General features: G+C 39.7%; 9 protein-coding genes across 15 annotated transcripts; 6 read left to right on the top strand and 3 right to left on the bottom strand.

Annotated features, from left to right (window-relative positions):
- Nucleotides 1–38890: 38890 nt before the first annotated feature.
- Nucleotides 38891–46466, top strand: cdcp2 (CUB domain containing protein 2; the record flags this gene model as incomplete). Its single annotated transcript, XM_039814559.1, has 6 exons — nt 38891–38972; nt 43011–43358; nt 44061–44402; nt 45293–45646; nt 45821–45999; nt 46138–46466. Coding segments are annotated over 6 exons (1611 nt in total), but the record flags the coding sequence as incomplete, so codon positions are not given.
- A 28-nt stretch (nt 46467–46494) lies between these two features.
- On the bottom strand, nt 46495–49597 carry tceanc2 (transcription elongation factor A (SII) N-terminal and central domain containing 2). The gene is made up of 4 exons (XM_039814560.1): nt 49121–49597; nt 48883–49024; nt 48298–48491; nt 46495–46996 (listed from the first exon to the last, which is right to left on the bottom strand). Exons 1-4 carry the CDS (start codon nt 49217–49219, stop codon nt 46808–46810), a joined length of 624 nt encoding a protein of 207 aa, XP_039670494.1. The 5' UTR covers nt 49220–49597; the 3' UTR covers nt 46495–46807.
- Nucleotides 49598–50680: 1083 nt separating this feature from the next.
- On the top strand, nt 50681–54950 carry tmem59 (transmembrane protein 59). The gene is made up of 8 exons (XM_039815472.1): nt 50681–50889; nt 51104–51209; nt 51704–51798; nt 51881–52033; nt 52151–52223; nt 53255–53375; nt 53491–53608; nt 53813–54950. Exons 1-8 carry the CDS (start codon nt 50734–50736, stop codon nt 53963–53965), a joined length of 975 nt encoding a protein of 324 aa, XP_039671406.1. The 5' UTR covers nt 50681–50733; the 3' UTR covers nt 53966–54950.
- Nucleotides 54951–55782: 832 nt separating this feature from the next.
- On the bottom strand, nt 55783–58679 carry lrrc42 (leucine rich repeat containing 42). 2 transcript variants are annotated; one of them, XM_039815471.1, is made up of 7 exons: nt 57939–58679; nt 57722–57853; nt 57515–57633; nt 57319–57404; nt 57125–57238; nt 56905–56989; nt 55783–56800 (listed from the first exon to the last, which is right to left on the bottom strand). In XM_039815471.1, the coding sequence occupies exons 1-7, from the start codon at nt 58325–58327 to the stop codon at nt 56505–56507; spliced, it is 1221 nt and encodes a 406-aa protein (XP_039671405.1). In that variant the 5' UTR covers nt 58328–58679; the 3' UTR covers nt 55783–56504. The 2 variants fall into 2 exon arrangements, with proteins under 2 accessions (XP_039671405.1, XP_039671404.1); XM_039815470.1 differs by having other exon boundaries at nt 57515–57636; nt 57939–58678.
- Nucleotides 58680–58867: 188 nt separating this feature from the next.
- yipf1 (Yip1 domain family, member 1) lies at nt 58868–62904 on the top strand. Its single transcript, XM_039815473.1, has 10 exons — nt 58868–59001; nt 59298–59415; nt 59626–59783; nt 59892–59972; nt 60100–60187; nt 60364–60480; nt 60595–60761; nt 60972–61154; nt 61870–61967; nt 62276–62904. Exons 2-9 carry the CDS (start codon nt 59382–59384, stop codon nt 61945–61947), a joined length of 906 nt encoding a protein of 301 aa, XP_039671407.1. The 5' UTR covers nt 58868–59001; nt 59298–59381; the 3' UTR covers nt 61948–61967; nt 62276–62904.
- Nucleotides 62905–63209: 305 nt separating this feature from the next.
- On the top strand, nt 63210–65545 carry zgc:113691 (uncharacterized protein LOC503529 homolog). Its single transcript, XM_039815474.1, has one exon. It carries the CDS (start codon nt 64539–64541, stop codon nt 65295–65297), a length of 759 nt encoding a protein of 252 aa, XP_039671408.1. The 5' UTR covers nt 63210–64538; the 3' UTR covers nt 65298–65545.
- Nucleotides 65546–65718: 173 nt separating this feature from the next.
- ndc1 (NDC1 transmembrane nucleoporin) lies at nt 65719–74276 on the top strand. Of its 2 annotated transcripts, XM_039816891.1 has the most exons (18): nt 65719–65876; nt 66503–66623; nt 66705–66806; nt 67757–67931; nt 68021–68147; nt 68450–68558; nt 68799–68850; nt 69021–69153; nt 69752–69844; nt 69936–70017; nt 70157–70318; nt 70408–70668; nt 70903–71015; nt 71534–71584; nt 72310–72373; nt 72469–72569; nt 73132–73292; nt 73384–74276. In XM_039816891.1, the coding sequence occupies exons 1-18, from the start codon at nt 65838–65840 to the stop codon at nt 73445–73447; spliced, it is 2010 nt and encodes a 669-aa protein (XP_039672825.1). In that variant the 5' UTR covers nt 65719–65837; the 3' UTR covers nt 73448–74276. The 2 variants fall into 2 exon arrangements, with proteins under 2 accessions (XP_039672825.1, XP_039672826.1); XM_039816892.1 differs by lacking the exon at nt 71534–71584.
- A 3049-nt stretch (nt 74277–77325) lies between these two features.
- Nucleotides 77326–86586, bottom strand: dcaf8 (DDB1 and CUL4 associated factor 8). 2 transcript variants are annotated; one of them, XM_039816889.1, is made up of 13 exons: nt 86311–86586; nt 85747–85820; nt 85543–85638; nt 84626–85269; nt 84256–84396; nt 83995–84089; nt 83688–83798; nt 83414–83544; nt 82712–82819; nt 82354–82484; nt 81931–82050; nt 79886–80002; nt 77326–79441 (listed from the first exon to the last, which is right to left on the bottom strand). In XM_039816889.1, exons 2-13 carry the CDS (start codon nt 85781–85783, stop codon nt 79334–79336), a joined length of 1839 nt encoding a protein of 612 aa, XP_039672823.1. In that variant the 5' UTR covers nt 85784–85820; nt 86311–86586; the 3' UTR covers nt 77326–79333. The 2 variants fall into 2 exon arrangements, with proteins under 2 accessions (XP_039672823.1, XP_039672824.1); XM_039816890.1 differs by lacking the exon at nt 86311–86586 and adding an exon at nt 85988–86288.
- Nucleotides 86587–88165: 1579 nt separating this feature from the next.
- LOC120569062 (guanine nucleotide exchange factor VAV3-like) lies at nt 88166–137969 on the top strand. 4 transcript variants are annotated; one of them, XM_039816885.1, is made up of 28 exons: nt 88166–89567; nt 93424–93540; nt 97070–97128; nt 98327–98392; nt 99035–99152; nt 100266–100358; nt 100791–100859; nt 100950–101053; nt 101866–101965; nt 102708–102803; nt 104543–104611; nt 105525–105611; nt 107154–107239; nt 107416–107548; nt 111679–111788; nt 113476–113577; nt 114070–114161; nt 114988–115010; nt 117464–117488; nt 119080–119210; nt 121767–121832; nt 122065–122099; nt 122250–122366; nt 125787–125874; nt 126983–127112; nt 131543–131596; nt 133851–133999; nt 134527–137969. In XM_039816885.1, exons 1-28 carry the CDS (start codon nt 89364–89366, stop codon nt 134566–134568), a joined length of 2565 nt encoding a protein of 854 aa, XP_039672819.1. In that variant the 5' UTR covers nt 88166–89363; the 3' UTR covers nt 134569–137969. The 4 variants fall into 4 exon arrangements, with proteins under 4 accessions (XP_039672819.1, XP_039672820.1, XP_039672822.1 ...); XM_039816886.1 differs by having other exon boundaries at nt 88167–89567; nt 100269–100358; XM_039816888.1 differs by lacking the exon at nt 131543–131596 and having other exon boundaries at nt 88168–89567; nt 100269–100358.
- The last annotated feature ends 5790 nt before the right edge of the window (nt 137970–143759 follow it).

Below are 143759 nucleotides of genomic sequence, written 5' to 3'. Positions count from 1 at the left end.
CTCATCTGGCAGGGTAACATAGGCTCCTCTTGAGAATAAAAGGCATGTAGAACACACTGCAATTTTTAATATCCCCAACAGCACACACACACACATCACCAGTCACCACAATTAGTTCTTTCTGAACCTTTCTGAATAGGAAATTACAAACAGTAAACTGATCCAGAGATGTCTTAACAGCTACATGGCATTAGAGAATAGTGATTCATGATGTTGTATTTGGTTAGAGGGAGATGAGCCCAAGGTAATGAATGAGCCTTAAGGAAGGCTTGGCCCCCATCATTAATCTTACAAAACTGCTCTACAGAGAAACGTAGAGTCACTCTATTAACACAAAGGAAGACATCAATTCAGTTACAATTTGTTGAACTTACCTAAGAAAAACGCAGATTGCTTCAAAGCAATTATACGATTCCAGTATGCCATCATATGGTCCTCTAGGAACAAATGAGAAAACAAAACTACCATTAAAATAGACATTAATGGATTCAGAGCATTTCATGAAAATCTGGACTATAGTAAATGGTGCCACTACTGCAAATGTTTGACTAGGCACTGAGCTGTCATAGGTGTCAAAGCAATGGTGCTTATGGTTGATCTCACAAGGCGATTGATACCACCATCATTACACACCTAAGCTTCTTTTGATGAAACAACTATCTTGGAAAATGTGTCTTCTTCTTGACGCACTGTGTAGCCATTTTCAAGTTTTCCCACTCTAAACATGATGAGAAGTCACAGACAAGACTATGATAACTTTTTTAAAGCTGTGAAACAATAGCATCAATCTCAATTCTCCTCTCATTCGTTTTCACTAAGCGAGGCCCGAAACCTTTGAAGACATTCTGAGGAATTCTTAAGGTGCTGCATAGGAGGTTTCAGCTTTCAGGAAAGTATGAATTTCTTGCATAATTCCCAATCCACTTAGACAGCTCTTATCAGTTTTTCAATGCATTCAGTAAAATTGTTCTGTCTAGGACTATAGAACTGCACTCCTGTGATAGTGCAGTTCTATAAAAGCTTCTTTTTTTTTAAACTCATCAAGTATTTTGATTTGACAAAATCAAAGTGTAAAGTGTTGTCAAATGTAAAATACACTATCTGAAACATCCTTGTGGCAATCACAGGCCTAACACAGTGCTTACTTTATTCAATAGCAGCTCTCTAAGGCAGAAATATGCCTTAAAGTAAGTGTTATGACATGTACAGTGCACCATTTTCCACAGGAACTATTGTACTGTAGCTTATTGTGTTGCCCACAGCATACAGTATATGGCTCAAAAATTGCCCATTTACAGTAGCAGTATTACGTTTTATACAGTATATTTCAAACCTAATTTTTTTATATTGCACTACTGAGTGTAATTTTTCCCCACTGGCAGAGCACAAGGAGATTCACAGGAGACAATGCATGCGTATGCTCAAGGTGAGGTAAACAAAAGCCTATCAAAACGCATTTCACAAAAAAAGCTTAGTAGTAGTAGCCATTTAGCTTAGCATAGTTTTACTAGTACAGTAGTAGGTACAGTAGCCCTTTAGCTTATCATAATGACAGAAAAACCTAGGAATACATTTCAGCTTTTCAGAAAAAAAACAATTAAAGAGCTAAAAGCCACCAAGTTACAGAGGCTAGTGGAATAAAGAGTGGGAGGGACGGGACTATAGCTGTATTTATGATGAATAAAAACCTGTGAAAACACTCGTATGAAGTGTAGTTACTTAATAAAACGCAATGTCTGTTATGATTGGAAAAAATATATCATCAGCTAGTACTTTTTTACCATATGTAATGAGCTCGTGAAAATAAAGAATCTACTGGGCTCAGGCTCAGATGTTTGCCTGACCAAACTAATATTCCAAGTCCGTGTTTGTGTGTATGATACTGCTTGGCAGGAATCTCTAACACATTTGTTGATATTCTGAAAGGCATTAATGCTAGAAAGCAAGGTGTGTCGGATGCACAGAGACATCAACATTAGTCAACATTTTGTTTTTGTAGATAAATCCCTTGATCATTTCTCTGTAATTACCGTTTCACTGCACTGGATAATTGCTTGAGTTTAATTAATTTCTAAGTATTCCAGCTTCAGTGTCTTCAGTTTTTATGTTTTCCCATCACCAAAGCTACAGTGCATCTGTCACTAGTTTTGTTTTAGTCCACTCGGTCTGCACTGGGGACTGACAGTGAATTAGGGTGGAGAGAGACGAGCTCAGGGTGGAAATTGGTACAATCACGTTCATCTATTCAGAGGATGCATTAGTGAAAGGTGCTCCCTGGGGAATCAATCACCACAGTGTTTGAGCATCTTACCTGTTTAATAACCAATTTAATCACTTCCTCCCAAGGTTCAACACTCCTAAAAAGATACAACCGGTTGATTTTTATTAATACACTGAGCTTCCATTAAAGGCCAATTAGGAGCCATGAATCAGCTCTGTGCTTGTGTGTGTGCGTCTGCTGTAATTCATTGTTGTAAATAAAATATGATAGGGCGATTGAGAGTAACTCAACATAGCTTTACCTGGATTAGCAGTATAATTTATTACAATAAGAGACACGTAAGAACAACGTGCTGCTGCTCAACATATTATACATCAATGCTAGCAATAAAATCTGCCATCTTGTATTTCTACATGTCTTTAGTTGCTGTATGTGATTCACAAAGTATTTATCTTCAAGTGGCTTGAAAGGCTTAACATTCAAACCGGGAACCACGTTTAAAAAACAAAAAAGCCCTTCTCAAGGTCGATGGTGCACTTACAAAAAGCCTAATTGAGAATTTGATCTAGTCGCTCTGAGGGGTGGACAAAGTGCTGCTGTGAATGTTAAAGATGAGCTATCAGGATTTGATCAAAAGTAATCAAAATGCTGGCCTAGTTTTAGGTCACTTCCTTCTTTACCACCACACTGTGCAGCAGACATGCTTTTCTGTAGGATTTGTATTCTATACAACTGCCACACTTTCTTAAGCACAGCGAACACATAGATAGCTTCAGGTATTTCGGCAGAGATAGAAATAAACCACAAAATATATTTTGTGATTATATTATATTTTGTACATCTGGAGAGTGCAGCAATAGTATAACAACTGTGTGATGAAAGGAGGCTGCTAGCCTCTTCAGAACCCAGTAAGAATACAAGTATGCTTTGATGATCCATACATGATTGACTGCAAATTAAACAGTGCAGAATGATTTACACCAACATTCATTTGTATGGCCTTTGATTATGTCTAAAAACAAAATCAAAACTTTAAACAAGTATATTAATCAAACAATCACACACCAAGAAAGCACAGCTACTGTTTTCTGATTTTAAAATGAATGGGCATTCATGCACACTCAAGAGCATCTCCAGTATATAACAGGACTAACAGGCTAGCCATGCTAGTGACTGTGAGGCGGTGCTTTGCGCTAAATGCTAATGGCAGCATGCTAACATGCTCACAGTGACGATGCTAAACAAGTTAAGCAGGTTATGTTCACCACATTCACTATCTCGGTTAAGTCGGTCAACATGCTAACATTCTTTAATTAGCACTAAACACAAAGTACAGCTGAGGTTGAGGGTAATGTCATAACTTCTGCAAGTATTGTTAAGAAATCTCTAAAAGAGACATGTTTGTTTGATTCCTGATGAGGAAGGAGAGGCTGGGGTCGAATTGAAAGTTAAGCAAAAGGTTTAATAAAACAACACGATGAAAACGACAATCAAACACAAAACATAAAACATGAAACACTGCCAGCAGCAGACTGCAAACATGCTTCCCCTGTCGGGTCACAGTTAGCAGCCATGCGACATGACAAAACAATACACTGTAAACAGCGGTCTTCAAAATGCTTCCCCTTGCGGGGTCACAGATTGAAGCCCCGAGACATTCTCCGGATCACACATTTATTCCCTACACCTGGGTGTTTCCTCAAATGAAATCTTCCCCTATTGGTCAGATGTCTCTCAGGTTAAGGACACACCTCTGATCTCCAGTTTGCTCCAGTTCACAGACAAAGGTCATTTATCATGGTAGTGCTGATTATATTCAAGTTTACAGAGATACACATTTTCTTTGTTCTAAACAAGTCTGGCCCAACAGGGGGTGGCTCCCCAAAAACAGATACAATAGATCTCCATGTGTGGAGACAAGGAGCTTTCTCCTGTATGCTAAATGACTGATATGACCTGATGATTCTCTAGAAGCTAGAGAAGGTGTGAGCCAGACAAATGCTGATTAGTGTAGTTACTTGATTAGATTTAGCTGCAGGCCCCATTAAACATTGTTTTCAAAACATAAGCATGGTTTTAACTTTTTACAACCTAACAGTATGTATTCATAAAACAAATATTGGATAAATGTGTAGAAATAAAAATGGAGGCAATGGATCATCACCATTTTTGAAGAACCTTTTATGGCCAAATTAAGGCATTGGGGGACAGATGTACGTACATTTGCGAAAGTAGCGTTGTCAGCGCCATGGCCAACCCCGCAGAAAGCGCACGCTGTGATACATCAGCTTACGTCATATATACCAAACCTGCCGTAAATTGCACATATTTAAAATGATGATGCGTGTTATTTGGGCATTAGTGGTGATGAAATGTATGTATTGACTAGTGCGCTGTAGCAAAGCATTACGTACTTGTGCTATGACACGGCTGAGTGCAGACTGCGATATTCCCACTGCTGATGCTATGACTGTTTGAAATGATCCTGATGCCAATATTTGTAATGTAGCGAGGAGTTTAACAACTGCTGGAATGGAATGTGAACGCTGAGTCGGAGATTCAATGTCAACTTTGATTTCTTCCAGTAACTGTAATATTGCATGGCTGCTTAATCTGTAACGCTTAATGATTTCGTGTTCACTCAACTTAAAAAGTGTGATCTTGGTGGCAAAAATCTTTTCAGCTCATCTCCTTGGCCTATGTCTCTGTCTTGCTCGGATTACTGCTGCCATTTCACCAGGAGGCTGGTTTACACCTGCTTTTAAGAGGCAGACAATTTTCACCGCAAAATAGAGGTGCGCTTTCACAGGTTTTTGTACATAGCGCGGAATACATAATTAGGCACACTTAATGCTTTTCCCTCCCATCTCTTTATGGAAAACTCCCCCTGTCCCCTTAACCCTCCCATGAATGCATATGCATGACATGGAAAGTGCAATTTGCTTTTACCTTAGTGCGGCCTGTTTGTACATACCTCGCCATGCTTTAACACACACGTTGCGAAACAAATACGCCTGAAGTAGGCGCAAAAGCGTTAGTACATCTGGTCCTCAGAGTAGGGAACTAGTCACATTGCAAGCAATCATATACTTTAAACTGATTTTACATTTAAGCATAAAATAAAAATGCACTAAATACTATAATTCATTCTTCATAATGCTATGTTACAGACATGCTCTGCAAGATTTCACTTACAGAAGAGTACTTGAATTATTAGAGCTATATGAGAGCAATGATACTGCAGCATAAAGCTCTTAGTGAAAGGCAGCTTGTTTTCAGGGAAACAAACTCTTTGCAGAGAATTTCGTTACAGTAGTGAATATTTCATTGCAGCTTCAAAATGAACTTGTGTTGTGAGCGGCTTTGATGTAAACTTGCCGTTTCAGCCAGTGGTGGCTTGTTTGACAGGCAGCAGTCACACAGAGACAAAAACAGCCTAAAGATGAGCAGGAGAAATGTGCCCCCCTTCTACAAGCTGGCAGAGTGGTAATGATTAGCTCTCTAGCAGGATTCTCCTAAGGCAAGTGATTACGACACGCTCTGCAAACTATGACACCTCTTACCTGGAGCCCAAACAAAGACAGCATCCTAAAATATTTCTAGAGCGCTGCTAAGTTTGAGCTGAAACGATGTTTTTGCCCTCTATCTGCAAGAGTTTGTTTATTATTCAGGATGAGAACTTAGGGGGAAATTGGTTTTGCTAATGAATATTACTTCCTGTAAAAACAAATGAACTGTAAATGCCAGACACAAAGAGTTTCATATCTGTTTTTTTCTGCTTGGTGCTTGAGTTGGATGAGAGCTGTTGAGAATGAATCATTTTTCTCAGTGTTTCGCTCTGTTTTGCCCCTTACCCGGGTTTTGAGCAGCGCTAAGCCTCCATGAGAGGAATAACCTGAAATGGAGGAACACTTCAATGTCGCCCTTTCCTCCCCTCCTCCACGAGTGATTATACAATTGATTTTTTTTTTTCCACCAGTGGTTCCCGCTATAGGAGCAGTAATAACAATTTATCTTGGCTCCTTGTTCCATTACAGCAGAGCTGAAGTGAAACCAGAGGAAAAGTGCTGTGTTTTATGATTTATGGAGGCTATTTGACCTGTGCTTATTAGAGGGATCTACCGAACGTGATGCAGACTTCGGAAATAGACTATGAGCTTTGCTCTGTGATGGGAGTGTGAACATGGCTTTCGAAGAAGATGGAATGGGTGTTCCAGCTGATTGAAAAACAAACAAGACCCAGTCTGAACAGTGATGTTTAAATATATATCAGCTCTGCTGTCACATTTCAACACTCTACTTGTTAACGTCTGATTTCAATCCAATTTAGAGGTCAATAAAAAGAAAGTCTCAGCCTTAATCCTTCCATGACTGTCATTCCAAAAAGAATTTCAGAATATGTTTTAAAGCAGCACCAGTGAATCACAGTTACAACCCCAGTTGTCTGGTATAATTTGGCATGGATAGAGATAAGTAGGTGAGTGAAAAGTCAGATGCTTATCGTCATGTGTCCTAGTTTTTGTTAAGAGTAATGCCCGAAGGAAACTGCTGTGGCTGTTAAGGGGCCCATGGTTAGTCCATGTTTATTGGCGTTTATGGAGCAGTTTAAGCATGGTGGCTACATCCCTGCCTCCCTCCCCCAAATCCAGGCCTCTCTCATGTGGCTAGTGATAATATTTAACTGCTGACCTTATCTTCTTTTCCCCACATCTCTTCTCTGCCAGCGAATGGGGAGCATGTTAATGTCTTGACACAGCTCTACATGTAGCTTGCTAATCCATCTGTGGCCTTGGCTGATTAAAGATGAATATCGGTGGGATGGTAAACACAGGCATGCCCCAGGCAGCTTCACCGATGACTACATCTGCACAGGACCATGTAAACGGTTACACTCCAACTAGCATATAATATTACAGATCCTGGGGCCGGATGAATAGATCAAGGGTCCCCACTTAAAAGCAAGCAAACAAGCTGAAAACTTTTATTGTCAAGTGTGTAAACCACAAAATTCTCATGTTTCCATGAATTGTTTGGCATTAAGAAAATATCATTCCCATAACCCAACATCCACAATAATTTAACATAATGTTTATGATTGAAGTATAACATACTGTATGTTGCTTTTTAAAATGTCATTCCACACCCATCCTGATTATTGATAAGAAATAAATTATATAGAGGTCAAAAAGACAACAAAGATACAATCACAAATGCTAGGGCTGAATTTATTGTGGTAAATAACTCAAGTTGATGTTTGAGTAATGGGATGTCTAATTGGACAGCTTGATATACTGTAGAAGCATTGCAAAGTGTCTGTTAAATTAAGGCGAGACACTACAGGTGAATAGGGTAAAAATTTTAAATAATAGATATCACCATGAAACTTCCTCAGTTGATTACTTACATAAGTATATAAAAGAAATGTATTACAAGTTTTTGAAATGTGTATGTTTAATTATGCAAATTAGGCATTATCTCATTAAATATGCGTGATTTTGCATATATTTTCGGTAGATAGATCTGAACGTATGATAAAGCCAGGTGCAAAATTATTTTTTCATTTTGTTTACACACAAGATGAAAACAAAATTACAGAGGGATTTCAGGATATCTGCTTTCATTACCTAGGAAATCCAAATATACTGTCCATGGCCTTAAAAAATCGATTTTCGCCACATTTTTTTGCTTAAAATGTCACATAAATCAGGCCAGGAATGATTTATTAACAAATCCCTCTGTAAATATCTTCAGAATCCTACTAAGTGTATAACTGGAAAGTTTGGTGTACATAGGTGCTACATAGGCTGAGATGTTTACTGAAAAATGACAAAAAACTCATTTTGAGAAAACGGCATTTAAAGATTTAAATAGGGGAATTTAATACATTTCTATTGGAAAAATTGCTCAAAAACCAAATAAATGCTCAGGCCCTTAGTAATAATAATATAGAATATTTCAAGCTCATGAAAATTGATTACTTAATAAAATGGCAGGCATATAAGGCCTACAAGTGCAGTAACTCAATGAATTAACATTGGCGTATCATGCACAAAGTTGCAGACAAAACCCACGCTAGACAGTTGTATGGACACAGAACCAGACCAACAGTAGATGTCACAGCTTTCTAAAGTCTAATTGTCCATTCCAGCACCATATGAAGGCTATTTTAGCTATGCTTACACTCTTGAGCCTATGTTTTACACTGGCAGTTGTGACAGTCTCAGCTTTCGAGATCCTGAGCATATTAGTTTCTCTCATTGAATTGACCGTCACAACTGTGCTCTGAAGCCACAACTTCTCCATAACAGAAAGCATGGCAGAGGCACCTTCATTGAAGATGGAGATGGCCATACTTGCTGCTGCCTCAAGCTTACTTTCCCCACAAAACAGTCCCCTCAGTCAGCTGATGGTGAAGCTAACTAACCAGGCTCCCATCAGCACTGGTTCATAACAACAGAACCAAACTAATTATGAATCATTCAAAAGACCAATATTTAGAACATTGGAGAAAGCAAACAAAGTAGACTAAATTGTTATTTGACCACCAACTAGGTCAGACAGACAGGTCAGTGTGAGAGAGAGACAGGCTCAGTGACCACCAGCTGGGTCAGACAGAGATACTCTTCCTCCTCCAGTGGGAAAAACTATCTTCACTAAGAGAATTACACCTTGGAAAAATAGCCAAAAAAATAAAACTTCCCAAAGTTAACACCAGAAGAGAAGCTGGTAGTTCTCCTAGGAGAGGGGACAGCAGCTCTACTGACAGCTAAATATGGATCTGCCTGCCACAGCCTGAGGGACTCACAACCACTTAGGATCCCAAAATTACAGATTTGTTTAGTAGCCTATTATATAGTAATTATATTATACAACCATTTTAACTGTTGTGTAATGTAATTGTTTTGTAATATAGTGTGTTGTATCGCGATCAGTACAGTGTAGTATATATGTGACACATAGGACATGTAGGCTATATGACTTTCTGTAAACTGCTTTGAGAGAGAGAGGGTCTGATTACCTCCGCTGTCTGAAAACTCCTGTTTTCTGAACTACAGTTTAAACATCGACGTACTATGTGAAGACATTTCATCATCTGCTGTCTTAGTGTGTAATCCCCTGGGTCTTCTTGCTAATAACAACTGTTTTCGTCTTCTCTGAGATGATTTTCGACCGTTTTCGACGCATTTCTTTCGACATTCTGAACTACCGCGTAAATGTCAGAGCGCGTCACGTGACGATTCTGAACGAATCACGTTGTTAGAAATTGGCATCAGCCAATGAGATTGCGCATATTGAGTTAAATCCCCCCTTTTACTTTCACGATTGGTTGCTGATGAAAAGGAAATGACCATATTTGGATCCGACAGCATTGTAGAGGAGAGAGAGAGCTTTCCAACGGTATATGTGATGACAGGGTGCAGACAGCGATCGCGGAGCAGCGGGATGATTTAGAACGCCAATTTTTGTTGAATTTAGGAGAAATCTACCGACGCAAACAGACAAAGTATAGTAAAATAAAGACCTAAATGTGTATTTCGGACTTTTTTTCACCACAAGTCTGAAAGAAGACATGTTATTGAACACAAATAGCCAAAAATCTCAAAATTGACCAGTGAAAAAAAAACGATGTTTTTGCCTGCCGTGTCTCGCCTTAAATAAAGCATCAAATACATATCAATTATGTGACAGTACATTAGAAAAACATTAGAAAAACAAACAAACCATAAATCATTGACCTGAATCCCACAGAGTGAATAATATACTATATAATGTCCCTAGGGTATAAATGAATATAAAACCTGAGCAAACCATTACGGCACACTGGTATATCTAATGCAACTAAAAGCACTACCCTTACCCATAAATAGTATGATCATATATGTAAATAATGTTATATAAATGATTTGTATATGTTGTGTGTGTGTGTGTGTATGTATATATACACTCACCTAAAGGATTATTAGGAACACCTGTTAAATTTCACGTTAATGAAATTATCTAATCAAACAATCACATGGCAGCTGCTTCAATGCATGTAGGGGTGTGGTCCAGGTCTAGACAATCTCCTGAACTCCAAACTGAATGTCAGAATGGGAAAGAAAGGTGATCTAATCAACTTTGAGACGGGCTGGTCTGAGTATTTCACAATCTGCTCAGTTACTGGGATTTTCACGCACACCCATGTCTAGGGTTTATAAAGAATGGTCTGAAAAAGGAAAAACATCCAGTATGCTGCAGTCCTGGGGGGCGAAAATGCCTTGTTGATGCTAGAGGTCAGAGAAGACTGGGCCGACTGATTCAAGCTGATAGAAGATCAACTTTGACTCAAATAACCACTCGTTACAACCGAGGTATGCAGCAAAGCATTTGTGAAGCCACAACATGCACAACCTTGAGGCGGATGGGCTACACCAGCAGAAGACCCCACCAGGTACCACTCATCTCCACTAAAAATAGGAAAATGAGGCTACAATTTGCACAAGCTCAGCAAAATTGGACAGTTGAAGACTGGAAAAATGTTGCCTGGTCTGATGAGTCTCGATTTCTGTTGAGACATTCAGATGGTAGAGTCAGAATTTGGCGTAAACAGAATGAGAACATGGATCCCTCATGCCTTGTTACCACTGGGCAGGCTGGTGGTGGTGGTGGTGGTGTAACGGTGTGGGGGATCCCTTTCACCTTCAGAACGATAGTTACGTTATTGTAACTCCAGATTCTATGAGTATAGGCGTAGCCCTCTAAGCCACGCTATGGGTTCATCCCTTCGCACATGCGCAGTCGTGAAGATTTTCTTTCCCGCCCTTGCGTGCCGCACGGACTTACTTACTTCCGCAATTACTGTATAAAAACAGGGCGGACCCGTTGCTCTGCTCCCAACATCAGCTTTTTCTTCAGCTAATGCAATAGGAGCAGGTGGCCCGAATCTTAGAGGGCTACGCCTATACTCATAGAATCTGGAGTTACAATAACGTAACTATCGTTCTATTTCGTATAGGCTTCGCCCTCTAAGCCACGCTATGGGTTAGGGCGAAGCTGATGTAGTCAATGCCACCTGCGACAGATCCCACAAGTGGAACATAGACTAACTATTTTCCCTTACTGTCACTTATCTCTCATGTGCCGCCATGGCAACGACCTGTTAGCTGGCTTAAAGCCCAAGCCGAGAATGCAGGCGTGCATGATTGATGAGGGAAATACATGATTGATAATTATGGGACGCCCGAGTTCCTCCCAGACACCCAGAGTGAGGGGAGGGGAGGGGGCATAAGAAAACATAAGGCGGCACATGTCGTGATTGTATAATAGTGACAAAAACATATACATATGTACATAATATATACAATTATACATACGACGGGGCCTCATTCGTCGTTGTGAGAAGAGAGGACCGAGTGAGTCAGGGAGGGCTCAGACACATCCCGCAAATAGAAGCAGATGAAAGGGCATGGAGATGCCCAAGAGGCCGCAGCACAGATCTCAGCCACTGACATGCCTCTGAACAGGGCTGTCGATGCAGACAGAGCCCGTGTAGAGTGTGCCCGAATGCCCTGGGGGGGGCACCGTCCCCTCCGTGTTATAGGCCTGGGTGATAGCCTCGCACAGCCAGTGGGACAGGCGTTGTTTCGACAGGGCCGCCCCTTGGGAGTGTTCCCTGTAGTGAACAAACAGCTGCTGTGTCCGCCTTATGTCCGCCGTGCGTGAAACATACTGTGATAACGCACGCACCGGGCACAATCTGTGGGAAGCCTCCTCCGCGTCGTTGTTATGAGGCGGGGGGAAAAAACCCTGGAGGGAAAAAACCCTCGACCGAAAGGAATTTGTTAAAATTTTTGGTGTGAAGGAAGGGTTGGGCTGTAGGGTGGCTGCGCTCCCGTCCCCTCTGATTGAGAGACAGGATGGCGATACTGACAGCGCACATAAGTCGCTCACTCGCTTGGCTGATGTCAGGGCAAGGAGGAGCGCCGTTTTTAGAGACAGCAACCTGAGAGGGGCTTGTGCCAGGGGCTCGAAAGGGGGCTTCCCCAGAGCTCGGAGTACCAGGGCCAGATCCCATTGGGGCGTGAGAGAACGCACGGGGGGTTTCTGCCGTCGGACCCCTTTCAAAAATCGTTTAACTAGGGGTGCGCAAAAACCGTTCTCTCTCCATAGCCTTCGCGGTACAGATGAAATGGCCGCCGCTTAGGCGCTTGACCGTGGATGGGGCCAAGTCGTTATCTACCAGTGTTTGGAGATAAGTCAGTACGGGCGGGGCGGGCACGATATGGGGTCTGACTCCCTCTCTGTGCACCAGCGCTGGAAAGCGGACCAGCGCGCGCGTAACACGCCGTTGTAGAGGGGACTCGCGCTCTGAATGGTGCGCCACGACGCAAGGGCAAGCCTAACCTCTGCAAGCGTTCCCGGCTCAGCAGCCAGCCCCACAGTCGCTGGGTTATTAACGGGGTGGGCTATCGCGCCGTCCAGCTGTGACAGGGCGTCCTCTTGCCACGGCAATTGCCAGGGGGGAGCCGCCAGCAGCTGGACCAGCGTCGGGAACCAGGATGCGTTCGTGCGCTCCGGTGCCACCAGGACGACCGACAGGCCTTCCTCCTGGGTATGTTCCAGGAGGCGAGGGATCAGAGGGACCGGGGGGAAAGCGTAAAGGAGGGTTCTGGGCCAAGGATGGTGGGAGAAAGCGGCCGCGCCCAGGGGTGGGTTGTCCCGTGAGCTCAAGGAAAACCACAGAGCGCACTGTGTGTTTGTGTGTGAGAGGGTCCCCCCCTCGACATTAGGTCTGCCGCCCGGTTTAGTATCCCGGGGATGTGGACGGCCCTGAGGGACAGCAGATGACTGTGAGACCACAGCAGGAGGCTCCTGGCTATTTCCAATAGCCGGGCCGAGCGTACGCCGCCCTGGCGATTTATGAACGCCGCTGCTGTGACATTGTCTGTCTGCACCACCACATGTCTCCCTGCTACCTCCGGGGCGAAGTGCTTCAAGACCTTCAGCCCCGTGGACAGCTCCAGGCAGTTTATGTGTGGGAGGGGAGGAGGAGGCCATTCCCCTCCCACCACCTGTGATTCGTACATTCCTCCCCAGCCAGTGAGGGACGCATCCGTGTACACTGTCACGTATGACGTCACTCTGCCCAGGGGAACCCCAGCTGACAGGGTCTGGGGGTTTCCCCAGTATGACAGGTCTGACTGCAGAGAGGGAGGGATAGTCAGCATTCGCCACTTGTGGCGTATGGGGTCGACGCGCTGACGAAGGAACCACCTCTGGATTTTCCTCATGTGGAGAAGCCCCAGGGGTACTACCATGTAGCCCGCGGACATCATGCCCAGAAGGCGCATGATAGACAGCGCTGACACCTTTGCGCGGGGCGTGGTGCGCGACAGGAGAGAAAGCAGCGTTTCTTGCCTCGGCGTTGACAGCCTGGCCCTCATAACAATCGAGTTTAGCACTACGCCCAGATAAACTATCGATTGTGAGGGAAGTGCCGTCTCCATGCACTTGGAAAAAGTGCAAGGGGCCAGTGAGTAACCGAATGGCAGTCGGTTGTACTGAAAATGAGCCCCTTGGAAAAAGAAGCGCAGGAATTTCCTGTGTCTGGGGATGACTTGGATGTGAAAGTAAGCGTCTTTCAGATCCACGGACGTAAACCACTTGGTGGCGCACGCATTCCAACACATGATTGGTAGTCAACATGTGGAATGGACGTACCATGACGCACCGGTTGAACTGGGACAGGTCGAGGATGGGGCGAAACCCGCCTGACTTTTTTGGAGTGAGAAAGTATCGGGAGTAAAAACCCTCGTTCTCCTCCCCCGGAGAAACTCGGGAAATTGCTCCTTTTGAGAGCAGTTCCCGTAATTCTGACGTCATGGCGTCTGATTCCGCCTGGGACGACACAGTTGTCTCCAACACGCAACGCCATGGCCGGGGAAGCGAACTGGAGTGTGTAGCCCCGTGATATCAGTTTTGACATCCACGAGTCCATGTGTGTCAGTCTGATCCATGCCGCGCTGTGCTCTAAGGCGGGCGCGCGTATCTGTGTGTTGTTTACAGACATAGCTAGCAGGAAGCGCAGAGCCTGTCCGCCGCTGGGCGAGACGTGGGTAGAACGCGTCGCCCAGCCCATGGTAGGGCCCTGTCGAAAGGGTGGCGGGTCATCGTCGTCCTCATCCCGTTGGCTAGCGAAGAGGTAACCGAGGAAAGAGAACGGAAAAAGCGGCTAAGTGTAGCGGCATGGCGTTTGCTCCCGCTGTCTGCATAGTGAGAGAGCGGTGCAGCCCCGCGAGCACCGGTGACCTGGTGTGTGTTTGTGCTTGTGTGGGGAACATCTGTCATATTATCAGCGTAATGTTCAGTGGGAACAAGGGCTGCTAGGTTGAGGGAAAACTGCTCTTTAGAAAGACTTGAGTGGCCCTTAAAAGGGCCGTTGTGTTTCCGGTTTTCAACCGTGGAGGGACAGACGTTCCCCGCGCCCCGTCATTGCCACCGTCGCTGCTGCTTGGTGGGTGGCTCCGGGGGCGGGTTAGACCAGGTGGGAGCCGCCTTCATGGTCCTTCGACCCCGTGAAGCCTGCTGGTCGGGGGGCGGCTGTCGCTGCGGTGGGGCGGGCGGAGGGGCGGAGGTCGAAGCCTGGGAGGGCGCAGCCGCAGCAGAGGCTGTGGGGCGTTTCCTCTTATGGCGATTGGTGGAGCGGTGGCGCTGTTGTTGAGGCGCCGCCTTCCAGGAGCCAAGCTGCCGTAGCCGCTCCGCTTCTTCGGCTGCCTGGTGGAGGTGGGAAGTGGCTGTCTGTAAACGAGGTCCAAATAGTCCATCGGGAGCTATGGGACCGTACAGCAGCTCGCGCCTGACCTCCGTGGGTAGCTGGGACATGTGGAGCCAGATATTTCGCTGGGCCACAGTCTGCCACGCCTGGATCCTCGACAACGCCACCGTGGTCGCCGTGGTGAGGGTGAGGATGGCGGTCATAGCCTTGCCGATATCCGTAGCTAACTCCGGAGGAAGCGCCTCCGGGTTGGTGGCCATGGCGGAGACGGCGGAGGCTACCAAGGCTATGTTGTTTTGCGCCGCTAAGCCCTGGGCCGCACACTGGTGAGACCGGTCAGTGACTTGGGCGCAAACCTGGTCCTGGGGGGACGGGGGGGTCAGCTTCCGGTGGCCGAAGAAGGTAGCCTTCGGAAGCAGGATCGACGCCAGACTCTGCTCCAGAGGGGGGACCGAAGGAAAACCTGCCTCTGTGTCGCCATGAACCCGTGTGAACGGGGCATAGCGCGAGACTGGCGCCGTTTTTCCTGGCTGAGAGAGAGCCTCCTCCACGAACGGCCGAAGCTCCGGGCAAGCGCGCCAGAGTGGGGGCCCGTTTGGACGGGCGGCTCCTGAGAATAGATGTCACCGCTCAGGAGGCCGGCGAGGAGGAGCTGGAGGCTCCGCTGGAAGCGCTATGCCCCTGCTGGTCCGCCCCCTTTTATGATCTCCGGCAGGTCCATAAAAAGAGCCTTGGTGGTGGAGGGTGGAGCCACTCGGCAGAGGGGAAGACCGCTGAGGCGGTGCCCCTGGCCGTTCTGGGGACTGGGAGAGCCGTAGCGGAAAGGCGTCGATCCCAGTCTCCAGATCCAGTCCTCCCAGTGGGGAGGAAGGAAACCCGGTGAGAGAGTCGTCGTTCGGGGGAGACGAGTCATCGGACTCGTGCCCGTCGAAGACGCTTCTTCCAGCGGTTCCAGGGCGCCGACGGTGTCGCGGTCCGGTCCCCAGCTGCCGTCCCCTCCGTCGTACCCTCAAAGGCCAGAAAGCATCCGGTCACCTTGCATGGAAGGGGGCGGGCGAGGCGAAACGGGCAGGAGGCGCGACCGGAGGTGAGAGCCTTGCCGGGCGGGGAGGCGCCGAGGCAGGTCTCGCAGCGGGGGTGGAGGTCCGGCGAGAAGATGTAGCCGGTCCGACAGGTGGGGCAGAGGCGGACGCCGCTGGAGCTGGTAGTCTTCATTACCTTCTTCATAACTGCTCTTGCTTGAAGAAAAAGTGGGAGCAGAGCAACGGGTCCGCCCTGTTTTTATACAGTAATTGCGGACGTAGTTGAAGCCCGTGTGGCACGCAAGGGCGGGAAAGAAAATCTTCACGACTGCGCATGCGCGAAGGGATGAACCCATAGCGTGGCTTAGAGGGCGAAGCCTATACGAAATAGAACTGCCTTAATTCTTGGTGTCATTGATTCAACAAGGTGCTGGAAGCATTCTTTAGAAATGTTGGCCCATATTGATAGGATAGGGTCCAACACGGTATTAGTATGGTGTTCCTAATAATCCTTTAGTTGAGTATATATATATATATATATATATATATATATATATATATATATATATATATATATATATACACACACACACACACTGTATATAGTGACAGAAGGTAACCAGGCCCAATTAAAAGTGTAAAGGTTTATTTATTACAGCAACCCAGGGCAGTATACAAATTACTTTTACTACATTCCATTATAATTTAATGTTAATCTGTACTCAAATCTCCTTGTTGTCAAAGATTAAAATATTTTACATTCTATGGAGAGGTTTGCACAAAAAGATATGCATCTCTTGTTTTGTGGATCTACATAGTCTATGAATTTCTCCCCTCAGACATTAAAATGCTCTTATTATTTTTGCACTCTGCTGAAAACTAATTTGATACAGTATTCCTAATTTGATGACCTAAATGCTTATGAGTTAATAAAAATGTTAGCAGATGAAACTTAAGTAAGCCTTACTTTCATGATAATTCGATGTTTTTTTGAAGGGACACGTGCTATCTTTGCCTAAAAAAACACTCCAGAGCAGCCATATAGGTTCCTTTACATGCGGTTATAAATGGCTTCTTCAGCTGACAAAGATAGAATATGTGCCGCCTTCAGCTGATCAATAGCGGACCACCTGAGAGTTGGGCCCTTTCTCTGTAGGCAGAGTTGTCACCATTAGCTGGATGAGGAGCACAAAGATGGAAAAAAAAAGGATAATGTTGGTACTGAAGCTGCACAAAATACCTTTGAAAACAACAGAAGAGGGTGAAAACTGTGAACGATTCAGTGAAAGTGATGGTTTACTTTACTTCATAAATATCATCAGAAGCAATCATTATCCCTGTAGTGCCATGAGGGAGAGCACAGTGCTCTGCTGGCATCATATCAGATGTAGTTCTCTTTTCAGAAAAGCCTTGGGTTTGCTAGACAGGAGAAGCACAGTCTTATTCAGCTCGACTATGAATCTGAAGAGTTGTTTGCCATCACCCAGATGACTAGTTTTGGCTCACATTCCCCAACCAGACATAATACTTTGCACTACAGAAATGAAAACCAAGCACGCAACCTGTCCTCACAGAGGAAGCACAATGGTCAGGAATTGAACCTGAGAAGGAAACTTTTTGAATCATGCTACTAATACTAATTAGTAATACTAATACTGGATATATTCAATACTGCATGTTATTGATATGGCATTGTTTCTGTGATGTACAAGTAAGCAAGATACACCATGGGCACGATTCAGGCTAAATAAATAAGTAAAAATGGTATTACTGCAAGACATTTGCACTCAAAATCAAAACATTTTTTTCTACTGAGTTTGCAAGTACTCTGTCAAGGGTTGTTTACTCATCTTACATTCAAGGGCAAAACATTTGACTGACATCTCAAAGCAAGCAGTGTGGGAATTATTTATGTAAAAAGTTCTTCACTACCAATTACTATTACAAATTTTAAAGAAAGCAAATAGTAAGAAACAGAATTACCCTTAAGTGATAAAATGTTTACTCCACAACTAGGTTTTTTTTTGTTTCAGTGTTTACTGTATTTGAAAGAAAATCTGCTGTAGTTACACCTTTTTTGGTTTTGTTTCAAACTTACTTAGCAGGGACTCTGGTGCATAATCCACTGTTTTTTTAAATCCTCTCCCGATTTTATTTTTATTACCAATAACATTTCTTACCTATGCTCATCACGAGTCTTGTGTTTCTATGTTTAGTAGCATTGCGGAGACTGAAGGAAAAATTGGGATTGGGGGAAAAACACTTTCAGAACAAGCCCACAATATATCATGAACCAAGCAAAGCTGTCCCATTCATCAGATGTTTAGCATTACTTTATCAGCCAAAAGATAGCTGAAAATTGCAATTTTTTATTTCTGTAGATAGGCACACATCAACAAGGTGAGAGGGAGGTATTGTATTCAGTTAAATTTATATGTCATGGACACTGCACATTATTCAAAATTAAAGAGCCCCTATCATACTCCTTTTCAGCATCATATTTGTACTCTTGGGGTCTACTAGAATAGGTTTACATGCTTTGAGGTTCAAAAACATATTGGGCCATATCTTGTCCCCGGCGCAGTGCAGAGCAAAGCCCCGACGCAAGTGTCTTACTAGTTTAAGACCGACGCAGTTGTCAATTTCCCATCCGACGCCCACGTTGTTTAAATAGCAAATGCACGGGCGTGCTGGTTTTACAGGGAGGTGTGTTCAGGTGCATTCTTGGCATATTGCTATCTTGAGGCCGCGGAAAGTGATCGTGCCATAGACCAACAAAAACCTGGTCTAAAGTCAATCCCGCAGCATTTCATTGTTATATTAACAGCGCATTAGTAAAATGTGCCTAGGCTCGTGCACAGCGCGCACACAGTATGCTTGTTACACACACAAGACAAAAAATTTAAAATATTACAATGTGAAATAGTATTATGATATGATCTGCTAGCCCCCGCGTTCACTTCACGCACGAGCAGATCAGTTTCTTCTCCTGAAAATCTCTCCTTCCTGCTTTGCAAATCCACCATCATAATAGCAATGCGCCAAGGTACAAACGCGCCCGGCTTTTAAAGGGAAGGGGAGATGACACTCTGATTGGTTTATTGCATGTTATGCCCTTAACACACCTATGATTAATTAAGACACTAAGTACAACCCTTTTGAACCATGCGCCTGGAGCACAGACCCTTTTCTCTGAGCTCTTGGCCCACCTCCATGAAAAGCCCAGTCTGCTCTGATTGGTCATTTGGCCCACTCTGATGTGATTGGTCAACCAAATTCAAATAAGCAACTGGGCGGGCTGTGCTTGCTCAGGCAGCACCAATGGGCAGCACATATGAAAAACTGGGCTGGCATTCTCAATCAGTGACATCACTAATTGAGAAATTTCAGGGATGTCAGCAAGGCGTTTTTAGGCAGTTAAGAAAAAGTGCTGTCTGTGGAAGAGAAAGCTCTATTTGGAGTAAAATGTGTGTGTTTTTTTTATTTTATACATCTATTACATACACAAAAAACTATATAACACACTAAAAGACGGGAAGCAATTAAACTGTAATTAAACTGGTAGTTTAACTTTCTTCCTTATACCCAAAGGGATTTATTTCCCTCTGCATTTGTTCCATTTAAACCCGGGGCCAACTCTTCTTTACTCCACCACTTTTGGCAGTAAAGTTTCCACTACATTAGTATTTTCCAAGGGGATTGAATTTTTGGTTTTGGATGGCAGTACTGGTAATGTGATTGTGTGGGCGTGCACAAAAGTTCATAATATCACTTCAATTGTCACTTCAGACATTAGCTGTCACGTTGTCCCATCTGTTATTTGAGCAGGAGAGAATCACGGGGTACCTTGCGGAGAGCAGAGGTTAGAGGACTACTGGTTGCTGATGTGTTTTGACAGTCTGGTCATTTGCCATCACCACAACTGGGCCCATGAAAAGGATTACAGTTTCCACTGTCTGGGTGGAAGCTAGTTAGCCTAGCTTGCTAGCTTTATATTTCCTCACACAAAAAGTGAGGAGAATTAAAATATCAATTCAACTTTACAATAAATAATTTTCCTAAAATAAATAAAAAATTTCTTGGGGTTGGCTTTGTGGCTGCCCATCTTGTATGAAATAACTGTGAGCTAAAACAGTACTTCTACAGCTTCCCCTCTACTATATCCTCTCCATTCATCTAAAAGAAGTCACCCTCCAGATACCAGCTGGCATCTGGAACATGCCCTTCTGTTGGTGTTGGCAACCAAACCAGCAGGCTTTTTCTGTTAATTAGCCTCTCCAACACTAGGCCAATGAGCAGCATCCATGGCACAGCATTTACACACTCAAAGCAACAGATCACACTGGTCCATTTTCATTTTATATTTTAGACCCTCCGTTGCCACACACATGCATGTCAAAACCACCAGATGCCAATATCTTCAGCCTTAGTTTCAGAGAGGAGGAATGGGAGCGGCACATTAGCATAAATTGGGATTACTATGCATGACTGTCACTTCAAAGATAATCAAAAAAATTTGAAAATTCTTCAAGTGTTCACAAACGTTGGAATGAGTCACAGATAATCCACTTTGCTTTTATTTATTTATTTTTTTGCTTTTAAGTCACTCAAGAGCATGTCACGTGCTTATGTAACTTAGAATGGGGTGCTTCTACAGGGCAGCAGCTGCAAGACGCACAAGGACAGGAAATATATAATGAAGAGGGAATAACTGAGGACAAAGGGAAAAGGCATTCACAGACAATGGTCTAGACAAGGTAATGGGTATGGTCAAAAGCCAATAATCAATACATTTCCACTGCCAAGTAATCATTATTAGCACTTCCAGATAGACCTCACACACAAAGATAGTTTCTTTAGACTGCCTGAACATGGAAAAGGCGGCAGTTTCAGACGTAGGGCCCTATCTTGCACTCAGCGCAAGTGCCTTTGTACACCGACGCATGTATCATGCCTATTTTGCACCCAACACACAGCGGACTTTTCCCTCTACAGACGCAGGTCGGTAAATTAGGGAATGTATTTGCGCTCCAGGGGGCGGTTCAGCGAAAAGAGGAGGCGTGTTCCGGCGCAAACGTTACGTGGTCCTATTTTGATGGCATCTCTGTTGTTCTTTTGCTTATCTGCTGAAAACACTTCACTGGATAAAACACATCAGGTAAGATAACGTTACATGTGTTGTGGAATAGAGCTAAGCTAGCTAGCTAGCGAGCAAATTGAGCATCAAGCTAGGTGATGTAAATTGTGTAAGACGAGAGATGTAGTTCACTGAGCGGTTTCACACAAAACTAAGTAGTCATGATGGTTAAAGTGATGGTTCGGAGTAATTCACCCTAGGGTCCTTTGCACCATGATCTCGAGCCAAACACCCCCCCAGAAGCTTTTTTCACCTGGGTCTAACATTGGGCGAGTTAGCGTAGAGTAGCGTTAGCCGCTGAATAGCTTAGCGCGGGGCTAATGGACCCACGTTTGTATCTCTTAAATGACCCCACTAATATATGGAGCTAGATTTGTTTCTTTATTACATGCGAGAAAATAAATGATCTGAGAGGAAAAAAAAAGTTTGAGAGCAAAAGTTATCACACTGATAGCAAAAAAGCATTTTATAAGAGAAAAAAAAAATATTTGAGAGAAAAAGTTTTCATACCAACAGCAAAAAATAATAATATTTGAGACTAAAAAAAGTTTTGAGAGAAAGTATTTTCTCATAGAACATAAAAAAATATAAATTTGAAATTTTTTAAATTATTTCTGAGAAAAGAAAATCTCTCTCAAAATACTTTTTTAAACTCTCAAATATATATTTTTTGCTATCAGTGTGAAAACATTTTCTCAAAAAAAAAGTGTTTCTCTCAAAACGTTTTCTTCTTGCTCTCAAAACCTAAGTCTTTGCTCTCGATGCAATTTCTTGCTCGTGTCAGGATTTTGCTCTCGCTGTGAAAATAATGTCATGGGCGGGGCCACGATCCTATTGGCCAGTCGGGTGAGCACCGTCTTGTCTTGGGAGTCGAACTGAATCATTACACTGGCTGAGCAATGCCAGCCAGGGGTATCCAGATACATTGCGCAACAAGGAACAATGGCTGCCAGGTCGACCAGAGAGACCCATAAATGTAAGTATTTTCGGCAGAGAATTGATTTAAAAATTACGACAGTCTTGTTTTGTGCTCTACACAATCATGTACATAGATATTTGCAACTATATTTGTAACTGAAACGTTTTTAAAAATCGCTAGCTTGCTATGCTAACGTTAACGTTAACGTTACATTGCTGATTTGCACAACAGTCCCGCATTTCTCTGCCTTGACTGCATGCATGTCTACATTGTTAACTAAACTCCATTAGCAGCGAAATTCGTTTGATATCAGTGCATAACACTACTTGCTTTGGAGACACATGCTTTACATATACCGTCCTGTATCACACAGGGACGCCGGAGGAAACCCAGCAGCTGATCCACTTTCTGGCTGAAAACGAGCAGTAATCATTTGAATTCATTCCTGTTCATGTACCTGTACATTGTTGTTGGTTATGATACAGGACACTAATGAAAGAAATGGGGTTGGAGGGAAAGGTTACTGGCCAACAGGCATCACACTATGGTCTGGAATTTCAGAATAGCTGTAGTTTTGTTTGTTTGTGGTCTTGTGTGTCTTTTAGTTTTATACATTTGAGTGCCTTTTTTAGTGTGACATCTAAGTTATTGTTCTAATAGTTGATAATGGTTCTCTACATTTTTCTATAATGTTTTTGCATGTTATGTTTATTTTTTTGGGAATAAAGACATTTTTTTTTAACAAAAAGTGTTTCTGAACATCAATGACATTCAAAACAGTGATAACTGAAACAGATAAACACACCATGCAGTGTATAGAAATATTGATTGCAAACAGACCTAAGTATATATGATGATGTACCCAAGTGGCATCTCATTTCATAGAGTATCCCCTAGCCCTACTCGCTTCGAGGGACAAGGGCTAGGGGTGAGACGAAGGGGAAGAGGTAAGATGAGAAATGAGATTCAGCCTAAGTTCTAGATCTGCAATTTACTTTGTCAGCTCTAGACCTCGGCTAGATGGTAAAAATATTTAGAATAAACCCTGTGTACGCTGAGTTTGCAAGCTACACATGCAATGTAGCTAAACGTGTAGTGCAACAACCATACAAAGACTATTTTACACAAAAAAAGGTGGGACACTTTCAAACGGTATATCAATCACTATCTAACGTTGGCTAGCTATAGGGTTGCCACCTTCCATGCAGACTAGCTGAAAGTTGTACAGGAGGTTGTATATGATGATCAAGCAGTTACTCTTCAGGTGCTTTGAGGGTAGCAAGGGCAAAGGTAGAAACTAGCTCACTAAATAAGGAGTGAAACTATCTAAATCAACATATTCATTTGGCATTTGATTTAAAAATGGTACAAACCAGGTGAGTTTGCAAGTTTACCTAGCATGATGGCTAATTAGTGATTAGCTTTTCTAGCAATTAGCATGCTAATAATATAATACACATTCATGAATATGAGTGCTATTCTTTGTCCATGTCAATCTGACAAACGCATCAGTAATGGCAAACTAGCTTACATTTAGGGTTAGCCTATTTAATGTTTAATCTTCAGTGATGCTGAGCTTGCTCAGCCAGTGTAATGATTCAGTTCGACTCCCAAGACAAGACGGTGCTCACCCGCCTGGGATAATAGGAACGTGGCCCCCGCCCTGACATTATTTTCACAGCGAGAGCAAAATCCTGACACGAGAGCAAGAAATTGCATCGAGAGCAAAGACTTAGGTTTTGAGAGCAAGAAGAAAAACGTTTTGAGAGAAACACTTTTTTTTTTTTGAGAAAATGTTTTCACACTGATAGCAAAAAATATATATTTGAGAGTTTAAAAAAGTATTTTGAGAGAGATTTTCTTTTCTCAGAAATAATTTAAAAAATTTCAAATTTATATTTTTTTATGTTCTATGAGAAAATACTTTCTCTCAAAACTTTTTTTAGTCTCAAATATTATTTTTTGCTGTTGGTATGAAAACTTTTTCTCTCAAATATTTTTTTTTCTCTCATAAAATGCTTTTTTGCTATCAGTGTGATAACTTTTGCTCTCAAACTTTTTTTTTCCTCTCAGATCATTTATTTTCTCGCATGTAATAAAGAAACAAATCTAGCTCCATACAAAGGACCCTAGGGTAAATTACCATCACTTTAACCTACGGCTAACTGAGACTTTCTTCGGCTGAAAATTTTTCTTTTAAATTGACAAACATCATATTTATAATCCATGGCTCAAACGGGATCAAAAAATAATTTGCTCTCTCCGTTTACTACCGTTCATATTTTTTCCGAATATCTGGTCCCATAAGGTCCACTGAAAGGGGCGTGACTTCGGCTCTCTTTATTTTTATGGGGCACTGGTAGGGTTTAGCTTAGTAAGGCTTAGTCCTTACTACAGCAGCCACAGGTTAGATTCCCCCTCTCTCTCCCCTTTTCTGTCTTAAGCTGTCCTGTCAATCAAAGGCCTAAAAATGCCCCCAAAAAAATCTTAAAATTGCTGTTTATATTTTGTCTGCCGACTAATAGAATAATGGACTAATTGTCTCAGCATTTGATGAAAATAAAACAAACTGTTTCTACCTTCTCAATTGTGAGAATGTGGTGCCTCGGTTTTATATTAATGTCAATTATATTTGGGGCTGTGAAAAAAGACGTCACCACTCCATATCTGAGACATTTCTCATTTTCTTACATTTTATAGGACAAAACAATCAACCAGTGAATCCAAAAATTGATCAATAATGAAAGAAATCATTAGTTGAGCCAAACAGAACTAATCCATTACAGGCAGTGGTAGCCTGAGGATCAGAAAGCTTTATAAAGTTGGGTTTCTGTTAACTTTTCTTGCTGGGTATAACTGGGTGGGAGAAGTTATTGCTGATCCTTTAATCAATAACAGTTAAAGCTGCTCAGTGCTCACTCTACTGTACAACACAGAACGGCTGGGATTTTTGGAGGTGCACATGTCATTTTAACAGTTGGACCTTCAGTAACAACTTTCCCCTTACTGTTACTGTAGTCTAGCCTGACAAGCCAGACCCAAGGAACTCACCATTGGCAGGGCTCAATCTGAGGGGCGGGATTAACGGTTGTCTTTCAAATTCCCTCTGCACGCAACAGGATAGTGCTACAACCAACCAGAGCAACGAAGAATATAGCGGAGCTAGTTGATAGATTAAACTTTTGCTGTATCCGGTCGGCAAAACTCCAAACACTTAACAAGCTTAACTCCAAGTCTTCCAGAGTCGCGGCCAAAGCCATTTAGCCATCTTCTTTGTTTTTAAGTAAAGGGAATTCACGCGGAACCGTCGTAACTATGCCGTCATTATGTTAAGCCCTCCCATCGACTCTATACACAATGTGATTGGCACGGCTAGAGTTTGGCTTTTCCAACTCGCAAGCCAACGGAGAGTTGCTAGACTCCCTGGCTGCAAATTACATTTGCTGCTGCTAGGGTATAGATTTCTAGGCTAAATGTAGTCAACTTTTCTGATTAAAAGTTTACTGTATATGAAAATGAAGACGAAAACCTTCCTTCTCCCAACACTGTAAACTAATGACATCATATCTAAGAGCTGTGGGCCTCGTCAAGCAGCCATAAAGTTTAATCAAGCACAGTGAAATGTGTTTTTCACATGGTGCCATTCATTTTCATAAGCCCTGCCTTTACTACCCTCCCGTGTCGCCTCAGTGTCTCAGTGGGGTTGTAGAAAGTGGGGCTCACGCAGCAGAGGAACACTTTCACAGCTCCATTTTCATTTAGGATCATTAGAAATTCAATTCCCAGCAAATGACTTTTTATAATTTCACAGCAGTCCCTTAAGATGTTCTTGCATGACCTACTTTTGTCTCAAGCAGCACAGGCTTCTCTTCATCGCCACAGTTCGCAATGCACATGCATATTCTTAAACTCCATCACCCAGTCTTCTTGGTTAAGTGTGGGTGTTTAAGGCCACCCATGCTACAGTAGGACTGCTGGGGTCACTGCAGGGGAAACTGGTCATTTGTTATAGAACTCTCTGGGTGATTCAGGACTACAGTAGCAGCTGGCTATTTTCAGCTTGTACATAATGGCATCTGCAACCATTGTGACTCTGTCAAATATGCCTCCATGGCTAGACATAGAAAGAGAATATTAACACTGACACCGGACCGAGTCCAGTTTATACCTATTCCAGTGTGATTTTATATTTTTCTGAAAAATCCCAAATCCTTCTTTATACGGAGGTTGATTCATCAAGATCACAGGGTGATTTTCACCAGTGTATCAACATAAATTCCTCTGGTTCGGTTGATTGCTGACTTCAGGTGCAAACACACCGTATATCAACAGCTAAGCATGCTGAGATTATGTTCTGTGATCTGCCCCATCTGTTAAAAGGCGTATGACAATAACAGCAGAAGGAAGTGTGTACAGCTGACACTTGTAACCTTAAGCGTGAAATGAACACACTGTCTGTGCAAACAAAGCTTAATAAAAGGTGATGGTCTATGAATCTGGTGCTCCACTTTTGTCAATTCCCTGCTTCACTGAGCATCCTATGGAAGCAAGGGGCCACCTATTCCCAGGAAATACCCCTACAAAGTGACATCACATGTCTAGTAATACGATGCGTATGAAATGTGTAGGAATAGTGATTTCCCACAAGGAGATTTGGGACACTGACCAAAAGCAAATTAAATCATGTCATAAAGCAGATATGGGCCATCGGCTAAAAAGAAAGTTGACTAGTAGGACCCCAGAGGAAAGATCTAGACTCCAGGACATTAAGTGAGTGATGATTCCAACAGATATCACTCTATTCAGGTCAATGATACTGTTACCCTTTGAAACTTTTGGCCTAATGGAGCTAATGAATCCTCTACCATTGATTTCATGAAGCGTACATCCTTGAAGTGAAGTCTACTGCCCCCAAGTTGATCTTAAACATCATCAGTTTTGAGCCTGCTGGCTCTGACAGGTGGTCCTGTGTTGGGGAGCAGGTGACCCTTCCCTCTCAGCCCTCGATACTGTCAGTCACAGTGACAAAAGGTGACATTAGGAGCAGATCCTGCCATGATAGAAAGGGCATCTGCACAGCATGTACATCTTTTAATAGCCTCTGACTAGATCAGACCCGCAGATAGAGACACGCACATTTACCCACTTTTGAGTGAGTACACACACGGTGAGATACAGGGTCCCTCTCTGGTCTGAAAACACACTACACACTGCAGTTATTTAGGAGTACAAGGTGCCCTCCTGAGAAAAGAGGACAAATAGTTCGAACTTGATGGGAGGAAGTGACAAAGTACCACAGGTGAGCATACCGCAATGTCCTCAAATCATTTTGAAAGAATTTGAAAGAATAATTTCCCTTGTTTCGTTTCTTACAACTTTTTTTTTTTTTACAACCTTATTTCTTGTAGTTTTGGCCACTATTTATCTGTAATAATAACAATGTACTCAATAAAAGTAGTTTCTGAAATCTGGGAACAGGGCTGTGATTAATGATTTATTCATTTTTTTATTATTTTCCAGATGAATCGCTTGGTCTACAAAATATTAAATTACATTTTAATTAAATTTTTATTAAATACAAATGTAATTTCCCCATGGCGATTATTAAAGTATGTCTTCTTATTCTTCTTCTTCTAGAAAATAGTGAAATCACAATTTCCCCGATCACATAGTGCCGGCTCAACTTCTAATTGCTTGTTTTGTCCGACTAACAGAGCAAAACCCACATTTATTTAATTCCCAATGAAGTAAGACAGAGAAAAGGAGCAAATCATCTCACTTGGAAACTAGAACTAGTGAATATTTATTGGTTAAAACTGAAAAATAGTTGCAGATTATTTGACTTCAATCAATTGACTAATCAAATAACTTTTTCAACTCTAAACATCACTACGGCAAAGTCCAACAGGGCGAAATACATGAACAGCCAGAGGATCAGACAGATTGTAAACAAGCAAAAGTTTTAGCCAAATTATCCAAATCAATTTATTTGAAGGTAAAACTGGAAGTTAGTGTACACATAATGTAAGCAATGTAATGTGTGATGGATTTAAAATGAACATTCACCATGATTTTCTCTTTTGAATAAGTTTGTTATAGCCTGGGGATTTGTTTAAAAAATAAAAATCATCTTACTGCCTGGGTTTCTTGCCCTGTCAGACTTCTTTTTAGCAATGTGACCATGTTCCTAGATGTCAGACATTATTGTTAGAAATGATGGCCAAAACTACGAAAATAACACCCAAGATGTAATAAAAATGAATTATCCTTAATATTAGGAGTATGTTACACTTTTTTTGTTGCTACTTGGCAGTGGTGGAATGTAACTAAGTACATTTACTCAAGTACTGTACTTAACTACAAATTTGAGGTACTTGTACTTTACTTGAGTCTTTTCTTTTCATGCCACTTTGTACTTCTACTACACTACATTTCAGAGAAAAATGTACATTTTTACTCCACAACATTAATGTGACAGCTTTAGTTACTTTACAAATTAAGATTTTCACACAAACACATGAAGTTTATAAAATACAATGATTTATTATAAATTAAACTACCCAAAAATATATAGGCCTACAAGTATAGCTGAACTGATTCGCCGATTAAACACGTAAGGATTTTTCAGCATTGAGTACTTTTACTTTTAATACTTTAAGTGCATTTCCCTAATGATACTTACATACTTTTACTTAAGTAATGTTTTCAATGCAGGATTTTACTTGCAACAGTGTATGGCTACAGTGTGGGATTAGTACTTTTACTTAAGTAAAGGATCTAAATACTTCTTCCACCACAGCTACTTGGCTACCTTGCAGTGTAGAGTACCCACATAGAAACAGAAATAGTGCACTCCAGTAAAGATGGATTGTGGACATGCTGAATCTTTCACAACCTCGCTCTGAAAATAACAGCGTGCTTTGAGGAAATGTGAAATGGCTGATGTGTTGGAAAGCTCAAGAAGAGATACTGTGCAAGTCTGCCCGGCAGAACAAAATGGTCTCCCCAGAGTAACACTGGAGACAACAGCAATCCCTTCCTTCTCTTGTTCTTCCTGTAGTCATACTTCAGATCTGCCACTGTTGAACGACATCTATTACAGCCCACAGCATGTTTTGCTGTAGGCTGAAATGGGTGTCTTTTCATCATTGTCTCCGTGCTAATTGAAACTAAATCTGTGGGTAGATAGGTCCATTTGGTCAGGCTAGGCTTTTATCTCTAGTTAATGCACAATGCTATTTGTCTGAGCACATGCTGGAATCGAAATATGGTGTCTGACTCAAGTGAGAAGTTAGGTTGCTTCAGTCATGGACAATGAAGATTCTCCTTGAAAACAACTGCTAATATATGCTTCAAAATTGCCAGAGCAGAGGTGATAAAAAAAAAAAACAGAACATTGCATGTTTAGGAAGATTCTGGTGTGTTTTTACCAGAACTAGAGGTGAGAAATAACAGAGATAATTAATTTTATTAATACAGTGAGACCTTTTCAGTAGTTCAGGTCAGTGAAAGGTGATAATGCGAAGCAATGAGTGTAGTCCAGGAGTCATTTTTTTCCCTTTTCATGTAGAAAAACACAATTATTAAATAATAGATGGTGTCATGTATAAAAGATTATTTGTGCATTATTCACAACTAATAATAGGTATAATATTCCAGAGGTCCAATGTTTGTCGAGCACAAATAACAAATTCAGCTGATACATTTCTATGAATATTTCATAACACTTCAGCTGTGTCAATTATTCATGTTTATTGTACTGACGTCTTGACACAAAAGCCCGGACAGAGTGTGTGGACTTCTTGCAGGTTTCATGAAGTTAAACCAAAAAAAGAAACTATTGATTAACAGATATCAACAAAATCAGCTTTAGCAAAGCAAAGACAGACCTGTCATAACCCTTAAAAGGAGACAGTGTATTTATTTAGGCTACTGAAAACATTTTTACCAAAAACAATTTACAAAAGGACCAGCTGAGAAAAACCAAGGACATCTACACAAGCTGCTCTAGTAGGAAGTTGATGAAATGGCTATCCAATATAGTGAAACATCATCCACACATTTCCATATTCCATTCCTGGAGAAAAAAAAAACACATTTGAATGAGGAAGGCACACGTGGGGTATAAGATGTAGAGCAGGGAATGGAATAATCTAAGCTCAGCGACAGTACAACCTTTCAAAAATAATAAGGTGAATGGAGTTGTAGGTAGGCAGGGAGGGAGAGTCGCAAGATTGTATCACATGGAGGGCAAAGGCATATTAATCAAAGTCCGGGAACACATGAGCACAATGGTAAGGAAAGAACTCGGGAAAGGTTAATGTGTGGAAACGGGTGTAATAATGTGCAGCGTTGGAATACTAAAATGGTGCGTTCAATATGCAGCAAAGCAATCACGCACTTTGTCACATGTCGTTGTACAGAAGGCAATGCTACGCATATACTGCTGGCAAGAAAATATGATGAAAAAATGTACACCATCTGCCAAACAGCATGAATTTAACAATAAAAGCAGAAATGTTTGTGTGTGGGAAGCTGAGCTAGTTAAGGCTGTCAGTTTGAATCTGACTCAGCCTTTCCTGCATGTCATCCCCTTTCTCTCATATTTCCTGCATCTCTGTATAGACAAATAATCTCAAAACATCATCTTAATCATCATCAACAACCCACACTAGGCAAATAATCCTTCAAAAAAAAAACTTCAGACACAGAGAGAAGAAAATGTGTTAACTATTTTCAGTTCCATTTCTGACTCATTCATGACCTTGATAATGATAATAAAGAGCCACTGTGGAAGGAACAAAAGCAAAGCTGGCACAAAGTAAATCTAAACTTAAGTGATTCAACTCAGCTTCTTTTTGACAGTCCAGCGGCTACAAGCTTTACAACTCGGTTTCAAATGCAAAATCAAAGAGACTGTGTACTCATCAGCAGGCTACAGAGCCGGCGATCTCTCCTCATTGTCTCGCGGCATGGATGTCTTGGCAGCTGGCCCTGGTACTTACGGTGCCATTGCCACCTACTAATGAATGCAGACAAGAATTCAAAGGCCATATTGAAAAGTAGCAACATAACTCGAGCGTACATTTATCAAGACATTCAATTTCGCTGACACAGACAGCACTAAAAGAGACTGAAAACACTAAGGAGAGCAGGAAGAGAGATCACATGGAAAAAGTATGTTTTCATCAGGAAAACCTTATCACTGTCTGGTCTCACTGACTATTATATATTTTAATTTAATAGAACCTTCTGTCATTTTCATGTGATCAAGGATGTTTAACACAGACATTGAAAATGTCATTCTGTTTGATTTGTGGATTTTCTAGTTAGCCGTTTTCATTTAATTTGAAAAATGAACAATTTATCTAATTGTAATGTTGTTTCAGTTGGCTCATAAGTGGGGTCATAAGGGGACTGGACCCTGACTGTCACAGCTCACACAATAACTGCTTACATCCTTCCAATCACACAGGTTTGCAGCATTTCAACTGTTACACCAGCTCAAATGTAACCACTTAACAGCTCTAAATCATCTGAATAAGAGGTGCTTGTGCAGTCTGTCAGTCAGGGTCCAGAACCGTTCCGCATGAAATAACTTATTCAAATTCTTTCAAGAAAAACCCTATTATCTAAATTGCCCTGTTTTCAAAAATATTATTCTTACTCAGAGACATGGTACATTTGCAAACAAATTCCTGAAGAGTAAATCATTTTAACATTTGCTGAGCTCACCATCAATGCAAATCTGAGCCTCACGACATCAGCATAGCAATTTCCCTTTTCTACGGTGAAAAGGTGTTGTAATAAGCATGCCGCTGGTTCCGAACAACAATCCTGGCCTTCCAACACAGTATTGTGCAACATCAATCAGGACTGTGGGCACTAATGGAGCTTCAGTGGCCATCAGAGAAAGGCAGCCTTCTGATAAATGAGGGAACACAGCACAAACAACCCCATGTACAAACAGAAATACACAAACAGATTCCCATCAGTCTGCATGCAAGTAATGATAATGTCTTATGAAAGGCCTTGACGATCTTCCCACAACACTGAGATTCACAGATATGGACAGCATAGGAGTGATAAAATATGAGAAAGAACAAGCAATATCTTCTAACTGTTTTCATAAACTGAAAACATTATTTGGGAGGGGGACTATTTAATTAGACCCCTATTATTCACAGTAATTGGCCATTCTGCATCCCAGGAGTGTAACTGGGCAATAGCTGTTAACCTTCTGTCTCCATCGCTGCTGTTGTCCCCCAAACTATTAATATACTTGTGGGCATCATCATCAAATGACCCCTGGGAAGAGTTTTCATTGGTTCTCAATAAGGGGTTGATTATCTCCAACTGTTTATTCCTGTGAGGTGGATTATTCCGAGAGTACTTTGAATTGGTAGCCTATCTCATACAAAACACACACGTTTTGTTTTGCTGTGAACGCAAGCAAGTATCTCATGGATTATACTTTTCTTGCTGAACAAAGCCACGTCTAATATTAAAGACAGAAATGTCACAGAATAAGTCGGTTGCTCTGTGTTTTCACCACCTTGTTTTGTCAGATTAATGCAACATTATGTAAACTATTGATATGGAACACCACCGGCATGGCCTTTCCAAGTACTATGCCTGGTGAAATTGGATTTCATATTGTTGTGCAATGCAAGACTTCACATTATTTACAACTAAATATAGTGTGAATGTTAAATGAGAGGTGCATTGTGGCTATTCTGCATGTTGCCAGGCAGTACATACAGCTGGTGCCACCAACAGACCTGGAAAGTATCGGTACACTAGGCCATCTGTCAGAAAGCAACGAGCAGATTTACACCCAAAAGGTTACCAAGGCCAAAGGGCCAAACTGTGGCCAAAGACGGGTCTTGAGGTATTCATACGGTAAGAACACAATACACTGAAAGACCATGTTGCTCACCATGTTGTAGGGCTGTGCAATTAATCGAAATTTAATCGTGAATATGATTTTGGCTCCCAATGATCACAAAAACAGAATAATCTCTTGTGTTTTGAATGAAAAAAGAAAGTTTCAATAGGAAAAGTATTAAGGCAAAGTTCACAGTTGTATGTGTTATTTTTACTGTTGATTTATTTAACTTTTTCCACTGTTTTCTAAGTTCAATAATTGCGACATCTTTCCAGAAGTCAACAAGTAATCGTGTTAAATTATCGTGATTTCAACATTGACTGAAATAATCGTGATTATATTTTTTTTACATAATCGAGCAGCCCTACCATGGTGTTTGTGTGCTTTCAGGTTGAGCTCTAATTAGGGCTGTGCAAATGATGAAATTTTAATCACGATTAAAAAAAGAAGTTCGGCTCCTAGTGATCACAAAAACTATGTAATCGAGAAAAACAATTATTTTGCACATTACATTTTGCAAGTAAACTCTTATTTTGTCATGTTCTGAATGAAAAAAAGGGAAAAGTATTAAGGGAAATTTCACAGTTCAAGGTGTTTTTTACTGTTGATTTGTTTAACTTTTTCACTGTTTGAGTTCAATACATGCAACATCTTTCCAAAAGTCAATGAGTAATCCTGTTAAACAATCGTGATTTCAATATTGACCAAAATAATCGTGATTATGATTTTGTCCATAATCAAGCAGCCCTAGCTCCAATGAGGCAAAAGTCACAGTGTTTCCTTTAGGATTTTTTTTAGCAGTGGGGGCAGGTCCAAACATCGCCCCCCCGGAACTGACACTTCGCTGCAACACAAACAAATATATTTATTCACCTCTATTCACACACCCAATGAGGCATATTTTCAGTTGTGACTGAACTGTATTGTTTGAGTTACTATATAGGCCAACTTTGATCTTGACATATAGGCTAAGCATTCTGTAGCAAATAACAATACACCCACTATTAATTACATTATCTCAATGCAGTATAACTACTTCAGCATGTAAATAATGCACATCAAATACAAACGTGAGCAATCACTATTATATTGAATCAACAGCCATGTGCAATTTAGCTAGCAGGTGAAGAATACAAGCAACAAAAATCACCAGTTAACTTAATTAAAATTTGCAAGACCAGACTTAAATGAACTGACAACATAAGTTATATGACTTACAGTTCTCAAGGACGTACACGCACCATCTCAACTGGCTTATCAGCCAGACAGCATCTCTTTTTCCATTCTCCCTTTTTCTGCCGAGTGACACGGGTTAGGGGCTATTCTCCGACATGCACTCTAACAATGCAGCCCTGTTTCTGATACCGTGGGGGGCAGAAATGTTGCCATGGGGGGCCACCACGGTCAAATCAACATAGAGGAAACACTGAGTCATAGCAGTTCTGTTGATATGGCAATGAGGCATTACATCTTTGACCTTGAGTTACAGGTTCTCAGTATTCTGTATTGTACCTGTAACCTAAACAGGATACATTTGGTATTAAGTAGAAAGCAGGTTTCAGGCACAAAAAAGACTTGGTTAGGTTTAGGGAAACAGCATTATTTGGTTTTGAAACAATCGTGGTCATAGTTTAAAGAAACCCATGTTAACTGAAGGCAGAAAACGACAGCAAACAGCAATTTATTGTTGACCCATCCAACCATCTCCCTCCACAGACTTTGTGGCTCTATAACAACGCCACACTATTTTCTCCTTTGGTCCTGCCCAAAGAGACAACTCCTACGGCTGTGAGAGGACTTAGTCACTTGTACGTAAACATGTGTTGTTTTGGTGCATCTGCTGAGACAACCAGTGCTTTTGTTTTTCTTGGGAGGGCTGTCTCACTATGTTAAACTGACTCACTTGATTCACTTAAAAAGATCAAAACATCATGCGACGCAAGTAACATAATAATTCTAATATTGTCAAGTCACTGCCCTCATATTTGTCATCGAGTAACTGTATCTTGCATCACTGATTCCTGTCCCCATCCACTTCATAATTCCATCACTCTTTAATTAGTTGTGTGAATATTCATGCAAGATCATAGCAAGAGCAATTTTCTGATATAGCTGATGCATTAGGAGTCAGATGTTTAGTACCCAGCGAGTAAAGGGTACTAAAACAGCTTAATCAAGTGCTCTTGCTAAGGGCCATAATTGTACTCTGTTTATGTGGCAGCGTGCTCTTCTCTCCCCCACCCCGCACCCCCTTTGAGTTCCTGTTATCTGGAGTATTTACACGGTAGCATCACTATGTGAGTGATTAATTAAAAAGCTGTCGCTTTTTGCCCAAAACAACACAGCCGTCTAGACGCCTCCATTGGAATTAATTTATAGAGCTCAGCTTTTGATGCTATACATATATAATATTCTGTGTGTTTCCTCTATAAAAAGAGGAAACACACAAATGAGATATATATTATCATTATACAGAAACACTTCACTTGTCACATATGAAAGTACATCTCAAACTGTGCCTTACTAAAAAACTTGCACAATTAGCAAAGCTAAACTGATTAATATTGAATTCACTGATGTAGACAAAAAGCATCAGCAAATACTAGAAACTTGTCTAGTGTCTGTATTAAAAGGCTCGTTAATCAATTTGAGCAAGGTATTATCGGTGTAAATCACAAGTTTTTAATCATGATATAATACTGATTCTATACATAGAATATTTGCTGATATCACAAAGTCTGCCACGATATGATTGCAATTTGATTCAATTCAGGGGCTTGCAATCGATAAAAGACGACATGACATGTCCATTTAACACATTAACCCATTAAACATTTATATCAACTCACTGCAGCCGACAGCCATGAACCGGTCTGCGATGTAATCACACAGGGCAATTACCTGTATGCACCGTCAACGTACGTCCGCTAAAAGCGCTTGTTTTTGCCACAGACAGGCTCGGATTGTTATTATAGGTGTGAAAAAGATGAAGCCAATGCAGAAGTGCCAAAAACCGCAGTTCATCAAGTGGCCACTTGAGGCTTGCTCCAAAAGGGAGTCAATCCCCATAGGCCCCCATGTTAAAATCAGGGTTCTTACAGGTTTTAGTAAGTCAAATCTGAGACCTTTTGAAGACATTTTAAGACCATAAAGACTGAAATTTAAGACCTACAAAACTGGCTAATTGGCCGAGTCTGCTGAAGGCACTTCTTGTGTTTCTCTGCTCTCGTTTGTGACTCCAGCGCCTTCACACTCAGAGTCCCTAATTGAATATATTTTTACAAAGTTTGCAGCGAGCCTCGTACCTGCAGCTGTTGTTAAAAGTTCACTTTCCCATTTTCCACACGTAGGCCTAGCCGAACTTTAAAAAACTCTGAGGAGACGCAGACATATTTTGCGGGCAGGTATTGCATTTATCACGGGATTTGTAGTTTTATCACCGTGTACGTACCAACACCAATATCCCCCAGAAAGAACTACAACACACCGAACCAACGTTCTGAGGGAAGCGTTCTGCTGGTTTTGTTACAGAGCAAAGACTCTAGAGCTCTACTTTGTAGGCTACGACTCAATACTTTTTCTTTCTGCGGCCAGCGTTTCTGGAAATGAACGAGGGTAAGACCTTTTTAGACCTGACTAAATTAAATTTAAGACCTCGGATGACAGTTTTTAATACGTTTTAAGGCCTTAAATTTAAAGTTCCGAATTTTAAGACCCCGCGGGAACCTGTAAACTGTAAGCTTTATTCAGCCCGCCTCAGGTCCATCCGTGCATCCACCTCTTAGCCCATTTTTGGATTAGCCGACGTCAGGCACTGCCAAGATGGCGACAGCCGGAGCTACCGGGAGCCGCCCATTTTGAGCTTAATTTTGGTTCTTTAGAAACCTATTGGTGACGTCATAGAGACTACATTCATATTTTATACAGTCTATGGTCCCTCTTCACAAACATACACCACGATCACCACAACAGAGATTGGGGGAGTGATATTAAACCTCTTCACCCAAAAATGCCTTAGATGCTAAGTCAGTTATTATAAAATGTGTATGGGTTGTTTTGTACCTATACCCATTTCTTCTATGAAAGGTTATGTGACATTGATAAGCAGCATTATCAACAGTATGACAATCCATCCTCTGTGTTACAAAAGCTTCCCATGAAGCCAATATTACAGGCAAATAATTATGTGAAGAGGCTGTGTGCAAGGCAACAATCATGTTTACATCCCTACAGCAACACAATCTTAGCCTCTATTAGGGACCCAGGTGTACAATGGGGTAATAGGAAACAACTTGCAAACCTATCCAAGTTATTCTTCATCTCCTCACACATCAACAGCATGGAGCTTATACACATGCCAAACAAAAAGTAGCCTAACCTAACATAACAAAAGTTATTCTATTGTGTATTGATATACGAAAGCGTTTGCCCGTCACAGCCAATTGAAATCGACGGCTAAGCCACTAAACAGGAAGTGAACTCATATCTTGGGGAGGCTTCCACGTATCAAAACCAATCTCAATACTTGGACTCATGACCCAATTAAGAGGAGGCTCAATAAATTTGGTGACTTTTGACCACTACGGGGTCTCTATAATCACAGGAAGTAGGCTCATATCTCAGCAATGCTTTACGTATCAAAACCAAACTTGGTACATAGACTTGAGACCCTATCCTGAGGAAGCACAATACATTTGGAGTCTTTTGACCACTAGAGGGGGGCGCTATAATCACAGGAAGTAGGTATCTCAGCAATCCTTTTACGTATAGAAACCAAACTTAGTATATGGACCCCATTCTGAGGGCACGCAATAAATTTGGTGACCTTCGACCACTATGGGGGCGCAAGAGTTACAGGAAATTAGCTCATATCTCAGCAATGCTTTCATGTATCGAAACCAAACTTGGTAAATGGACTTGGGACCGCATCCTGAGGACACACAATCAATTTGGAGTCTTTTGACCACTGGGTGCTATAATCACAGGAAGTAGGCTCATATCTCACCAACGCTTTCATGAATCAAAACCGAACTTTGTACATGGACTCAAGACCCAATCCCGAGGACGTAAAATAAATTTGGTGACCTTTGACCACTATGGGGCGCTATAATCACAGGAAGTGAGCTCATATCTCAGCAACGTTTTGATGTATGAAGTCCAAACTTGATACAGGTACTTGGCCCTTGATTGTGAGAACGCACAAGAGCATTGGTGTAATTTGGCCTCAAGGGGCACTGTAACAAAGTAAATGAGCTGATATCTCAGCCATTCTTTATCCAGTTGCCATTAAAGTTGCTGTGAGTGCTTGCTCATGCCATGGCAATGCCATTCCTGCTAGTATACTGCTTGGCCCCCTCTTTGCTGCTTGCAGCTATATTATAATGATTAAAATTCTAATTCTAATTTCCAACACCAATCTTTGAGAGAATGTATCTTTGCTGTAGCTGTGACAACCAATTAGTGTTACATACAGTACGTTATATAAAAAAACATTATTTTATACAGTGCAACATTTATAGAAAAAAGAAGTTCCAATTAAAACAGCTAACTCTTCTATTTACGCCTCTACATGCACTGACTTTACAATGTCTAATTATTTGCATTTTACTTTGTTTTCTGTGGCCATTTTCAGTGAAGCTTTGGTACTTATTCAGTATATGCAATTATGACAAAAACGACCAGCAGCATAACAAATGTCATCTCAACTAATGTAGCAGGGTAAAGGTAAGTAGAGGTTGTCAAAGGAAGTTGATTTTTTCTCCTTTCTGTTGCTTAACCTGGATAACGGATTCCACTGCCCTCTTAACTATAGAGGGAGGCTGAGCTCATTATGGTTCATAATCCAATCAGTGAGCTATCTGAATTGGAGGTGCAATGACATATCAATATTGTCCTTTGTAGAGAAAGAGAGAGAGAGAGATAGGGAAAGAGAGAGAGACAGAGAGAGAGAGAGAGAGAGAGAGAGGTTGGAAATGTAACAAAGTGGCCAGAGAAAATCACTGTGAGGAGAAAAACAACAACATTTCTGCCTGTAAGTGAGCACCAGCTGGGAATACAAGGTACAAGGTTGTAGCAATGTTTCCTCTGCATTCATTCAGTTTGACTGGTCCACTCCTGCATAAAAAATGCCTCCACTGCTATAGAAATGTGATTGTGATATATACATATATGTATATATATACAGTACAGGCCAAAAGTTTGGACACCTTCTCATTCAATGCGTTTCCTTTTTATTTTCATGGCTATTTACATTGTAGATTCTCACCGAAGGCATCAAAACTATGAATGAACACATATGGAATTATGTACTTAACAACAAAGTGTGAAATAACTGAAAACATGTCTTATATTTTAGATTCTTCAAAGTAGCCACCCTTTGCTTTTTTATTAATAAGAGAAAAAATTCCACTAATTAACCCTGACAAAGCACACCTGTGAAGTGAAAACCATTTCAGGTGACTACCTCATGAAGCTCATTGAGAGAACACCAAGGGTTTGCAGCGCTACCAAAAAAGCAAAGGGTGGCTACTTTGCTAAAATATAAGACATGTTTTCAGTTATTTCACACTTTTTTGTTAAGTACATAATTCCATATGTGTTCATTCATAGTTTTGATGCCTTCAGTGAGAATCTACAATGTAAATAGTCATGAAAATAAAGAAACACATTGAATGAGAAGGTGTGTCCAAACTTTTGGCCTGTACTGTATATATATATATATATATATATATATATATATATATATATATATATATATTGTGATTGAATACTCTAAATGTCATTAAATAAAGCTATGTTGTTAGAAAATGAGCTTTTACTGCAATCTGCACACAAACACAGCTGAAACAGGAGTCAAAACTCCAACCAGCTGCAATGCAAAAATAAATTGCTAAAACATCTAAACAGAATGCAGCATGAATTGATTCAGGGTTATCCCTAGGCTCTTTCTGCAGAAATACACCATGCATAAAAAAATATTGAAAGACTAATCATGCTAACCAAGATACCATATCACGCTGAATACACTTGGAGATATTCTGCCAAGCTGCAAGCTGTGTCAGAAACATTTACTTTTTATTGTCCTGTGACATATATGCTTCTATATTCATTTAATTTCCTCCTGACTGTCAGGAGCTTTAGAGAACATTAATCAGTGTGAGCAGTTACCAGCAGTCCCTGTTTAGACGTAGCAGAATCTAACATAATATGTTTTGCTGTGAAAAAATATGTTTTGTAAGGAGATTATGTTTTATTAAAATGTTTCCAAATTCACATGAATATCAAGATTCGCATAATTTGCTTTCTTACTATTTCGATCAAAAGATGCCAGATGCCATAGCTGTCAAGTGCCCACAACAACACAAACACTAGACACTCTCACCTCCCAACCAATAAATCCCATCCACCAATGAGTCAAGGTGTTAATAATGGATTTTGTTACACTGCTAAATATAACCAATTGTAACAAAATGATAATTTCATGTATTTTTGGACCAAAGTCATTCAATTAAGCTTCAAGAGCTATCCCTGGTCAAAGGGCTGCTATTTCTTTGATTGACGTTCCCCTTTATTCTGCTGGAATTTTCTAATAGTTTCGACCTTATTTGTTTTTTGAGTATTTACTTCCTAATAGGTGATTTAATTGTTCTAAACAAACAATATCTTTCTGAAACACATTTCAGCACTGCCCAGTGCTCACATCCTTGAACAATGACAAGCTTTCAGAGAGGACAGAATTAAAATTCAAAGGCAAAGCAGTTCATTTTAGTTCCAGGAACCGCTGTGTGAAAAACACTTGACTGATTTTAATCACATTCTTATTTATTTCAGCTTAGAGCTCGGCATAACATTTTAAAAGCCAGTGGTGATTTATTCTGTTTTCGTAGTGCAACAGCACCATCTAGAAGGTCTCTGTAGGTATTAGCTTTGCTCCCTGAAGCCATTAGACATTCTCAATAAAAGCCCGGCCTTCACAGTGCTGATGGAATAGCAAACACTTATTAGCAGAATAGGTTTTTACTAAGAATACTTTATCTCCCTGTGTGTTATATACTCCACTTAGTCAGGATTATTGTTACTTACATTGTGTCTGCACTGTTCAGTTATAAGACTGCCAAACCAGGTGGAATGAGTCAGGGGCTATGATTGGCACTTGGAAAATACAACAAAATCTCTCTCTGAGAGTCATTGCAGCTTTTTTTGCAGAAACAACTAAAGTGTAAACAAAATTACCTTACCTTGCTTAGGAGTCACAATGCAGTGACTTTAAGTTAATTATATACACAGTATGACGCACCGTTGCAAATTTAGATAGAACAGGATGAAGGATGTAAAGGATGTAACTTTCTCCTACTCAAATACAAGCTGCAGGTGTAAGCCTCAGCTGTAACAGAAACAGCAGAGACAGGAACCGTTCCTCACAGTGGGTATTTTTTATTACATTAAAATGCAAATGCTTTAACACTTTTACTTAAGTCAAATTTAAATGCAAGATTACAACTTATAATGGAATATTAGAGGGGTGTTGATACTTAAAGGAACAGCAGGGCATACATTGAGAGTTAGATGAGAAGGTCGATACCACTCTGTCTGTTAAATATGAGGCTGCAGCCATGAGACAGTTTGCTTTTAGCATTAAGACACTACAGAATGTCACTTTACCTTTGGACAGATCCCGCCTAGCTGTTTGCCCCATTTTTGTCTTTGTGCTAAGCTAAGCTAAGCTAAGCTAATGTCTCCTGGCAGTAGCTTCATAATGGACAGAAATGAGGGTGGTATAGAATTTATTATCTAACATTCGGCAAGAAACCGAATAAGCATATTTCCCACACTGTCAAACTATTCCTTTAAGTGAAGGATCTAAGGATATATTCCATGTCTGCAAACAAATCTTAACTCAAGGTCCACTTACATTTTCTGGAACTTTCAGCCACATCTCATGGTCTTTTTCTGGGGAAACTCAGAAGATTTTTTTGTCAAACTACTATTTCCAAGATCAAGAATGTACTTTTATGCTAAATAATCTACTGTACTTCTAAGATCCGGTTGACTGTGCTAAAAACCATGTAGTAGCAGCTATTATAATAGTAATAAAAAAATGATAATAATAATAATAATAATAATAATAATAATAATAATAATAATAATAATAATAATAATAATAATAAGTAATAATATTGATCATTTTATTCCTACTCTATACACATATAACAAACCTGTGCATTTCTTCATGGACTTACATTCCCATTCAAAGATAAAATGTTGATGTCTAGTGTCGGATTCTACACAGGAAAAACAAAGTTTACAAAGTGCCCCTTACTCCACAACATCAATAGTTCTGGGATCTTTTCTCCCTCACAACGATCTAATGAGGCCATTTATATTAGTCACAAATGTGATCATCCTCTCTCTTTCTTCCTGTCTCTTTCTACTTGCATCTGGTGTTCTGTGTGTGTGTGTGTGTGTGTGTGTGTGTGACCATCATTAAAAATGTATAGCATCTCTCCAAACAGTGTCCTGACAAGCCACTTATGCTCATTGGATATCAGTCATTAAAATTTAGCGAAGAGACTAAAGCGTGGCCTACTTAGGTATCAGGTTTCTCATTCAGGCTGTGGATAAATTTTTCAAAGTCCTATTACCTCTACAGGCACCACTGCTGATGTCTCAAGGCTGTGTGCTCTGACACTGCCGTTGTTTGTCTCTGCTCGTACTGTAGCTAAGGCGTGACAAAAGCCGAATCAACAATAACAACATGAGTCTCAGGGTGGCTATACTGATTCATTTACTATTGCTTGTTGACAAGGCTGATTCTAAAAAAGGTGAGTTTCTATTTGTTATCTTGATGGAGCAAAGCTTAAATTTGATGGAAGTGCTTTATCTTGCAGGTACTGTATATACAGAGAAAGTTGGGCCTCAATTGTTCAATGTCAGCTTGTAATGCACATTCAGAGGTTGTTTCAGGTTTCTAGAAAAAAAGTAAAATAAGTATGCAAGGAAAGAGCCATGAATCTTATTCAGTATATTTTTCTTTTGAGATGAAATTAAATTTCTTTTTTGTAATTATAAGGTGTCAAATGTGGAGGAATCCTCTCTGCTCCATCTGGCAATATCTCCAGTCCAAACTTCCCAGGCCTGTATCCCTACAACATTGACTGCTCCTGGTTAATTGTGGTGGCAGAGGGTTCCTCCGTCCTCCTCACCTTTCACCACTTTGAGCTGGAATACCATGCCAGCTGTGCTTATGACTACATAAAGATTTACAATGGCAAATCTGAGGATGAGGGGAACCTCCTTGGGACATTTTGTGGTGACATCTCCCCTCCACAGTTCACCTCTTCATGGAATGTAATGTCCATCATCTTCCATTCAGACCGCCATGTGGCCTACAGGGGCTTCAGTGTTAGCTACAGAAAAGGTAACTTGTTATATTTGATGCAATATGACAGGGATCAGTGGGCTCACTGCCCTAATATTGAGTTGATTTTTTTTCTGGCAATACCATAATCCAAGCCTTCTTGACCTTAAACTCAAAGGAGAACTTAGAGCTCACCAAAACATTATACAGAAACGAGACTATGAGTCTACAGACATACTTGTGGCTCTGTGAGGATGTACACAGTAGTGCTTTGAGCTTAACGCTCACATCAGCATGCTATCATGCTCACAATGATAATGCTATATGTTTATGTTTAGCTAGTATGATGTACCATGTTCATCATCTGAGTTTAGTTTAGAATGCTAACGTGTTAATTAGCACTAATCACAAAGTACAGCTAAGGCTGATGGGAATGTCATTCGTTTTTAGAGGCATTTAGTCAAAAAGCTAAATTTGACCCAATGATGGCGCTAGATGAAAGGTCAGGGGATCTAAGTTATTACAGTTCATCCTCCGGGGACCATGAATGTGAATTCCAAATTTCACAGCAACCCATGCAATACTTGAGATATTTCAGTAAAAAAAGACTAAAATCTCATAGCGGTGCTGGAGGAAATGTCAGGGGATCAACAATGTTAATTTGAATATCATTGCAACCCCATTAACTGTCATCTTTAGTGTTATTCCTTTTCACAAAGAAACATATAAGATGCATCTGAGTTTGCTTTCCATCCCCCCTAGATATGTGCGGCGGAGTCCTAACTGGCCTATCAGGTGTAATCTCCAGTCCAGGCTACCCTCAGGAGTACAGCAATAATGCTGACTGCTCTTGGGCCATCCACGTATCCAACACCAGTGTGGTCACCTTAGTCTTTTTGGACTTCCAGCTGGAAAACAATGAGGGATGTAATTTTGACTTTGTTGCTCTGTTCGATGGCCCGACAGTGACCCATCGCCACCTTGGAAAATACTGTGGAGCAGATAAACCCCCCAACATAGTCACCACCTCCAACCATCTTCTGGTAATCTTCAAGTCTGACTTCAACATTGGTGGACGTGGGTTCAAGGCCTATTATTACTCAGGTAGGAAAGTTTCATGTGATTAGTTGTATTTCACCAGTATGCATACTTTATGTGTTTGACTGCTTGCCTTTCCGTGTTTTGTGGTGTAACGGCAAGAATTGGAAATAAAAAAAAAGTTATTAACGTGACGTACTATTACTATGTCACGCTTTCAGGTTTACATAAAGCAACCTTTATTGTAAAAATCCTACTCATTCACCTATTCAGATCAGAAAAGCTACCATGAAATCCCAGGAAGAAGGAAAAAAAACACATTAAATCACACTGGAAGTTTGAAACAAGGCACATGAACAACTTAGAACATGACGCAAAAGATCTTGTCATCTGAAGAAATGAAAATTGAACACCTCTGCTAAAATGCAAAGCACTATCTCTGAATAGAGCAGAGCTCATCATCCATCTCACACCATACCTACCATGAACAAAAAAAGGTCCCCAGAGCAGAAGTCCTTGAGTGTTCTAGCCAAAGCCTGATTGAAAAACTGTAGAATAACTTAACAGCTGATCACAGACTGTCCCCATGTATCCTTGTCGAGCATGGACAAATTGGCAAGACGGTGAAAATCCTTAAACACAGTTGCAAAAGGGAACCTACAATCACATTACTGTATTATTAATCTTCACTTGTTTGATATTAATAGGTAGAAGTGTTAAAAGCCTTTAAAATGTAATGCTTTAAAGGAATAGTTCAACATCTTGGGAAATACGTGGAGTATAAGGAGTTATCTTTTTTATCAATGAAATACTTCTATAAACATAAACCTTTGCGAGAGTCACTTGTATCAAACAGTGGATGTAGCATCCTAAAACTAAATACTAATTTGAACTCACTGTAGTAATCTAATATAAATCAAGTAGACTTTCTTATCTGATCAAACGTTCTTTAACAGCTGAATGTCAGCAGGTCCTGTCAGCTGTAAGTGGCAACTTCAGCAGCCCACATTTCCCAAACATCTACCCAAACAACATCAACTGCCACTGGAGCATCACTCTAGCAGCTGGGTACCGCATCAAACTCTACTTCCCCGTCATGGACTTGGAAGACCGCAACAGTCTGTCAGACAAGTGTGACTACGACTCTGTTGCAGTGTACGACGGGGACAGTCAGACAGATACCCTGCTGGGACGCTGGTGTGGCAGGGAGCAACCTCCCTTTCTCGTCTCAAAGGGCAACAAGTTGCTGGTGGTCCTCAGCACAGACAGAAATGTGGCTCATAGAGGGTTCACTGCTTCTTATCTTGGAGGTAAATGTTCCCTGTGGGTGCTGTCAAGTACCCCCTACTGCTTACAATGTTCAGTCTAAATCTCAGCTAAATATACTCTTGGTAAAAATCTCTATACCTAAAATGCTAAATTTCTATAAACAACTCTTTCCCATGTAAAAAAAAAAAACTGTCCCCCCCCCCCCCCAATCCAAGTGGTACCTGTAAACGTTAGCTGCACAAGATCAGAATTCACCATATTGATACCACAGCAGTCCTTACCTCAGCTGGACCGTGAGAGCATCTACCTGGGAGACCCAACCTGTGCAGCCCAGCTGACCGCCACCTCGTATAAGATACTTGCTCAGTTTGTCAACTGTGGTACTGCTGGCCAGGTGACTAGCCAAAGTCTCATATCACTTACTGGTGCATCATATTGGGCAATGATTTATCATACTTCGTCTGTTAAAGACATTTGTGACAGACATTTGTGATGTGCTTCTATTAATACTGTAACTCCTGATCCCTTACAGCAATATCGGAACATCACTGTGCTGGTAAACAAACTCTACATTGATTTCTCTGATGGGAAGCAGCAGAATGTGCAAGAATATAGAGTGCAGTGTGACGCCCTGCGGAAGATAGCATCAGTGTCCATCATTTCAGCAGAGGAGCGTCGTCTTGAGGAGCAGACCCAGCAAACTGACAGTAACAGTAATGACAATGTAGGGGGTCCAGAAGCTGTGCCTCATGATTTGAGTGATATTGTCTTTATTAGCATCTGTGTTCTGGCTGTTATTCTCATGGTGATAGCTATTGTTTGGCTGGTGCTGCTTTAGTAATAAATATACATATGGTCTTATCCAACAAAGAAAGGACTCAAACGCTTGTCATATTTTCAATCATATTTTGTATAAAAATGTTCACCAACAGTATAAAAACAGATCATGAACAAAAAACTTCATGAGTCCAGCGCAAAGGGATGGCATTGTCATTACCATCTATAATAAATATAACATATTCTAGACTGCGATTTACATGTATTTATAAAACAGTGTAAGGCTGCTGATGTGCCACAGAGTGTAAAAGTATTTGATATCTCCTTTACAGAAAATAAAGAAAATAATTAAAAACATAAAATGTGTATGCATAAAAAAATCTTGACAATGTTCAAGTGAAACCACCTGAGGTCTTCAATACCAGCTATTTCTTGTAGTTAGAAACCAGCTGGTTGACTGACACTGTGCTTTCCTTCACTTGAGTTCTGATCTCAGGGTTGTGTCTGAAGGCAAACACCAGTGCTCTAACAGTCCGTCGGTATGAACTACTGACTAACCGGGAGCTCTGGTGAAACACTTCTCTCTCAATGTTGTCTATAAGACCAGAATCCTCCTGCAGGTCAGAGAAGAAAAAGAACACAAATAAGCAAACAGATACGCAAAAAGATGTCAATGGACTTGCATCAAAAACATACTGTATTTTTGGTAACAAGTAACATGATGAGAAAAGACAGTTTGTCTAATTTGTTTAACTTGTAGAATGTACAAAAGATTCTCCATCAATTTATATTCCCAAAATACAGTGGTGGAATGTAACTAATGCTGCGTTCCAGACACAGTTTTTAGCCCGTAAGTTATGACTTCAAGTCACGACTCACGACTTGGTAGCGTTCCAGGCAAAGTCACCACAAACCCTTCTAGCTAGCGTTAGCTAGCGACTACCCAACGTTGACGTTAGCTATCTATGTTACTTTATGTTGCCTATTTATGTCTATTTATTTCTACTTATCACTGTTAATACAGTGTACAGCATCAACGGGGGTCGCCGTTGTTGTTAATGTGTGTGATTAAAACTGTAACTGGGATTACGATCTATTTTAACGGATAGAAGGTTGTGAAAACACGAGTTACGGGTTGCCTGGAACACAGCATAAGTGCATTTACTCAAGTACTGTACTTAAGTACAAATTGATGGTACTTTCTTATCTTCTTTTTTAAAGATTATTTTTGGGGGCTTTTTTTCCCTTTATCTCAGAGTGGAGACAGTGGATAGACAGGAAAGGTGGGAGAGAAATGGGGGATGACACGCAGCAAAGGGCCGCAGGTCGGATTCGAACCAGGGCCTCTGCAAAGGCCTCAGCCTACATGAGGCGCTACTTTCTACTTCTACTCCACATTTCAGAGAGAAATATTGTACTTTTTACTCCACTACATTAATCTGACAGCTTTAGTCACTAGTTACTTAGATTTTTGCACACAAACCACACGTGGTTTATAAAATAAGATGGTTTATTATAAATTAAACTACCCAACAATATACAGGCCTACAAGGCCAGCTGAAATGATTATCCAACTAAACACTAAGTTGATTGACGGAACTGTTTTGATTGTTTCCAGATTCTAAAATGTGAGGATTTTTCCACATGGAGTACTTTTACTTTTAATACTTTAAGTACATTTTTCTGATGATACTGACATACTTTTATTTAAGTAACATTTTCAATGCAGGACTTTGTCTTGTTTTTTACAGTGTGGTAGTAGTATGTTTACCTAAGTAAAGGATCAGAATACATATTCCACCATTGCCAAAATATGACAACCAATGTAATGTAAAAGGTCAATTAGAGATGAGATGGGGTAAACAGAATGAGTAGAACACATTACATTGGACATCACTGAGACGCTCTGTCTCACCTTGACATCCAGGGCCTCAGACATAAGTCTTCTAGCGTTGCTCCGGAGTCCTTCAGATTGTTTGTCGGAGCGCACTTCAAGAGATGGCTTATTGGAATTCTCCTCGATGAATGTCCTCCATTCAGTGTAAACCTTTGCTGCCAGTGAACTCACCTCAGGGTCCAGATGCTTGCGCATTTTGTTGACAGCGTGACCTTAGAAGAGAGAGGTTTTAATAATGTGTTGAACTAATTTGTGGAATATGAATATGATAAAGGGCTTGGCATGTATGAGGTAAACAAAATTCGGTGCGGTTAGCTCTTTTGAGTAATAATACTGCTGTAACAGCAGTGAAAGACAACTTGGGGAATTGTAACCACGCAGTATGTTCAACCTAAGAATTGTTCATTAAGTAAGTTTACATTGACTTGGTTGTTTTACAGTCTCTACTACATCATGAGCAAAAATGATACAATGTAAACTTCACATCACATGTTTATGCTTTCCACATCAATAGTGCTTAGTGTCACTAGTGTCGCCATATATCAGCATTGCAACGAGCAAATTGTAAAATAACTTTTTAACATGAAGTTTTCCTCAGTCTACCTATTTTAGTGGACTTGAGCACCTCCCTGGAAGGGATCTTCTTGCTCAGCTCTGTCAGGGCAGTCAGCAGGTTGTCCTTGCTCTGTTCTGGCAGATCCAACATGGACTTGTAGCGCATTATATCCTCAATTACAACCACCCTCTGAAACAAACACATGGGCAACGCATGACTACCTAATTATGTCACACAGTCACAATGGCTTTACCTGATCATTCACATGTAGTAACGATAGCTCACCCGTAAAGATTCAATTGTAGTTTGTTTGTAAATTTTTTCGTTGCTTTTCGCTTTTTTAGGTGTTTCCCCCTTTGGAAGCCGCACTACAAACTTGTCCATCTTCAGATACAAAGTAGCAAACCACCTAGTAGGCTGGTTAGTTTTGACAAACAGGTGATTATGCAGTTAAGTTTTGTTCAGTTAAAGGGAATTGGTATTCCGATAACAATGGTCAGGAGGGTCCAGAGACAACCAGTGCTAACTGCTATTAGCTAAATTAGCTTACGTTACCTGGATAACGTTACCTAACTATTATTATCGTTTCAAAATCAATATATTAAGCGCACTGCTAGCTTGGTTCAAGTCATTCGTCCATACTCCATTAATAATAGTTTTAACCACAACTGTAACTAATCTGTTTGATAAAGCTAGCTGCAGCGATACGGATAGACACTGACAGTATAACGCTACAGATACACAATTTTAGCTACTAATGTTGCCTTTAGGTGCTGTCGGAAATGACATCCAAACACAGTACGGTTTAGGGTTTACCCGACCCAACAGGGTGGAAAATAAGGAACTTGTTTGAAAACGTAGTACATACGGTAGCCTACAAAATTAAATAAAAATAAACATTAATCATATTAATAAATACAGCAAAATAAATAAATATTAATACATCATAATGATGAAACACCCCACTTTTATGATCTAATTTATTTATTTATTTTTTACATTGAAAGACATTCTTTATTTTAGTTTATTTTTACATAATTTAAACAATTTTATCTCCATTATTTTGTTCCCAAAAGCCTGACAACAATTCACTGTACAATTTTAATCTGTGAGATGTCAGTGAATAATTTGTCACTAATCCCGAATGCTTTAGCCATATTTACAGATGTACAGGCTTAGTTGAATAAATCATGTTTGCTCAAGCGCCTTTGTTCTAATTGAGTGAAATCCTACTTTACCTCTATGTAAGAGAGCAAAACCAGTGGACTGCAGGACATTTTTTCAGCATCCAGTTGTACAAATGATGTGATTCATGATCAAATACAGTTGTTTGGATTTATGTATAACTATTATTGTCCGTATCTACATTTTGTGATGGATATGCAAACACTGTCTACTTAACTAAGTAGAATGCTACTACAAAAAGTAGGCTATACAGCTTGATTTGATTAAGTAGCCTAATGAAATAACATACACACAAGCTCTAATTATACACAAAACCAGGGATAAAAATAAAAAAAAACACAACGCAATTAAGCAAGCACAGGGCACAAAAGAAAATAAACCATAGGCCTAATATATCACAAAGTTGTACGCATATAATTGTGCTTAATAGAAGTGTAGCAAAGGAAACTAAAACTAACTAAAACTTATTTCCATAGTGGTCTAGCCTAAACAAAGAAAGTTTGAATTCAAAAAATAAAAAATAAAGCATTTTGACGATGTTTATTGTTTCATCACCTACAAAATGTAAACATGTATTTAAGAATTTACGAGGAGCACTTAAACACAGCAAAACATTTAGGAACAGTCTCGCGTGAGGCATGAATTCCCGCGAGATAACAGTCCGATTAAAGAGGAAGAAGAGCGTGTTGTTTGTTTAGGTTTTCGCAGACAAAATGGGGACTCTTTCCTCCTTTGTCTGTATGTTGGGACTGTTTGTCCTGCTTGCGTGCACCTCAGCATCTTCAGATGTGTTCGATAGCGTTTTGGGAAACACAGTATCCTGCCATAAGTCATGTGAAATGACATACAGTTTGCACACGTATCCAAGGGTGAGTAACGTTGCGCCTCTCGAAGAGAAAAGTATCTGCTAGCGTTAGCTAACTTGCCGAAGCAGACGTGGGCCTGTATACTTCACTTTGTCACAATCGTAGGCCACAACGCCTTCTATTTAATTAAATGCATTTGACTTGTGTGAAAGTACGTCATCCTTCACGGTTGTTGTTTGTCGAGGCAATCAACTGGTCCTGTGGTTTGTTTTTGTAGGAAGAGGAACTCTATGCCTGTCAGAGAGGCTGCCGTCTGTTCTCCATTTGTCAGTTTGTTCGTGACAGCGAAGATCTGAATCAGACCAAATCCGAGTGTGAATCAAGTAAGCCATGCACCGAGCATTTGATCTATTTAATTCACCAATGTACAGTGCCCAGGCCTCTTTTGAAATCGCTTGTTATCCGTGTAAGCACCTAACGTTACTGTAAAGCTAAACACGTATACCATAATAAGTGAAAACACACACACACACACACACACACACACACACACACACACACACACACACACACACACACACACTCTAAGTGCAATTCAACCTGTGCAATTTTTGTGTGCAGTAGTCACTGTTTTGTAAATAGGCCTTGGATGTATATATTTGTATTGCTTCTTATTTATATTTGTGTATATATGATTATATTATATTTACTTCATTGCCTCTTAGATTAGTTCTTTACTTATATTTTAAATATGTCCCTTACATGTTCTACGTACTGTCTTTCTTTAATGGAGCCTCCCAGCATAAGCTTTTCATGTTTGTACTTGTATAACCATTATGACCATAAACATCTTGGATCTTGAAAAAAACCTTTGCAGCCTGTCATGAAGCCTACACCCATTCTGATGAGCAGTATGCATGCAATTTGGGCTGTCAGAATCAGCTTCCATTTGCTGAGCAACGTCATGAGCAGGTGTGTAAGAATCCCTCTGTAGCCTGCATGGGTATACACATCTCTCAATGAAGAACATTGTACTCAGTGTTGCTTTTTTCAGTTGGAGGCCATGATGCCCAGGATTCACCTGCTGTACCCACTGACTCTGGTCAGAGGGTTTTGGGAGGATGTAATGAGTCAGGCACACAGCTTCATCACTTCCACATGGACATTCTACCTCCAGGCTGACGATGGCAGAGTTGTCATTTTCCAGGTATTGTACTGAACTACTAGGCGATCCAATCTACTATTCTGTATGCAACCATCATGCTACTGTACAAATTCAACCAAAAACACTGTTAAAAATCTGGTTATGTCTTCTGTTTAACAGACTGAACCACAAATCAAGTTTTTTTCCCAATTTAAAGTGGAAACCGATGTTAAAGAGGAACCACAGAAGACCTGTAAGTACTCCATTCAATTTTCTTAAAATCCACTTAAGTAGAAAATTGCTGATATTCTCTACTTTTCTTTATTGTCAAGTCTTACGAGAAAACCAACAATTAATGTATCTTTACAAGTATAGCCTGTATAGTCACAACCGGATTTAGTGTATTCCTCTGTGCTACAGAGCTCCATTGTTGTCCCAAAAGTACATAAATGAGCCACAAAGTTGCTTCTGAGTGACATGTTCCTTTTTTATTATGATGAACATGGGTACTGTAGGTTATTTTCAGTCAATCCCACATACACCGTCCTGTAGCTATATGTATTAATCCATAGCTGAAAATCATCCCCAACAAATGCATGATTTACTCTTGTTTTAAAGGAGATTTCCGGGCCAATTTTTACCTGAATCTTCATCGCTATAGATCTCAGAGTACTGTCGATAAGAAAAACAAAACGAGCAAAATCAGTGCTAGCAAACTGGAGTTGCTGCAGCTACGTCCAGAGCTCCCAGTTAGCTAAAATGCCAGTTGTAGGGGCATTTTATAAAGAGTGCCTTTTGTGCCTCTTAACAGACACAAATGCAATTAAAATGTCTGTGCAACATGAACAGGGCCCTTACGTGACAACAAGATGCGTTTTCAACTCAGACACTGTGAAGAAAAGTTTGTACTGTCACCTGTCTCGATCCTGCCGGTAGCTAGCTCGGCTAGCAGGCCCGACCGGCTTGCAGAGAAATAGCGTTACTTAAGGCGAGCTGTAGTCTTGCGCTGAAGTTCCGTTGGAAATTCAGTTGTTGCAGGAAATGGTAAACAAGCAAATGCGAACCATTTCTTTTCTTATTTTGGTGTTTTCACGAAATTAGCTAACAAAAAGAAAAATATAAAATTCCAGCCTTTTTTTTCTTTTAAAATCAACTCTTAAAAATGCCTACACCAAGGTTTTATTTTACACTCAGTCCATATGTCTTATAATACAACAAGAGGGGAATAAACGGTGAGATTAGATGTGTGCACATCAAGTAACTTATTTATTTCTCATTTTCAAGTCCCTGGGTTAAACCCAGTTTACAAAGAATACCATCGCACTTTAATCCAGGAGAGGGACAGAGATATGACCGGGGACCGCAGCTATGATGAGGACTATAACCTCTTCAGCTGTCTTTCAAGGTTGGTTGGCACACGTTTATCTACATTTTCAAGGGAGCTAAATTGTTAACTTGCTTCGTAGAACATGACATAACCGCAGCAGCCACACAAGCTTAATATTTGTACTTCTCCTCAGAAACCCTTGGCTACCAGGTTGGATCCTAACGACAACCCTGATCCTGTCTGTGCTGGTCCTGATCTGGATCTGCTGTGCCACTGTGGCAACTGCTGTAGACCAATATGTACCTGCCGAGGTAAGTTCTGTACTTTTTCGTTTTTAGAGATTCCTGGCACTTTGGTTAACATACAAGGTCAATCTAGGCATGTGAATGTATCGTCAAGTATAGTGATTGTAGTTATATTCAAGTTTGTGATTATCTTTACTGTTGAGTATTTTTGTTGACAATACCAAAAAATGTAAAAGCCAAAACACTATTTCAACTTTATTTTTATTTCAGAAATTGAGCATCTATGGTGACAGGGAGTATGTAAAGGAAGAGAAACTGACTCCATATCCAGCATCCTCCCTGATAATCATTACCTCCAAAGGGCCAGAGGAAGAGGCCGGGCCGCTCCCTTCCAAAGTCAACCTGGGCCGGTCTGACATCTAGAAACCAAGCTGTAGCAGAGAAAGAAATTCCTCTTTTAGGAATAATATTTAGTTGATTTTTTTTTTTTTCCTCTGGCACAACACCTTTTTGCTTCTTATGGTCTAAACAGGAGTAACTTCTTGCAAAACATTTTGTATTACTGATATGTCTCGTCTCCCTTTTGATGCTTTTTAAAATTGAAGTAATGAAAAGGTATTTTTTTGTATATTGGTATAATTGAGGCATTATAGTATAATGGCAAGTAAAATATGTTTTGGGATTTTTCTTTCGACTAGCTCTTTGTTGGTGTGCTTATTTTATGGAATAATTGGTAAAGGAACTATTAGTGATTTGAAGTAATACAGGTTTCAACCCATACCCTTTGGTAAATGTAGATTGTGCTAATATTGCAGGCTCTCCTTGTTTGTTCTGTTTTTACTGCAGTGATTTACAGCTGATACTGGATTTTACAATAAAATTATTTGCCCTTATCTTAATTAATATTAATTATATTATAATAACACAGTTAAGTCTTTCCTGGGTTGCTGTTTGTTCTCATGATGGATCAGAAATAAATACAATAGTCACGTTGACGTGCGTGTGACTTTCTTCAATCATATACTATAGTTAACTTTCAGTTTATTTGTAAACAAATTTTCAACACAATGTAGCTGTAGGATTCCAGTAACTAGTGCTGTAATTTAAGAGAAATTCAGAGAAGACCTTTTTAAAAAGTCAAACTACAGATATGGGTTCAAGGTTCTTTATTAGTCATCTGAACAAAATCTTAGGCCTCAGGCACATCCAACAACGCTCCAACTTTAAAAAGCAAACCCAAGCAAAATCTGAATCTAACACCAAAGGAAAAAGTAGTGCAAGTTAAAATAGGTTAAATATGAAGTATACTTGTTTAAGAATTTGTTTTGCAAATGTATATATGCATAATGAGAAATGTATGTTTACAGAGGTGTAAACAGTCTTTAAATAAAAGTGTATTACAAATAAAGTGACTGTTTAGAGGTAAAGTGACAAGTGATAATCTCAGAGCTCAAGAGTTAGCATGAAGCTTTCCCTGAGCCTGGTGGAGCAGAGAAGCCATGGCAGCAAAAAACTGTAATGTCCTGTTAGTAGTGTCCTGTACACTGTCAGTGTCATGGGAGTCACAGGACAGTGTACAGGACACTACTAACAAGACAGGACAGTTTTTGCTGCTGGTGGAGCGGGACTCAATGCTTTGGTACTGTCGGCCGGGCCCAGACGGCAGCACGCAGCACAATTTGTCGCTGGGGTGGTTTGGTTCTCCGATTATCCTGTTGGCTTTCTTCCTATACTACTGGGTGTTCAAGTGGCATATCCATCATGGTGATGTGCTGAGTAACTTCCAACACCCTCTATAGAGCTTGAGGGGGGTCCAACTGCCATACCAGGCCGTGATGGAGCCAGTTAAGATACTCTCGATGGTGCACCGGTAGATGCTATGTTTCTTGTTCAGGTTACTATCCTGTGAAGGTCTTATTTGCATCTCAACCTGTAGGTTACTGCAGTGGGCATAGTGCTTTTTTAAAACATGTTCTGCAGGACATTTAAAGCTCAATGACCACATATTGTTAAAATTATGTAATTTGTTATTTAGTGTCTCGTCTTCCCCCCCTTGCCCCCCAAGAGGCAGTGTGCAAAGTATTAAAAATTGCCTCAGATAACTTGCTGCTTGCATCAGTTGTGGCTGAAAAATACAAGTTTGAAAATAAAATGATCTAGGGGTGAGAATGCAGAGAAGAACTGAGTTTACCAGACCTCAGTAGCGGGCTGAGATTACATCCGCTGCCACAAGTGTAACACACCGGAATTTCCGATCGAAATGTTAAGTGTTCAAGTTGCATTGTGGGTAATGTAGGTGCCAAGATTTGTCATGGAAGAAGATTGTTTGGAATAAAAATAAGCCCAACAATTTTGATACTTCTTCTTTCTTAACCAGACATTGTGTGACCGACAATATTATGGGACAAAATAAGAACATATACACACATATAAACACAAACCTCGCAAATGGACCCTCTTCAAAACAAGGCCATAAGATTAAGTAATAAGGCGACAAACTTGAGGTCTTAATCATGTTCGTTGGCCTTGAGCTTCAGTGCTGCATATTCACAAACAAATTCTCAATTAAATTAGCCTGAAACCAGTTCTCACACTGTAAGCATGGAGCCTTTCATGGCAGTTGTCTGCTTTGCCTAGTTAGTTATCCAGTATTTATGTAATTGGTCTTTCAGCATTGCCATACTAGGTCTGATGAGCACACTTGTCTAACAATCATATCATCTAGGTTGTTTCCAAATACCATGTCAAGCAAGAAATTGGACACATACAAAATACTAAACTCTATTTCTAAAAAAAAAAAATATATATATATATATAAACGTCACCTATATCCTAGAAAAAGTGTTTACAGTTCCCCAGTGTAAATCATCTTGGAAATATTCTTGTTCATTTGAGCCGTAATGTTACAGCTTTAACAACATACTCAAGTTGCTATTTGTGGAATGCTACATGGACACATACCTCAATAGCTATTCAACAAGTCCATGTCCTCTGCAGTAAGAGCTGATGAGGACAAACGTTTTGTTGGAGGACTTTGATGTGAACTGTCACACCTTTCCGACTGACGCTGCCTTTTTTTGATATTGTTCCAGGCAGGCTTTGCTTGATCATTTGTTGTGGAAGGAGTTTGTTTCTCTGGTATGTGATGGTTTGCTGCAGGTCTGAAGAAATGCAGTCTCTCTCTCTTGGTCTCTTCCTCGCTCTCACATACCAAGGGTGCTGCATTCAGGACTTCTCTGACAAACTTCTGCCTGCCAACTAGACAACAAAAATACTTTCAAGACTATCTCAGATAATGTGTCATAGCATTGACTTTTACAAATAGCCCATTACAATGTGAATGCAATGAAAAATGAACTTACAAAAGCGAAGTGCTGATGCTCTGGATTCATCAATTTTCTTCTGTTTTGGCATTTGTGAGCTATTTGTTTCCCACTGGTTTACAACCTGAAAATAAACCAAGAAATGTATTCATGAGATCAAACACAGCAATACATCTGCAACATTTTGCATATAATTTAAGAACAGTGTTTACATTAAAGACACATGTTTACTCTTAGCAATGTCTGAAAAAGTATTTACCTGCTGTGCCCAGCCTTCTGTTTTACATCTTACATGATCAAAGGTGTCCAGTGGTTTCTCAGAATAATTGAGCCTCAATAGGTCCCACATGGTTGTCTTCAATCCTGTGCCAAGCTGGAGGTATAGATTACATTTAGATGTCAGCATCACAATAAGCTGCTGCCAAGCGTTACACACAACAGTTACTGTCGTACCTTTAAACTGGTCCCAGATACATCAAGATTTTCCAGTTTGGGGAGGCACATGAGGTATCTTAGAGCCCTCACTGATATAGGGTTATCTGTACAAGTAACAGAATAACTGATCAACAATCATGGATGTCAACTTTGAAGGTGGTAGTATTTGCACTGCCACTACAACGTGAAAGCAGATGAGATTTAAGTTACTTACAGGAAACATCAAGTAACTGAAGACAGTCCAGTCCCTTCCTCAGCATCCGGATGGGTGCAGTCAATCTTTGTAGGCCGACATCTGACAGACTGTTACCACCAATGAAAAGCTTAATTAGGCTGCTGAGGAAGAAAGGCAGAAGTGTTAGCAACATCGCTTCTTAAATTCTCCACCTCATGTCTTTGGGCCTGAGGAATCAGGTATTACCTTGCCAATGAGCTGGATGTTAGATGCTGAAATATCTCATGATCATCGCCCAGTCTGCAGCCAAACAGATCCAGAGACGTCAAACTATGAAATGTCTTTATTTCATCCAATCTCTCATGTAAGAGTGGAAATCTGCAAAAAGAAAGGGACAATAGATGTTGCAGTCCCTTGCAAATAAAACTGGGGGAGCTGGAGATATGTTGGCACTATAACTTACCTATTTCTTAGACAGAGGGATCCAAGCACCATTTCCCCATATGCATCACTGAATAACTGCAGGGCTTTTGGAGAAATGTCTGCGTTTAAAAACACACGATTCTCCTCTGCTGCTGCAAAAAGTCTGTCTCCGATTTGCTCAGGGAAGCCCACCAGAGAGTCCACATGGTTAATGTTGTCAGCTACGAATAACATAGTGATTTCAAAGAGAGATTTTGTGGTGTATCTCAGACTTCCTTCAGCATTGTAGGTGAATATGAAGTTCTCTTTTCTCAGCACAAACGGATTTGTTCTTCTGCATGATGACACTGGCTTTGGCTGTGCCAGGACTATGTCACTGACACGACGAAGGTTGCCTCTTTCTCGGACATAAATGGCGCTATTGTCCATACTAAGGTCACACGTTTCTTTTCCCGTGAGAATGATACAACTGTTGTAACTATTTTAGTCAGAGTGACACCTGAAGCATTGCAAAAAGTCAAGGTAACGTCAACGTTAGCTGCTAGTTAACATGTAGTTAGCTATGGTTGTTGTCTGACCAGACCAAAAGGACCCTAAAGTTTTAAGTAAGACTATTATTATCTGCTATCGTTTCTCATCTAATTCCCCTTATATAGCCAAGTTGTTTACCACTTGCGCGTTTTTTTGATTTCCTTATTGTAGCCATAAACAGTCTATGGTGTCTCTCTAGCTGTCACTCTGGTTGTAGCGTAGCTAGCTACAGTGGAAGTTATCACATTTGTGGTCTTTGCTTGCTAACTTCAAAATAAAAGACCACTGCTGAAAGGAAATCGGTTTAAGATCCCAAAATACAAACTAAGAAGCAAATAATTCACCTTAATACATTTCTAAAACATAATATGTAACCCATCATGACACAGTTAATTAGCTAGCTACATGTTACATTCAAAAAGCGCTACGCTTACTTTGAAAATATCTAGTAACAGGAAGAAGTCTTGTTTACATGGCCAATAATCTTTGCTAGGATGTCCTGTTAGTTCCAGCCAACGCTGCGTTAGCTGAGAGAAGTAAAATTATGTTTAGGGGTTTTGGTAGATAATTTGGTAAGCATGCATTGTCTAAAGAGCTAGCTACATTTCTAAATGCAACTGCTTTGGCTATTTGTTCCTCGTCCTAGAGTTACGTTAGGCAGTTAGCTAGCTAACGTTAATGTTAATGTGAACGTTAGTTGATGAGCTGTCAAGGAAGGAATTGTTAGCAAATTTAAGCTAACTTATAACGTTAACGTTGTTTCCTTTTTCCTGTTTTGATCATAGTTTCTAACATTTGAAACCAACGTACGGGGAAAGAATAATTAGGCTAAGGAGCTTACATTTTTGTATGTGTCTTTCCCCAACAGCTTTCTAAAATTAAGTTGTAGCCTTTGTGCAACATAACTTGTTCCTGAGAGGCGAATCACGTCACGCAGAGTGAAGTCGTGTAAATGGCGTCGGCAAATGATCCATTCCAATTCCAAGGTAAGTATCCTCCACACATTTTGTTTGATTATGAAACGAAGTTGCTTCATTGATGTTTTGCTACAGTTTACTGTGTGCTCTTTCCCACTGTTATCTGTATGCACATCTCTCAGAACTCTGCCTGTGCTGCACTGTGATGCATAGTTCACTAAAAAAACAATGTCAACATTTTTGATGACTATTTTCCATTTATCCATGTTATGAGATTAGAATTTGAAGAGGCTGGTCATCTGCTGGAAGCCAACAGAGATGCAACCACCATTAGCATTGAAGAAGACGATATCAAACCCGACAAGCAGAGAAAAGCTGCTGGTTTCACTCCTGATGGTGATGACGAGGACCCACTTGCCAGTGATGACAAGACAGAGGTCTCCACAAGAATAACACTTTTTTTCTCACCAATTTCCGTGTTGTTTATAAGATATTTCTTTGATTAATTTAACTTTTCTCATTTTTTTTTCTTTTTTCAATTGAAGCTTCTCTCTGGGCCAAAGAAAAGTGTCCCCTTCTGGACGTTTGAGTACTACCAAAGATTTTTTGACATCGAGACCCATCATGTAATATATTTACAACTTAATTTAATTACTTTAACAACTCACATTTTGTATTGTAATATGGAGTGCCTCAGAACAAATGTAGCTTTGATTAGTGTACGTATGTAGTGGTTATGAACATTTCTTTCAGGTGAAGGAAAGAATAATTGGATCAGTGCTGCCATGGCCTGGAAAGAACTTCATTCATGTCCACCTTCGTAGAAATCCTGATCTTTATGGTTAGCACTTAAACAGTAACCTTCATGTGCATTTTTTTGTTTTGGAAAATAAGAAGAAAACTGTGTCCCTGTTCTGTAGCTTAAATTCTGTAATAACTATAACAAATGTTGTCTAAAGAAACCAAATTGGCACACAAACTGACAAAGTTCCAATGCTTGATATTTGTGCTTTTCAGGACCCTTCTGGATTTGCACCACTCTTGTGTTTGCCATTGCCATCAGTGGAAACATATCCAACTTTCTGGTGCACTTAGGCAAACCAAACTATAAGTATACCCCAGAGTTTCGAAAAGGCAAGTACTGTTATTATTTGGTGTTCATGGCTAACTTGTTCAGGTTGAATGTAAAAGGAAACTGTACATTTTGCTTAAAGACTCTTTTATTTTTGAATTTGCTGTGTTTTCTAGTGACCATAGCTGCAACAGCGATCTTCAGCTATGCTTGGTTTGTGCCTCTTGCACTCTGGGGTTTTCTGCTATGGAGAAACAACAAGATCATGAACTTAGTGTCATACTCCTTTATGGAGATCGTCTGTGTATATGGATATTCCCTTGCGATTTACATACCAGCAGTGGTAAGACCTGAAATCTTTATCTCAACATAACAGGTGTAACAATTTATAACACAATGTAACGTGGCTGCTCCAAATTACAAATCTTGGGAGTTGATGAATACTTATTTCCCCCTGTATCATGAATACATTTAGAGCATTGATTGTGTCTAATAAGTCTCCTAAAATTAGTGTATATATAGTATATAATGCACTGTTGTTTTACTACATAAGGTCCTGTGGATTATCCCATTTGAATGGCTGCGGTGGTGCTCCATCGTGGTGGCTCTCTTCCTCTCTGGCTCAGTTCTGGTGATGACTTTCTGGCCTGCAGTCAGGGATGACCACCCCAAAGTTATCATAGCAGTATTGTCGGCCATCGCTGTGCTCAACATTCTTCTTGCTGTTGGCTGTAAGGTAATTAGTAATTACTCGCTATAGTTATGATGCTGCTTTTACATTACTTGACTGTTTGGATGTTTTCAGATTTGGGAGATATGGAGAATAAATCTGTTAGGGGAAATAAGATACAACATTCATTGCCCTGCCTTGGCAAACTACATCTTCATTAATCCAGAAGAACCAAGCTGCCTGTCCATCTTGGTGTAGATAACAGCAAAGATTGACTCCTTCTCATTTGTCCTCAATGATCTCAGTAGCATGGCCAAGCTTTGACCCAACTTGTCAATGTCAATCACAGACACTACACTACACGGACATTTTTGCATGTTTCTCCCTTTGTGTTTCTGGGAAATGACTACCTGATAGTGTCAAGTGAACTCCCTCTGGGGAGACTCTCTTCATTGGAAACTGTGACCGCATTGGCTAACTGGTGTAAGAACGGGTTGTTAGTGCACTTCCTAATGTGAATACCATCAGGTGCATAGAGGTATCGTATGTCTGGTCACATTCATGTAATTAGTCTACAAAGTAAGCCAGCGTCTGAAGGTTGACTAGGATAAATGGATTGCAGGAATGCTGCATTCTCTCCTGTAAAACTGAATATTTGCTGCACACTTACTCACAGACACACAGTTCTTTATTGATCAGTAGTTTCTCTTACTACTGTAATTGCTTCTTTGCCGGGTTGTTGTACACTTGTCTTATCTCCTTTTCTTGTTTGGTTGTTCAGGCCTATTTCTTTAGCAAACCAGAGGCAGTACTACCAGCTGCTGCAACAGAGGTGACTAAGGCGCCGTCTTCGACATGAAAGCCTTTCATTGTCTAAAGGTAAACAATAGTGACCCAGAAGCTTTTTAAGCCATGATCTCATTGTACAATTCGATAACTTGATATATGCGAGCCATATTCCTTCCTATTCTATATGCCTTTCTCATGGCCGTTTTTTTAATTCACATTCAATAGTATCAAAGAATAAAGACCTCCTACTTCAGTAGCAGCTCTACATTGTTGGCCTATTTCAGTAGCTTTGGCTCGAGTTTGTATTTTTGACCCGCTAGAGCAGAACATCTGACACCGGACTTCCTTTACATGATTTCTCCTACCCAAAGCAAGTGTTATTCTTTTTTAATTTGCAGGTTCTCCTGTTGCCTTATTAGAGAGAATCGGGTTGCTGTGGCAATGAAGTCATGGGTCGGCTGGATTTCACCTGCACTCGGACATTCTGGCTCAAGACCTTAAAACCCAGCGTATATGCTTGGTTTAACTGCATGACCTCTGAAAATGAACACTGGTACCAAGTATATTATTTGTAATGCGATGTGTACTAAACGTCTTTTAAAGTTAAATGAGATATGGTGTTACACAACACATAAGATTTCTTGTAGTATGGTAGTTTTCTGCTTTATAGTTCTTATGTTGAAATATTTAGATAACTAGTCTGTGTAGTAATGTTTTTGGCATTGAAGGCAATTTGTACATCCCAGCTTTTTTATTCAGTTAATGGGAAATGGCTAGTATACTTTGTGTAAGGAATATTCTGTATAAACAGCAAAACAATTATAGGTGTTGGTAAGATATTCAAGGGTTGGACTTATTATGGACAAATAGAGTTATTGTATTTTCTTCTAACTGATATAACCGTAAGTGCCATCAAGTAATGCCAAAGACCCATTCTAAATGGCACATACAACTTGTGTAACTATTTTTTTTATTAATTGTTTTTTATTGTGACAAAACGCATTTGATAAAATTCATGCAATTTAAATTGTCTGTTCTCCATGTGAAAAAAAAGACAACATGGTCTCAGTGGGAACCACCTTTACTAATGAAACCCATCATGAATGAAAGTTGTAACGATTAACAGTCGACCCAGAGCCTATTTTCAAGCACAAATTAAACTATGAACAGATTATTTCCATACCGTCTTTACCCACATTAAAGAAATAATTCCACATTTTGGGAAATATGCTGATTTGCTTTCTTGCCATGAGTTGTATTATAAGATTGATACCACTCTCATGTCTTTAGTTTGAATATGAATCTACAGCCAGTAGTTGGTTAGCTTAGCTCAACATACAGACTAGAAATGGAGAAACGGCTAGCCTTGCTCTGTCCAAAGGCAACAAAAATCCAACCATCAGCACCTCTAATTAAACATTCGATCATGTTTGTTTAATCTGTACAAAAACCTTAGTGTAAAAACAGGGGTGTTATATGCCCAGACTTCTGACAGTACTGTATGTATTTTTTTGGCCTCGAGCCAGACTTGCTGTTTCTACCAGTTTTTATGCTAAGATAATCTAACCAGCTCTCACATATGTTTCATCTAACAAATCAAATAAGCCCATTTCCCAAAATGTCAAACCATTACTTTAAATAATATTACAATTGTTTTGTTGACATTTTGTTCCACTAAAAAATGCGAAACTTAGTCTAAACACCAACTGAAAATCAAATATTTATTTTAAAACAGTCTAGCACACACTAAATCTTATCACTGCAGTGTTCATTTAGTTTCCTAATAATAATAATAATCTGTATTCAATGTTTGTCATCTGTAAAAACATTGGGTATTCTTCAAAAGTCCTATGTCTAGTGACTGGAAAGTTGCATCATATACATGCTTTAAATGTTTTTGTTCAACTTTTTCTTTCGGTAAACTTTATATTTTTAGGTAGGACAACCTAAAATCACCCTTAGCTCCCACACATCTAGGCAACATGACTCTACCAGCTTCCTGACTGCATTAAAGGCTGCCACTACATTTCAACAGTTGGACATTTTAAATATTTAGGAGGGAGATTGTAACTAATTGGTATAACTTCCTTTCATTTCAAAGAGAGCATCTGACTTTAAAAGCAGGCATTTGGCTGCTGCTACTGATTTTCCAACTCATCTATCTTATCTGTCGTGTGGTCGATCAAACTGATAGAATCTACCGTGTCACTGTTTGGATGCACAGATCACCTGCAGTGGAAAAAGTTACTTATGTATGTAAAGCCTGTTTTTACTGGCACACAGCGTGTGGTCAGCACCTTACACACAGGGGACCTCTGTTAAGTCTGTGTTTCATATTTCCATAGATTAACAAGGGTATAGTTCTCAGATTAATTAACAAAATAGAAGAAAAAAAAAGTGTCACTTGAAACGGTGTCAAAGGGATTGTGGCGCCCTAATTAATGGTCATTCTAGCCCCAGCTTTGAGTTACACAGGAGCTGCCTTTCAAACAGATAACACTGTTAGAGAAATGTCAACTGCCTCAGTCTCAGGCATGCATGTAGCTGCTCATGCTTGTGAAGTGGATTACCAACACAATGCTCAAGGACTATTTCAATATGAAAATGCCTTTTTAATATTTACTCTTTTTTTATATTGTGATTTGGGAATCTTACCATAGGATGGCTGCCTCAAATGGGAAAGGTGAAAAAGTGTCCAAATTTGAGACATTAAAACTTTTGGAGAAATGCAGAAAGGAAAGAGATGACGCCATGCACAGAGAAAGTGTTCTCAGAGAGAAGCTCCGACAGTATGAGTCGAGGATGCGTTCAACTGAGGCTCTGAAACAGAAACTGAAGACCTTGACTATGGACAACAAGGAGCTGAGGAAACAAGTGAAGGCTCTTCGTAATGAGATTGGACTTGAGTGCAACCCTAAATTCAATGGTAAAACCACAAAGGACATAATCAATGACTTGCATGAAAAGGACCGTGAGTGCAGTTCCCTGGTGGAGAAGGCTGGGAAACTGAGTCTGACCATTGATGATTTAACTTCAGAGTTGGCAAATACAGTCACCTCTAAAACACTTTTAGAGGATCAAGTGCAGTCATTGCAGCAAAATCTCAAGGATATGACAAATAATCAACGCCGCCTGCTGAAGTTGTGGGAAGACAAGAAGGTTCAGAGGGAGCAGCTCGCCCTCCCTGCAATTGCCCAGAAACATGTACAGAAATCACTCGTCCATAAAGCAGTTCAAACTGAGATGTCTGTCAGTTCATCCCAAACGCTTCCAGTCAGTGCTTTTGAGACCAAGCAAGTCTCTCGGGACCATGACAAAAAGACAGTTTTGGATAAACACAGTTTTCCAACTTATGGAAATGACTATCATCATGACAAGAAAGCTTACATGCATGATGAAACTAAAGGAATTAAGAATTGACTGGACTTATTGACTGACACACTCTGCATTGAGAGAGTAAAGCATATCAGATATAGCAAATCATTATTAATGTGTGATATGTCTGTAAATAACAAACACATGAGTAAAAAGAGATACAATTTAAATAATGTACAGCTGATGTATGAATTGTTTTGGTGTCTTGTGTAATTTAAATTGTGACAATGTAGTTATTTCAGTATTTGTATCACTCAACCTTACTTCATATATCTGTTTAAGACAAGATTTAACTAAAGCCATTTTTAAAAGCTATTGTTTGTGAACTTATTCCGTTTAACCATTGCATTGGTCAGACTGACTGACATTCATACATATTTTTTGTTTGTTAAACAAGCACATTAAACTAAATTCATGTGGCTGTAATACTGGCAACAGGCAGGAACACGGACAACTTTTAATCGGGGTCCTCAGAGGTCCTTTGAATGCATGTGGCGCGATATGGGAAACAGTGGAAAATAGTTTGACAGCAGGAGAGCCGAAGAGATTGTTATTGCCTTTTGGCTCTCCATTGATCTAAACAACATGCTTTCTGCAGAGCAAAGTTGTTGGTTCGTCCGCAAGGTAAGTCTTTAAACTTAAGTCTTCATTCATAAAATAGAAAATGTATGTAGCGTGTGCTAGCGTCCTTTAAGTAGCCTGTCTGTTTATGCTAGCTTATGTGAGCGTAACGTTAGCTAACAGTTTCAGCGACACAAAGACAAGTTACAGAACATGAAAGAAAAAAATAGCTAACGTTATTTTTTTTATGTGTATTATACTGACGTCATATAACGTGATGATAACTATATAACGTCAGTTAACTTTAAGGTCCTTCCTAAATGTATGTACACACCAAAAGAACAGACGATCAACAGTTTCTCCCGCAGAAAATCAGAAAATACAATGATCCGGGCTGCAAAAAAAATGACCAACTATTACTTCTTCTTTTTTTAAACTCCTAACGGATCAGTCTGTTACTACATTCCCAATCACTCAGGTTAACATCTCAGATGGGGATCATTGGGAGTAGGCAATGTTGCAACAGGGTTTTGAAAAGAAAAGAGATCATACAGGTCTGCATAAGCCCCAGTAAGTTATTTTGGAATCGCATATTATACCTTTTTATAACACGTTGACGGCTCTGTTAAAACGGTTATGGTGAGTTGTGAGTTTTTATGTATTTAATGATGACTGACTGCTCTGTTCAGGTGATATTCTGGAGAGCTGTGGCCAGTATTGCTTGGGCTGTCCTGTTTTTGCCACCCATCACAGCCGTTTTTGTAATCATCAGCAGGTTCAGTCTGTTCCACCCCATCCAGGCGGTATCAGGTCAGTCACCACACATTGTGGGATTAACTCATAGCTATGACGTTTTGTGAAGCTCACTGTGGACTGCTTTTTTACATGCAGAATGCCTGTCCTTCTTAACGAGTGCAAGTGCCATCTTCTCCTTCATTCTGCTGTGTGGAGTGATCATCATGGTGGGGTTCCTGAACCTGGAGTATTATACAGGTGAGTGGCAGGACACATAGATGCAAATACATAGACAGGAGGAGTGGAAGCGCTGCTGGGGCTTTCTTGTATTCAACTACAGGTGCTCTTTGGATATGCCAGTATGCACTGTGTTTATATCATCCTGTGAAGGGTTCATTGCAAGAGTGGAAACTGATCTCAATTCCAAAATTTGTAAAGCTGCATGTCTCCTTCAAAAATAAACCAAGGCACTCCATGCCTTTCTTTTACATGGCAATGTATTTTAAAATGACCAACGCGTTTCGACTCGCATGTCTTCATCAGTAACTGCAAATATATAATTTCATTATTTCCTTGAAGTTGTTATTGTTTACTCATATCTGGCTTGTCTTCAAGGATGCCTTGTTATTGACAGGGTTCCATACTGGTTTATCAGATAAAAGACACATTACGTCAGCTCATCAGTTCAGAGTTTATGTGCCCAAGAAGAATCAAACTGATATCTTTGGTGAATTAATCAGAATTGGCTGCTAACCGTAAAAGTAAAATGAAGGGTCTGCATATGATATAATTTAAATAGTTAGTACATGGTACATCATTTGATACATTGTATCATTGTTATGAGTTAATTCATTGATGGAGTAACTTATTTCATCTCCCAGAGGTTTGAGTTTATTTATAATATGAAACAAAAAAAGGAACTGTAAGTGTATTGAGGTACATTTTAGTATTTTATCTACAATAGTCTGTCTTTTAATTAATAATTTTGGCCCTGCTTTACACGCAGTATAATCTTAGGCAAATCCATCAGTATGACGCATACATTGTTAAATTTGCACTGCTTGTCACTGTCACTGTCTAATTAATATACCTGCACATTTATACAATGCAGTGTTGGAAATGGTGTTGAGTTTAACGGGGGGAAAAATGACCGCCAAGACATGTTAGTCTTTAGTTGTAACACTGTTATTTTTTCTGTTACTCTTCAGTCATCCCAACTATTGCATGCTCAAAAATTGCCCTGTTGGGTCAGCTGCTCCACCCTCGTCAGTTTGTCAACTCCCTGGCCCACTGTATCATGGGAATAATCGTGGCTTGGTGTTGTGCCATCACCATTGGGGGCAGATATGAGACAATCGCCTACTCTTGCACACAGGGTGATGGGTAAGCAGCTACCACATAAAACTATCATGTTGAGCTGTGCATGCTCAATCCATAGTCTGATTTCCTCACTTTGTTTTCCGCACTGACAGTTCCCCTCAGATGTGCCTGAATGAGTCTCACCTCATCCTTCTGTTGGCTGGAGCCTTTGTTGGATTCTCTCACAGTCTGCTGGGTGTGATCTACAACTTGAACTATGTTTCTTTTCACACTGTTCAGGTATGTGACATGAGTTTACTCAGTTATCTGACTGATGCTCATGCAAAGACAGAATATTTAGGATCTATTTTTGCCTCGATGGCTTAGTCTCAAATGCAAAGTGTGTGCCTCCATTCAACAACTCTGTCAAATCTGGTTTACACTTTTTCCAATTAACATGCATACATGCAGGTGTCATAAGCCTGTTTTATTTCCAACAACACAGACCCCTAATGCAAACTTAGAAAAACAAAATAACTGGCACTATACTTATAGTTTATTGTTAGCGTTGATGTTAACCCATTTATGTTATTTTCCCCTAGCAATACAAATACCTTCGCTTTAAGGGATCCCTATCTTTGGTGCTGAAGTGTAGCGCCACTCAAGCACTTTACTCTGTCAGGAACTACATTGTTGTGTATTTCTTTTTGGGTAAGTGGTCTCTGTTTGCAAATGAAACCTCAGTAACACAGAGCTCTTAGAACAAACCGCTAGAGGAGTTTAAACTTTCATGATCTTTTTGAAATAGACCCTTAATAGTCTCTTTTATAGACATGCTTTCATTTATTGTTCAATTGTTGTATCTGAGCTCTGTTTTTATTTTGCTCTTTATCTTTTTTGCACAAAGTTGTTAGAACTAATAGTCAGAATATTTCAATTTGTTATTAACAGGATACGTTCCAAAATCATGGATTTGTAAGACACTGAATCTTCATTTGAACAGGTCAGTATGGATTCTGTGTTCTATGTTAAGTCAATTTCATTCATATCCCAATATCAGAAATCACAATTTGCGTGAAGGGGCTTTACGATCTGTACAAACAAACCTACTCTCCGCCACAGTGCTGCTTCCTGGACTCCATTAATGTACTTGTCTGTGATCTCCACCTCCAGCTCTGTCCACCCTCTTGACAGCATAGCTGGACTGCTGGACCTGTCCCTGCTCTACCACCTGTGGATCAGCGCCAGCTTCCTCCTCTTCACATGGCACATGACGCTGCTGCTCTTTAGGATCTTTGTCACTGAGGTATGTGTGTCAATAAAATCTATCAACCCCTACTATTGCAAAATGAGGCTTTTTCCCTTTATTATAATGACAGTGGATAGATATGAAAGGGGGAGAGAGATGGAGGGGATGACACACAGCAAAGGGCAGCAGGTGGGATTTGAACCCGCACTGCTGCAGGAGTCAGCCTACATGGGGCGAACACTCTTACTGGGTGAGCTAGAGGCCGCCCCAATAAATTGAGTTTTTCTTTTTTGATCAACTCCTGATTTAAGCACATCCAAAGGCTAAAGATTACCACCAGTGCCAGCTGACCGTGTTGACCACCATACAATTGCAAGGAATCGGCCCAGTTCTGATAATTGGCTGTAATTGGCTTAAAAGTGTAGTGTTGTGTTGCTGAGACGACTTCTGTTGGCCTTTTTAATTATTTAGAGACACTAGGGGGCAATATTGTCATTGCTTTGAATGTTTAATTACCTGAAGAGCACCAGACTTAACTAGATTATAATATTCATGGTGAACATCGCAGAATTAATCTCATGTGATCAATTAAAGTTGCACTTCAGGAGTGTAACTTTAAGGTGATGTTATCTAATATTTTTCTTTTTATCCACAGGTGTACAGTTTTCCTGTGCAGTCATCGTTTACTGAGGATGCCCACCAGTGTCTTCCTAAGGTTCTGACTGACAAACAGCCAATGATATTAAAGGTAGATTGGACACATGATTTTCCTCTTTTTTTTTTTTTTTGTGCTTACTGATAATATGTGGGTGTTGTAACTTGCTTTTCCAAAATTTTAGTTTCTAGCTCTGCAGGACTTGGCTCTGCTGTCTCAACACTCCCCATCAAGACGCAGTGAGGTCTTCAGTCTGAGTCAGCCAGGTTTGTTATGTTGTCTACACAGAAAAGAGGTTCTTTCTTAAACAGTTTTTATTTTTATTTTTCTTGTGTAAAATAAATCTTGACACACTTCCAATATTCAGATTACAACAAAAATGATTTCCATTCGTGTCTTTCCCAGGTGGCCATCCCCATAACTGGAACGCCATCAGTAAGGAGTGTCTGTCTCTGCTGGCTGATCTGACTCAGAGACTCATAGCCTATCATGACACTGTAGCAACCAATGGCAGGGCCAAATCACTGTCTACTGGGAGTGAGAGGAAGACTTCATCGGAGTCATCAGGTATGTTGCTGTAAAACATAAATAAACTTCATTGTTTATGACCAGTCCCCTTTATCCTTTCTGTGTCGCTTTTTTCTTCTTCTTAAAAGTTACCTCGGGTACAGAAGATCTTATGAGCCCGAGGCCTACTTTACTGATGAGAACTCCAGCTTCGGTCTTTGCACGCTCCATGGTTGGCTGCTCACAGAGCCCTCTGACGGCACCATTCACTCCTGACCTGGACAGCCCCTTTGCTTCTCCCGCCCTGCGGCGTCTTACTGCTCCTATGGACCAATGCTCACCGTGGTTCGGCACAGTGCAGAGCCCACACATCATGAGGAGAGCCCCAAAACTCTGGTCCACCTCCACAGGTGAGAGGAGGCTAATAGAAGAAATCAGGTCGCTCAGACACTTTAAGGTCCAAATTTTATTCTATGCTTTGTAGCTCTGAACATTTTTTAGAAGGTCACTGTAAGTCAATTTTGAGGTGTCACTTTCTCACACACACACACACACACACACACACACATACATACATATGGCACGTCAACTTGTCCGCTTTTTTGCTGTTTCCCCATTTGTGATTTAAGCGTCTCTTTGTGCAGATTCACAGGTCAATGGCAGTCCCCTGGCTTCCCCTGCCTCAGTTCCCAGTCCCAAGCAGGAACCGTCCAAACCAAGTCTCCTGGCTCAGTTCCTCCAGAACAGAAAAGAACAGGTACTTCAGTCTAGTTGTTACAATACAGGATTACAATATATAGATATTACAATGTTTTTATACATTATTGACAAAAGGCTTTTCATACTTAACATTCATTAACCTCGGGCTAACAATAGTAGTCATACAGACGGGTCAGTCTCGTCTTCCTAAACCAACAATTTGACCATCACCTCTGCTTTACGCACTGATTGGCCAGGATGTGCACACGTGTGAAAATGGACAGAGCTCCATCTCCTTTTTTTTTTCTTCTTTTCTCTCCACTTTGCTCTCCGCACCAATCACTTCTCTTCTGGCACCAGAAAGATGAGACAGGAGTGGTGCCAACGAAATTAGGAACAGGTGTCCTATCTTGTAGCCTGGTTACTGATGTCTTTGACTTCTTGTTTAAAACAGTAAAGCTCACATCAGGGTTAAGTTAGGGTTACGTGTGAAAAGCCATTATTTCCACATTTGTGTTACATTTTGTTGTTCAGTTTTGAAAGCAAAACAACTTTATACTTGATTGTCCCATTCAGGTTAAAAATGTCTTGGCAAAGCGTGTGCTGATAATGTATTTGTTTAACAAGGTAAGGATGTGTGGCATGTGCATGCTGTCTTCTTTAGACTTCTTAGACTTGAACACTGAGGGGCTCCTTGCATTCTCTCATCTGACACAGTATATTTTCAGAGTAAAAAAGAATCTGCTGTGTTGCACCGGCGATTCTTTTTTATGTTTTGTCCTGCCCTGGTTGCACCGGATTGTTGTGGATTGCAGAAGCGCAGAGAACCCCCTCTTTTTCACAGTACATTTTCATTTGGTTTCACCACGTCTACAGTAACAACTTCACCCTGCAGGCATCACTAATTAAACTCCTGTGTCTGGGCTTTCTTGTGCACACATTACTAATGTAGCTCTTTTCCATCCACCTAGCTGTTACAATGAGCATTTCTAATTACTTTAAAAGCTTGATTTAAGGAGTTTTGTAACATGTGTGTCTTGCAAGTTCTTGACTCCTACAAAAACAATCAAATGTGGAGAAAAGCATGTCCTTGTGGTCCTATCAGACGTGTCGGGTACTGATGTTTATCACAGCTAAATATCGTACTTGCATTGCACTATTTCCTATTTGTAGAAACTAGTTGGTTTACTTTGAGGTTTATGTATCCTCTTTCTTTGATGACATATGCATGTTGTAGTGTAGTCGCACTAGAATCTCTCCATCTAACAAACTTCCTAATTCATCAGTCTACTGTAAATATGCATCTGTCTGTTCAGCAGAGAACTTGTACTAGTTAACATTGTCTCTTACAGCTTCCAGAGGCCTCCAGTCAAGCTCTGTTTGCAGACAGCCAGGCTCACATCTGGGCTTTAGAAGGTGGGAAGAGATGGTGGACTTTATTTTCATTTGATATGGATGCAACCTGTTGATAAAACATGTACGTTACTATGTCCTCTAACATCCTCCTCCAGGGCTGTCTTACCTTGTTCAATCCTCCTTCTCAGAAGACCAGTTTGGGGTTGTACAGACAGCATTACCCAGCATTCTCAGTTGCATGCTGGGCTTACAAGAGGTAAGCTGTCATGGTTTACCGCACCTACCCTGAGAGCACATATTTGCGTAGCAGCAATGATTTATCAAATTTTATGGCCCAGCTCACAGGTAACACAAACCTTGGGTACTGAACTTTGTGCCTTAAACAAACATACAAACTGTGTAGTGCTTTGTGCTTGCCAAGGTTTGAGAAAGTTAAAGGGGCCAGTTCATCTAAATCATGAATAATAATTGTATACGGTGAGTAGCCATGTAGAAAGTCTTTTGTTGTAGAGGTTATCAAATGAAATCTCATATTGATCCACACAAATTAAATGCCAGTGTTCTTCCAAGAGGTAAATATATGCAACATTCAGTTATTATTGAAATGTAATTTTATTGACATTTATTCTGTAGATGCAAGTTAGTAGATGGCATTTTAATTTTGGTGTTCTCAAGTGTTTATGCATATAAAAGGCTACCTTTTACATTTTACAAGAAGCAGTGCCATCAGGGAAACCAAGGGAATTGTACAGATGGTGTACATGGTGACACAGACACAAGATCATTGTTGCGCTGTGTCCTGTCCTCCTCGTCTTCAGGCAGTAGATCGTCACTTCAAGCTGCCTCATGCCTCCAGTAAGCCAGTCAGGTCGGCCAGCAGCATGGGAGACTCTACTCACAAAACACTGCGCTTTGCTCTAAGGGCCACTCTCAAGACTTCCATCTACAGGATAACAACTACTTTTGGAAATCACTTAAAGTAAGGCCTGTCATTAAAATGTACTTTTTTCAAATCGTAAAAAAACGATGCATAGTATGCTTATTTTTTATGTATATTCTTAAATCCTCAGTGCTGTTCAGATGTCTGCAGAGCACCGGAAACGATTGCAGCAGTTTCTGGAGTACAAGGAATAACGTGTGTGTGTCCGTGTGTCCGTGTGTGTGTGTCCGTGATAGTGCCTCCTTTTAATATTTATGTCTGCACTATGTCATGGCGGATTGTATTTGATAGGCTAGATCACATCCCCTACATGCATGAGGCATGGGCTTCCTGCCCAGCTGCCAGACTGAAACGGGTTGGAAGCCCGACTGTTGCCTCCTGTGTTTTGAGAGATGTAAAGTAGCTCACTGTATAAATAAGTAACTCATTCCAAATGATATGTTTCATTTTGTATTACAAGAAAATCATACAGAGTAATCCCTTTTGACTTTTGTTAATTGGGATGAGTTGTAAAGGGCTATTTGCGCTGCATTTGTGCTGAATTATGCAGATCCTTTTGGTTTCACATTTAATCAGCTGTCTTATGGAATTACTATATCAAAACGTTTTGCATTTGGTGTGAGATAACATGATATGTCAGAGTGATGAGAGAGAAGCTGTGTTCTCTTCAGTTTCACAGGTGTCTGAAATGTGTTCTGGAAATACTTTTTTCTAAACTGGTTTTGTTCTAAACACCAGCCTGGAGAACCAGTTTACTGTTGGCTGTGCAGTTCAGGTTCTCTAACTAGAAAATACACCATAGTCAGATTTACAGATCAGACACCTCTGTTTTTATGTGTTAACTATTTGTCAGTTTTGTGAGTTTTGTTCATGTGAAAGAAGGCTGCCTTTCATGTCAGATCAAGGATGGAGATGGAGTGGTGTGACAGGTAACAAGTGTGGGCATCATTTTTTGATTGTCATTGCCAACAAGTATTGAATTTAAACTCAAGAGACCTGTTGAATAAAAACATTATGTGAAGATCATTTGTCAGGTTTTTGTAATTTCCCAACTGAAACAAGCCGATCGTGAATCAACTGCTCCCAGAAAATTCAATTCTGTATTTAGGTCACGTTCTGCTTAAGTCACATTTTACAAAATGGGGAAAAATGGATGTAATGCAAGAGGTCATGGGGATAAATAATGAAGTGGAGGACATTGACTGAACTTAAGGCAGCTCTCGTACACCAGTTACTTATGAGTCCTGGTTAAGATAAAGGAAGGGGAATAGTGGAAACTGATTTTTCCAGAGTTCTCAAAGAAAATGAGAAAAGCTGGACTTTATCGCTCTCACACAACAAGTAACTGGCAAGCATATTGACCCCCCCCCTTTAAATTACACAGTTCCCCAACAGATCCAATCATCGGTTTTTATCCTATGCACATGCTGAACACCATCTACAGTTATGTTCAAAATAATAACAGTGTGATTCTTAAAAAAGTGAATAATGCTCACAATCCTTAGAATAGCTTTTAATTCCATAATATTAATGCATTGGGAACACTGCTCATTTCATTCTAAATCAAAACATGACCAAAAGTGCTCCAAGTTTGTGTTATACTTTTACAGAAAGTGAAGAAAAAGGAATATTAGGCTGTTCAAAAAAAATTGAAACTGAAACATTTACTCTATAAACTGAAAAATGTATCAAGGGTTTGCTTTAATTTGAATCATTGCACTAATATTTAGTTGCATAACCATTATTTCTGAGAACTGCTTCACATCTGTGTTGCGTGGAGTCGACCAACTTCTGGCACCTGTGAACAGGTATTCCAGCCCAGGACGATTGAACTACATTCCACAATTCCTCTGCATTACTGGGTTTTGCCTCAAACAGCATTTTTGATGTCACCTATGGGATTGAGGTCTGGGGATTGGGCTGGCCACTCCATAACATCAATCTTGTTCATCTGAACCAAGACTTTGCTCGCTTACTGGTGTGTTTTGGGTCATTGTCTTGTTAAAAGACCCATTTCAAAGGCATTTCCTCTTCAGCATACGGCAACATGACCTCTTCAAGTATTTTGATGTATTGAAACTGATCCATGATCCCTGGTATGCAATAAATAGGCCAAACACCACAGTATGAGAAACATCCCCATAACATGATTTACTGTCTTCACAGTACTGTGGCTTGAATTCAGCGCATGGGGGTTGTCGGACAAACTACCTGCGGCCCCTAGACCCAAAAAGAACAATTTTGCTCTCATCATTCCACAGAATGTTCCTTTGGCCAGTCAATGTGTACTTTGGCAAATTTCAACCTATTTAGTACATGTCTTTTTTTCAGCAATGGGACTTTGCGGGGGCTTCTATCTGATAGCTTTGCTTCACATAGCCTTCTTCTGATCGTAACAGTAATCACAGGTAACTTTAAGTCTTCTTTGATGTTCCTGGAGCTGATCATTGGTTGAGCCTTTGCCATTTTGGCTATTCTTCGATCCATTCAAATGGTAGTTGACTGTTTTTTCCCACTTTGTTCAGGCTTTGGATGCCATTTCAAGGCATTTGAAATCATTTTGGCTGAGCAGCCTATAGTTTTTTGCACTTCTTTATGTTTTCCCCCTCTCCAATCAACTTTTTAATCAAAGTCCGCTGTTCCTCAGAGCAATGACTGGAACGACCCATTTCGCTGAGTATTTCAGTGTGAAATGCACTATATAACCAGCATGCACAACATTTGCTTCCTTCTTTCCTTAAATATGGGCCATAACTGATGCCTGTGTCTTCACAGAATCAATCACCTCACTAAGTGAACACAACACTGCTATTATTTTGAACATGCCCCTTTCAATTACAGATTCAAATACACAGAATGAGCAGCATGCATGTCATGACTGTTGAGTCTGTTGGTTTTCTATGACTCTACAACACTTACTAGTAAATTATTTGCTATGTAGAAATATCAATTCTACCAAAAAATTGGATTTATGAGGTTAGTGATGTTGGACTGCTATTATTCTGAACACAACTGTACCTCATACATCTACGATTTCCTGTCAAAGATGGGTGTCAGGATGAAGAATGAAGGAGGAGGAAAGCCTGGTGGAAGTGCAGAACTGAACTTAAGGCAGCTCTCATACACCAGTTACTTATGAGTCTCTGTTAAGAAGATAAAGGAAGGGGAATAGTAGAAACAGATTTTTAAAAATGGCAATAAATTGCTGATTAAATCAAATAAATCACAATGAATCAATGAGTCTTCAAATTGGCACCCAAAACCCCCAAATCATCAATTGGACAGAAGCCCTTCCTCAGGCTCCAAACAGCCATTAATTAATACAATAGGCCTTTTCCACTGTAGAAACAGCACGGGTGCTACTAATGACCAAGGCTCCGTTTTATTCAAGTGTCCCAGTGAGCCAGCAGGCACAGTACCAGCAGCAGCTAAATGAAATCCAGCCATCCATTTTATTATTTACACCTCTGCTTTTCTGACTGTGATGTCAAAATGTAATGCTTGAAATAATATCATATAGACCAAATAATTACAAAGCAAGCATTAGTCAATTTTTAGAAGTTATACAGGAAATGTCACAACAATCCACTGTTCTTAGTATAATCCTGTTGAGTTGTGTAAAGTATGGATTTTAGTTTTAATAAAAAGCCTGTATTACAAACTTTAGGAGTGGAGTTTGAAGGGCGTGAGCTTTATCTTCACAGGGATGGTCTAATGAAAGACACTACTGTGTTGCATTATGGAAAATTTTGTTTCCAGTGTTTTTGGGTCTTGACCTACATTTTAGTCAGGACATCTTAGACTGCTGCACAGATTTTGACTATTCTTTTTATTCTTCTGAAGTGCAGAACGAAATCACTGAAGTAACATAATGGCACAGAATATCGATGACTTGCATTAATCTATTAGCGGGAGCTGTCAAACCCATATTGCTCAAACTCTGCAAGATATGTTACCGGCAGGCCTGCAGAACTTGTAACAAAAGTGAAAGGCTCCACATATAAATAATACTTTTAATACATATGGTGTGTTACAAAAACACAACACAGAATGAGACCATACAATGACAACATCGGGAGCACTGTCTTTTTGTTTATTGCACGAATCATACATATTTCCAACATAACTGGTGGAACGCAATATTAGGCAGTGGTGGACAAGAAAATTGTTCATCAAATGCCTTTTTATGTATACAAGATGCCAAAAACAGCCAGTGGGAAAATCTGGATATAACTTTCTCGAATGATGGATGAGGGAAATACTGTTTTTCTTCTTGAACAAGAGATTCAGAACTTTAACACTTGAAATAACAGCGGTTCTGTTTATAACAGAGGGATTTTATTTATAAAAGGAAAAACTGAAGAAAAATGGTAACTGGAGTCAACTTTTTTTTTTCTCTGGATTTTAAAAGTACTTTGTCCTCATATAGAATATAAACCTCTGCTTCAATACCAATCAAATGTTTTGACATCTTTGTTCTTTTTATTTTTTTTAAGTCAAACAGCATTTGCCAAAGTTTTTTTTTTTTTTTTTACAGTTTTAATATATATATATATATATGTACATATAAATTCAACTAACTAGAGTTCTCATAGAAAATGAGAAAAGCTGGACTTTATCGCTCTCACACAACAAATAACTGGCAAGCATATTGACCCCGACACCCCTCGCCCCCCCATCCTCCATTTTGAATGGTTGTTAATACAGCACGGAAGTTTCCTCCCAAGTGGTGTGCTGGCTGCAAACACACGACCTGGCTCAAAAATTTGTCAGAAAAATATCATTCAGAAATTGATTTGAGACTGTTAGCATCACAGAAGGATTATTATTATCAAATCTCAATTGGCACATAGGGCAGTGTTTCAATTGGGATTTGATCCGGGTCAATACAGGCTCTTTAAAATGACAGTTCCCCAACAGATCCAATCATCAGTCCTTATCCTATGCACATGCTGAACACCATCTACGATTTCCTGTCAAAGATGGGTGTCAGGATGAAGAGGGAGGAAGGAGGAGGAGGAGGAGGAGGAGGAGGAGGAAAGGCTGGTGGAAGCAAAAGAAACCTCCTCTTCCTAAGTCAAAAAAACGCTTAAGTGCAAAATATCTCCCCTCTCAAAAAACTATAGAAATAAACTAAACTTCACTGTGGGGATTTTCCCAATGAAGGGTACTAAATAGCTCTCCCCCAAAATCACACACTCAGTGCACATTTTGTCTATGTCTCAAACTAAAGCATCCCTGATTCAAAGTGCACTCAGTAGTGAGTAGTGAGGGAAAGAGAAGGGGAGGGAGTAGGTTGAGGGCATGTCAGGAGATGCAGCATGTAGGGATTTAGTAGTCCTTGGAGAGAAAATGTGAAAAATGCAACTAGCTGCACAAGCTCAGGGCCAGAAATCAGTATGAGACTGGGGTGCTGCATTGAGGGCACACTGGGGTTTCCCCTCTGAGTTCAAATCTTAAAGGAAGTCACATTTAGGGATGATTTGAGGGAACAATTCTACGCCCTTCCACCCTGGTGAAACTCCCGTCATCAGCACAGAGAGCTCGAGAGCAAGAGGTGTGTTTCTAAGAGAAGGGGCTTGTGTATGCTGGTGATGTAGAGCTTCCTACAGGGTACCTAAACAAGAGGTGCTTGCTTGTTGCCATACATGCACAGTACATTGATCTGGGGCTAAACAGAGCATATAGATAATGTATGGACAAGCAGGGGCCTCCAAGTAGTTTATAGGGATGTAAGCACTCACTAAACCTCTTTGTACAATCCTCAAAAGTCAGAATTCTGTGTGTGTGCAGTCTGTAGTCGTCATTTCCTCACAACTGCTGGGAAACCAGGCGTTAAGCATCTCGGTCACTCTGCTTCAAAAGTATGTTTAAGTAAGTGTGTGTTTTTATCTGTTTAAGTTTGGATGTGTTTAAAAAAAAAAAAAGAAAAGAAAAAAAAGTCTGTGGCTCATCAGTATTTGAGTGTGCCAGTGTGTCAATAGTGCTTGCCTATGTGCATCAATGCAAGGGCAATAAAGTGTTTGTGTGTGTGTATATATATGTATGTATGTGTGTGTCTAAGTATGTACGCCTATAGCTCAGGAGGACATGCACTGGACATGGTCTGGACCTCCTTCCTCTTCATCAGAGGAATCTGGAGAGCTCCAGGACTCATCTGTGTCTGCGTCTGCACCCTCACGGCGGGCCTGTATCCAGAGAGAGAAGCAGAGAACAAAGTAAAGTAAGAATCAGACTATTTTGGGAGGAAATAGGATACAAACATCTTGCTAACCTGGTCCTTATGTTAGAAATTGTGCTGTAATCCAAGTGTAGTAGCAACTGCGTCCTTCATACTATTTAAGGGGGACTCCAGCGATATAGTATTGCCTTTACATAAAATTGAGGGACTCAAAAGGAACAGATTTAAAACAAAAAACAAAGCAGCAGTGACCGAAATATCCTGACGCTTTGTCCCTGGTATGGGTCAAGCTCCAAAAACTCTGGATCCTACATGTCCTATAACGCAACCAATAGGATATTTTTGTTCGTACCTACTTGCCTGGTAAATGCTCATGTCTTTTCAACACCACACTCCAAAACGTAATTTACATTTGTTGCATTTGGTTTGTTGTAGTTTTTTGAGAGCTCACCCTCGGTGGACGTCTGTTCCTCATGTGTCTCATCAGGAACCACAGCAGCTGGGTGTCGTACTGGTCACCGTGGCGCACGCTGTCCTCATCGCGCTCCCGCTTGTTTTTCTTCATCACCTTGACAAACACAACAAACAGGTGTGAATGTGGGGAACAGGAGCACACATGCAGAGCAAACACGTCCTTGATACACATTCCATTACTTTGCCGGGACTTAGCATAACATTGTTTTTACGACCTCAAGAACAGCCTAGGGGCGGCCTCTAGCTCACCCAGTAGAATGTGCGCCCCATGTAGGCTGAGTCCTGAGCAGCGGCCCGGGTTCGAATCTGACCTGCAGCCCTTTACTGAGTATCATCCTGTCTCTTTCTCTCCCCCCTTTCCTGTCTATCCACTGTCACTATCGAATACAGGGAAAAGTCCCAAAAAAATCATCTTATAAAAAAAAAGCCTAATGTGTCACCGTAATATATTACACATAGCCAGTCATTACATAAGTTAAATACATGTTTTATTTGTTTTACATCTTGGATCTTCATTTTTTTCCCCTGCAGTTTTTGCCATCATTCCTACCTATGCCAAGTTATGATAATATTTTATTTAGCAACACGTGAGGAATAAAATGTAAACATATATTACAATACAGAGCTACCGTAGCTGTTTTGCAGTGCAATGGACAATTATAATGGACAGTTCAGGCACATTCACCTTCATATAAGTGGTTTTGACAAAACATTTGAACTGGTTATGTTAAATAACTGTCTGCTCCACCTACAGTGGTGCTCATACAGTACGGGCCAAAAGTTTGGACACACCTTCTCATTCAAATGCGTTTCCTTTTATTTTCAATACTATGAAGGCATCAAAACTATGAATGAACATTTATGGAATTATGTACTTAACAAAAAAGTGTGAAATAACTGAAAACATGTCTTATATTTTAGATTCTTCAAAGTAGCCACCCTTTGCTTTTTTATTAATAAAGGGAAAGAATTACACTAATTAACCCTGACAAAGCACACCTGTGAAGTGAAAACCATTTCAGGTGACTACCTCATGAAGCTCATTGAGAGAACACCAAGGGTTGGTGGAGTTATCAAAAAAAGCAAAGGGTGGCTACTTTGAAGAATCTAAAATATAAGACATGTTTTCAGTTATTTCACACTTTTTTGTTAAGTACATAATTCCATATGTGTTCATTCATAGTTTTGATACCTTCAGTGAGAATCTACAAGTTAAATAGTCATGAAAATAAAGAAACACATTGAATGAGAAGGTGTGTCCAAACTTTTGGCCTGTACTGTAAGTGTATGAACCCATGCTAAAGTTGACTAAAAAGAGGAATAAAAAAAACATATTTTGGAAATTGATCTTAATGCCTTAATTAAAAAAATAAGGACACCAATTTTCTTTGTGAATGAATAATGTATCGTAAATAAATAAATGTTCTTCCTTAAAATACAGGGGACATAAGTATACACATATTTGTTAAATCCCCATAGAGGCAGGCAGAGTTTTATTTTTAAAGTCCAGTTATTTGATGGATCTCTAGGTATGGTGAAGGGTATGTGATGATGTGGGGCTATTTTAATTCCAAAGGCCAGGGGAACTTTATCAGGATGCATAGTATTCTGGATCCATGAAATAACTGGCCTTTAAAAATAAAAATCTGCCTGCCTCTATGGGAATTTAACATAGGGGTGTGTATACTTATTTATTTACGATACATTATTCATTCACAAAGAAAATTGGTGTGCTTAAAGGTTGGATTTTTCCTAATTTTTTTAATTAAGGCATTAAGATCAATTTCCAAAAGATGATTTTTTTTATTCCTCTTTTTAGTCAACTTTAGCATGGGTTCATAAACTTATGAGCACCACTGTATGTAGTGATATCTCACAGGCTGTGTTATAAAGCTGTTTTCAGTAGTGTCACTGCATCCCTATGTCTCTAAAAGAAGTAGGCAGAATGCTACCACAACCAATAGAATGATTGCCCAAACTATAACAAGCAGAATGGAATAAAAATAGAGCAGAATAGTATACCTCTTTTAGACCCTTGAGTCCTGTGGGGCTTTCAGCTGTAGGGGCCCACAGTTTGATGTCGTGGTCCAGCCCACTGGTGGCAATACCTGGCAGATGGGGATGTGGCTCCAGGCAGTTCACCTGTAGTTGTCGAGGGTAGATAAAATGACTGAAATGATAATATAAAGATGAAGGGGGATTTTACAGAGAATATTCATGAGATGGTTGTCTCAGCAGCAAAAGCTAACTCTACGGTTAAAATATACAAGCAATGCAAGCTGTAGAGTATTTTTAATCACAATAAAATATCAAAAATAGTATTTTTCTGCAACTGAATACAAATACTGGGTAATGACCACTAAGACAAAGAGATTACAGAATCACTACCGACCACTAAGCACTAAGTCAAATATATATTATTCTCTCTCTGTCTCTTTGACTCACCACTCCTCCCCTGTCTCCCTCCATAAACTGAACGATGCGAGCAGAGTTCTTGTCCCACAGGTATATGTGTCCACAGTCACTGCCACTGACCACAAACTCACTGCATGGCCCATAGAAGTTCACCCCCTTCACTGTGAGAAAGAGGTGAAGATGAGAAGATGATACATCTCTTAATGGCCCTGCAGTATACCTTCAGAACAAAATGAGGCCATAAATACACAATAGTTTTCATTGGCCAAATGCTTGTGAAGTTGGGCTACAGCTGATAAGTTTGATTTTTAAAACTGTGTGTAGATGCAAAGGGAACTACTTTATTACTGTAATAAATGATTGCTGTAATTGGGAATGAATTTAACACCTGTAGCATTATTGCGGTGTCCCTTGTATCTCCTGCGATAGTCAGCCCCATCACTGTGGTTGGAGTCAAACAGGTAGATGTCCTCGTCATTGTAACTGGCCAGGAGCTCTGTAGAGAAAATTTTTTAGTTTAAGTTTCCTTTAATGCCATAAAGGCAGAAGATGGGCTGGCCTTTTTAAAATCACACAGAGACGCAGCTTAGTTGTTGATCTCATAAAAATAGATATTAATTGGACATAATTAAAGTCCTATAACTGGCTCTAAACCCAACCTTACTGGTGTTCTGCAAAGATGAGAGCAAACTAATGCTTTTTAGAATGGACCTTAATCTGTTTGAGTGTCACTGATATTGCATTGGGGTTGCATCTGGAAGGCTATGAATGGCAAAGGTTTTGGCTTTTTTAAGACATTGAATCAAGCAAGAATCAAGTGTGGGGCTCATTATTTTCAATATTTCTAAAACATGTTCATAACAGAATGAGAAATTAGGTTAGGATAATCAAAGTAATTCAAATATAAATATGAAACAGGATTATGGAGACTGCAAGAAAATGAAATCATGTCATAAGATTTTGAGTTATTTCCATACACACTGCATGCAAAATGTTCTGTTTCTTTATTATTGCGGTGCTTATAATAGGGAAATGTAAGATAACTGTTTTTAGTACTTTAAACTGAAGATGAAAACAGAAAGTTTTTTACCTGTGCCATCATGACTATACACAAGGCAGGTTATGTTGGTTTTGGACTCACTGGATACCAGATGTGAAGGACAAAACTTTTTCAGGACACCATTGTTATCATTCTCATTGATCTTCCTCTGGTCATAGATCCTAAAAGAGGGTGAGAAAAAGAGAATGTGACATCTAAGAGACAGTAAGAAACAATATCAAATATGTTTTATACAATTTCCATTGCATCCCATTTTGCAATCATAATGAAATAATCAGCACTAGAACCACAACCTGCTTCATACCTCACATACTGATCTCTTCCGCCCACAGCAAAGTGTTGTGTCTTTGCTGGGTTGACAAAGATGGTGTACAACCCCACTTTTTTATCACCCTCCTTTACAACCACCAGTTTACTGCCACACAAATGTAAGGAGACACAATGGAAAAACAGGTATTAGCTCTGGCAATGGGAAAAGTTGTATGATATCAAATGGCTAACACCGGAATATGTTATGATATTTTGCCCACCTATTACACAATTCAACAGAAAATCTAATTCCTGGGTGACTGAATTTAAACTTGGTAAACTTTAATAATGGTATCACTCACTTGGCGGGACGGTCTAGACGCAGGTCAATACCAAACACCACAGCATCCTCTCCAGCAGACAGAAAAGAGCAGGGGGAATCTGGCTCAAGGGCCAGCTGGAACAAAATTAGAAAAACACACACAGATGAGATGGGAGACTGTACTTAATTATCAGGCTATCTGAGTCTTAAACATATTTACCACATATGAAACTTATCCTATCTCTATTTATCTTAAATCTATCCTTATTCTCTCATTCGCAAATGCAGTACAAACACTCACCTTGTGTGCTGCCCCTTTATGCTGTGCTACCCGCTTGGTGTTCTTGCAGCGCTGTGTGGCAGAGAGCTCAGCCACTCTGATCTGACCATCTCGAGCACACATGGCCAAGGTGGAGTCTCCACTGTGAGGCAGGAACTTTGCCTATGCACATTAGGGGCAGGGCAAAGACTCATTTAAAGTTTCTGACCACAATGGTCACTTTGTCGCTCTTGCAAGTTTTATCATTTACTATTGATTGTTATATGTAGTAATCACTAACCCTCATTGTTAAATCAAAGTGTAAAATTTCTCTTTACCTTTAATCAACTCAAGTCCTTAATTCATCTGCTTCTTTGCTCATAAAAAAGGTAAAGATTTTATTTTCCCCTACCTGAAAGACATTGCTCTTGTGGCCACTGTCAAACTCCAGCTCAGCACGGCGGACAGCCCAGTCCCAGATCACCACTCGCAGATCATCGCTGCCTGAAGCCAGGCGTGTGCCTGAGGGGTTGAAGTGCAACGTGTTGACGCAGCCCGTGTGCCTCTCCAGTCGTCCCTGGAGCTCTAGCCTCTGCACAAGACCACGGGCTCCACACACACGCCTCACAAACTGGTGAGAGTTCCTGCCGATCTCCCTGGAGCGCAGTGAGGGTATCGCCCGCCATATAGGGCCACGCAGGTCGCGGAGCTCTGCTCCCAGCCACGCCTCCATAGCCTCATCATCGTCTTCATCATCTTTCTGTTCTTCTTCTTCTTCGTCCTCATCGTCATCCTCATCTGAGCTGGTGGAGTGATTGGTGCCGCCACCAGGTCTATTCCTCTTTCTGGCTGCCCTTTTCCCACCATCTTTATCCTTTGCTCTCTCCCGTCTGCCTCCATCGCTCTCTCTTTCACCATCCTCAGTCAGGGAGTAGAGACCGCTGCCATCCATGCTGTCTGTGTCTTCTTCCTCCTCTTCCTCTCTGTTTGCCCCCATCTCTCCTTCCACATCTGGCGTAGGCTTGTCTCTAGATGCCTCTCCTGTTTCTTTGGGAGCTACAGAAATAGGGAAAGTCGGAGCCATGGAGAATAAGGTTAAGACATTGCTGTCTCACTGGGAGATTCAACAAAAGGTGTAGCCTACAGCTGCTACTGTAAACTGTATCAATGTTAAATCCTGTTAGGCTGCAAAAAAGATTTTCTCAGCAGTATGCAAGATATGCATACATAATGCAAACATAATTTAAAAAAGTAAAGTTTCTACCATACCAAACAATGTTAGCAGCATAAACTTTTTAAAGAGCTGTTAAACTACAAGAAAGGTGTTACCATCTTGACAAGAAGACTGGGTTTGTCCCTCTTTGCTTCCTGATGCATCTGCCTCCTTGAGTTGATATTCTCCTGTTTCTTTTTCTTCAGAGGCACCTAGTAGAAACAAACATGTCCTCTGATTAACGGTCTGTGCTAAGAAGCATGACAGCTCACACAGTTATGGTATAAATACTCGGTTATTTTCTTGCACTGATCCTTTACCATTAAGCGCAGTGGATTTGTCGTCAGCCTCAGCCATTCTATCTGCTTTGTCCTGCGTCGACCCGAGGGAGAACCTATGAACAAAAATAATATTTAGGTTAACAACAAACAAAACAACAATGGCTCAAATTAAAATAACAACTACTATGCATAAGTAAGCCGACATCATTTCTTGCACTCGCTGAACTGTTGTCAACTAACGTTACCGACGCCACACTGTGTGCCGCGGGGCACAAGTTACCTTTTAGCTCCGTAGCTTCCAAATTAACAGCCAGGCCAATTTTACAACCTACCTACCGCTGCATGTAACGACAAACTAACTCGCTTGGTAACGTTAGCTGGCTCACAGGCCTAAGTAATGCCATAGTTTGCTTTGTGGTGCTTAACAGTGCATTGTCCTATGCAGTACTCCACTAACTAATGCTAACAAGCCTGCGTGAGGCTAACGAATTTTGAAACTAAATACTGCTGTCAGTCCTGCTTAACAACACAACAGCTGGTTGTCAAAAAGCTAGCAGGCAGCTAGCATTGCTTGTAGTGGCTAACTAGCATAGCTTGCGTTACCTCTACTCGAAGGCCCGACGAGGCGTACTTCTTAGTTTAGACCTAACGTTAATCTTTATTGCAGATATATTTTCTCCACCTCACTACTTAGCCACTGAGCTAAGTGCCTCGACTCGGAATTCTTTGACCGTAAATACACGACATTAGGAATGCGTGCATAAAGTTTTTTTTGTAAAAGACAGACTATAATGCAAGCTAACTGCGTTGCCACAAGGTTGAGTGGTCTGTTGTTTATGTTTTGACGGTTCAGCTTCTTCTTTTTTTTTTGGTTCCATTTCCGGTGTCGTGCTCGCTTCGTTTTTTACCCCCGGAAGTTTACAGAGGAGATACCGAGATACGCGAGGCCAAATGTTAATGACAATAACAATTAATAATGACAATACTACTAGTACTAGGCTACTTCTACTATTACTAATAATGATAATAATCACTTATTTGTCAATATACCTACTGTATAGCTTAAAGCGTGACTTATTTTAACAAACTGAACAAATTCCACATTAATTCATCTTTGAATTCAACAATTTAGAATTTATTTTCTTAATCTATTTGTTTAAATAAATGTTTTTACTCAGCAGGCCCTGGGGGTAAAAATTAGCTGCTGGGAACCTACTCCCATTCTCTGAGCAATGTGTACATTGATTTAGGAATTTGCAACATAGTAGCACAAAACTCAATAATCATCATGGTCTTAAATCCAGACCTTCTCACCTTCTTCAAGACAGGGCACTGTGATTAGGAAATAAAGACGGACTTGTCATAAACCTGCATATATTATCACCGTATTAAGTTGTTATGGGAAACACTAGAGACACCTACTCATCCAGCAAATGCAGAGCAAGGTAAGCATTCTTTTTATTTTATTTGTTTTACTTTTTTATTACAAGCAACCACTTTTATATAACTATGGATAAAATGACTATGTGTAATGTGAATCATATCAATTAGTGCAGCTTTTTGTGTCATTTTATATTTTCCTCATGTCCAGATTAACCTGCTAGGGGCAGAAATGAGCTGCTGGCCTCCTGTGTAATTTTTTCACCTTCATTGCTACATTTTGCCTATGTTCCAAATAATGTATAACCCTTTCTTACTAACCTCAGCTTCAGGACAATTTACAACAGCTCTGATTTTAGCAAATGCTTTGCTGACATTAAATTAGATGTCGGTTTTGAATGGTGTTTGTGCAAAGAGTACACCCATGTGTTTTAGCCCTTAATTATGAATATACACTACCGGTCAAAAGTTTGGGGTCACTTAGAAATTTCCATTCCACTCCATTATAGACTGAATACCAGCTGAGATCAGTTGCATTGTTGTTGTTTTTTTACCAGGGCAGCAGTTTTCAGATTACATTATGTGCTTACATAATTGCAAAAGGGTTCTCCAATGTTTTCTCAGTTAGCCTTTTAAAATGATATCAGATTAGTAAACAGAATGTGCCTTTGGAACATTGGATGAGTGGTTGCTGATAATGGGCAATGTAGATATTGCATTAAAGATCAGCCACTTCTTTCTACAACAGTCGAGAACCCTTTTGCAATTATGTAAACACATAATGTAATCTGAAAACTGCTGCCCTGATTAAAAAAACTAAGTGACCCCAAACTTTTGACCGGTAGTGTAGACTATCCTCAATTTATTTTCAGGAAAATTATACTGTTTACAGCATCGGATGTGTCCTATTGGGTGGGTATTTGCATTGTATCATAGTGAATTTTTGTATTTAAGCCAGCAAGAGAGCAAGTTTTCTGCTTTAGTTGCTCTTATTCAGTTAAAGTCTATGAGCCTACAATGTCTGAGGAAACATCTGGCTCCCTCACTTAGGGTAAAACAAGATGGACCCCCACACACACACACACACACACCCCAGCTTCCTTCCTGTGTTTATGTCATGGGCTTAATGACACTGTGAATCCCATGGAAGGAGGATGTCCTTCTCCCTGTCTCTGTCAGATCCCCTTGATTATTTACTATCTGACTTATAGAAACACAAGCTATATGACTACTATATATTGAAACAGAAATCACAATTTAGCATTACACGCCACAAATAACTCAGATTATAGTCACCTGTCAAAACCTGTTTATAATCCACATGGAATTTCAGCTGAGAGTGGGAGACTGTGAGGGAAAAGGATTACTCTGCAACACACACACACACACTTTTTCATAGAATAAATAGAGATACACTGTATGTGAAAGATATAATAAGTGCTGAAACTTTAGTCTGTTCACTGGTTCATCAACCGACAAAACACGCCAGCTGATCACTTGAGTCATTTATCAAGAAAATTGTCAGTTGCTGGTTACATTTTCCCAAATGTGAGGATTTACTCATTTTATCTTTTTTATATTAGTACCATACATTTCCTGTTTTGGATTTATAGAGTTTATGGAGCAATCATTTAAATAATAATCTACAGAGTAATTGACAATAAAAATAACCACTAGTTGCAGCCCTATGAATAAAATGAAACCAACACCCATAGCCTATAGCCATAGGCCTATGTGAATGTGAAATGATAGTATTGCTTTATATAAAGTTTAAAAACTATGTTAAAACTAGGCCTAGTATGCTAGTTTAACATGCACGTTAACCTTGAAATCAGGTTAACTTTTGAATGTAGCCTATATAAAAGGTGAAAATAACCTGCGTTCACCTTTCTAAAAAACAGAAGTTTGACAGAGACAGGGTTTTGCAGGACTTGTTCCAGTCGCTACATCCCGCAGGTGTAGGCTATAGCTACATTGTTGGCAACTCATTTCCGAAATATCAGCATAACGATTACTGTACGACCACCTCTGTGTGAAAACATCACAGCAGAAGGAAGGGAAGTTCACATACAAGCAGTGGAGGTTTGACGGCAGCCCACCCTCTTAAACTGCAGCAGCTCTCTCTGTCCTCCAGAGGCGATGCTGGAGTTTGGAGAGACGAGGGGACGGTGCTGAGCGCAGCTACTGTGTCATGCCGCGCATAGGCTTACAATAGGGACAAAGTTTCGACATTTGGCATTAACCTTCTGTTTCTGTTTTCACCACTCTCCGACAACATGGAGTACTGGAGGCAGTGTGCGATGTGGCTGATCAGCTGCAAAGTGCTGCCCCCGAACCACCGGGTAACTGCGGACACGACGCAGGTGTTCGACCTGGCGCAAACCCTGCGGGACGGGGTGCTGCTGTGCCAGCTGCTTAACAACTTGAGACCTCACACTATTAACCTGAAGGAGATCAACCTCAGGCCACAGATGTCACAGGTAGTAGACTTAGCATTTCTGCGCTGCTTTCAAATCAACTTGTGGTTGTAACGTGTGCAGAGGAACCGTAAAACTGCTGTGAAATCCAAATTAGTGTCGCCAGACATTAATGGGATTTAAAAGCATGCCGTAATAGTGTTAGATGCCAATGTAAGTTGATTTGGGTTACTTAATAATCACTCGCTCCAGAATCAATTTAGTTCTGTTAGTGGAAGAAGCCAAATCATTGGCACTTGCTTATGAACACAGACTGTAAAATGTGTTGTGCATGAGGTAGACTTAAACAAGTTGGCAGCAGCTTTTCAAGAAAGTGCTACTAAGTGATAAGTCCACATAAGGAATCTAAACACACAACCACAGAAACAAGTAGAATCAGCATATCATTTCTGTGTTGTTAAAACACATGCAGGGAACAACACTAATTTGGAAGCCTTGTTCCAGAGTTCTTAAGAGTTTAATGCGGATATATGTCAGGGGAGTTTTTATCCCTTTAGGTTACTTTATTAAAACAGTGAGGATTTGCAGCATGGCAAGCTTTTGATCATTTCCCATGCATCTGTCACCATTACATTCAAGTTCAGAATTTGGGAACATGCATGTCCTGTCTCCTCTAGTGCTGTGTCAAACTGACAAGTGTCACTGTAAACATTTTAGAAAATGAGGTACTGAGTAACCTCTTTGGAGATCTAATGTGGATACGTCTTCATCAGTCCTTCTAAATATGATAAATAATCCATTATATATGTCTGTATTTTTTAAGCAATTGAGGGAGTGCTAAATGCCCATCAGACTGTGAAACCCAAAGGGATGGTCCCAGGCTTGACCTCTCTTTACCCAGTTTACCATACCCAATTCCCTCTGTCACTGGAGAGGCCTGATAAAATCCTGGCTTTGATCCACCCATTATTTAGGGAACTTTAACTATGTGTGCTGCAACTCGTAGTTTGCGTGCAACTGAGTTTGAAGCCCTATATACTGTGTTTAGTTAACCACACTGATAAAAATATCCTACTCGATCTACTTAAAACAAATTAAAGCAACTTTTAGATTATTATGTAGATTTAGCAAGACTAGTCTTTGTATAAACAACTTTTTTTTAAATGTGTTTGTAAATAAAGAAACATTTGCAAGTAAGGTCAACATGATTTCAGTATTTAGGTCAAGCAAGACTTGTATTTTGCATTGATTATAGGCCGTATTATAGTTACTTGTGAAGATATTGCTTTCAAAGCACATAGTTAATTGGATTATTGATTACACCTCCAGTTTCTATTAAGAATTTTTGGGACTGCTACTACTGCTGCAGCATTTACTATTTCAGCGGTGCAATGGTTTCTTGTCAATTGAGAGGGATGAGAGCTCTTTCTCCAGCTGAACCCTGATTTTCGTTTACCATGGAAACCTCATCCAGCGGCCTTGGACTTTGGTAGTCCAGCCCTGGCCAAGACCTCTTGAATTGACGCTCTTTGAGTTTCTTTTAATTGCTCTTATTAAAGACCTTTTTAATGGCTCTTTAATGTTTTATGTAAAGTCCTTTGAATTGCCTTATTGCCGAAATGTGCTATATACTATTTATCTCAGTGGTTAAATATAGGTTTAATAAAACATAAACATAACATAAGTAGGTCTGATAATTTCTAACTGGATGGTTATTTTTTGAGAAATGAGATAAAAAAAAAAATGTTGTTGGCATAAATGTATGATTGAAATCCTGCATCGCCAAAGATAAAAAAAAAAAGAGACTCAAACTGTTTTTAATTTTAACTTCCACACGCTGCCATAAACAAATTAAGACATCTAGTAAAAATGACCAATTTTGCCTTCAAAGATCCAGCTTCTGTAATAAATAAAAGCCAGTTTCCTAACTGGGCATTAGATTGTGCTCCGTCTTATATACTGCTGTGTATGTGCTCTGTCAGTGCACGTCCACTCGTCTTTTATCTTCTTGATAGACGGTAAAAGCAAACCCAGGGCATAATGTGCCGAACAATGCATAGCCATAAGCCTGCAGCTGTAGGCCATCTGAATATGGTCGAAAAAGTATGTCAGTGGGCTCCAGATTTTAAATGGCCCTTTCATTTTGCCCTGCTGACCTACGATCTTGGAAATGGAAACAAGGCCATGAAGGTAATGGACTGGAGGACAGTGGAGAGTGCAGTGTAATGTACAGGGAAAATGCACCCAGAAGTGCTATATTTATCATACTGTTTGTTTGGTGCAATGCAAAACATAAAGTATGACCGTAAGATTCTTACCTATGGATCATGAATAAATGAAACTCTATATAATCTCTGCTTTTATTATGTAATTTTTCATGGTGAAAGTAAAACTGATATTCAAAGAAAATCTGTTAAGACAGTCTTCAGCACCAGACAAATCAATGCTGCTAAACATCAATATATATGAACACAAACAAAATAATACAAAATGTCAAAAGGTACAAAATAAAAGCTTAAGTGCAAAATCAAATCAACAAGATCCCGACTAAACACAGCATCAAGCAACCCTATGTTAACCCTCCTTCCATCATTTTAAACATACTGCACCAAGAAAGGCCTGCACTTTTTACTTTTTTCATCTCTGAACCCAAGGATTAATTGTTTATTGTCAAAGTAGATGTGAAGAAAGTGAATATGCATCAGGGCTGTGCCTGTAATCAGGAGTGCAAAGCCATCATGTTCATACACTTCCTCCACAGACAAACCGGGCCCCAGGGGGGCGGTGAAGTGATTACAGGCGTCTCCATGATGAGCTTATGTGATAAAAAGGAGCCTATGTATTCTCAGTAATCAGCTCTCCTTCCACATTATCACATACGCAGTTCCTAGTTTAGTCATCACTTAATAATGCAAAAGGGCAACTGCTGGCACTCTTGTTTACCACTTGTTTACTGTTTGCATGCTTTATAGGGTGTTTTTTTACAGTGCTATTTGTGTCGATGAATTTTTAGTATAAGTGGCCCAAGCTAGAACCCATAACCATAAGCACATTGTCTTTATAAAAGTTGTTGGACTGCACTCTTCCCACTGAGACACAGATCCTAATAGGAAGTGACACCTAAAGAGCACATCGTTAGTGGTTTCATTTTGCACCGTGAAACTTTCCGTTTTCACTTTCAGTTAGCTGTGTGTGTGGTTCACATTCCCTTTTATAAAGGCAACTTCAGGTTCTCTGTGCCCACATTCTAGTGTTAATATAGGTCATTAAGGTTAAACAGAATTTATGGCTTGGTTCTTCCAAAATGACAAAACACACTTTCCACGCAACTTATGTCAAGTGGTATCTTGCAATGCACATATCTGTCTGAGACTGCTGCAATTGAGGCACATACTGTATGTGCTTATTTGTGGTACTTAACATTATATTTAAAACTTTGAACAGCAACATCTCTTTCCACAAACAATGTCGCTGCTACTACAGTATGGAATAATTCACAGACCATACTGACAACAGTTCAGCAGATCAAAGGGAATATTTCTTTGATTAAAAATACTTAAATGAAAACAGTTGTGTGACACTATTCAATTTTGCAATTTATTATTGCAATGCTGTGGACATTGAGAAATCTGAGGCACAGACCTCTCAAACCCTGGCAGTTGTAATTTGTTTGAAAGCCCCATTTAACCTTGCATCTACTGTAGGTGGTGGTAGTCAAAACATGTATAATAATGCCTCCCATTTTCATTTAAAGCAAAAAGAAAAAAAATGTAGCATGGAAAAACTGGAGGAACTGACCTATATGTTATTTCTAGAATTAATTAATGATTCTAGGAAATGCAAAAATGCACAAACTTCTGTGACTGCTCTATGGGGATGAGGGATGCTAAAATGATGTGTCAATTTGTGCCCTTTGCAGTTCCTGTGCTTAAAGAACATCCGCACATTCCTGACGTCTTGCTGTGAGGTGTTTGGGATGAAGAAAAGTGACTTATTTGAAGCCTTCGATCTCTTCGATGTTCGAGACTTTGGAAAGGTAACACAAATATCCCTTTTTCTCCATTGTTCAGATGTTATAGTTAGGAACAATAGGGGGAAATTGGTGACACAAACATCAAAGCTGTGTCATAGTTTGCAAAACAGCAAATACGTATTATATTGTCAAAGCTCTTCTTACATGAAAAAAAACATTGGTGCCTAAAAACTTGAAATAAAAAGACAAGAATAGACACATTCTTTTTTATCATAGTACATCAAATCCTTGTTTTGCTGATGTATTTTCCTCTGATGGAGACAAGCATGTGTGTGTATTTGAGTTTCAGTATTTGTCAATATTTTTCTGGTGCACTACTGAAGGGATCGGTCAACTTCTTTTAATTCCTGTGTTATTGTGGGAGCTGGTTTCAGTGTTTGTACCATAGAAATAAAATGTGTACCAATCAATTGACCACGGGAAACAGTTAAATGGCCTTTCTATCCATTTTGTTTCTATGGTGTGTACACAGTGTACCAGGTCAGTGAGTTTGTAGTGTAGTGCGCTTCTCCTTTGCAACTCAGTGGACTCTCGCTCGCAGCACACAAGGCTGATTGAACTGAAGAAAGCACAATCCTTCTGAACAGGCCTTATTTCCACATTTCCTTAGTCCAGTGCATTTGGTGCATAACTCTGCCTTGGAGCATTATGAGTTGTGTGAGCATGTCTGGGTTATCCATGTGGAAATAATATAATTTGAAATGTGTATTCTTTGTATTATTCTGGACTGAATATATTTATCTTTTAATTTAGCACATCTAAAATACAGAACATTACATCTGTAAACATGTTATCATTTCAAGGGGGCTTCATTTGGGTAAACTACTATTCCTTATTTACTATATTGTTTTCTTATAAATTATTTTGTCAGAGCAGATATTGTATCTATTTTAAATAATGTATACAGTATGGCAGTTGGTTTGAGAACTACAGCTATATTTTGTTAATTAATGAGCAAATTTTTAATTAAAAGAATTGTTCTCCGGGCAACATGTATAACTAAAGTCCTTTAGTCGGGCATATTATACATAGGTGCAGTTTTTAATTCACTTCCCTGCAGAGAATCGACATTGGTCATTGGTTCTCTTGGTCATTGGTTGTGAGGAATTGCATATTGAGCTTTGCGTGCAGTTTCCCACACAAACTATTTTCTTTCAGTTCAGTGTGTTGTGTTCTAAAGAAGCTTCCAGTTAATCTGGCTCCTGATAATCCCGCAGGGGAGGTGCTGCCTGCAAATATGTACAGTAAATCCAAGCTGGGCTGCATAATCTCAGTCATGTTCAAGAGTTGTCCATCAAACAAACAAGCTTCCGGAGGGGGAAGATTGTGCCGCATCATTAAAAAAAAATTTTCTTCATCATTAGTTAAAAATACGGGTGTCTGCAGGTTCAGCGAGTGGGTTGGATTGGCTCCAGGGAGGGTTGTGAGGCCAAACAAGAAATGCTCAATCTCTTTCCTATTTTCCAGAAAACATCCAAAAGAGAACATCTCAAATCTCAGCCAGTCTAATCCACTGGGGTTGAATTGTGCCAACTCTGCCCGTAGACTGAGTATTAGTCCACTGAATATCTAATGAGACCTCTCTAACCTACATTCCTCTGCTGAGTTACTACAGGCTTCACCCCGGCAGCCATGCGTACTGCATGCAGCAGCCTGGAGGCCAGTAATGTGTTTATTTCAAAGTATGCCAGCCTTGACTGTAAAAGCAAAATGTTTGCTTATTAAATCCAAGTGAATAAAGTAGGGCATTTTACATGGTAGGAGTGGCTGTTTTTTGTTTTCTTCTTAAAGAAGTAGTTCAGTGTTTTGGTAAATACACTTATTCAGTCTCATGCTGAAAGTTAGATGAGAAGATTGATACCACTCTCATGTCTGTACAGTATATATGAAGTTACTGTCATAAAGACTGAAAATAGGGAAACGGATAGCCTGGCTCTGAAGGTTACAAAATCCACTTATCTCCTGAAGCTCACTAATTATAACATTATAAACTGTTTGTTTGATCTCCTGGAGTCTCCGTTAGTTGTCTGCTCGGGTTTTGTACAGATTAAACAAACAAGATACCTTTTTAATTTGATGTGTGTCACACAGTGTGTGATGTTCTTAAATATGAGACCCTATGAGCTTTAACTAATTTGTTGGTAATACATGTAAATACTACTGCTTGTAAAATTTAGATAACAAAATAGCAGACAGTCAGGCATGCACAAGGAAGGAAAGTTAAAACACAATGTCATATATCGAAATGGTGTTTTTAACTTTCCTTCCTTTTGCTTTCTTTTTTGCCGTGAAGATTTAAGCAACCTTTTGTAAACAGGCCACACTCACCACACGGTTGGACTTCAGCTCGACTTGTGGCATTGCTTCTCAAGTCTCGAATAAACTGTCATCAGACACATCAGATGTCAGAATGTCTTCTTTTTAGGAGGATTTACAATTAATTACACAAAGTAAACAATGTTTGTTTTTTCCAGCATATTTTTATGGGTTCTTCCATCTCTCTTGAGGAACTTAATTATTGTTATTCTACTTATTCCTCTTTAGCTATTCTTCCTACTTAGCACTAGATTTCTTTGAGAAAAGAAGCCGATTCGTCCTGCACTGCATCAGCTATCACTCGTGTTAAATCAGTTATGACGGGTGTGATGTGTGGGGCAGGCTGGAATTTACAATACCACAGAAATCTGATCATTCATGTAATGTTAACTCCCAGTACATAATGTTGTCAAAGCAAAAGCCAATGGAGATTTTAATGGAGAATCAATTTTCAGCATATCATTTTCTTGAATTAATGAATGTGACCTTTTGGGGCAGAGTGTTTCAGGTATCTAGTTGTGGATTACCTATACACAACTAAATATTAGGGCTGCAAGTACACAACACCACATTTCAAAGAAGTGACATTTTCTCACTTAAAAGGCAGAATATTTGTTTAGTTGCAGGAAAGACATATAGTAGTTTCGACTGCTGTAAATAACTTGAAATGCAGAGGCCTTTTGTCGTTTTAAAGCTGGTCTCTCACACTACAAACAGGACTCTTTCAAGTCACAAGCACACCTGGGTTCAGCCAAAGCCACAGCATTCACACAGGAAGAGGAGATAAACTGTAGATAGACAGACTGTTATAGCTAACCCCATTAACTATCCTTTTTAACCATGTTTGCAAATCCAAATCCTGAGAACAGACTAATTATTTTGCAGCATTATTACTTGAAAAGTCTTCATACCAACCAGAGAGATTATGAAGTTAAACTGGAAATTGGTTGGAGATAGAAGCATACAATGATTACGTTTGCTGTGTAATGATGTAAAATACACACAATGCACAATCTTGTGTAGTAGCTGCAATAAATATCTGTTGATCAGACTTAGCTACCACCACCACAGTTACTACCACTTTGCATTTTTATGATTTTTGGCCTTTATAGCATTCTTTGTCCGTCCCTTTCTCTTCCCCCCCCCCCCTCTATGTGTCTGTCTCTCTCTGAGCCATTCACAAATATGATTTAACGCACCTTTTTTTTTTCACCAGGTTATGGACACTCTGTCCAAGCTCTCCTACACAGCAGTTGCACAGCAAAGTGGATTCAAGTAAGTCACCCAATATAAAAAAAACAGACTTGGATTGTAGACATTTCATAAAGTTATCACAAAGTTACCTCTACCTCCGTACTGCCACTGCAGCCACACTCTCACTCACTAATTTCCTGTTTTACCAGGGGTTTTACTTTGTCACCAGAAATGACACACTTGTCACCACTAACAACAGCAATAAATACATTAGTTTTTATAGTGTAATAGATAAACATATCAGAGAAAAATAAATTAAAGAGTGTATAGCCCGAGAGACAGAAAAGAAAGAAATGGGAATGCTGTTCATCAGCCTGTGACTTTTCTTTGGAATGAACTATTGTATGTTTGCAATATGTGGAATTGTTTAAAGATCCCATGGCATGAAAATTACACTTTATGAGTTTTTTTTTTAACATTAATATGAGTTCCACTAGCCTGCCTATGGTCCCCCAGTGGCTAGAAATGGCGAGAGGTGTAAACCGAGCCCTGGGTATCCTGCTTTGCCTTTGAGAAAATGAAAGCTCAGATGGGCCGATCTGGAATCTTGCTCCTTATGAGGTCATAAGGAAGAAGGTTACCTCCCCTTTCTCTGCTTTGCCCGCCCAGAGAATTTGGCCCACCCATGAGAAAGAGAGACATCATGGCTTTCAAACGAGCAAAGTGGCAGTTGGTCAAGGCCACACCCCCCCACCCCTCTCTCCTTCTCAATATCTTCAGACACAGAAATGACACATACTAAGGAAAGCTCATTGTAGGACTGGCTCTAGTGGCTGTAATTCTGCACCAAGACTGAATTTCGGGAAAGAGACTTCAGATACAGTATTAGGGGACCACTAAGGTCTATATAAAAGCATCCAAAGAGCACCATGTCATGGGACCTTTTAATTGTAGTCCCTATTTCTTTTATTTTGGCATCTTAAATAATTTTTCGGCATCCATTGAATGTGAGAATGTAGGAGTTGCAGATCTCCATCTCATGGAAATTTGGTTTGTGGCCCCAATTGTTGCATTGATAAATAAATAGACTTGTCCAGACTAGTTGTAACCAATTTGTCATTTTCTGCAGTACAAAATCATATTAGGCTGTCCTGGATATTTTAATACATTTGAATACATTAAAAGTTAGTTTCCTGCCCAAAGTCACATGATTATAGTTTCTTTATTGTGATTTTTCTGTTAAACACTGAGCCTCACACTGCTTTGCTGTCATTTACAGGCCATTTCCAACAGAGGAGAGTCTACAAGACGAGGACATTTACAATAATCTGGAAGACTTGATTGAGTATGTATGAGACTCCTCTCTGTGGGGCCATTACTGATGTTGATAGAACATGGTTATTTCGCTCTGTAGCAGAACCAGCTTTGCTCATCATCCATGCTCTCCAGGGGTCTGGACACCCACATGGTTTGGTAAAAGGCTTGGCTCCATTTCTCTGTTACTGTCAGAGGGAACAAATGAGTAATTCTGCATGTTTTTGCTGAGTGCTTGCATACCACCCACATCAAGGTTCTGGATGGGTGCTCTTGACAATTTGTTTTGTTTGTTTCATAGATATAGATTACTAAGAGAATATAATATGTATAGAACCAATACAATATGTCTTATTTTTATGTCACATTAAAGAGCATGCTTTCTTTGAATTGTGCATTATACCTTTCTCAGTATTTCATTCTCCAATACATTCAATGATTAGTTCAGGATGAGTTATTGAATATGAGAAAAAGATGTATGATTGCATTACTTATTATTGCTTACTTTTCATAGATAGAAAACAATTTAAAATCACATGTTTAACATTTACCATGTTATCTTTCCATTATCGACAAATTGTTGCCCCACAGCTTTCACAATGAAATAAATAAATTGTGAATGATAATCAACACATTTTATAAATATAAATTTGTGTGCGCGCGTTTGTGATAGTGAGAATGCCATCGAGGATGAGGACGACTTGTATGCAGCGGTCTACGGGCTGGAAGAAGACTACGCAGGTGGAGAGATCTATGAAGACCTAATGAGGACTGAGCAGCAACCCCCATTGGTACTGCATTGAGACACACACACACACACACACACACACACACACACATATATATATACACACACACACACACACACACACACACACACACACACACACACACACACACACACACACATAAAAATATATATATACACACACACACACACACACACACACACACACACACACACACACACACGCACACACACTTCAGGGAGTGGACATTGTTGTACTACAACCCACATCTCAAAAACAGTTACTATACTGCTACACCTACTAATATTTCTAAAAATAGGCAACAATAAGTATTTTTAGAAAATAAAATATAGACAAACTAGAGGATAATTCTCCCATTCCCTGATTTATGTTGAAATTATTTTGTTGATATTGCCCAGACCTGCAGGGGTGGAACTCAGCTGAGATCTCATGCTATGTTTACCCGTGTCCGGCTATTTACATAAACGGACATTTCAACCTCTCGTGTATATATGCCGTCAATGCCGCCGTCAAGAGCATGCAAACCTGTAGGTGGCAGTGTAATGAGAAGCTCAAGCCCACGTTAGCCAATCAGAATCCTGAAAATGGCAACAACAGCAACAAATCACTTCCTCTCACTTCTCTTCCTCACTTCCTCGGCTGCCTAAACCCCCGTTTATCTCCGTTTACATACAAATGTGCAAACAAAGTTTTCCAAAATCTCCACTCTGGCCAGAGTTTTTAGAAAGAATTGTTTTCAGAGGCGAATTCTCAGTTTGTGTGTAAAGGAAGGGCACAAACAAAGGGAAAGTTTTTCAGTTTTTCAAAATAACCATGTACGTGTAAACGTGATATCAGATTGAAGTGGACCATCTATTCATCAGCCTCCTGCCTGCAACTTACTGCTGTGTGTGATGCACGCAGGAGGAACTGTGCACACATGGTTCTTTAAAAATAATGTCACCCGTTTCACAAAAAGAAAAAGAAAACTTATCAGAGATTCGAAATGTGGTGATGTGATCTGAATACAGATATTTCATTTTAGTATTCTGAGTGCATATTCTGAATACACTGACTCACAATAGTGTTTGCAGATAAACAAAAGTAAAGAAAGTAATGTTTTAGCAACATTTTCTAAGGTGTGCGTTTTTCTAGAAGCAGGCAGAGGTGGATGTCCGTAGCTGCTGCCTCACAGAGATCAAACAGACCGAGGAGAAATACACAGAGACCCTGGAGTCTATCGAGAAGGTACATAAACTTCCTGTTCTATAGTGCACTGAAATTATATATATTGTTACATGACAAACACATGGTTTTCTTTTGTTCATCAATCTGATATCATTTTCTGTACAACTTTGGTGTAGATCTTTGATTTGTGATTTTTGTTGTTGTTGTAAATGTCATTTAAAAGGGGCATTTTAGGGAAATTTCCAGTTAGCATTTCTCTCAACTTGCCCTGTTGATGGCACAGTTATCTGACATTTAATGTGATGTCTGTTATTAGTTTCAGTATGTGTGCACCCCAGCTGTTATTGTTGTTGTTATTATTATTATTATTATTATTATTATTACAAATGACCTTTGATATGGTTTATCTAGTTAAATAATCAGTCAATGAAAGAATCTGAGTAGAAAAGCTGAGATGTTTCATTCAGTTTTCCAATTGTTTTTTTTCTCCAGTATTTCCTGAATCCTCTGAGGAAGTTTTTCTCTGCAGCAGAAATTGACAAAGTTTTTGTCAACATTCCAGTAAGTCCCACACGTTTCCCTTCTTGTCACATGACATGGAAATAAAATGTTTATGTGCAGATACCTATGTCTTCTGTCTCTCTAATGCAGGACCTGGTTAAAGTTCACAAGAGCCTGATGGTCGATGTGCAGGACTCCATCTTAAACAAAAATGCCTTAAATCTCTACCAGATTTTTATCAGCTACAAAGAGAGGTATACATGCACCATCTATTTACATTTGTTAGTTTGCAAGAAAGCTACAGTATGTAAGTTGCCCCTGCTTTAGCATCTCCAAAAATGTATTTCCCTTCTGTGGAGTTATGTCTCACTAATCAGCTTTATGTGTACAGAAGGTTTCATTTTAGATTCACTAGATCACTGTACTTGACCCCTTATAATTTGCTATCCATGCACTGGGCAGATCCATTGCCATACATTGTCTTGCAATACTGAGGCAGACATGTATACTTAATTTACATTAGACATTTTGAATTGTGGATCTGTCCTGTATGCAGGCTGTTAGCCATTTGCCAGTTTTACATTTTAATTTTATGACAATCCTCTACATGTTGTTGTTGTGTGTGTGTGTGTGTGTGTGTGTGTGTGTGTGTGTGTGTGTGTGTGTGTGTGTGTGTGTGTGTGTGTGTGTGTGTGTGTGTGTGTGTGTGTGTGTGTGTGTGTGTGTGTGTGTGTGGTGTGTGGTGTGTTTTAAAAGGTTCACATTTTGTGCCAGTTTGTTCTATTTCAGTTCTCTATAAAATTCAGGTTCAAACGGAAATTACTACAAATAGTTCTTCACATATAAGATAAAGGATTTCCTTCTCAGTCCTATCATGATGTAGTCTTGCAACACATTCAGAGAGTCATATGATATCATCTGGATCACAAGCAACAAGATTGCAACTTATTATGAGTTACACTTTGTAATTCTGAGAACGCACCATATGACTAACTGGCCCTCCACACACACTGCCCTGACCAGCCTCTGACTGTACTGGCTCCACTGTCTTTCTCTTCAATTTTAGACTGCTCATATATGGGCTATACTGCAGTCGGGTGGAGATCGCCATTGCTGTTTTAGATCTCATTTGCAAAGAGAAAGAGGATGTTCGCTTAAAGCTGGAGGTGAGACACCTGAATAATATAACACCCCCCCCCCCCCACCCCCCATGAACACAGATCTAGTTTTTCCAGCAGCCCCTAGTGTGTATTTTGTGCATTACACGCACATTATATTATATTTTTATTGCATGATGTATCTTGTTCTCTCCAGCTTTAAAAAGATGAAAAACTATTAAAATAGATTTTTTTGGGGCATTTTTAGGCCTTTATTTGACAGGACAGCTGAAGACATGAAAGGGGAGAGAGAGGGGGAATGACATGCAGCAAAGGGCCGCAGGTTGGCGTCGAACCCAGGCCCGCTGCGTCAAGTAGTAAAACCTCTACATATGGGCGCCCACCCTACCAGCTGATCTATCTGGGTGCCCTTAAAATAGATTTAATTTTTTTTATAGAATTAAATTACTGATTTTATGTGATCGATTTAAAATAAAAGTAAATGTAAGATAATAAATAATATCTGTTTAAAACGTGTGGTATTGTGTTTTCTTTATAAGCTGTGAGCTTGGTGCATGCCCTTTAAAACAGAATAGGATACAAAAATATTGCATACTCAATCTGAAATGACAATTTGGTTTGTGACAAGTTTAGGCCCGAAAACAAACAAGAACAGATGTAAGCTAAACACATTGTTTTGTCTCTTGGTTGACCCGTCCTTGTGAAAAAGTCTCAGTAACACCTAAGTTATCTGTGCAATGATGCGCTAATACTCATGCTGTTGTAAATATTTGTATGCTATTTGTTGCAGGAGTGCTCAAAGAGAGCCAACAATGGGAAGTTTACACTGAGGGACTTGCTGGTTGTCCCAATGCAGAGAGTCCTCAAGTACCATCTACTTCTACAGGTAGGGAGGCTTGACTCTGCTAATTTAAAGAGTGTCAAACCACATGTCTGAGAGTCTTTTTAAAAGTCAGTTTATTTCAGAGATCAGCTAACTAGATAAAGGTGTGAAATTACATTGGACTTAGATATATTTGGTCATGTATTTGTATTCTCTTTATACATATACTGCATAAATAATGCAAGTGGAGCCACTGGACCATTTGGGGCTTACTGCCTTTAGCTTCAGGACAACGCAGCAGCGTTTGTTGAGGCAGGAATAAGTATATAATAAGTATAAATGTTACCCAGATTTGACCTGTTGTTGAAGGAATTCAAACATGCAGCCTTCTCTAAGGATATTACATACATGCCAATTTTATTGTATTGCTTTTTTATTTTTTATATATATATATATATATATATATATATATATATATATATATATATATATAAATAAGAGGACATTTTATTACTTTGAGATTGACCTCTAAGAGGTTTTGTTAACATTATCTCAGTTGATTCAACTTGATGGCCTTCTTTGAGTAGAAAAGTGGCCACTTGAGGGCGACATTCTCCACAACATATCTTCTTGTATGCCTCCCTTCACAGCTTCTCAGCAGATTCACATGGCAAAATCCCCTCTATTTTGAAAAGTAATTTAGGTGTTGCATTCACTCTTCGTATCTCACCTCTCCCAAAGAAAGTATAGTGAATGAATGATGTAACATTATGTCAATCTATCTCAATATATTTCTGCTTACAGAATTTTCCTCAAACAAGAGGAAAGTGTCAGTAACCTGATTTTGGAATCGATTTACCAGTGAAATTAGCAAATGTGTCTTGCAGTGTGGCTGCACTCTAGACACTCAGAATTTCAAACATACCTGAAGTAATTCCACCCACCTTTTATATATTAGATATAATGCACATTGCTATAATTTGATTAATTTCATTTTCTACTATACGCCGCACATGTTAGACAGCAAATACAGTTTTGGCAGCATGTCATTAACAAGTAGCATCTGTCTAGAATTAAGCAACAAAAAAAGAATAAAGCTACAACAAAAAATGAAGAATGCTGTTGCAATATACCATCCTGATACAGTGGTGGAACTGGTGCCACACGTAGAAAAAATATATCAATTTACTGCCACAGAATTATGTTATAATATGTATTTATATTTGCTGTGGAAATGTCTCTGTTTGGACTAGTACACGCTTATTAGTCTCATGTCTATTTTGCTGTTGACTGGGGTTTTTATGGTAATGAAACCAAAGATGTCCACGAGATTTCAGGATGCCTCTGTGCAGGTTACACTCCCTACAATAACTGCCGTGTGTTAATTAATAAAACGGACATATGTGTGGGTATTGGCAGGATGATGTGGTCAAAACGTCCCTTTTTTTCTCTTCTATTCCTGGCAGTAAAATTACATTTGACAGTATTTGTATAAAGCTGTACAGCTTGATGAAAATGTGTTTACACATGTTTTGTTAATTTTTAGCTTTGTTTTTCAGTTTATACTACTGAAGCACATTGGCCAATTTTTGCCTAAAATTCTTGTTCTGCCCTCAAATAAGATTAATTTAAGAACATTAGCTGTCTTCTGATTACAAGAGTATACATGCTGCTTTTTGTTATGAAAACTACATGGTGGCATGTAATCTTCATGATGACTACCCGTGCTTAATGTGTTTGCTTGAGTGTGAGTTTTGTGTGTGAACGTGGTCCACCATTTCCTTTCTGTCCTCCTCTAACAGGAACTAGTCAAACACACTCCCGATGCTGCTGACAAGAGCAACTTGAAGATTGCTCTTGATGCCATGAAAGTAAGTGCAGTGCCTATGGTAAATGGACTGTAATCATGACAAAAAAATAAGTCATGAATCCCTCATCTTTGTCTGCTACAAATGGGTGGGAACACATTTACATTAGTGAGTGCTTCACTTTTATATAAATATATAAATAAACTTGAAGGCCTGATTCATACATATAATATTTACATGTGTGCTCAGCTCACAGGAGCTCGGTATACAATTAAAAGAATTGGTCGACATTTTATGAATTGCGCTTATTTGCTACTTTTTTGTTGCCAAGACTTAGATGAGAATCGATAAACACTATCATGTCTGTATGTTAAATGTGAAGCTAGCCAGCAGCCAATTAGCACAGCTTAGCATAAAGAATGGAAACAGAAATGGCTGGGTTGGCTCTACAAAATCCACCTGTTCCAGCACCTCTAAAGCTCACTGATTAACAAGGTAAAGCTTGTTGTTTATATCTGTACCAAAAATTAATGGAGAAACAACAAATTGCGGTTTATAGAGGGGTTGTGTGATCCCTGTAAAAAAACGCAACTTTCCATTTTTTTTTACACTTTGGTTTGAACAGGTCTGCTGTTTCACTGGGTTTCCATTCTTCATGCTAAGCTAGCCTAATTGTCTCCTGGCTCCAGCTTTATATTGAACAGTCAGATACGAGAGTGGGATTGATGCTCTCATCTAACTCTCAGCAGGCAAATGAGTGTGTTTTGAATATTTCCCATAATGTACAAATGTACAACATATTTCACTACCTCCAGACTGAACTAACCCAACAAAATTGTGTGTGTGTGTGTGTGTGTGTGTGTGTGTGTGTGTGTGTGTGTGTGTGTGTGTGTGTGTGTGTGTGTGTGTGTGTGTGTGTGTGTGTGTGTGTGTGTGTGTGTGTGTGTGTGTGTGTGTGTGTGTGTGTGTTGCCCAGGACCTGGCTCAGTTTGTCAACGAGGTGAAGAGAGATAATGAGACAATAAGGGAGATCGACCAGTACCAGAGGTCTATTGAAAACCTGGTAAATCAAAAATATTTACTGTCAACAGCGGTTTGTATAGACTTTATATGAGTGCAAAATATCAGGAAGTCATGTTGTTTACTTTTTGTAGACGGTCAGATTTGCAAGTCAAGTTTCACATAACATGGTCAGTTAAATTTGGCATAGTCTGGGTGAATCAGCTAGTAATACAGGATACAACTTAAACACAGCTCTTACTCTAGACTTAAAGGGTTAATGCAGGTGAAAGCTAAAATACTTTACTGATTTCACCTGGATTAATCTAATCATTGTTAAAGTCGGGTCACTTTGCATTTCTGCAATTTTCTCTGATTTTTATATATAATTTATTAACTTTTTTTTCCTTTTTTAAGAATTTAGTTCTTAAGCAAAATAAAGACAAAATTACACTTAACCCTTAGGTAACACCGCGCGCGGTAAGATGTCCAGACTAGCAACAGTCATTTTTGTTTACGTCCAGCTACGCCCATCGTCAGCCAGGAAATATTTTTTTTTTTACTAAAGCAGTATATGAAATCCGATGAATTACCTACCACCATTTAGTTGTTTTTTGTTATTTAAGATATTTAGAAAATATCTGGTCATGCCAGACGTAATTATTCCACACATTTTTGAAACAATGCAATTATCCGTTTCAGCCACCAGGGTGGCAGCTCCCCCTGCCCCACAGCCAAACTCATGGGTCAGACCCATCTGGTTGCGGGGGCTGAGACTAAGAGCTACATGGAAAAATATGCACCAAACAAGCCACTTTGAAATTTTGCTGTTTCATGAATACAAAAGTTGGGTGAATCCCCCGCCACCTCTGGACTAAAAATGTCTGGATGACCCTCCCCTCAACAAAGAATAAAAAGACATGACTGTCCCCTTTTTTCCTCCGGTGGTCCATTCCATAAATACCAAACGGTCCCTTAGAAAATAATCAACAAATTATTCAATAATGGAAATAATTGCTAAGTTGCAGCCCTAAACCACTTAAAGGAGTTGTTCATAGCAGCTGTATATTACGGTAATAAGTCATTAAAATATCTAATTAAACAGTTTTTATATTTCTGAGAGAGACACTGTAGGTTTCAGCATGGAATACAATACGGTAACCCTGTCCTAGGGTCACACCACAAGCATATCATATGGTGAAATATATGGAATACACCTCATACATAAGGAAAGAGATGCCATTACAAAATGTGGTAATAAGAAAGTGGAACAGGATGAGATGCGGCAGTAAAGGAAGAAATCAGCTGACAGAACCAGTAGCAGGTTGGAACAAAAGTGTAAACAGGCAGCATATATATGTTGTGCTTTTGACTAGAATTTGACATATTAAAGCATTGTTTTTATTTTTTAAGATTATGTTTTGGGCATTTTCAGCCTTTATTTTAGTTTTAGAGTAAACCTCTATATATGGGCACCTGCTCTACCAACTGATCTATCCAGGCACCCAAGCATTTAAAAAAGAAGAAAAAAAAGCATTTATTTAATACATTTCATAATTCATACATATTTCATATTCATGTTAACCCTTTATTATTTTACTTTCAGAATCAGAATCTAATCAGCTATGGTCGACCAAAAGGTGACGGTGAAGTGCGTATGATCTCCAGTGTTGACAAGAGGAAACAGGACAGGTTGTTCTTCTTCAACTTCATTGTCCTGAAAAAAAGATTTAGGATTGCAGACAGGAAAGAACACACATGAAATTCGATTTACTGAAACTTAGCTTTTGAATACATTTACCATAAGCGTTGATAGTGTGCGAGAGCAGATTTTTGTATATATAACATATTGTGTTCTTATTTTACAGACACATCTTTCTATTTGATGTGGCTGTCATTGTTTGTAAGAGAAGAGGAGACAACTATGAGATGAAGGACATACTCGATCTCAACTACTTCAAGATCACAAACAACCCCACCACGGACAGAGAGGGTAAAAAGGTCCGTTAGCTGCGAAAACACAATATACTTCTGCATTCATATAATTACACATATGCTGCACTTGTATATTGGTATTTGTGCACTTTACATTGCATTGAATATTGGCTCTCTATCTGCCTCACATTTTGATTAGTTTTTATGGTTTATATCAGCAAACTACACTACTGTATGTTTGGCTGCAGATTTTATTGCAAAATGAAATGTCGAATGCCTAATAAGAGTAATCTAGAATTATATTATCTCCCTTTCTGGTGTAGGGTCAGTCACCCCACACAGTTTATACAGTATGCTATTTTTCACCTTGTGGGAATGTTCGCAGGCTGTATTGTAGTGAAGGAGGCTTGTTGATGTCTTGTTGATGTATGCCCACAGATGGTGTCTTCTCACTCTGGTGCTGATTGCTAATGTGAAACTGACACTGTGCCAGAATGGGATGGTTCTGTGGTTTCCATTATCATCCTCGTTTAGTCTATTGTACAATCATAATGTGTGTGTGTGTGTGTTTGGGTGTTGTGTGTTTGTGTAGGACATGTGTATGGCGATTTGTATTTAACACGTGGTGATGGTCTTGATGTGTTTTTGGTGTATGCTTGGCATTATTCAGAGCTGTCTCTAGCATTATTTCTAAATTAGCAATCTTGTACCTAACATGTAACGACACAAAATGGTGTAATGTCGGATATGTCATTATTTTTTTTATCCCGTTCACCTTCCAAAATTTTGTTGCACAAAAAGGACACAGACGTGTAAGAATTCATTTGTAGCAAGACACAGGAACACAGAAAAAGACAAATATCCACAGAGATACAGATACTGTGTGTACCTACAAACACACACACACACACACACACACACACACACACACACACACACACACACACACACACACACACACACACACACACACACACACACAGCGCAGGACAGAGATGCTAATATCAGGTGATGAATGTGTGCAGTCCTCCAAGGCTGCTTATAGCTATATATCATTTCTGCTAAATGAAACTTCAGAGTGTGAATGTGGTGCCACTGAGCACCCACATAGTCATCAATGATTTAACACTCAGCAGAGCTCTAAAACACTCAGGACTTTGCAAGGCTGGCCAATCACTGACGGGTAAACCCTACCACTTTTCCTGTTATTAGATATGACACAACAAGCTGGAACAGATTAGGGTGACACAAATGGCGAGGTTTAGGAATTGATTGAAAATCATTACCAAAGATGCCCAAGGCATTTAACGTGTTAAGTGCTGCAGTGGTAGGAGGTACTTGGTGGCCAGTGGTTGAAGAACGTGCCAAGCTGTGAATGTGTTGCTGAAGAAAAAACAAGCAAGCAATAGTTATATTTCACACCCAGAATTTTTGTTGACGTTTTCAACTGTGGCTTAAAAATATTGATGGTGTTTCTAAATTTCTGATGTAATAATAATAATAATAATAATAATAATAATAATAATAAATTTAATTTATATAGTGCTTTTCAAAGTAAAGGGGGTGGGGGGGGGTGGGATTTTGGCAGTGGAGCTGGTCTGTATTTGGAAAAGAAAGATTGAGCGGCGCCTTTGGTTCCTCTGAGGCAGATTAGCAGACTCTTCCTCACTGTCATCCTGTTTTATACAGTCCATGCTGTCATCACAGCTTAAGTCCTCTTTGGGCAGAACTCTGGTTGAACTCCTTTTGCCACTGCTCTCTTGATGTTGATAGAAAAAACAGCACCCAACTCACTGTTGGTTTATCTGTGAGCCTTGTACCAGTTGCGATTGATGACGGCATTTAAGGTTCAGTAGATAACTTTTATAAAAATAACTTTTTGTCATATTTGCTGACACTGACACTCTATTCTCACAGTAGTACATGAGAAAAATCACATTCTTCTGGCTTCCCCTGGAGCTCCTAATGTCATTTGCAACCCGAAGATAAACAACCAGTCAGAGCCGAGGAGTCTCTAATGCAGTGTCAATGACTGCTCGTGAACTGCAATCAAATATCATCCAAGATTCTGTTACTGCATTGTCTATTTCTCACCTCAATTTTTTTCAGAAACATATTTAAGTGTACTGTTTAGCTTTAAAATGAGAACGTTTGTCACCAAGTCAAGCCAAAACCAAGCACTGCCCACTGGCCGGACAAAACTCTCCTTTTACAGCTAAACTGTACGCTAAAGAATGTTTCTGAAAACATTTGAGGTGAGAAATAGGCAATACAGTAACATAATCTTGATTCTTTTTTTGATCAGCGCTGCCTAGTTTGATAGTTTGACGCTATGTTAGAGACTCCTCAGCTCTAAATGGTTGTTATGACCCAGCACCAGTGACCGCTGTGGCCGGAGGCATAATGTTTTCGGGTTGTCCGTCCGTCTGTATGTCCGTGCGTTTGTCCCAATTTCGTGAAAGCGATATCTCAGGACCCCTGGAGAGAATTTCTTCAAATTTGGCACCAACATCCGCTGGGACTCAAGGATGAACAGATTAGATTTTGGAGGTCAAAGGTTAAAGGTGAAGGTCACTGTGACCTCAAGTCTGTCCCATTCTTATTTATGTAATATCTCAGGAACATCTTGAGGGAATCTATCCACATTTGGCACAAATGTCCACTGGGACTCAAGGATGAACTGATTAGATTTTGGTGGTCAAAGGGCAAGGTCACTGTGACCTCACAAAATGCATTTTTGGCCATAACTCAAGAATTCCTACGCTAATTTTGACAAAATGTCACACAAATGTCTAATTTGTGTATCACTGCTGATGCAGTGATGACTTTTATATATCCAAAAGGTCAAGGGTCAACTTTACTGTGACATCACAGTGTTCTGCAAAAACACATTTCTGGTCAATATTCAACACCATAACTCAGAAACAGAAGGGGAGATTGTGACCATATTTTACAGTTGACCAGATACTGAATTGGTGACGCTAATATTGGGTGTCTACCTTCAAACTGTGGTGATTGTATAGATCTTCTGTGCTGCCGGGTTGAATATGTACTGTATGTGAAGCATCTGTGTTTTACCAAAAAATACACTTAATAATACCGTTTCATTAAATTTCTTCAAAGTCTTCACTACATATATTATGAGTATGGACAGACATGGATGTAAACAGCAACTTGACTGGTTGGCAGATACTATAATGTAATTCTAGTTATCCTTATGCCATTAGCAACACAATGAGGAGGCAGAGGAACTGGATTTTTTTTAAACGGATTTTGGATTCATGTTCTACCGTCAGGATATAGTGACAGTTTGAGCAAATATGAAATTAATTAATTTTTCATAAAAGTTACCAACTGTAGCTTTAATGGTGGTGTGTCAAGACCATTGAATCAACCTGCAATTACACGTTATTTTGGGCATATTTTCTTTTCTTTCCAGTTCTTAAATATTAAGCTAGTTTTTTACTGCCACACAACAAATAGCATTTAGATTGGTAGACATCCTCTGGTATTTGAAACAGTGTATGTATTTATGTCACCTGCTTCATGGCAGTCACACGTAGTATGTTAAAAAGATGCATGTCTTCTGAAAGTATAATTTCTTGTAGGTTACCAAGTATTTTCAATTTTCAGAGATCCTTTTTAAATCAAAAATATACTTTAGGGCAGGGGTCTTCAACATTTTTTAGGCCAAGGACCCATTAACTGAAAGAGGGACAGAGCAGGGACCCCCTACTACATATATTGTATAAAATGAAGTTGCATATTAAACTGGGCCTACAATAACGTGTAGGGCAGCCTAAAACCTTTATACATACATGTTTTGCCTAGAATACTAAGCTATTAAAATAGCCTAATAATTGTTGGCATGATTTTATAAATCACGTTTTTATGTTAAAACATAAATGTGGCACAGTGAATCCGTAGGATGAATTGTATCTGGGGATGGATATCTAAGTGACTACCATATCTATAGGCCAGTAAGCCTATCATCAGTGTGGATTTATATTTGCTAATAAAATGTTAGATTCATGTTAAGACTTTTTAATTTTTGAAAAAACTTGTAGGGAGGCCCCCCTACAGTGACTCTGAGGACCCCTTAGGGGTCCTGGACCCCCTGTTGAAGATCCCTGCTTTAGGGCATTCATAATAAAATGCATTTAGTTTGATTGCTGTCTTCTTCCTGACCTCCACAGTGGTGCTATGGATTCTATGTGACTCACCAGCAGGGGCACACAGGCTTTGAATTTTTCTTTAAGACCAGAGAGCTGAAGAAGAAGTGGCTGGATCAGTTTGAAATGGCCATGTAAGTACACAAAGACATGAACACCACAGTGAGGACAGTTTCTAATCAATGCAGAAGGTGTGTGTGTGTGTGTGTGTGTGTGTGTGTGTGTGTGTGTGTGTGTGTGTGTGTGTGTGTGTGTGTCAGGAAAAACTAACTACTTGTATGTGCATTCGTCTGTATGGTATTTATTTGTTTTGCATGCATGTTATTCCAAGGCCGAGAGAGGTGTTGACTCTCATGTGCACTGTTTGATCAGGTCTTTGCTGTAATCAAAGAGCTGCAAATCTACATAGAAGTCACTCTGCTTCAATTGTTCTTCAAATCAGTGTTTTATGGAGGTATATCTTTTGTATTATTTTGTTACAGTGGGTGGTTTTTCTCAAGCAGATATCCTGTCTGCATCCTTTGTTATTTTGATTCAGGAGTATACAGTGTTCTGTTTACACTACAGTCTGATTGACAGAACAAATGCTTTTGTGTTTGGGGTGGATATGTATAAAAACAATATTCCTGATATGCATGCTGACTAACTGCTATGGCCCTCCTGAATACTCCTTAGTGTTCTGGATTATACCTGATATATGCACTGTAACTAAAGCAATACAGTGTATAGGGATGTGCATTATGGTAATCAATGTGTACACAAAACCTACATGTTCACTAGGACCTTGACACCTGCTCAAAACCTTATGTGTAATTTCCAAAATGTAAAGAAATAACCATTTCCCACCCCCTTCTTATGTTTGCTTAGATACAGGATTTGTGTCTGATAACAGCTACAGTATGTGTGCCTCTGTGCATTGGGTAATGAAACCAGAAGGGGTCCATTCAGATAAGTGAAAATTGTACCTGTAAAGAGGATGTGGGCTCCTGATGAAGGACTCACTTATGGGAGCACTCAGTTTAAGTGGTGTTTGGATGGTGTGTTCAACACAAAAAGACATTTTTGTGTCAGTCTTGTTTGTTAATGTTCCAGAAGGCTGCTTATGTCTGCTATGCAGGTTTCCCCTCTCACATTTTAAAATATGCAGCTCAAAATATGATTTGTCGGGGCTGATTCAACGCCTCTTCATTTACACAAACTCATGCACTGGGTTTAAATTTGGATTGACTTTAGTAATACATTGCAGATTGTTTTTACCACAACAAAGTAGTGTTATTTAGTTGATAAAGACATGATTAAGAATGTTTTGTATATTAAGCAAATTGAAAGTCAATTTCTCCCCCTACAGAGACACTGTTATTAGACTACTTTGATAGACTAAAATAGCTCAACAAATATCGATGGGGTTGCCATACAATTTTGTAGACATTCATGATCTCCAGAGTATGCATCTTAATCACTTTTGTGATCTCCTGACTTTTTCTCTAATGTCACCATGAGGTTGACATTTGTGGTTTTGATCCCTGACCTTTCATCTAGCGATTTCTTTTTGTTTAATATTTTACCTAATTACTTTGTACATTCCCATAAGCCTCAGCTGTACTTTGTGTTAAGTGCTAATGAGCAAATGTCAGCATGCTAACACATGCTAAGATTGTTAACATGGTATACATTTTAGTATGGTCATTGTGAGCATGTCAGCATATTGATGTTATCATTTAGCTCAAAGCACAGCTGTGCCAACATACAGCATCGCAGAGCCGCTAGCATGGCTGCAGATTTCCATTTAACCTATTTTTGTTTTTTTATTTCCTGTCTCAGATCAAATATTCGACCAGAGAAAGCCAACCACAACAGCCACCAGTTCAAGCTGCACACATTTGAAAGGATCACTTCCTGTGCTTTCTGTCACCTCTTGCTCAGGTAATATTCAGGCATATGAACAGGCTCTTCTATTTTTGATGATGTCCCTGTAGACCAAGGCTGAGACAGGGTGAACATGAACTGTAACTACACACATTGTTCTAGGATGTTAAAGCTCATGTGTTATTGTACTGTTCCTAGGAAAATATACTTTTTTTTCATATTGAAGCTATGAAAGGAACACAATGACATTTTACATTTCAGTCTTCAGTCAGTTTTCCTGAGGCACTCTTTTGAATTTAGCCTCTCATTTAACTGGAAATGGCTGATTAGCACTGGGTTTAATTAAAATAACAAGGGACTGTAACAGACTGTTAGCATGTCTCAGTTTACAGCAGACAGTATCAGTTTTATGGTTTTGGAATGCTGAAGGACATTTCATTTTTCTTATCTTGAGACTGTGACAGAAACCTGAATAATTCAAAATGCCAAGGTATTTCTCTTAAGGACGCGGTTATACATGAAATATATGCTGTGGTTTATTGTGTCCAGGGGCATCTTTAACCAGGGTTATCTCTGTCTTAAATGTGGGCTGGGGGCTCATAAGGAGTGTCTTGGTCGACTGGGAATCTGTGGGAGAACAGGTGAGATAGATGCCTCCAAAACTGATTGTGTATTACACTTTGGTCTGTACTGTAACAACTTATTGTGACAATTAATGGCAACATTTCAATATTTGCTTTGTATATTTATGTCCCTCAGAGAACATACTCTAATGCGCCTCTGTATGTTAATTGTGTGTTCTTTATACTATTAAATAAGCCAACTGGGTTTTCTGCATCTCCCTGCACAGTACATTATGTTAGTTTAATTTGTCATTTTAATTTGTGTAAAAGAGCATCAGGCCACAGATTTCACGTATTCACACAAAATATCAAAATCTAAAAGGCAGATTGTCATGAAATTTACTGAGCACATTTGTGTATTAACATTTTATCTAACAGCTATGGAATTTGTTGTAAATATTTATAGTCCACATAAAATGTATGTCTCTGGATGATGTAACCCCCTTACATTGCCATCCTCAGGCTCAAATTTCCACTTGAACATACCTTTATTTCCCCCTCAAAAAAATCTAAATTCTGTTATTCGAAAAACTGCAAATTACACATGATGTTCAGATGTTAAAGCTAAATTATGTTAATTTAGCAGATCTTACTCCTATGTCAAGCTTTATCTCTTTGTCACCAGTCTGGGGCTGTAGTCCAAAATACATCACCCTACCTGAATACACAGACGGCTAAAGGCAGCTCAGGCCTTTGACAGGCCTTCTCAGCAGAAGCGCTGTGGTCTTTATGCATTCTGAGGCGTGATGAGGGCCAGCAGAGGTTGACAGTTGAGGTTGTATGTCAGGAAGCCACCACACACTCATATTGTATTCTTCTCTCTGTGTTTCTCACCTGACTGCAGATTCTGCCAAGCCGAAGCCTAAGGTAAGACCTGGACTGTTTCTCTTCTTTGATTTGTACACCAAAGCGAACATACTGTGAAGCATAGCATAGCAGATCAGATAATATGCACCCACACATGAGGAGTTCTGATTGGCCAAACCCCTGTCAACACTTAACAGCTGACCAATCAGAACTCCTGCAGCTGCTCTGTGGGTTGGTTATCATTTAATTTTTTAAATGAGCTAGCAGATATTGGGGACATAAATCATAATAAAACTATAAACAATAATTAAACACTTTAAAAGTATATATTCTTTTTTAATAATTTATTTTCAGATTTTTTTTAAAAAATTAGCAAATTACAGAACTCAAAACAAAGAAAGAAACCCTGATTCCTTATCCTTCCAATATAAACCTGCGGTCATGGAAGGCTTGTATCATGTGGACGCGCCGACAGTTTTGTCGTCATTACTTAGAATTCCTCATGGGGGCAGCAGAAACTACTCACTATAGCTTTAAGGGGCCGACTGCCTGATTTTTTATGTCTTCCAGGGTCTTGCCTTACAGAGGGGTAAATTGGTAAAAGAGGTAATTGTAAAATAATAAATGTACATGTTTTTGTCAAAACAGCATCATTAAGAAACATTTAAAAGAAATGGTTGATGAATAGATAAGTTGCGTAATATTGTCTATGCTTTCTTTCCTCTGATTTAATGTATTTTAATGTACCATCTTAAATCCTTGTTAATGCAGTTTATCTGCGTAAATTTAGTAAAGCGCACCCAATATGCCAGACTGAACACCCTTTTCTATGCTTCCAGGCTTCTACTGGTAACCTGTGTTTTAATGTCACAGTTTAATTGTGGGTTGTTCCCCCAGGAAAAGTCTGCAGAAATGCGGACTTACGGAAAGTGTGCATAAGGGGCTTAAAATGTCTGCAAGAAAGCCCTCATGCAATTGACTACTTGACAGTGGGACAGCTCTATCCCCTCATAGACTTACCTGGAACGCGCCTTAAAGTCTGTCAGTGTGGACGTTGGGATTGGGCCAAAGAGAGACTGCACTAACACAGTGTTCTATTCTTTAAAGAGGCCTTCTGGCTAAATAATCACATCCCTATGGTGGTGTCAGTGATGTACCTACAGTATATATTTAGATGAGACGGCCAGATTTTCAGAAAGGTCTATTTTCTATGGTTATATATAATATTTCTCTCAAGAGAAATACAACTGTTCATTTTTATACCATTTATCAATGAGGAGAGGGGAATGAGATTTCCATGTCACCACTATGCATTTCCTGAACACACACAGTGATTTCAGTACATTTAATTTTGGAATTAGTTATAGATTTGCTGACACTTGAAATTCCCCAGTAAAGCAAAGCTCATGAGCTAAAGGGAAGGAAACTCCTCTGATCTTGGTAAAGGTGTCACAGAAGTCATACCCAAAAATGCCCAACCTTTGTACAAAGCCAAACATAAACACTCTACCGAAGTGGGTTGTGGACAAAATCAGGATACAAATATTGAGTATTTATGTATTTTTTTATTACACTTTTTTCCAAAAAGACAAAATGATCAGAAACAGAACTTCTAAATGTTACTCTTGATGTCTGTCTTTCACTTTTAAAATGGTTAGACCATACATATAAAACAGGGGTCAGCAAACTTGTTTATTAGTGTGCCATGTCAACATTAAGTTTAATTATGACATCACATCAAAATGTAATATCCAGGGAATCTGTAATTTTATTCCATAGCAACATTTGATAACATTTATTTCTCATAATCAGGACCATGTAATTATTATTGTATATTATTATTATTATTATGATTATGGAAACATGGTTTTAGTATGCAGCGTCCTGATTGGTGAAAAATGGGCTGACAAAAATATCACTGTCAAAGAGCCTGAAGCGAAAAGTTGAGCCCAGCTTTAATGATGAATGGACTGATAAGCAGGTCCTGAATGCCTCATTTTCAATGAAACGATGCTGTGGCAAAATAATAACACAACCAGCATCATTATCAAGAATGAAGAACACGAACATAAGGATTGCGTCATTCACATGCATATTAATTAGCCACATGTATTTGTTTTGGTCCATATTTACCGCTCCAGCGGAGAGGATGGTTTCTTCAGCCAGCTTAAGTTTATAAGAATTTGTCAAAATTTCAAGATTCCCGGCAAACTGAGATAAACAGACTACAAACCGACAGCTTTTGCTTTAGCTTGTTTTGTAAAAATTTGCTATTTGCAGAGTAGAGCTGTGTTTGCGTAAAACAGCGCAGTGGACAATCTAAATCTGATCTAAAGAGTGTAACACTCACAGATGATTGTATTAAGAGTATGACTCATTCTTCAGGTCAGGATGATCCTGCACAAGGACTAAGAATGGCCTCTCAATATTTTCTTTCTCTCTCTTAATTCTTCCTTCCTTCCTTGTTTTCTTTCTTTTTCTCCGTCTTGCTTACTTTCTCTCTCCATCCACAGGAAAGCACAACACCACCAGACCCAGGTCAGTATGGCTTGACCTCTTCACCACTTCTGTGAACCTGCTAATGGCTTTACGTGGTACCTCTTATTAAGCTGCTCTCATCTTAGTTCTGTCACAAAACAGAAATAGACAGGATGAAAAGGAGATGGTTAGTTAGAGGCCAGACTGAGACCTAGAAGAGATAGACCCATAGTTATTATAACCTCCCGCCCCCTTACATTTTTGATCAAATATTACTCAAAAAGATGTTTTCTTAGAATTCCATTGACACATATCTCTCCTGCTCACAGACAGGGTTCAAAGGAGAAAATGAGCAGTTCCTTTTAACACATACATTTAAGTAAGAATAATCAATGAACAATAGGATCCTGAAGCAATCCTTAACCAATGCATAAAAATACCGTGATGCTTAAACCCAAGATGGCATTGAGATGAACTGGAGTGGGTGGAATCATTATGAGGACTATGGCGGGAGAAATACTGGCAGAAAAGCACTTCCAGCAGTCTATATGCCTCTGCCTCAACCGCTGAGCTTGGCCTTTGTGATAAATCAATTTCCATAAGGGGCTTTATGAGAAAGACAGCCATGCTTATTGTTCTTATTAAAAACATGAATGTGAGATATTCCATTCATCTGAGGTCACCATCAGCTAATAGTTTCCTCAGGCTGGTCATTAGGGAGCCATGGTTGGAAGGGAGAGGTGTCTGAGGGGGCTAGATGTGTGAGGCTGTGGAGAGTAAGTGGCTGTGTCTTTTAAGTTGGCAGGGGTGTTTAGTCTTTGCCTTAGCCGGATGCTTGTGGGTGTGTTTGTCTGCCATGCTGATGAAAGATTGGAGCTGCACCGTACAGGAATCAAAGAGATTAATTTCCTGCAAGAATAAATAGCTGCTTTTTAGGATGGTGCAATTCTGTTTGTTTATAGCTCAATCAAATTGACTGTCAGGACGTCCACATTTATGTACATGTTAGAGATAATTGTACTAAAACCTTTAGGACAATGACCGTAACATAATTCGCTTTGTACTCATGATTAGTGCAAGAAATGAAAATAATTATGGAAACAAACTCCCACCCACCTCTATTGATATTTAGTCATGCAGATAGTTTGGATCTCTGAGATTTCTGCTGTCAACCCAAAACAATGCAGTTGTGATGGATCATTTTGTTTCTCTCTGTTTAAAAAGAGCAATGAAAAAATAAATGTAAACCGCAACTTAAAATCTTGGTTTTGCTGACCTCACCTTGCTGCAGTGATATAGAAGTGTAATCCACGGTGTGTCAGTACACTGTGACATTGCTTTTGTCAGTGAGAAGAAGGTCCAACATAAAAGAAGGTCAAACATATTGTTGTGCATGTAGCCTAGGTTACGGTTGGCTCTAATGAGAACAAGAGGCCCTAGATCTCATCAGTAGTGACTCTGTTTCTTATGTCCTTTTCAAAAAATACATGATTACAGTATTTTTTTTTAATCTATTATTATTAAGAGTAATGATAAATCAAGCTACATGTGGTATTACTGCTCTCACACCCGCTGTATGTTCCTCTGTATAAGACTCTGATAAATGTTTAAAAAGTTGAGTATAAATATGTTTGTTTTCCCTGTCTGCTAGGTTTACCCAGGATGGTTGTGATCAGAGACTACAGTGGCATCCCCTGTCCCCAGTGTGGCCCCCCCCTAAGCATTCATGCGGGTGATGTCATTGAACTGATGTTTGCCGATCTGCACAGCTCTTGGTGGCAGGTGCGTGTTATTCATCTCATCCTCGTTTTATCTCAACATCTGTGACTCTATGAAAAAATAACATATTCCGACTCACCAGGTTGGCTCGGTGCATGCGATGTTTTCGCAGTGTCATGAGTTTGAATCGGTGCTGCATGTCATCTCTTCTCTCTTTCTTGCTGGATGTCACTGAAAAAGCTTTCAAAATATATTAATGGGGTGACATTAACAATTTATCTCCCTTTGGCCATTATTGTTTATAAATCACAAATTATATTGTGGTTGTTTTATCACATTTGGTGTCCTGTCAGATAAGCCATAAATATGACATTATTATGAGGTCATGGTAATTAGAAATATCAGTGGAAGATCTGTATGAACTCCCCAGAACCCCACTTACATTAAAAATAGGTTATCTGTCTGTTCTTTCACTCCTCGGATTGAATCACAGCCTACATCCGATGATCTAACCAATTAGTGGCTTCAGTTGATTAATTGAGTGCCACAGTAAGACAATAAAACAGCAGACACTGGAGCCTCTGGAGGATGTTTTAATGGTTGGTGCACAACCTCATGTACAGGTACATTTAGCAACCATCTCATGAGGTCAGCCAAAGGTTGACAGCGCTTGACCTTATCTATTTTTGAAAGGATGGGCGATTTATCTGGGGTCTTCCGGCAGCCTCCCTAGCTGTTTCTCACTCTGCTTTACGGTGGCATTAAAGCCTTGTCCTCCTGTTGGTGTTGCTCCAATCAGACTGCAGTCTTTGCCAACGGCACGGCTGGGAGTTGGCGGTTAGCCCGATTTCCTATGCTCCGTGTTTCTCTCTGTTGTGACAGAGCACAAGGTGGAGACTGAGGACATGAATGCCAGGAGACTTCTTGTAAGCCGATAGAGCAGCTAGCAGAATGTCATGCTGCAGACCTGATGGCACTGCATTGTTTGCTACCATGGTTACCATGAATGCTGAGAGGGGATAATTAAATGATAATACACATTTGTGTCTATTCCTGTCATATGCATAATGATACTGCAACAAGGCTATCCACCAAAAAGTCAGATCCATTTAGCCTTTTTTTTTTGGGCTTTGCAATTATACTTGCATCACAAATGTATTTAAATAGACACTGTATCAATCATGATAAAATGTCTGTTTAAATGTATTTATGGTTTTAAAAAAATTACATTTCTGGAAAAATTGACAGCAGTAATGCATATGAACAGCTGGTAAGAGTGATGAGGTGAAGAATGTAGAATGAAGTAATAAAAAAAGACAATTAAGAAGACGAAAATAGATATAAACAATACAAGTTTTAAAGCATGCAAAAAGACTTTGCAAGTTGTCTCAACAAGTTTGTTAGGTCACACACTGGTTCTGGATGAAAATCACTGAATCTAAAGAAAACCCCATTTGTTTACAATGAAAACTCCACAGGGTACCTTTAATCTTCAGCGTTCCCAGTGGCGCCAGAGGATGGAATTACAGAACATTGAGAATTCATATCCCCTGTTACCCAGGAGGCAATTATCCCCCATCACACTGGCAGAACAATACAATCAATCACTGTAATTTCATTTGATCCTTTGGTTGCTGCCTGTTTATGCCAACAGAGTAATAAGTTTAATCTTCATCATACGCTTATCGGAGGCATAACAAATAGAGAGGGGCTCTCAAAAAACCTTTGATGAAATGTTATTACACAGAATGAATCATAGAGATAGGTAAAGATTCGCTTTCCAATCTAGTTACTGCCGGGACTTGCACGGTCCCAAAAAGCATTTCATACTCTAATAAAGAGGAGTGAAGAGGAAAGCATAAACAGGGCAGGAAGCTGAATAAGGAGGTCCACATGCCCTCAACACTCACTGTCTTCTCAGATTGACTCAATGGACTTAAAATTGACCTCAAACTCAGATCTCGAAACTCAAATTATCTTGAGCTTAATGATGATACAGTATATACTTATACTTATTACTGTCTATGATATAATGTACTGTACATAATAGAGAATTAAGGTTATGCAATAAACTGAACATTTATGTAGGAGCAAGTTTGTATAACAATTAAGTAATTTGTTTAACCAAAGTGCTTTATTTAATTGGAGAAAAAAAGTCAGTCTACATAATATTTGTTAAAGGAATTAATGATTTTCATATAAAGCCTGTGTTGTGCTTGAGGCGGGTTAGCTAAAATGCATTGTTAGTCTTTGGTGCAAGCCAGAGAGCTCACGCTGTTTGGATATTCAAAAACTAGAATAAGATCCATTATTTAGGGCTAAACGAGGCTCTTGTTTTGATGCAGTACAAATCTAACTGCCGGCAGAGTTTGAACCATAATTAACTCGGGCTGCAAATTAGATGCACTGCTTGTTGTGTGCTAATTGCTGAGGATTTATTGGAGAGAGAGAGAGAGAGAGAGAGAGAGAGAGAGAGAGAGAGAGAGAGAGAGAGAGAGAGAGAGAGAGAGAGAGAGAGAGAGAGAGAGAGAGAGAGAGAGAGAGAGAGAGAGAGAGAGAGAGAGAGAGATTGCTTTGAGAAAAAAATATAATGCGATTAACAGCCAGTTGCCATTGCAGGGGAAAATTCTGGCAACAAGCAAGATTGGCTTCTTTCCAAGTGACGCTGTGAGGCCTTGCCCATGTGTAAGTGTGCATATTTTTTATAATCAATCAGACACATTTAGTGAGATTACAATGCCTTCAGTGGATAATGGCTACTAGTGATGTCTTTGCAGAGAAATATAGTGCTTTTCAATTGCACTTCTTCTGCTTTAGAAGAGCCTTTTTAGATGTGGCTTAAATATCACATTACCACAAATTACCTCCACCAAACTCGATTAAAACACAAAATAACCACAATTCTTTTCCATGCCAGGTTCCAAAACCTGTCGATTACTCTGCCCAACTCTGGTAAGCGATGAAAACAAATGACTGTAGATTGCTAACAGTGACCACAAGTCATTTTTACTCTATTTTATTGATTGTATTGACTGTTCTCATCCTCATGTTCAGAATGATTGATTGCAGTGTAAGTGCAGTAGTTGTTCATGGGTGGTTCAGGTTTGCAGGGCCTATGGAGAGACACCAGGCTGAGGTGGAGCTTCTGGACCGAGGAAGCAGCACCTATCTGGTTCGACACAGGAGTAAAGAGTGCACTGAATATGCCATTAGCATAAAGTACGTGAAATGATTACTTTTTTTCCATTTATTTTTTATAGCAAATCTCTTACAATTTTCATTCACTTCAGTTTACCAAGAACAGTGGAATAAACAAAACACATGCAGTCACCAGCAGTCTTGTGGGCAAAAACTCCTTATCGTGAGAGGCGAGTGGCAAGAATCATTCAAGCAAACAAAATGCCCACATGCAAATAATAGCTCTGTATAACAATTGTGAAGTATCTGAAAACAAACAGCTTATCAAATGTTAAAAGTGGATGGGCCGCAGCAGAAGGAGGTCATGCTGTGTTCCATTCAAGCCAATGAAATACAAGAAGTTATAGTGAATATATAATCATGAAGAATGGAAAAAGTTTGCCTGGTCTGATAAATCACAGTTGATCCTAAAATGTAGATGGTGGGGGACAGAGATAAAGTTTAAAGGGTTGTTTCACCCAAATTGCAAAAAAACACATTTTCTCACTCACCGTCTAGTTGTAGCAAAGCAAATAGTTTTGCCCATGTTTTGAGATATCTGTCTCAGAACTGCATAAATAAAGGAAGAACCAAACACGTTGTTAGATTTCATCATATTCTATTATATAAACATGAATAGATTTAAACCACTGTTCTGTTTGTTAAACTTGGGGCCCATGACATTCAAGGCTTTGCAGGCATCATGTGTATTTATAATTTCAAAAGTTAACAAATAACATTGTTGAAGAAATTGCATTTGGATTTGTTAAATACAGTGCATAATGAGTATTTCAATTATTTTGGTCGTCAGAGGGTGAAAACCATCCGCATTTATGAGAACACAATGAATCGGCCATTGTTGTTTATAGACTCACATTGCTTCAGTCCTTCAATATGGCCCTTGAAAAATGATTTCAGGTTAATATTTACCCTGGATAATTGTCAGACCTGGCTGTGAAGTGTTTGAATTTTGAACAAATTAGTACAGAAGAAATAGTCCCTCAGTAAGGTAAAAAAAAAAGATAAATATCCCCTAACCTGGGCAAAGAGGTAGAGGTAACTGAGAAAAGGTTTTTCTAATTTGAGTATTCACCCTTCCTGTGACAGTTTGTTTGAACCTTACATTAAACCTAAACATTGTTGTAGTTCATTTTAGTTTACCCTGATGGTCGGCTCAGTTCACACATCTCAACTGAATGCAGCATGGGAAGAAGGTTGAATTGGATCTGTTTTACCATCTATCTATATTCTGTGTCTTCTGCTCAGACATATGTTCAAGGAGAGCCTGGTAGCTTTGCATCATACTAGTTGCTGCTCTTTGGCTACCAGTCTTAGAAATACATTTCAAAAGAAGGCCAGCAACGCACTTGAATTGTAGATAAATCATCCATCCCTTTAGGCATCAATAAATGGCTGCTTTATCTGCAAGTTGAGTGCCTTGGTATCTGTCTTTTGAAATACAACACTGGCCATTTAAATAGTGAATATCTTTCAGGCTACATCAAAGCTTGTTCAGTCTTTAAAAGAAAAATGACTATCGAGTCCTCCTGACCTGGCATGACGGCTCCAAGAGATTATAACGATTGAGAGTGCACTCTGAAATAGTGTTTGGACTATTTAGCCAGTGACACACCATTCCAGCCCATTTGGTTTGGTGGACTCATACTGTCCCTCATTCAAAGCTTTGATGTACAGGGCTAGTTTCTGAACACTGCAATCCTAATGGCTTGTCTCACTGCTTAAGATCATTATCAGGATGGCCGTTTGAGATAATGAAGCTTTATAAAGAGAGCTGCTACTAATCAGTGTGTGTGTGTGTGTGTGTGTGTGTGTGTGTGTGTGTGTGTGTGTGTGTGTGTGTGTGTGTGTGTGTGTGTGTGTGTGTGTGTGTGTGTGTGTGTGTGTGTGTGTGTGTGTGTGTGTGTGTGTGTGTGTGGCCTTGGGAGCCTATAGGAAGAAGGAAAAACTCATCAAACATGGCTCATCTGTCCATGTATTACTCGCCCTATATTCATAATATACCTGTTAATTTGCAACATGATCGTATTCTTCTCATCCGTTATATACACTGCAATTGTCTTTACAGCACACCCCCACTGGTGCCTACATGTACTGAACAGTGTGTAGGTATTTTCAAGCCTGAGCTACGATTATCACATGACATTTGATTTTTCTATCTTGGCTTAAGTGAGCGCACTAAATGGTGTCTTCCAGGTAAGAGGTGCTTGGTAGAAACTGGACATAAAAGAATTAACACAGAAAGGAAAAGCAAAATAAGAGAAATTGCCTTTTTCACAGCATACATTTTGACATGTCATAGCAGTAATACCACACAGTGTAATTTATAATATTGATTATTGCTGCACTTTATTTAGCTTTGATAGTTTCAGAGCCCTGCCACGGTGTATGCTGGCTCACTGACAACGCTTAATGATCCATTTAAGTGTCTACTGAACACTTAAATGGAACAAAGCTATCAGTAATGATATTTATTATTCCTGTGCTTTCCCTGCTTTAACTCAATGTTTGCTATGAAAAAGACCCATTATACTGTATATGGCGGTGACAGCCCGAGAGACATCACAGAAAACAATGATGCATTCAATTAAAACATTTTGCTTTGTTGTCTTCTGTTGGCGCACCTTTTGTACCATTTTATGTTAGTACAAAATGGTAATTATTTAGGACATACTGTAGAATTAGTACTGTAGTATGGAAGTGGGTCTTATAGGGCTGTAGTAAGTTCTCCACAATCGGCCAATCACGTCTAGATAGAACAAAAGCTGTTTGTCCACACTACTGAAATGTTTGGCAAAGAAAACATAAAACTTGGATTATAATCATAAATAGTTATTTTGAATAAAAAAGGTATTGCTGTTGATTTTGAAGACTTTTTAGTTTTTTTTAAAAAATACTTTAAATTGCTTTATTTAAAAGATGAATGATTATTACCATACAAAACAATACATTATCCATGCAGAGTTTACAAAGGTTTCATTGGTTCAGACAGTAAAGGGAAAAACAAAGAAATACTTTTAATCATGTCTTTTTCTTGTTAATTCCATGGTAGTCTAGCTATTAATTCCTCTAAAAAGATTTCAAATGAAACAAAGAAAAAAACAACACTGTTTGGTATAAATGCCCACAACTCATGTCCACTACCTGCAAAGAAGGGTCACAAGTACAACACAACACTGGTATACAGTATGAATTCATTTTACAGGGTAAGACTGGGTAATCCCATGATGCTTCTATTATTATCTGATGTGAGTGAATTGGATCTGATTTCCACAGCAGCAAAAACCCAAGGTGTTCTTGTCAAACAAAGTTACTTGGCTCAGCTCAGCGTGGTAACCGACAGTCAGCTCAGACAGACCTCCGTGATGGTTCACCATTGGGACTGCATTGATGTGAAAGCATGTATAGTTGATTAGCAGCCCATGTCTTATTCATCCTCCACAGGTTCAATGATAAAGTCAAGCACATTAAGATTCTGACCAAGGATGGCTGCTTTTACATCGCTGAGAGTCGCCTTTTCAAGACTGTACTGGTAAAGGTTTTTAACTTTCTATGGATTTCTGTGCCCTATAAACTATATATATATATATGTATATGTATATATATATATTTATATATATATGTATATGTATATATATATTTATATATATATGTATATGTATATATATATATATATATGTATATATATATATGTATATATATATGTATATGTATATATATATATTCTCTCTCTCTCTCTTTCTCTTTCCTCTCTCTCTCTCTCTCTTTCCTCTCTCTTTCCTCTCTCCTCTCTCTCTTCTCTCTCTCTCTTTCTCTCTTTCTCTCTCTCTCTCTCTCTTTCTCTCTCTCCCTTTCTCTTTCCTCTCCCTTTCTCTTTCTCTCTTTCTTCTTTCTCCTCTCTCTCTTTCTCTCTCTCTTTCCTCTCTCCTCTCTCTCCTCTTTCCTCTCTCTCTCTCTCTTTCCTCTTTCCTCTCTTTCCTCTCTTTCCTCTCCTCTTTCCTCTCTCTCCCTTTCCTTCCTCTCTTTCTTTTCCTCTTCTCTCTCTCCTCTCTCTTCCTCTCTTTCTCCTCTCTCTCTCTTTCTCCTCTTTTCTCTCTCTCCTCTCTCTCTCTCCTCTCCTCTCTCCTCTCTTTTCCTCTTCTTCTCTTCTCTCTCTCTTTTTTTCCTCCTCCTCTTGTCTCCTCCTGCTCTTGTCTCTCTCTTTTTTCTTTCTCTGTCTTTTTTTCTCTCTCTCTCTTCTGTCTCTTTGTTTTGTCTTGTCTTGTGTCTCTGTGTGTGTGTTGTGTCTCTGTCTTCTCTCTCTTGTGTGTCTTGTTGTGTGTGTTGTGTGTATGTGTATGTATGTGTATGTGTGTATATATGTGTGTATATATGTGTATGTGTATATGTGTGTGTGTATATATATGTATGTTATGTGTGTGTATATATATATATATATATATATGTGTTATATGTGTATATATGTATATATGTATATATATATATATATACACACACCACACACAAAGAAAGCATCTCCTCCCTTACTAACCTGCCCACATGCTTTTATTTCTATACATTTGTACACAATACCATCTAGATTCACCCTGGATTATCATTGATAAGGGTATGTTTTGTTTTATTATGATTGTTTTACACAGGACTTGGTGGAATACTACAAGCAGCACTCTCTGAAGGAGGGTTTCAGCAGTCTTGACACCACTCTGCAGGTCCCCTATAGGGAACTGTCCAATGGAAACATGCCCAATGCCATTACCAAGGCTGGCAGTGGTGAGTCTGCTTCACAAACATCCAGGTTGCCTTCCTGAGACAGTCTGACAGAGGGAAAAGCTACCAGATACAGTTGAAAGTAAAAAGCATTTGTTTTGACCTGTTTGGAGTACTGAAGGGGTGGGTTTAGCTACAACAGCAATTCGAATGAAGATAGGTGAGATGTTTTTCCCTGGGAAGTAGACGTTCTTGTAAAGCCTTTTTGTATGACCAAAACAGTCAATGGTATTTCTCAGGTCATCAAATAGAAACAACAGAACACAACAGTTTGCTGAAGTCAGTAACTCACATGCTATATTTCATTACTACAGACCAGCTAATGTACTGTATGCCCTCACCTCTAAGAACTGTAGAAAAATGTCCCACCTTACATTACAAAATGATCGTGACAGAGCATTTGCTGGGTGATTCGACACTCAAGTTGAAACTGTGTCTTAATAACGGAGGCAGTCCTGACATGCTAGAAATATTTAGCACAGCATAATGAACTAACACGATTCCCTGCAGAACAATGCTGGGTGAAAGAAAGCAGCAGTTTTCCTTGCCCTTTCACTTTTGTTGGTTTATCCTCTTGTCCTTATCACAGTGAAGTCAAATACAACATTTTTAGCACACTACAAACACAAGACTATCTCCATATGACATGGGATGTGGTGTGCATGAAATGTTTGCTATTGTTTTCATTAACTAGCAAGAAGTGCTTAGGCTACTGTAGTTTAGTTCAGTGATGTAAGCTGTCAAACGTTTCAAAAACTAGCTAGCTAGCTAACTTTCTATCTTACTATTAGAGGAGTTAAATACCGATACAGCTACTGTAGCTAACATTATGTGGTGAAAATCTAATCAAGATGGTTTTATACCCGCAATGTACAGTACATCCAGTAAACCAGACTAAGATCTAGCTGATCCAATCCTATATAGATTGCAATGTATTTCATGTGCTTTTGCGCTTTAGATTAAATGTGTTTTTCCTTACCCAGAGAAGATATCCAAATGCAGATGGCATGTTAATACCAAGTGTGAATGGTGTAAAAGAGAGACACAGGGTACAAAGGGAAGATATGGGATTAGAGAGATAGAGGGAAAGCAAAATACAAAGGAGAGAGTGAGACAGACAGGGGGTAAAAGAAATAGAAAGGAGCCTCGGCAGCTCACCAGGCTTGGCAGAGAGGTCCCAGTTAGGGCTCAATGCCCCAGGCAAGCACCAGGAGCCTGCTACTCCAAACGTCACACTCCACACGTTGCTCAGCTCAGAGATGGCTTCACAATTTTCCTGACAGGACATGACATTTCACTTGGGCTGGCAGCTGAGAAAACTGTGTGACAACCGCCTGCTGACACATACCTGGGGGATACCCCAGGTCCAACGGCGCCTGTTTCCACAAAACTGGGAAAAGTTTGAAAATATGATCTGATGTAAAAGAGCATAAAGCAGCTGGAGGTAAACTGTCTTAACTAAAAGAGAGGGTGTATGTGTAAACAAGCACAGCCGCTGCAGCAGACGAACGCTGGAACAAAGTCAAAGATAGCCGTTTGTGTCTGTTTGGATGTAAAATTCTGCTACATCCTTGTCCCTCTGCCTCCTTTAGCAGCGTCGGTCTCTCAGCGCATCAGGCTTCAAAGCAGCTCTGCAAGAGGTGTGTTTGTGCATCGCTGCCATTCACCGTGCTTCCTTCTGTGAGGAAGGCTTGACAGACCTGCCGTTGCCTCAGTACATTCTGGGATAGATTATTATTGCCTTAAGTCGTCCACCCCCATAGACAGACTTAGTGTGGGCACCACGTTCTCTGTCTGGTAAACAGCCTCCGTGAAAAGACAGATGTCATGCCAAAACAAAACACACACACACACACACACACACACACACACACACACACACACATACATACACACACACACACACACAACATGGTTTGACTCTCAAAACAGATATTTCATAGCAAGGAAAACAGAATGCAAGGCTGAGCAAACAATCACAAGATGCAGAACTATTGAGTAATTTGTTCGTGGAAACGCCAGCCAGCATTTTTAATTAGGTCTGAGTGCTTTTCACCTATGTAGGTGTGTGAATGTTAGGGATGGAAAATCATTTTAAATCATTTTGATTTTGTAGTTAAGTATCAGTGTTATCGGGTTGTCTTAAATTAATGATTGTAAGTGAGTTATGCAATATCTGTCAAAATGAGATCTGAAAATTCATTAGAGAAATACTGAAAATATTACAGGTTATTTAGTTTGATCACACTGAACTCTATCAGCTTCTTGTATCAAATCCTAGTGCTATGTCGTTTATGCTAGTATGTACAGTACTTGTTTATTCATATATGTACACATGCCTATGTGACTGTTTATACTGTATGTACTTCCTGCAGTTATGTTTGTTGTTGTTTGTATGCACTCTGGTCAGACAAACAGTTGGCCTGCATTTACTTATCCCTCTGGGGGAGAGAGAAGGAGGAACCATATTGTTGTGATGACAGCAGGTGGTTTTCTCAGTCTGAGGGTCTGCTGGCTCAGTTGGGATTTGATATGGGAACAGAAGTCGTTGGCTCTGCGCACTGCACAGATGTTTATGATGAGACAGGATTCTACAACTCTGGAAAGTTATCACTGCTGCAATCATTTTATCTTTCATCGCAATCATGGCAAGGAGACCTGTAGAAATATAATGTTCACATTTGATTGGCCACTGCAGCGCCTTGCAGGGTGACATTATGTTGCATAGCAGCAAAAGTAGAGCTTGGTTAGACTATTTTCGCTGGAAGACCCATTTTTTCACAGAGCCCTCTGCATTGGCAATGCTGCTGCATCACTGGACTGGCCTCGTTCAAAGGAACGACGAGGCTGTGTTTTTTTTCATGCAGAGTTGGGCCTGGGTCACAGCATTTCAAATCATCCCAAAGGTGATGGATGCGCATGAGGTCAGGGATCTGTGCAGGCCAGACGAGTTCTTCCACATCAAACTTGGAGAAACCATTTCTTTATGGACCTGGCTTTGTGCAAGGGGGCATTGTCATGTTGAAACAGAAAAGGGCCCTCTCCAAACTGTTACCAAACAAATGGAAGTGCAGTATTGTCTGAAATATCAGTGTGTGTTGTAGCATTAAGACTTCCTTCATTGGAACAAAGGAGCATAGCCCAAATAATGAAAAAACGCCCCAAACCAAAGTATGCGAACATGTCCGCACATTTTTGTTTATGTTCATAAGCAAGTTAAGTACGCATGTTAACTACTTAATACCTACCCAGGGCTCCAGACTGCGACCAAATGGTCGCATTTTGCGACCAAAATTTGAGAGTGTGCGACTGAATTTTACATCCAGTTGCACATGTGCGGCCAGTAAATTTGCCCCCTTTTTTTACACGTTAAACGTTGAAATTTCGGTACCTGAGAGCACGTAAGCGCAAGCTTATCTGTCCTCTCTGAAAATTAACAGAGAGCAGAGCTCTGACACAAACACACACACTTGCACACACGCAGAGGTGCAGATGATGAAAACTACGTCGGCTCTGCAGTTTTGTTGAAGTCACAGTGAGTCACGGAAATGCCGATAAAGTGGTTTCAAGTGTGGTTACAGTTTTTCATAACTTCACGCAGACAGCGTTTGCTGCGATATGATATTAATGGCATGCCGAAAGCAGTCGCGGTGCTGTTGACGTTACATTACACTTCCTCAGAGACGAGCAGGCACAGCTGTGGTTTCTATGCCCTGGTGACTGACTGACAGGCTGAGGTTGTAAGGCAAGGCAACTTTATTTCTACAGCACCTTTCAGCAACAAGGCAATTCAAAGTGCTTTACATGAAACATTAAAGAGCAATTAAAAAACGGTCATGATGGAAATAAAACAGGTTAAAAAATAATATACGAATACAATAATAAAACTATATTTTTTTTTTGTTCTTGTCATGACAGCGATGGGGCTGTCAGTTTACCTTATATGTTGCATCTTCAAAAGTGACACTGAATTTGAAACAGCACTTTGTAATTTCTGCATCTATTATCAAAGTATTTATTAGTAATACAGTGGAAATTAGTAGAAATGTGAATATTTGGTTAGCATTTTGATTTACAATGTGTGCCCCTAAATTTTCTGGTTGTGCCCCTAAAATTTTCAGTTGTGAGCCACTGTGCTCCTAGTGAAAAATGTTAGTCTGGAGCACTGCTACCTTCTATTGGTCACAAAAACATGTGCCAGGTGAAATGACAAATTGTCTGATGCTTTAAGTGTTTTGATTCCTCTCTCACTCTCCTCTCCCATCCATCCTTGCTTTTTCCTTGTTCTTTGACTTTGCCAACTTTTCCCCTATCTCCTTTACCCTCTCTCATACTCTCTTTCCGTCAAACCTGTGTTTACTATGCTTATGTTTTCTTTTTGCTCCCACTATGGCCTGAACCCCCCCCCCTCCCCTCGCACCGTTTCTCTGTAGTTCCTCTTGGCGGCTGCAGCTTTGTTCCTCCTTCCTCCTCGCCTTTCTGGTCAGGTACAGGTACATGTTTTCTACTCTGTGTGTCTCTCCCTTGCAGTATGCCCACATTTCCATGTTTCCATAAAGCTTTTCCTGTCTTTGTTAAATAATGTAGTTTAATGATTCCGCTTCATGTCATATTGCTCGGAGCGTACAAGTTGCTGTGGGGGGGGGGACATTCACATCAGCCTTCTGTATTTCCAATTTGGATACATTGTGAATTTCTGCCAGCTCTGATATCTCCCACTAGGTGAAAATAACTGCAGAATTGTCAACAAACCAGTGGCAAAGAGCTGCAAAGCCACAATTGCTGGCATTACTAAAATTCATCAATAACATATCAATTCAGCTAATTAAAAAGAGACAAACACTCTTGTTTAGTGTGGTTTCACTTGTTAATGAGCTGCAACAAATATTGTTACTATTGTAACACAATGAAAATAGCAGCTGCAATGGTTCAGCTTTCTCCAGCATTATATTAGAGTTGGAATCTCCAAATCTCCAAATTGAACCGACATTAATCATCTAGAGATTTGGCGTGTCGCCTATTTTTTACGCATAGCCATCACACATCCAAGTAGTAGTAGGCGATGTGGCCCAGGCGAGGGAAACAGGGAGCCCGGCTCAGCCTGCTGGGAAGCTGCTGAATATACAGCGCGCAGAGCGGCCGGAGAAATCTGTGCAACCACCGGCAAAAGACAACGTGCTCGAGAGACCAAGATCCTGGGCGTTCATCTACCATGTGTCTGTGTACGTTTATTTTCATCATTTGTATGTAGGGTAGTCTCTTGATGCCATTCCGCCTGTTCTCTTAATACATCCACCCTCTCTGCAGGAACCATAGGCTGTAAAAAGAATGGATGTAGCATCTTTTAAAGTAATGCATGGATTTAATTAGTGGAGGTATTTTGCTGGTGGTAACATTATTAGTGTTATAAGTTAGTTGGCAAACTTACAATTTGAGTCGTCAGAGTGACTTTTCCATATAGTCGTATTGATCGATGGTACCACACTGCGGAAGACATGCTTGATTGGGAGCCATGAAGCCCTGCCCCCGCAGCTGCACACAGGTAGCTGTTTTTTTTCCCTTCAACCTTTATTATAAGGTCGCTTAGCTTTATTCACAGTTTGTTAATATTAAACGCTGTTCAAACTGCTCTAAATTCCAAATGCCGAGTACATTCGGTACCCAGCAATACACCCGTCAAGTGTGAAGTAGATCGGATGAACGGTTCTTGAGATATTTAAAAGACAACCGGAGACACACACACACACACACACACACACACACACACACACACACACACACACACACACACACACACACACACACACACACACACACACATAGGGTCCTGCCTTTTCTTATTGGATATTGGATATTATTATTTGACTACAAGGCTAGCAATGGCAGTAACCATGTTAGAATAATGAGTAAATGCTCCCAAGTTAGAAGAGCGGGAGGTTTCCCAATTTTTCTTATTCTGCCAACATGGCATGAATTCAGCACAAAAAGTCTATTAAGATTAATGTGTTTGTATCTGCCTTTGTGTGCATGAGCATATATGCATGCATGTACTGTATGTGTAGGCTTGTCTTTTGTGTTGGCATGGTGGGCCTGTGTGGCCCACCATGAGGGAGTAGATTTATTCCTTTTATCCTGCATATCTTCCCAGTTGTGTCACCTGTTTTTCCACAGATAAGGTAAACAAACCTATGCACACCTGTGTTCACAAGTGATATGAGTCCTGACCTGCATATGTAGGAATACCCTTGTATAACCTGATAAGTGTTACGTTGAACATTAACATTTAATGAACACATCACCATGATAACCCATGACCTGTCATCGTTATTGTCTATCTCATATCTCCTTCATCTGTGACTCTGTGGTTTTGCTTTTACAATTAGTATGACTCAGGCACAGAAGTCAAGGCTCTTTACTGCCTTATCATCCTTACGAAAAAGCCATTGTCATTTCTCTGTTAATAATACCTGATAGAAATGTGTTTCATACGGTTGTAAACCTTATACAAACTACAAAAATCTAAAGAAATACTGTATAATGATAATATACCACTGTATATTAAAGACAGAGAAACTGTATATCCACAGCACCAGAGATAATATAGTATTTGTACATTTGTAGTCAATTGGTTACTCTTGGAACTTAAATAAATCCCTCTGAATCTCTGACATTATTCTCTGAATATTTGTGAAATTAAGTGGAGATGGCGCTCAATAATAAGACAAGATGTCTTTGTCTCAGTGTTTTCTCCCAGGGTGGTGGGTATTGCAGTGGCACGCTATGACTTCTGTTCCAGAGACACACGGGAGCTCTCCCTGCTGCAGGGAGACATTATCAAGATCTATACCAAGATGTCCAATGGGTGGTGGAAGGGAGAGGTCGATGGCAGGGTAGGTCTGCTGTAGGATCCTGTCATTATGGCAAAGTTTTGACACATTTTATTTCATCTTTACCTTGGTGTTTTTGTTCTATCTGTGCTGTTTTGATATACAGTGGCAACTATTGTAAAAACAATTCTCTACACATACATACTACATATTCATACAGATTATTACACATTCAGTTGATTGGACAGTTCTCTCTTGAATATCATGCCTTAAACTGCCATATTGCATCATAATGTTCTGCTATCAGTTAATTTGAATAAAAGTACCGTAATCAATTTCTACCCTCTTAGAGCTTAAATGGAGCAAAGAGTTTCTTTTGTTCTTTTTAAGTCTTCTTGGGAGTTTTATTTTCTGAGCAGTAGAGTTTCAGTGTATATACTGACCTGTCTACAAATATTTTAGTGTTCAAACTAACTAAAGCTCAATCAGAAATTGAGGCATGTGCAGGCCGGCAAAGAGAGTAAGAGTTGACAAGGACTTCATTGTGAGTATGTATATATATAACTGTATCCTGTTTTGTTGCTTCTCAGATGGGCTGGTTCCCCTCTACCTACGTGGAAGAGGAGGACTGAATTTCCGGGATGAATGACATCTATTCGACGTTTGTTCAAAGCTGACCACCTCCAGCGAGCGCCATGCTGCTCAGTCACTCTCTGTGCCCTGCAAGTAAGATCTCTTTGATAAAACCCAGAGTCTCGGACTAAAGAGGAAGTGGTGGTGCCCTCAAAAACCTTACCCTGCCCTCTGACAGACTCTCACACAGAGCAGATGTCAAATCACAGATTCCAGGAGTGTCACGCCATATCTCGCCTCTCTGCGGCCCTGTCTGCCCACGCGGCCCACTGGGAAGTTCATGTGCTGTACCCAGATAACTCTCCCTCCTCCCTTCCTGCTCACCTTGTCTTATTATTGATGACTCCATTGGCTGGTGCGAGACTTGCCTTCACTGTCATCATGTTTCAATACCAGGAAGGCTCAGGCACCCAACTGGAACACAGATCCTGCTGACAGCGCACCGCCCAGGTACCGCACCAAATTGAAATGCAGGATCTTAGGGGCTTTGACTGTTGTTGTAACACTATTGCCCTCTTGACTATTCAGACTTTTGTGTTTAACTTTCTTGTCCAAGACTTTTATTTTTTAACAGTTAAACCACTGGACTAATATAAACTATGTGATATTTAAATGCAATTGCTGAATTGTGATTTGATGCAGTTTGAAAAAAGGATGGAAAGATTTCAGTGCCACAGCGTGAAGGATTGATCTGTCATGCACATGTGGTGTGTTTGCCATCTTAATGACTATTAGTATTGTGGAGCCAAGGGTAATTTGGTCATATCATTACAGGACAGCTGCACGTCTGGGGACAAAGTGATAATTAATAATGTTGTCGTGGAAGGTGTTTAAATACACCAGTGATAAAGCTATGTCTTGAAGCTTGGATTTCTATTCTGTTTTAATTTATTTGTTGTCATTGTTTAGTTGAATAACTACCTCAACTTTAAGAAGTATCTTCATGAGACATTTGATTGATGTCAAAATTTAAAAAGTAGTTTACTTCAAATTCAGATCACGTGTGTGAATATTTTTTACAAGTTCAAATTGTCACATACAAGTTCAGATTTTTTTGTTCTGCAAGTTCTCACATTGTATTCTACAAGCTCTCACCTTTTGCACCACATTTACCTTCATAGGAAACCTCCCTGCCCGTGTGCACATCAAGCGTGTAAAGAGAACAAATGCTCTGTGAAGAGAAAGTACTGACAGTTGCTGATTCTGACGACAGAGAGAATATTGGCGTCATTGGGCAAACATTCCACAATACCCTTTCAGCATATTGTAATTCAAGTGGTCTGAGAGAAAAATAGACTTTCACCCTTTTGGCTCTGTTTTCAGGCTTTAGAAAATCTAGCCCGTGACTTGGCATGAATATGCATTTTTCCCAAATTATCGAATATAGTGAATCATCAAAAGGAAGAAGGAACACACACATAAATAATATTTCATTTTGTTCCCATTCAATGGCACTAAAGGGAAAAAAGAATGCCCAGTTCTTATGTTTGGCTTCATACACGTGAAATCATCAAATAGACAAAGAAAAAGAATTACAAAGCCAAATAAGTTTTAAAAGGCCATGTGTGTGGGCTAGATTGTGTAATTGGAGGGATAGGTATTCACTACGAGCTACTTTTGATCATTCTCTGTTTCACAGATTTTGTGTTTACCTCAACTCTTTTTGGAGTGAAAATTAATGATTCAATGGTGATGTAACACCTGTTCACTGTAGTGCAAAGTAGCACAAGAACGTTGAGTGATGCTGTTTTTCTTCAAACGTTAACACCCCCCTAGCCATGTGTGTGACATCAATATTTAATAAAAGCATACTCTTTGAATTGTACCGTTGAAATTTGATAGGCTATTCTTCCCTCTTCAGACAAATGTGGGCTTTGTGGTTGCATCACAAATCATAGCTGTGTCTGACATAGTTATGGAGGCGCAGTGGAAAACTGGCAGTGCTCAAATTATGGCTAAACAAACAGAACAGAAAAGAGAGACACCAGAAAACAGTTGTGGAACGGGAACATGTAAGCTTAGCGAAGTTCTAAGTTTTCTATCTAAATTTGCATCACTGAAATTGAAAACAACCTCAAGCCCCTTTCACCAGGGGCAAGTTAACATTTGTTGCTTTATAAACACATTTCATGGCTCATTGGCATGTTTAAAAGAACGAAAAGTATTGACTGTATCCAAATAAGTTCTTTATTTACATACATGAATGTGGTAAATATACAAACAGGTTTGTATATTTACGTGTTTTGGGAGAGAATATCATGGTTTACACCATTGCTTCCAGCAATAATACTTTATTATGCTATTTTGTAATTGATAAGTTTTGGAAAAGTTTGTTGGAAAACCGCTTTGGATCCTTTGAACTTTTAGTATGCAGTTAGTTATTGTCAAATCATGTCTGTAACATATGCCTGTACTGGGTTTTGGCATATTTTTCTGCAGTGTTCTGATGCTCTCAACCTATTACGCTGAGCCTGTGTTTGTCAGTTGATGTGCTCTGTCTACGGTTTTATACACATTCATTTTGACAATGCATTTATACGCCACTTTCTCACAATATCAGTATTCTGGTAATGTAAACTCCCTCAGGCTTACTTTCCCCCTACTGCTCTGCAGTCTCTCTTATGACCAAACTCCGCAGAGGGAGAGCTCTGCTGCACTAACAGTAACCCTCCCGTCACAAAGAGGCAGAAAGAATGGCTCCCCTAATACTCTTCTGCTCCTTAATCTGCCTGTTCCTGTCTTAGCCAGATAGATAAAAGGCGACGACGGAGAAGTTGGACAGCAGCCAGAGAGAGAGAGAGAAATGGGTGTACAAGGTTGCATGGAGTAGATAACGTGCAGGGAGAACGGGGATGGTGTTTAGGGGAATGTGTGTGCATCTGAGAGAGGGACAAAAGGCAGACAGAGAGAGCAAAGGAAGCCATGCATCATCTTCATCTGTCTGAATGATCTCCTTAACCCCCAGTCTTTGCCAGTCAGCCCCTCTGGATCTCTATATGGGGGTTAAACAGGGATTTAGCTAAAGCTGAAGCTGCCCTCAAATACGGAGAGCTCTCAGTTCCTCTCAAAAGGCCTCAACTCTCCAAAAGACTTTATCTGTAAGATTTATATTCAACTGCTGACTTGTGACCGTCAACCCCCTTACAAAATCATACAACTACAATACAGAGTTTTTCTGTATTCAGACAAGGTACATAAAACCTGCCATGCACGAGAAAAGAGGAATGTAGAAAAGTATGTCTTGTTGCAAAACTCAGAGAAGCTGTTGTAGCTGACATTTACTATGCAATGTCCACATGATGCAATAAAATTGGGATTTGACTTTATGAAGGGAGACTCAACCAAATACTACTTCTATGCTATTATCTATACCAATAATAAAAAATCCTATTGATTAAAATCTGCAGAAACTTTCTGATTCTTCTCACCTTTATAGTACATATCCATGTCCTGCTCCTAACAATTGTCAACATTGATTTCTTTCAACCATGCAGGCAATCTTTTTCTAACCGTTACCATAACCACAGTGTTTACCCAATCCTAAAGCATTTTGAGGAGGGCAGGAGAGATCATCTAGAAATATATACAGTATTTCTTGATATTGGCAACATGACATGTTTTTGGCGATTTAGGCTCCATCAATGTGAAGCACCCTTCCTAAAATGCAGACCCATAAAGATCCCTGAAGAGTAGACACTGGCTGTGGTGGTGGGGGCGATGTGGCTTGAGCAAAGCATCACAAATATATTTAAAGAGCAGCATCCAGTGGTTCATGGAATTTGGGAAGAATGATAATTGGTCAGGTTCAATTATCTAAGAATGTGTTAATGAGAGAAGCTCTGAAAAAGCTGGGAAATAATGTTGGAGCTGGCAGAAAAAGCATAAATTCAATAAAAGAAAAGATCTTCCTCACCGACCTTCAAAGCCTTATTACCTGACAAATTATAACCGTATCTCAAAAATATGGTTGGCAGATCAGAAAACGTTCATGGGGTGCTTTTCCGGTAGTATTGAGTCATTCTGGAACCTGCTTTCATCTAGCGCAACCAGCAGGCCACATCCAGTAAAATATATACACACAACTATTCCTTTTCCATAATCATCAGGTCAAAATTTCACTTTTTCCAAAACTTTGGTTTACAGTATGACCAAATACCTGCAAAACTAAGGGTTTTCTCGTCAGTCTTTGATTGTACTTTGTGTTTAGTAAAAATAAGCACGCTCAAACAATAAACTAAGATAGCTAAACATTACCTGCTAAATATCAGCATTTTAGCATGTCATTTTAGTGTTTTATTCAAAGCACCACTGTGCCAAAGTAACCTCCTAGAGCTTCCAGAGTGGATGTATATGTTTATTCTTCCTAACCATTAATAGAAATACAATAAAATAATAATGTGCAGGAATTGAGATGAGTTTATCCAGAGAAAGAAAAGGAATAGGGAAGCAAAGGTATGGACAAGACCACCCTTCTCCCTCCTCGCCTTGCGGATAGTGTTGCTAAGTCACTGTGATGACTCCATCAGTGCTACCCGGCAATTAAGATCTCACAGATCAAAGCAGTCTAAATGAGCTAATCCTCAGAGAACCGCTGCTCTCTCCGTCTATCTCTCTCTTTCCCTTTCTATCGCTCCCTTACCGTGGTTACTTTCTCGCGACTCATGGCTTCATGTACTGACTGTGTTTAGATTATTGACAGCACTGGGTCCGCTAAATGTAAAATGGTGAATAAATGTGCATTAATTGATAACACTTTCATAGCCTTAGTTCCAATTTGCACAGGCTCGGGAGCATGTTTTTAAGGCTCTCAAGACATAATTGGTGATCATGTATCTGTATATCAGCTGCCCACATGCAGCACAGCTGAGCGCAGAAGCCTAACACAAACTTATAAGGACCATTTTGGCAGAAAAGCATTTTGCACAATGTTTAATAACAATCAATATTCATTCACTCCAGACCTGCATAGTGCAACAAGCCCCTTGTGAGTGTGGTGAGTTGGAACCAGCGCTGGCGTGAAACCGAGTGACAGCTTTGAGGTCAATAGTTGTTCAAAGGAGCGTGACGCCACTAGCTGCTTAGCAGCTCGGCCGTTATCATAGAAAAAGCAGAGCATCTGCCTGTGACTCCTGCGGACAGGTTTAACGAGGTGGCGCTGCTCGTCATGGGGGCCACTTTGGCAGGGCCTGTCTGTCTCTCACCCCTCCTGCTCCTTCTCTCTCCCCCGTCTTCCTCCTTTTCTCCAATCCCTTACTCCAGGTCTGCCAAACAGGGGTGTTTGTGTTTAGTGCTGCCTCTTTCCATTAGGGAACCATTGTTTCATGGCGGGCTTTTGTGATGAAGGCTTATTTTATTTGTATTTATTTTATTTATTTATTTATTTCTCCCCACTGTAACTTGAATCTCTTCTTGTGTCTCTGTCTGTCTGTCTATCTGACTATCTTTCTGCATGTCTGTTTCTTCTCTAACTGCCTTTGTACCAGCTCTTTGTTTTGGGATTTTCTGCCACCACCACCACCTGTGCCTCATTTTCTTCCAAATCGCGAGACAACAGTCCTAGGATTAACCAATACAATCGCCAACACTGATTTGCAACAAATGTGGAACAAATACTTTTTGTTAAAATAACAGACTTGTTAAAATAAAGTTGCTAGAGGCTGCAGATTTGCAACAATAATAGTAATTGTATACATTTTTTACATATATCCATTTCTGCTTTCACCCTAAAAATACAATGGAGGTGACTCGTTTAAAAGAAATAGTCCCTATGAAGACTGAGGTCTGTGACTTGTGAACTGGACATTTTTGCTTTTGAATTTTGTAAGTGTAAAGGGCAACACACTGACATACATTAAAATTCTGCACCCATTGTTGTCTATGCATGTAAGCCTGCACAGTGGCGAAATCTTGACCCGTGTGACTGGGTGAATCGAGCCAACACAGGATATGCCATTGTCCTATTTTCTAGCTCCGATGCATGTTGACTCCTCAGAAAAGCAGCAATTTTATCACATTTACTCCACCAATCAGTGCATTCGGTCTGCTGTACCTTGATAACGTCTTCTGTTGCATTTGGTGTGTGCTACAGGCTTCAATTTACTCATGTCATCCTACAGTGACATGGGTCAAGGTGCTGCCATTGTGCAGACTTACATAGCCTACATATATAATAATGGACGCAAGTAAGTCGATGTGTGTGGTGCCCTTTACACAATCATGCTACACTCGTGCTTGCAATTTGTGTTGTACTTATTTTTTTTTATGTTATTAACCCCACTACTGAATTCCATGCATGGTTGGATATGACTAGATAAGTGAAAAAAATTATGCACCTTTAATGCAAAATGTAATTAATCATCGAAGACTGCATTTGCAAAATATGTCCAGGCATTCCACAGCCAAGCTTACAGCTTAACGTTTGTATTCATTTTTATCTAGCATTTTTATTGCAGCTTGTAGTGTTAGCTCGGTGTATCCCTGTTGTACTGAAACAAATTACTAATTTGAGCCTAAACTCATACTCAATTTATACACTATAGTTTCTGGTACTCAGGGTGCGGTCCTGTCAGGAAAACCTAACCTATCTGTTACCTACTTTAAGAATGGTAGAGCAAAAATACTAAATGTTAAAATTGGCCTAGTATGATTTTCAGGACTCATTCTGTAGTGAACTTGATATCTGTCTTCGTGTGCAATGTGCTTTGGAACAGGTGATAATCTTTTATACATTCTACAGGTATGTTATTTTTTTGTTTTCCCAGTCAAAGGTGTTTATGTTGCAACCCAGGGAGCAACACAAACCCCACATCCTTTTCAGCACGTGAAAAAAACGAGGATAAAGCGTTTTCTTTCAAGCTCTGGGAACTCTGGAACAGACTGAATGGTATCTTTTATTTATGGACGGCGTCGGTGTGATACATAAATAATTTCTTCAACAGGGTGTCGGGGGCTTGCGGTGCCAACCCCAGCTGTGGCTGATTTGCAATTTAGGTGTGGCACTGAAGGCCAGAAGTGCTGGATTTGGCATTGAGAAAAAATAGACAAGAGTTGTGATCTCGTATGACACTGCATAGGATTACCATCTGTAGCTGAAGAGCCGATTGCTTCCCTAGATTGTATTGAAATGAGGGGACATCAGATTGGTTAGTGGCCGTGACAAGAAAACAGATTTCTTTTATAGCTTTAGCTTTGTGCCCCTTAACACTCCTGCTTAAAGCTGCCTATGCATAAAAATCATTTTAATTTTTATCCATCACATCAAAGTTTAACGTAGAAGTCCTCAGCGATACATGATAGTTTCAAATAAAATAAGTTACTTGTACCTTATGATAAAAAAATAGTTTTTTTTCACATCTTTCTTGAGCTAATGGATAGTGGTTGAGTGGAAGCACTGCTTTCTGTTAGTCATTTCTAAGAACTCTGAATGAGCAGTAGGGAGAAAGGTATTTCCATCATGTTCCAGCGGAGGCAGCTGAACTTCCTTTTTGTTCTGTCTATTGATTCTAGTGTACTCTGGCTCTGTGTGCCAAGCCAGCAAACCACCCACCAGCTGTCCTCGCAATGTCAGGGATGTGAATATGAGTTTGATAAATCCACAGATGGCATGCTGCTCCCACCCCCCATAACTTCCATTCCTGATGTGTTGCCACATACTGTAAATGGAGTCGATACAATTTCAACCGCTGGAGCTGACCCATTAGTTAGGATGTAGAGGGCGGAAGGTCCTGTAGATGTTGGTGAGTTAGTGTGCCTGTACTGTACACATAGAAGCACATGAGGGGCACTTTTACATGCGTGTGTGCTTCTGGCTCTCATATGATGTTCTACCTTTTTTTACTGGTCCAAAGAACTACAATCTTATAAAATAAGCTGGATCTGCACGAAGGCATCATCGTTGCCATTATTTCTAGTTCTGTCCTTGTAATCCTTTAATTAATGCTTTTAACAAATCATAGTGCACTTAGAACATGATAGATGTGTTTATATGTAAAAGGTAAATAGGCCTTAACTGTAATAAGGGAAATTCCACCCCGTATCACTGTTTTCTCCTTGTGGAGCTTCTTTGCCATTTGCTGCACCTTTTTCATATAAAACCTAAAATGCCAGGGGAGACTAAACAAACCAGCACAGAGAAAATGAAATGAAAAAGAAAGAAGCTTGGGGAGCATGTTCCCGACTGGCTAGATTGCCACAGCCCTGCAAGTAATCTGCAACCAAGCTAACCTTTGCGAAGATGAGCGGTTTCATTTTGCTGGAAATTTGAAGGAGTTAATTTTGCACATACATATAGATTATAGACTGTTACAATAAGAAAATGAAAATACAAAGAATTCAATCCAGCATCTCAATCTGTTCAGAAGTGCCATCATTTCCCAACTGTCTTAAGTATGTACTTTTCATTTGGTTCTCGCAATTATTTTTTAAGACTAGGTGTAACTTGTCTTCAAATGGATATCTTTTGCAACAAAACTTTCTGAACAAACAAACTGAACTGACAATATAAATAAATAAAGTAACTTCCATTGTCAGGCAACAGACAGCTTTCGCTCTATGAAAATAGCGCTGCTGCTCAAAGGAGGAAAAGGTCTTGTGGCAACTGCAACTCTTCATATGGAGCCACTTGTGTAGTTTCATTTTTTCTTTTTGTTACTGTGACAGTTGGGCCAGCAGCTACAGCTTGCTAAGTAACGGGTCAAGGACAACTTATTGTTAGAAACACAGTACTACAGCCTACTGAAGTACAAGTACCTGCAACCTCTTGGATTCTGAGCAGTAAATCGCAGTCTACTGTATATATTCTAAACATGATAAAACAGAAGCTGTACTGTCTTTATAACCCTTTGATTTGAAAACAGCCATGGGAAGAAATATGAATCAGGCTTTGGGTTCCCATTTTTAGCATAAGCTTTAGTAATATTAAAATGGTTTGGAAAAATGCTTTCTGTTCCTGAGCAGCACCAATTTGTGTTTTGTATTACTGCTGGGCATTTCAAAAACTGTCATTGATGAGCTGTATATGGATATTGGATTGCTAATAAGCTGAGTGCTCCAGTCATGTTGCTGAGCCTCTTCTTTCCTAGATACTGAATACTCCTTGTCTTATGTTATGTAACTTTCAGTTGGTGCCACCACTGCTGACAGTGGCAGAACACAAGGACTGTTCATGTCTAAAAATGTCCTCCTTATACCC

This window comes from Perca fluviatilis, chromosome 11 (genome assembly GCF_010015445.1).
Source record: "Perca fluviatilis chromosome 11, GENO_Pfluv_1.0, whole genome shotgun sequence".
NCBI classification, from domain to species: Eukaryota; Metazoa; Chordata; class Actinopteri; order Perciformes; family Percidae; genus Perca; species Perca fluviatilis.
This window is presented reverse-complemented; position numbering and strand designations above follow the sequence as displayed.

What these genes read in the sequence shown, in the direction of transcription:
- tceanc2 (XM_039814560.1), bottom strand. Translation starts at nt 49,219, where the DNA reads ATGGACAAGTTTGTAGTGCGGCTTCCAAAGGGGGAAACACCTAAAAAA. An exon ending in CTACAATTGAATCTTTACGG is followed by an intron (nt 49,025 to 49,120) that starts GTGAGCTATCGT and finishes TGTTTGTTTCAG; the next exon opens with AGGGTGGTTGTAATTGAGGA. An exon ending in CTGAGGCCCTGGATGTCAAG is followed by an intron (nt 46,997 to 48,297) that starts GTGAGACAGAGC and finishes TCTGACCTGCAG; the next exon opens with GAGGATTCTGGTCTTATAGA.
- dcaf8 (XM_039816889.1), bottom strand. Translation starts at nt 85,783, where the DNA reads ATGGCTGAGGCTGACGACAAATCCACTGCGCTTAATG. An exon ending in GGAAGAGATCAGTATGTGAG is followed by an intron (nt 83,545 to 83,687) that starts GTATGAAGCAGG and finishes ACCCTCTTTTAG; the next exon opens with GATCTATGACCAGAGGAAGA. An exon ending in AGGGAGACAGGGGAGGAGTG is followed by an intron (nt 82,051 to 82,353) that starts GTGAGTCAAAGA and finishes CGACAACTACAG; the next exon opens with GTGAACTGCCTGGAGCCACA.
- ndc1 (XM_039816891.1), top strand. Translation starts at nt 65,838, where the DNA reads ATGCTTTCTGCAGAGCAAAGTTGTTGGTTCGTCCGCAAG. An exon ending in AACAGCCAATGATATTAAAG is followed by an intron (nt 69,845 to 69,935) that starts GTAGATTGGACA and finishes CCAAAATTTTAG; the next exon opens with TTTCTAGCTCTGCAGGACTT. An exon ending in TCACATCTGGGCTTTAGAAG is followed by an intron (nt 72,374 to 72,468) that starts GTGGGAAGAGAT and finishes ATCCTCCTCCAG; the next exon opens with GGCTGTCTTACCTTGTTCAA.
- zgc:113691 (XM_039815474.1), top strand. Translation starts at nt 64,539, where the DNA reads ATGGCTGCCTCAAATGGGAAAGGTGAAAAAGTGTCCAAATTTGAGACA.
- yipf1 (XM_039815473.1), top strand. Translation starts at nt 59,382, where the DNA reads ATGGCGTCGGCAAATGATCCATTCCAATTCCAAG. An exon ending in TGATCCATTCCAATTCCAAG is followed by an intron (nt 59,416 to 59,625) that starts GTAAGTATCCTC and finishes TTATGAGATTAG; the next exon opens with AATTTGAAGAGGCTGGTCAT. An exon ending in TACCCCAGAGTTTCGAAAAG is followed by an intron (nt 60,481 to 60,594) that starts GCAAGTACTGTT and finishes TGTGTTTTCTAG; the next exon opens with TGACCATAGCTGCAACAGCG.
- tmem59 (XM_039815472.1), top strand. Translation starts at nt 50,734, where the DNA reads ATGGGGACTCTTTCCTCCTTTGTCTGTATGTTGGGACTGTTTGTCCTG. An exon ending in CAAATCCGAGTGTGAATCAA is followed by an intron (nt 51,210 to 51,703) that starts GTAAGCCATGCA and finishes AAACCTTTGCAG; the next exon opens with CCTGTCATGAAGCCTACACC. An exon ending in CTCTTCAGCTGTCTTTCAAG is followed by an intron (nt 53,376 to 53,490) that starts GTTGGTTGGCAC and finishes ACTTCTCCTCAG; the next exon opens with AAACCCTTGGCTACCAGGTT.
- lrrc42 (XM_039815470.1), bottom strand. Translation starts at nt 58,327, where the DNA reads ATGGACAATAGCGCCATTTATGTCCGAGAAAGAGGCAACCTTCGTCGT. An exon ending in TCCCTCTGTCTAAGAAATAG is followed by an intron (nt 57,854 to 57,938) that starts GTAAGTTATAGT and finishes TTCTTTTTGCAG; the next exon opens with ATTTCCACTCTTACATGAGA. An exon ending in ACATCCAGCTCATTGGCAAG is followed by an intron (nt 57,637 to 57,721) that starts GTAATACCTGAT and finishes TTTCTTCCTCAG; the next exon opens with CAGCCTAATTAAGCTTTTCA.
- LOC120569062 (XM_039816885.1), top strand. Translation starts at nt 89,364, where the DNA reads ATGGAGTACTGGAGGCAGTGTGCGATGTGGCTGATCAGCTGCAAAGTG. An exon ending in TCAGGCCACAGATGTCACAG is followed by an intron (nt 89,568 to 93,423) that starts GTAGTAGACTTA and finishes TGCCCTTTGCAG; the next exon opens with TTCCTGTGCTTAAAGAACAT. An exon ending in GACAAGAGGAAACAGGACAG is followed by an intron (nt 107,240 to 107,415) that starts GTTGTTCTTCTT and finishes CTTATTTTACAG; the next exon opens with ACACATCTTTCTATTTGATG.